This window comes from Cibotium barometz, chromosome 12 (assembly GCF_041138505.1).
Source record: "Cibotium barometz isolate CiBa-2024 chromosome 12, ASM4113850v1, whole genome shotgun sequence".
Taxonomy (NCBI): domain Eukaryota; kingdom Viridiplantae; phylum Streptophyta; class Polypodiopsida; order Cyatheales; family Cibotiaceae; genus Cibotium; species Cibotium barometz.
The window spans coordinates 48,425,609-48,569,787 of NC_141057.1; the positions used below are offsets into that span (position 1 = coordinate 48,425,609).

The 144,179-nt window shown below is 41.0% G+C and overlaps 2 protein-coding genes across 3 annotated transcripts; one reads left to right on the forward strand and one right to left on the reverse strand.

Annotated features, from left to right (window-relative positions):
• Positions 1-23,827: 23,827 nt before the first annotated feature.
• LOC147633521 (uncharacterized) lies at positions 23,828-27,480 on the forward strand. Its single transcript, XM_086806611.1, has 8 exons — positions 23,828-25,341; positions 25,430-25,496; positions 25,604-25,666; positions 25,775-25,935; positions 26,045-26,120; positions 26,228-26,284; positions 26,382-26,492; positions 26,620-27,480. Exons 1-8 carry the CDS (start codon positions 24,284-24,286, stop codon positions 26,953-26,955), a joined length of 1,929 nt encoding a protein of 642 aa, XP_086662737.1. The 5' UTR covers positions 23,828-24,283; the 3' UTR covers positions 26,956-27,480.
• A 20,567-nt stretch (positions 27,481-48,047) lies between these two features.
• On the reverse strand, positions 48,048-102,475 carry LOC147633522 (uncharacterized). 2 transcript variants are annotated; one of them, XM_086806613.1, is made up of 14 exons: positions 102,051-102,475; positions 83,599-83,817; positions 83,251-83,362; positions 64,696-64,804; positions 64,191-64,248; positions 63,412-63,480; positions 50,586-50,693; positions 50,377-50,469; positions 50,179-50,283; positions 49,810-50,019; positions 49,606-49,700; positions 49,211-49,301; positions 48,849-49,028; positions 48,048-48,761 (listed from the first exon to the last, which is right to left on the reverse strand). In XM_086806613.1, exons 1-14 carry the CDS (start codon positions 102,369-102,371, stop codon positions 48,672-48,674), a joined length of 1,860 nt encoding a protein of 619 aa, XP_086662739.1. In that variant the 5' UTR covers positions 102,372-102,475; the 3' UTR covers positions 48,048-48,671. The 2 variants fall into 2 exon arrangements, with proteins under 2 accessions (XP_086662739.1, XP_086662738.1); XM_086806612.1 differs by having other exon boundaries at positions 49,211-49,307.
• Positions 102,476-144,179: the final 41,704 nt, after the last annotated feature.

Below are 144,179 nucleotides of genomic sequence, written 5' to 3' on the forward strand. Positions count from 1 at the left end.
ATAAGGTACAAACACAATATACCAAAATACATTAGCATATTATCAACATGAAAAATATCACCTATAATATATATTCACTAGCATGGCCCTGCTATGCATATGCTAATAACACTAACATATTAGTATTTTTATTAGTGAAATCACTCACGATACCAATAAGTTAACATGACACAATGGCTTCTTAGGCATCCCCAATTAGCCATAGAGGATTTCTGCTACTAACACTAGGGCTAATTTTAGACGATTCGTACAAGATTGAGCTTTGCTTTTCCATTTTAGCAAAAATAACAAGCAGTAAGAGCTTGTTCACACACAAAGTGTATAAAACTAAAAATCCACTATCACATGTGCTAAATATAAAATACTAACGTTGCATGCACAAGTGCAGATAAATAATATGTAAAGTCATTTGGCTCAAGGCCAACTAAAAATAATAATGTTCATGTGTGAAAAATACTTGCACCAACAAAATCCATACATTAGTGGCCCTTGCATAAAGTGCGACACCTCAACTATGATGATCCTTGCACTACTCATAACTCGTGCAATACCTCAGTCGATAAACCTCACACATGTGTGACACGTCACTTAGTATCCTCACACGTATCACCTAAATCCATAATAACAATCAAACCATGTCAGGTGATAAGGCACAAACACAATACACCAAAATAGACTAGTATAGTATCAACATGAAAAATATCACCCATGTAATCCATAGTCACTACACTACAAGAGAATCATTGTTTTTCTAGAGAGAGAGAGAGAGAGAGAGAGAGAGAGAGAGAGAGAGAGAGAGAGAGAGGGGGGGTGGAGAGAGACAAAGAGGGGGTGGAGAGAGAGAGAGGAGAGGATGGGAGTAAGATGAGGTGAGATAAAGAGAGAGTATGGAGAGAGAGACATGGCAAAAGATTCTTATGTTCTTTTCCCGTGTAGATTCTCTTAGCATGCCATTACTTTGAAACTTATGCTTCTCTTGTTTTCCATATATGGGATTCTCTTTACTCACTCTCCCTTTTTGGATGCTTTCATGCCCTATTCAGGTGTTTTCTCTTTGATAAGAACGATTAGGAGTTAGGCGGCATAGCTTGTCTCCTACTATGGAGGATTTCTCACCACGACGCTGTTGTGAGGGAATGAGTGCCTATGCTATAGGAAAAGGTATTGGATGAATAGTTTCTAGTCTCTTGAATTAGCTCCATTGGATTAAGAGCTTGTAAGCATCAACTCCCCCCCCTCCTTTTTTTTCTTTGGATTAAGGATGTGTGTGTAGCCTAAAGAGATTCATTAAGCTCTTAGCATGCCATTACTTTTGAAACTGATGCTTTTCTTGTTTTCCATATATGGGATTCTCTAGTTTCTTTAATTAGCTAGATTAATTGCTTATAAGAATCAATAAGTGCCTTTGAATGTCATTGGAGTGTACTAATATCATGCTGCTTAACTATTGCTTTTGTTGCTGTACAAAGGATTAAGTACACCAGAGCTTTTATCAACAACTTGTACTCACTTAAAGGCTAGTTTCTCCATTCCTATCCATCATCTAATAAAAATTTGAATAAGTCATTAACTTTTCAAATATTTTGTTAATGATGGAAAAAATCTGTTTTTTGTTTTTTTATGTTTAGTATGGCTTTTTCAAGAGGAGATCACATGAATCTTGTCCACAACAATTCACACGTTGGTTCCGGTATCGTATTGCAAACAGAAGCTGGATGACATAGAGGTCATGGTGTTCTTTTGCCTAAAAATCATGTAGGCATTTCTGTCTATGCTTGTGAAGAGAAAAACGTGCCTCTACCATTCCCAATAGAGAATGGTGAAATTGCATATCTTCATGAGGCAATCAAATCTATTATAATTTGGCCTACGAAACATTTGGTAAGAGAAGTATTTTCTTGTTATGATTTTTTTTAAATCTATCTTGCTTTGTCAATCTGTAACATTGTATGGTGAATTGTTATGTAGATACAAATGTAGAAAAAGGACCTTGCACAAGAGGTCCATGGTTGGGAAAAAAACTTAACCGTTGAGAAAGTCACAAGGGCTTCCAAATGGAAGCAAGTTTCTTCAAGAAGTATTTCTTATCAGAAATGCCAGAAGAAGATGCATGTGGCTAGGAGAAGAGGCATGTGGTGCCTGAAGATGAGGAATATTGGATCCCATCAAGTACAAGAGAACAAAAAAGTAAGTCAATGAGGCAAAGGGGAAAGTGCATGGAAAATCAGCACCAGCCAGAGGACAAAAAGCACAGAGGAGACTACCCAAAACACATTGGAGCAGGACAAAAAAGGAAGAAGTGGAGGTGATTGTAGAAAGTGAAGAGGAGGATGAGGCGGAGGCAGAGGAAGGAGTAAGGGAAGATATGTTTAAAGTGACATATTCTACCAGGCTTCTTTTGAATCTATTAACAGAACACAATAGAGAGACTCATTCATTGTTGGGATTGTACTTTGTTCTTGAAATGTAACGTAATAGAAATTGCACACTTCTTATTCTCATAGAGGTTACAAAGTCCACTCCCATGCCTCATGTTCCCCTTTGTTGTTTAGTGAGAAACCCTTGCATAAGAAGGGTTCAAAATAGATATCAAAAACTCAGTTATGAATTTTTTAATTATGGATATGTGAGGGACAAGGCGAAGTTTATATGCTCGTTGAAGTCATAAAAGTTGCCTATGAGAGACATAACGGAAGCTGACAAGGCATCTTGGGATGACATATGGGACAAGAAAAATGATGAGGACTTTGAGAACATAATCAAAGATATAGAGTGGTCGTTCCTTTTGAAGAAGATATTCTATGTTTGGGATGGAAACCATCAGTTGGTTTTGTGGATGGAGGAGGTAAATAGAGGTATGTGTTCAATCAATTATATAAATGTTCTTGAAATTTGTGAGCAATGAATGTCTTGAGGTATTGTAGTTTAAAATGCAACATTCAAACATAGAGAGTACTACCACCCAGTTGTGGAGATGATTCTCTTGGAGTTCAAGGAGGAGGCAGAGGGGGAGGTGCTCTCTCTTATTGTTAGATTGAATAGGTATGCATGTTTTAAGCATGCCATGTATCTCTACATATACACAGTTCTGGTGATCCAACATTAATACTTTTTCTGTGGTAGGATAATGAGGTTGGATATGTTCCTTCCTCTCCCATTAACAAGATTATGCTGATAAGAGCGCTCGGACAATCTAACAAAGAGACAATACTTCAACAAGCTTCAGAGTTGAATAAGAAGTGGAATGAGAAGTATTTCGAGATCCAAACTATTGAAAATGTGGTGGAGTTTTATGATTATATTGTGGTTACCTAGAATACTATTTGTGAGAGTACAACACCAAGCAGGCAATTATACCGAGATGGTCAGTGTGACCATCTCGGTATAATTGCCTGCTTGGTGTTGTACTCTCACAAATAGTATTCTAGGTAACACACTGACCATCTCGGTATAATTGCCTACTTGGTGTTGTACTCTCACAAATAGTATTCTAGGTAACCACAATATAATCATAAAACTCCATCACATTTTCAACAGTTTGATTAATATATAAACTCATGCATTAATATATCATATCGTGTTCCAATATGAGTGCTTCATAGCAAAAAGAGAAGTTGAGATATTTAAAGATCAACTCCCCCAAAAGGAATTCGAGGAATGGTAGAGGGATGTATAAGCATCATCCAAAGCTGAGGAAACCTACTTGGAGATATGTGATCATCGCTAGTCCTGAACAAGGAGAAGAGTTCTTCTGGTATAATGTACTATAAAGCTTTGTAGCGTTTAGTCTCATAAATGAACCCTAAATTTTATTTTGTTTTTCTCTTTTTTGAAGATTACTATCTCAAGTGAACTGGGAGGAGAAGCCTGCTTGCTTGAATGAGGAGAGGTTGTACAGCTTAGCTTCTTTGACCTTGCTACCTTCCGAGAAGACAAATATGTTAGGTGCTATGATTTTAGGAGATGCACACACGCTTGCATCTTTCAGAGTACCTAAGTGTAAGTTATTATTATTGAATGTGAATTTAATATGAATAATGCATAATTGTTATTGAATTACATTTAATGCGTAACACAAATGGAACAATGCAATTCCATGATTGGCTGATGTAGTAGAGGGAGGTGATGTGGCATCAAATAGTGGAGTACGGATGTCTATTGGTCAGACATATAGAAGGCACATACAGAGTAGTCATGCCAACCACCTTTGCTATGGAGACCTTCAAGTTGAAAAGTCAACATAGAGAGAATTTATTTAAGGAGTGCACAGTGAAGGTTCAAACCAAAGCATTGACTCACATCTAGATGTGAAGCTTGTAGCCGACAAGATGTGTTTATAGGTGCAATGCTTACTACCTTAACTCAGGTAGCATTAAATTGATTACATTATGAATTTAATTACGTTATGGTTAGATGAATAATGCTTTTTAACTATTCTTTCATAGATGGATACGAAGCTGCATTGCAAGTAAGACCATTCCACACTCACCACACCAATTTTAAAGGAATGGTGTAACATTGAGCATGCGAAAACCATGTACTCACAAGCACAACGAGGTGTGGTCATCTACAATATATAGAACTTTTTCACTATTCCTTGACTTTTGTAAAGATCAGTTTCTAAAAGAGGAGGAGAAGTTATACACGTGCATTGATGACAAGAAGGATGAAACGAGTAAAAAATTTAATGTAGTCTTATTACAAAAGTGTTCTTCATACAGAAGTCTTATTGACCACTTATATAGTATGACATTGATGTTTAGGGAGCAAGTCTTTGAAGTGAGAAGAGGATCTCGAGGGTGACTCTGATGAAGATGAAGAAGAGGATGATGATGGTGACGAGGGTGAAGATAGTGAGAATGAGCATGATTTGTATACCTCACTACAATCTCTAGTAGCAAAATTGAGGTATCTACACAGGTATGTCAAGAAATTATTTTTTGAATTCCTCTATACAATACTTCATCACTAACATATGGGTTCTTTGTGAATAGAGAAGCAAGAAGGAAGGAATGCAAAAAAAGAGGAAAGCCTCTCTTGGCTCCTCTCCAACCAACATCAAGTCCTATGCATGGTCCTCTATCTTGCCAATAAAGATAAAGCTTCCAAGTTTAATATTTAACTTTAATCGACATATTTGTTTAAATACTTAACCAACTGAGTGTGGAAGGGTGCTAATTCTTTATCATGTAAGCGGTTTCATAAAACAAACTAGGACAGATAGGCGATGTGGAGGAAACACCCATTGAAGATATAGTTGAAGGTACTACGTACAACTTAAAAAGTAATCCTTAGATTGTTCAAGTGTAATACACTCATTTAATTTGCACAATGTTTTTCTTGAAACTAAGGAATCCCTTTGTATAACATTGAGCAAGGTGCACATGGCCAAACAAGTTCAAGCATATCCACATTGATTGATGAGGGGGCACCTAGAGATTGCACAACTAATATTGGTGTTAAATTATATACATATAGTTGTACTTATTTTATGTTTGGAATTGAAGGATCTTGCGGTAATATGGCTATTGGAATTGACTGCTTGTAGGAGGCTGTCAGCGTGGAAGAGAGTTCTAGGAATTCATCGTAAAGTCATATTCAAAAGTGGGAAATGTAGTTGTTGTTAAGAACTGTATTCAGGAGCAGGAGATTTTTCTCTAGTGGCCCGTTATAAGGGCCGAGCCTAATGAGGCTATCATAAATGTCATTCTATATACATTGGCTTCTTAAAGATCACAACAAATTAATTTGTATATCCTGTGTTCCTTTTGATCTCACGCATTTGAAAAATATAAGCTGGATGATATGTTCCATCGTTGAGACATGCTCATTGCTATTTGAAAATATATATATATATAACATGTCTCAACGATGGAACATGTCATAGAGAGAGAGCAAGAGAGAATGAGAAGGCGGTGAAATAGAGTTGAAGGGACAGAGGGATGGAGGGCATGGAGAGAGAGAGAGAGGGAGAGGGATAGACAACAAAGGGAGAGCGTATGGTGGCAGTGAGGGAGAGAGAGGGAGAAGGATAGACAGAGATGGAGAGAGCATGCATGAGAGTGCATGTACAAGGAGGTAGAGAGAGAGAGAGAGAGTGTGTGTGTGTGTGTAGAGGGAGAGAGAGAAGGAGATAGAGAGCATGTAAAGAGAGAGGAATAGGGAAGATAGAGACATGAGAGTAGGCAAGAGAGGAGAGGAGAGGAGACATGAGAGTAGGGAAGCAGAGAAATGAGCATAAAATAGGTGTGGAGAAGAGAGAGGAAGAAGGATAGACAAAGGTGGAGAGAGCATGCATGAGGGTGTGGATTAAAAGAGGTAGAGAGAAAGAGAGAGTAGAGGGAGAGGGAGAGAGAGAGAGAGAGAGAGAGAGAGAGAGAGAGAGTGTGTGTGTGTGTGTGTGTTGAGGGAGAGGGTGAGGGGGAGAGAGGGATAGAGAAAGAGACGGAGAGGGAGAGAGAGAGGGAGAAGGAGTTGATTTTACATTGGGTTTAGAAGGGGGGAGGAGGTGGTGAGAAAGTAAGAAATGAGCATAAGACAGGTGGAGAGAGGAAGGAAGAGAGAGGGGGGAAGAGGGCATGGTTGTAGAGGGAGGGAGGGCATGGAGCAAGAGAGAGAGAGTGCATGGTTGTAGTGGGAGGAGGGGGAGGAGGTGGGCAGGGTAGGGCAGGGCAGCTGGAGTAGGGAGGTGGGCTTGGGCTGCGTTGAGGTGGAGTAGGGAGGATGGGGGAGGGGAGAAGAGAGATAAAACAAGGATATATAGAGAGATTGGTTTGTGAAAAAAAACCCACTCCAAAGCCCTCTCTCAAAGAAACCTGCTTCGTACTCACACTCATACTTTCTTGGCATTGAGGTCATCAGGCTTATTAATAGTTCTCAAATGACCATTGCCAACTAGACATGCTAGCATGACAATAATAATGTAAGATTCCTCCCCAGCCCCTCAAGATGTCCAATTTCTTCCCCTGTAATCAATCCCCTTTTTAGAATAATAAAAGATCTTGTTTCTACCTGGCTTAGAGAGAGAAAATATTCTAGAGAGAGGTAACTCAATTTTTAGATATCTTTGGATGGAAAAATATCCTTTCTTATTAAACTAAATTCTCCTAAAACATAAGTTTAAAAAGAATTTCCTAAGGTGCATTAGAAATAAATTATAATCTGCTCAAAAGGCCTTAGCCTAAGAGTCCAGATTTTCTGAAAATTTTGGATTAAGGTTCTGAGGGACCAATTAGATTAATCCAAATGTAGGGAGAGGAGATAAATTAAAAAAATAAAGGAAAACCCCCCAAAAAATGAGTAAATACTCACATAAGATGAAGAGTGGACTAAGGACCAAGGAAAATAGTTAAAAAACTGATTTTTGACACCTCAAAATGGGGATTCCCCCTCATGAAGGAGGCACCTTTTTTCTCATCATTGCTTTCCATTTTAAATGGGGATTCTCCCTCATGAAGGAAGCACCTTTTTTCTCATCATTGCTTTCTATTTTAAATCAATAAAATGAGATATTTAATCTCTCCTCTCTCCTAATTCAAGTCTAGTTCCAAAAAGTAAGCTAAACTAACCCAAAAATAGTCAAAAATTGAACAAACTGATCTGAAAAATTCTAGAATCAGTTTGCTTGGTTTGAGCACTTTTTCCTATAATTAGAAGCCTCTCCCTTTGTAAAAGCTTAATAGTGTTTATGCACTGTTACTCTACTCCTCCCCAAAGCCAAAAACATTGAATTCACTTGATAATTCACTTGTTTTTGACTAATTCCTCTACAAAGAATTGGTGGCCACTCTTGATCCAAACAAGAGTAGAATCCTCAATCCCTCAAGCCAAAGGAAAGCTCACAAAACTCCATGTAAGTTATTAATTCTACTTTTTTATAATTCTAATCTATGGTTTTCTGAATTCTTTGCTTTTTAATGTGATTATGGATTATAAGCCTTGATGAAAAGGCTTCCCCCTTCTCTTCATTAAGAATTTTAGCCTTTCTTTATCCTAAAATGAGTAACAAATAAATTGAGTTAAACTTTTCCTATTGATTACTCTTTAGAATTGAAAATTGATTAGATTAGAGTGCTTTATTTTATCTTGGGATAAATTTTAAAGTAAATTTAGAATGTAAAAATTGAGAAATGGTCAGCCATACAAAGGAGGTTATGACAAAATATTCTTAAATTTTGTGGAAATAAGTTTTATCTTTATGTTATTCAAAAGAATAATCCCCACCGTTTGTGCATTCTAAAAGAAATTCTTTTTATTTTAAAAGTGTTATTCTTATTTTATGCATAAATAGATGTATAAAAGGATTTTCTTTTATTAGAAAAGTGTTATTTTCATTAGATTCAATTTCTATGCATAGAAAGATGCATATTGGATTTTTTTTTATTACAAAAGTGTTATTTTCATTAGATTCAATTTCTATGCATAGAAAGACGCATATTGGATATTTTTTTATTATAAAAGTGTTATTTTCATTAGATTCAATTTCTATGCATAGAAAGATGCATATTGGATATTTTTTTTGTTATAAAAGTGTTATTTTCATTAGATTCAATTTCTATGCATAGAAAGATGCATATTGGATATTTTTTGTTATAAATGTGTTATTTTCATTACATTCAATTTCTATGCATAGAAAGATGCATATTGGATATTTTTTTATTATAAAAGTATTATTTTCATTACATTCAATTTCTATGCATAGAAAGATGCATATTGGATATTTTTTATTATAAAAGTGTTATTTTCATTAGATTCAATTTATATGCATAGAAAGATGCATATTGGAAATTGTTTTATTATAAAAGTGTTATTTTCATTAGATTCAATTTCTATGCATAGGAAGATGCATATTGGAAATTTTTATTATTATAAAAGTGTGATTTTCATTAGATTTAAATTCTATGCATAGAAAGATGCATATTAGAAATCTTTTTATTTTAAAAGTGTTATTCCTATTAAATTGATTTTATGCATAAATAGATGCATAACGAATTTTTATATCAAAATTAGATTCTCTTTAATTTAATGTTTAATTTTCATGAATATTTGATAAATGAATAAGTAAATACTCTGAGAGGGAAAATTCTATCGTTTCATATTCACTCGGTTTGTAAAGAGAAAATTCAAGAAATCTATCGAAGTCGAAATATTCAGATAAATGATTAATTTATTCTTTATCAAAATTTGTGATTAATTTAGAAATCAATTAAGTGAATATTCAATGAATAAAATTCAGTAAATTAGTAATTGAAACATCACCCCCTTTTCGAGAAAGATAATTCAGGAAGAAAAAGAGATGTGAGGTAAATAGAAGTGATGAGATGTGTGATGTGAATCAGATAGATGTGAATGAAGGGATGGATAGATGTGATGTAAATAGAGGTGATGAGATGTGAGGTAAATAGATGTGATGAGATGTGTGATAAGAATCAGATAGATGTGAATGAAGGGATGGATAGATGTGATGTGAATAGAGGTGATGAGATGTGAGGTAAATAGATGTGATGAGATGTGTGATGTGAATCAGATAGATGTGAATGAAGGGATGGATAGATGTGATGTGAATAGAGGTGATGAGATGTGAGGTAAATAGATGTGATGAGATGTGTGATATGAATGAAGGGATTGATAGATGTGATGAGAATAGAGGTGATGAGATGTGAGGTGAATAGATGTGATGAGATGTGTGATGTAAATCAGACAGATGTGCATGAATGGATGGATGGATGTGATGTGAATAGGGGTGAAGAGATGTGAGGTGAATAGATGTGATGGGATGTGATGTCATTTGAATCAGTATGTCATGTGAATCAAGATGTAAATGAATGATATGGGATGTGAGTGGATGTATGTGAAAGAATGGATGTGAATGTATGTAAAAGAATGTGATGAGGATGTGTATGTGAGGGAATGTGATGTGATGAAAAATGATGTGATGTGACATGAATATATGTGGATGTGAATTGTTAGATATGAATGTATGAATAGATGTGGGTAGTCGTACAGGTGAACGATTGGATGGATGTGTATGAATGAGATATGGTGTGGACAGAAGTGATGTTATATAATGTGGATAGAATGTGTATGAATGAGATATGGTGTGGACAGAAGTGATGTTATATAATGTGGATAGAATGTATGTGATGGGATGGTTATGAGAATGTATGTGGTGGTATGAATGAACGAATGTGATGGATATGAATGAATGAGATGTGATGGGTGTAAATGGATGTGATGTAATTAAATGTGATGGACGAGAATTGATGTGGTGTCATGTGAATTGTGATGTGAATGATTATGATGTGATGAGAAAGGGAATACAAATGAAATAAATGAGGAATGATGTGGAACAATGTGGAAAGACAAGAGTTCGCTACTATAGAAACTGTATTTATTATGATGTGATGAGAAAGGGAATACAAATGAAATAAATGAGGAACAATGTGGAAAGACAAGAGTTCGCTACTATAGAAACTGTATTTATTATGACTTGTTTTTTTTTAAATGACTGTTTTATGTCAAGAATGCTGGGGAAGCAATTTGATTGCTTGTGAATAAGGTCGTGGAGACCTAATCTGATAAAGTTGCAAATAGCTCAGGGAGAGTCAATGGAGGACGTCTCACGTAGTAAGGTCGGCCGAGGTCTTGGCTAGCCTTGGTTCGATTAAAATGGTGAGCTTCCGGTACGGTGGATAAGGGACCAAGGAAGCAGCCTATGAGTGAAGCACTAGGTGACGTGCGAAGGATCCTAGAGGGTGCTGACCATACGGTACTCGGGCTCTGGGTTGCCGAAGATACCCACACGTGTGTGGTGGGAAGATATTGGAACAAGGAGTAAGAGTTGTTTTCTGAATTCGGACATGGATCTGGTTGATTGACCTTGTTGGTCCTCAACGGATGAGTTCCTTTATATGGATCTGTTGGTTGATCTTGTTGATCTTCAACAAAGATTCTATTTTGATATATGAATATTTCCAAGTACTAAGAGCTAGGAACCATCGAAAAGACCCCTGAGTGGATAGGTGGTAAGTGTTTTAGTTGCCAATGATGCCATAGGTACACTGAAGAAGGAATGATTAGAAATTAGAATTCAACCGAAAAAAATTTAGAGGATTATGATCAGTGACTATGATTAGTGACTATGATTTCATTAAATGATTGTTTTAAAGACAGCTGAATCTGTGAAAAAGGCAATTTCATATTGGGTGTGACTAGTTTTAAGTTTGCATAAATATCCGGCTAGGGGGCCTAAGAACTCTTTTCCCTGGTACTCTTCGGACAAAACCTAACCAAATTCCTAATTGGATCCCATCATTACAGTGGTTGGGTGTTTGGCTAGCCCATGGGATTGGATGTTGGACTGATGGATCCCTAAATTGAGACTCAATTCTGTTATGGTACGATAGATGAAGTAAATCCCAAACAAACATTGTTCTATGGAAAAGAGTCAACGGTTGTGCCTCTCAATGAGAAAAAAACATTGGTCTCTATGATCCAATTGCAATCTTTCCCTGATTTGACTATGGGACTTATTACGGGTTCGCGGTCAGATCAGTTCAATTTGTTAAGACTTTTTGACTACATTAGAAAAAAATTATCCTGGAGGAATCGCACGTGCTTTCTGGGCAAATGGAAGTTTTTCTGGGTTCGGTTTTGGAAAAACCAATGGATTAGTCTCTTGTCCGGATATTCGTGGGCGAGGCCCCGAGTGAGGGACCCTGGCCCACGCAAGAAGTGCTACTTCTGCTCTGCTAGCGACCCTGAATTCGTTGTGCGGTGGGGAGAAGGACCTTACAGCTGGTATCAGAGCAAATTTGGCTAAAGTGGATCAACTGAGAAGCCAAAAATGTCAAAAATTGATGAAGTAGCAGTAAAAGGTTGAAATTGTGTGATAAAGTCATACAAATTGTTATTTAGACTGAAATTCATAAATTGGTAATTGGGTCTTCAGATGGAAGTACCGTAATTATATGGAATCCCTGACTTGCTTGAGGCCTAAACATGATGGTATTTACCTTATAATTCCAAGGATCGTGACTACCCGTATATACCGAGGGTATAACTGCAGCTCTTTACTGGCAGTATATATGAGAAAATCTAAGATCTTGAAATTATAAGCAAAAATGTTATCCAGATGATGAATTCGAATGTGGTTGATATGATTTTAAAATTTTGGTTGAGAACTGATGAGTTGATTTGGATTCTGATTGAAAAATGATGATTCCTGAATTTTGGTTGAAATGTAATAAGTTGAACAAAACCTCAATGAGGATGAATGGGATGAGTCCCTGTGATGATGTTCATAACTGGAATGACAATAATGACTTCAGCAAATCATTATGAGATTAGTGGATTGTGCTGACGAATTGCTACTGTTGACACTTGACCCAGTGGATCAAGTTAAGGGATGACAAATTAAAAATATGTATAATTGAAATCCCCATGGAGGAGGACTGTTCAGATGGAAATTTCGGTCTAATGGACCATTATTGTATTAAAGATATGAATGAAATGTTCTGAATGAATTGTTATCCAATAATGAGTTCTATATGAATATCTTTATCCCATGATTCTTTGAGGAACTGACCAATCTGAAGAACCCCAGAATTAGTTGAATCTAAAATCGGATTTGAATCATAAATAAAGGGACTTAACAAGAATTTTCGTATTGATAGGAGCATGGATCGAGGTCGTCATGGTAGCAATGATAACCCCCAACTCGACGAGGAAGAGCTCGACTTGGATGTTCGTAAAACTCTTCATAGATCGCAGCCTGGACCTTTCAAGGGTGAAGGGGAAAACTTGGGTGAGGCTGTGGAAAAGTGGATCAAAGCAATGGAAAAGTACTTCGATGTCACTGGGTACAATGAGAAGAGCAAAATGGCTCTTGCAAGACTGAAGATAGTAGAAACAGCCAGAGTGGCATGGAGAAACCACTGCGAGTGAATCCGTCTGGATCGAAGTACCCAAACATGGAATGATCTCAAAAATTACCTAAGGACGAGGTTCTGTCCTCCCGGCTTTTTGGAAACAAAGATGAACAAATTCTTAGAGTTAACCGAGGGGAGCAGAACTATTGAATAATATCACCAAGCGTTCGCTCTCCTCCTCAGATTCTCGCCACCGCTAGATGAAGAATAGTTGATGGCCACGTTTATTCGAGGACTGAACGAACCTTTGAATATCCTAGTGAAGAATACCAAGCCAGTTTCCATGGCTAAAGTAGTGCAGATGGCGAAGGATTTCACCAAGACCTTTGATGTCAAAGTCCCGCCGAAGCTAGCACCATCACCTTTCAAAAGGTTTTTAATTCCAAAAGGTGATTCCAACCTTCCGCTGCCTAAAAGATATCAGGGTCAAGCCCAGGATATGGGAAATTCCAGAATGGAAGAAATGTCATTTTCTCGAAACTCAATCCCCTGGAATTCAACTTCAGAAGTTCCACCCTTGAACAAGGGAGTGAAATGCTATAACTGTCAAGGATTTGGACATCACAGTATGGATTGCCCAACACCTTTTGGATCAAGGTTTTTGGGGCAGGGAAATCAAGGATCAAGATTCCAGGCTCCAGCTCCTTCCTTTCAAAGTAATCAGGTTTCTTTCCTCCAACCCCAAAATCAAGAAAATCCAAGAGGTAGACCCTCTAACCAAACTGCAGTCTCAATCTAAAGTAATGCAAGACCTCTGCCTAAGAATAGGGAAAGGCAAAGAGAGATATTTCCAAATCGGCCGTCCACTTCCAAGGTAGTAACGTTGGAAGTAATTGAAGAAGAAGAAGATGAAAGAGATCATACTCCACCTGCGAGATGGGGACATCTCGCATTTTTCAAGTGGGAGAGAATGTAAGATTCCTCCCCCCAACCCCTCAAGATGTCCAATTTCTTTCCCTGTAATCAATCCCCTTTTCAGAATAATAAAAGATATTATTTCTACCTGTTTTGGCTTAGAGAGAGAAAATATTCTAGAGAGAGATAACTCACTTTTTAGATATCTTTGGATGTAAAAATATCCTTTCTTATTAAACTAAATTCCGTCAAAACAGAAGTTTAAAAAGAATTTCCTAAAGTGCATTAGAAATAAATTATAATTTGCTCAAAAAAGGCCTTAGCCTAAGGGTCCAAATTTTCTGAAAATAGTTTATTTAGGTTCTGAGGGACCAATTAGATTAATCCAAATGTAGGGAGGAGATAAATTAAGGAAATAAAGAAAAACCCCCCAAAAATGAGTAAATACTCACATAAGATGAAGAGTGGACTAAGGACCAAGGAAAATAGTTAAAAAACTGATTTTTAACACCTCAAAATGGGGATTCCCCCTCATGAAGGAGGCGTCTTTTTTCTCATCATTGCTTTCCATTTTAAATCAATAAAATGAGATATTTCATCTCTCCTCTCTCCTAATTCATCATTGCTTTCTCATTTTAAATCAATAAAATGAGATATTTCATCTCTCCTAATTCAAGTCTAGTTCCAAAAAGTAAGCTAAATTGACCCAAAAATAGTCAAATATTGACCAAACTGGTCTTGAAAATTCTAGAATCAGTTTGCTTGGTTTGAGGCTCACTTTTTCCTATAAATAGAAGCCTCCCCCTTTGTAAAAGCTTAATAGTGTTTATGCACTGTTACTCTACTCCTCCCCAAAGCCAAAAACATTGAATTCACTTGATAATTCACTTGTTTTTGACTAATTCCTTTAAAAAAGAATTGGTGGCCACTCTTGATCCAAAGAAGAGTAGAACTCTCAATCCCTCAAGCCAAAGGAAAGCTCACAAAACTCCATGTAAGTTATTAATTCTACTTTTTTTATAATTCTAATCTATGGTTTTCTGAATTCTTTGCTTTTTAATGTGATTATGGATTATAAGCCTTGATGAAAAGGCTTCCCCCTTCTCTTCATTAAGAATTTCAGCCTTTCTTTATCCTAAAATGAGTAACAAATAAATTGAGTTAAACTTTTCCTATTGATTACTCTTTAAAAGTGAAAATTTGATTAGATTAGAGTGCTTTATTTTATCTTGGGATAAATTTTAAAGTAAATTTAGAATGTAAAAATTGAGAAATGGTCAGCCATACAAAGGAGGTTATGGCAAAATTTTCTTAAACTTTGTGGAGATAAGTTTTATCTTTATGTTATTCAAAAAGAATAATCCCCACCGTTTGTGTATTCTAAAAGAAATTCTTTTTATTTTAAAAGTGTTATTTCTATTTTATGCATAAATAGATGTATAAAAGGATTTTCTTTTATTATAAAAGTGTTATTTTCATTAGATTCAATTTCTATGCATAGAAAGATGCATATTGGATATTTTTCTATTATAAAAGTGTTATTTTCATTAGATTCGATTTCTATGCATAGAAAGATGCATATTGGATATTTTTTTATTATAAAAATGTTATTTTCATTAGATTCGATTTCTATGCATAGAAAGATGCATATTGGATATTTTTCATTATAAAAGTATTATTTTCATTACATTCAATTTCTATGCATAGAAAGATGCATATTGGAAATTTTTTTATTATAAAAGTGTTATTTTCATTAGATTCAATTTCTATGCATAGAAAGATGCATATTGAAATTTTTTTATTATAAAAGTGTTATTTTCATTAGATTCAATTTCTATGCATAGAAAGATGCATATTGTATATTTTTTTATTTTCATTAGATTCAATTTCTATAAAAGTGTTATTTTCATTAGATTCAATTTCTATGCATAGAAATTGGATATTTTTTTATTATAAAAGTGTTATTTTGATTAGATTCAATTTCTATGCATAGAAAGATGCATATTGGATTTTTTTTTATTATAAAAGTGTTATTTTCATTAGATTTAAATTCTACGCATAGAAAGATGCATATTAGAAATCTTTTTATTTTAAAAATATTATTAGTATTAAATTGATTTTATGCATAAATAGATGCATAAATAATTTTTATATGAAAATTAGATTCTCTTTAATTTTATGTTTAATTTCCATGATTATTTGATAAATGAATAAGTAAATACTCTGAGAGGAAAAATTCTATCATTTCATATTCACTTGGTTTATAAAGAGAAAATTCAGGAAATCTATCGAAGTCGAAATATTCAAATAAATGATTAATTTATTCCTTATCGAAATTTGTGATTAATTTAGAAATTAGTTAAGTGAATATCCAATGAATGAAATTCAGTAAATTAGTAATTGAAATATCACCTCCTTTTCGAGAAAGATAATTCAGGAAGAAAAAGAGATGTGAGGTAAATAGAAGTGATGAGATGTGTGATGTGAATCAGATAGATGTGAATGAAGGGATGGATAGATGTGATGTGAATAGAGGTGATGAGATGTGAGGTAAATAGATGTGATGAGATGTGTGATGTGAATCAGATAGATGTGAATGAAGGGATGGATAGATGTGATGTGAATAGAGGTGATGAGATGTGAGGTAAATATATGTGATGAGATGTATGATGTGAATCAGATAGATGTGAATGAAGGGATGGATACATGTGATGAGAATAGAGGTGATGAGATGTGAATAGATGTGATGAGAATAGAGGTGATGAGATGTGAATAGATGTGTGATGTGAATCAGATAGATATGCATGAATGGATGGATGGATGTGATGTGAATAGGGGTGAAGAGATGTGAGGTGAATAGATGTGATGAGATGTGATGTCATGTGAATTAGGATCTAAATGAATGATATGGGATGTGAGTGGATGTATGTGAAAGAATAGATGTGAATGTATGTAAAAGAATGTGATGAGGATGTGTATGCGAAGGAATGTGATGTGATGAAAAATGATGTGACGAGAATAGAGGTGATGAGATGTGAATAGATGTGATGAGATGTGTGATGATGTGAATCAGATAGATGTGCATGAATGGATGGATGGATGTGATGTGAATAGGGGTGAAGAGATGTGAGGTGAATAGATGTGATGAGATGTGATATCATGTGAATCAGGATGTAAATGAATGATATGGGATGTGAGTGGATGATATGGGATGTGAGTGGATGTATATGAAAGAATAGATGTGGATGTATGTAAAAGAATGTGGTGAGGATGTGTATGCGAAGGAATGTGATGTGATGAAAAATGATGTGATGTGACATGAATATATGTGGATGTGAATTGATAGATATGAATGTATGAACAGATGTGGGAAGTCGTACAGGTGAACGATTGGATGGATGTGTATGAATGAGATATGGTGTGGACAGAAGTGATGTGATATAATGTGGATAGAATGTATGTGATGGGATGGTTATGAGAATGTGTGTGGTGGTATGAATGAACGAATGTGATGGATATGAATGAATGAGATGTGATGGGTGTAAATGGATGTGATGTAATTGAATGTGACGGACGAGAATTGATGTGGTGTCATGTGAATTGTGATGTGAATGATTATGATGTGATGAGAAAGGGAATACAGATGAAATAAATGAGGAATGGTGTGAAACAATGTGGAAAGACGAGAGTTCGCTATAGAAACTGTATTTATGACTTGTTTTTTTTTTAATGACTGTTTTATGTCAAGAATACTGGGAAAGCATTTTGACCGTCTTGTGAATGAGGTCATGGAGACCTAATCTGATAAAGTTACAATAGCTGACGGAGGACGTCTCGCGTAGCAAGTCGGCCGAGGTCTTGACCAGCTTGGATGAGGGACCAAGGAAGCGGCCTATGAGTGAAGCGCTAGTGACATGCGAAGGATCCTAGAGGGTGCTGACCATACGGTGCTCGGGCTCTGGGTCGTCGAAGCTACCCACATGTGCGTCGTGGAAGATATTGGAACATGGAGTAAGAGTTGTTTTTTGAATTCTGGTTGATTGACCTTGCTAGTCCTCAAACGGATGAGTCCATGGTTCTTTTATATGGATCTGTTGGTTGATCTTGCTGATCTTCAACGAGGATTCCATTTTGATATGTGAATATTATCGAGTACTATGAGATAGGAACCATCGAAAAGACCCCTGAGTGGATAGGTGGTGAGCATTCTAGTTGCCAAATGATGCCATAGGTACACTGAGGAAGGAATGATTGGAAATTAGAATTCAACCGAAAAATTAGAATTCAACTGAGGAAGGAATGATTGGAAATTAGAATTCAACCGAAAAAATTTTAGAGGATTATGATCAGTGACTATGATTTCATTAAATGATTGTTTTAAAGACAACTGAATCTATGAAAAAGGCAATTTCATATTGGGTGTGTAAGTGGTGTGACTAGTTTTAAGTTTGCAATATCCGGCTAGGGGGCCTGGGAACTCTTTTTCCTGGTACCTGGGACAAAACCTAACCAAATTCCTAATTGGATCGCATCACTACAGTGGTTAGGCGGTTGGCTAGCCCATGGGACTGGATGGGGCTAGGCTGGACTGATGGATCCCTAAATTGAGACTCAATTCTATTATGGTACGATAGATGAAGTAAATCTTGGACAAAAATTGTTCTATAGAAAAGAATCAACGGCTGTGCCTCTCTGAATGAGGAAAAAAGCGTTGGTCTCTATGATCCAGGTGCAATCTTTTCCTGATCTGACTATGGGACTTACAGGTTCGGTCAGATCAGTTCAGTTAGTTAAGACTTTTTGATTACGTTAGAAAAAAATTATCCTGGAGGAATCGCCCGTGCTTTAAGGGCAATGGGAAGCTTTTCCGGGTTCGGTTTTGGAAGAACCGATGGATTAGTCTCTTGTCCGGATATCCGTGGGCGAGGCCCCGAGTGAGGGACCCTGGCCCACGCAAGAAGTGCTACTTCCGCTCTAGATCGGAATACCCAAACATGGAATGATCTCAAAAATTACCTAAGGACAAGGTTCTGTCCTCCCGGCTTTTTGGAAACAAAGATGAACGAATTCTTAGAGTTAACCTTGGGTAGTAGAACTATTGAATTATATCACCAAGCATTCGCTCTCCTCCTCAAATTCTTGCCACCACTGGATGAAGAATAGCTGATGGCCAGGTTCATTTGAGGACTAAACGAACCTTTGAATATCCTGGTGAAGAATGCTAAGCTAGTTTCCATGGCTAAAGTAGTGCAGATGGCGAAGAATTTCACCAAGGCCTTTGATGTCAAAGCCCCGCCAAAGCCAGCACCATCACCTTTCAAAAGGTTTTTAATTCCAAAAGGTGATTCCAACCTTCCGTTGCCTAAAAGATATCAGGGTCAAGCCCAGGATATGGGAAGTTCCAGAATGGAAGAAATGTCCTTTTCTCGAAACTCAATCCCGTGGAATTCAACTTCAGAAGTTCCACCCTTGAACAAGGGAGTGAAATGCTATAACTGTCAAGGATTTGGACATCACAGTATGGATTGCCCAACACCTTTTGGATCAAGGTTTTCGAGGCAGGGAAATCAAGGATCAAGATTCCAAGCTCCAGCTCCTTCCTTCCAGAGTAATCAGGTTTCTTTCCGCCAACCCCAAAATCAAGAAAATCCAAGAGGTAGACCCTCTAACCAAACCGCACTCTCAATCCAAAGTAATGCAAGACCTCCGCCTCAAAATAAGGGAAGGCAACGAGAGATATTTCCAAATCAACCGTCCACTTCCAAGACAGTAATGATGGAAGTAATTGAAGAAGAAGAAGAAGAAGAAAGAGATCATACTCCACCTGCAAGATGAGCACATCTCGTATTTTTCAAGTGAGGGAGAATGTAAGATTCCTCCCCAGCCCCTCAAGATGTCCAATTTCTTCCCCTGTAAATCAATCCCCTTTTCAGAATAATAAAAGATCTTGTTTCTACCTGTTTTGGCTTAGAGAGAGAAAATATTCTAGAGAGAGGTAACTCAGCTTTAGATATCTTTGGATGGAAAAATATCCTTTCTTATTAAACTAAATTCCCCCGAACCAGAAGTTTAAAAAGAATTTCCTAAGGTGCATTAGAAATAAATTATAATTTGCTCAAAAGGCCTTAGCTTAGGGGTCCAAATTTTCTGAAAATTTTGGATTAAGGTTCTCAGGGACCAATTAGATTAATCCAAATGTAGGAAGGAGATAAATTGAAGAAATAAAAAAAAACCCCCAAAAATGAGTAAATACTCACATAAGATTAAGAGTGGACTAAGGACCAAGGAAAATAGTAAAAAAATTGATTTTTGACACCTCAAAATGGGGATTCCCCCTCATGAAGGAGGCGCCTTTTTTCTCATCATTGCTTTCCATTTTAAATCAATAAAATGAGATATTTTATCTCTCCTCTCTCCTAATTCAAGTCTAGTTCCAAAAAGTAAGCTAAACTAACCCAAAAATAGTAAAAAATTGAACAAACTGATCTAGAAAATTCTAGAATCAGTTTGCTTGGTTTACTTTATAGTGTTTATGCACTGTTACTCTACTCCTCTCCAAAGCCAAAAACATTGAATTCAAAGGAGACTTTGCTCAATTGCTGCTCTCTTGTGGAAATTCCTTCCGTTGTTTGCTTGCCCATCATACAAGCTTCACATGGTTCCTACAATTCTATAAATGCAGGTAAATTTTCCACCATCCCATTTTGTGCTTCGCCTTCAGCACGACAAATCTGATGTGACCAAATCGCTCGTGTGAAAGTTTGCTTGTGCCCTTGTCTGCAACAACAGCTAAGAGCACTTAGCTCGTATAAATTTTTATTCCTCATAGCTTTGCCAAAACTGCCTTCCCCTCATCATGTAGAATCTCTGCTATTGTTTTCTTGAAGCTGTTTTCTTGAAGCATACTTTAAGGCCACGATCTATTATTGCAAACTGAGAGCAGGTTTCTCTTTATTTGAGGCACGTAGAGCACATCAGACAGCTTTTTTTCTTAACTTGCCAAATGAGATGTTTCCAGACCCTTCAACTAGACATTTAACATTATTACTGACAATAACATAAATAACTATACTAGTCCTTTTTGTTGGTCATATGTCGGGATTTTCCACTATCCAAAATCCATGAACAATTTACAACTAGAGCCCATTAGGGAAAATTTGGACTCACTTTTGGGCCTTTTAAGCTCTTTGAGATTCTAGGGAATATTCTATAAGGACCAATGAGGGTGAGGCTTCCGTTTACGGAACTTTTGTGGTTACTTTTTTTGGTGGGGAGGCCATAACTTGAGCATAAAAACTCCAAATTTGTCAGAGATTGGTGCCTTAGAATCCTCTCATCAAGATCTTTCCAATGATATGTTACATGATATAGCTTTGAGGTACTATGGATAGAGTTATCCATAATCCCTCTTCTTGTAATAGAATGATGACTTGGAATTTCTTAGAGGGCCCAAAAGAAGAGTTGGAATTGATTATGTTCTTAAGATGCATACCTCTTCTATGGTGACCCAGAGTTCCAACTCAACTTGGGCATTATTGGCTGACTCCTTTCCCTTCCATGAATTCTTCATGGTGGGTGCCGTTCTTCTCATTAGTCTGTTTTTTTTGCAACCTTTGACAACATGACCCTTCTTGTCACAGTAGTAGCACATACTAGAAAACTTATTCTTATTGGGCTTGTTCGTCTTGTCTTCATAAGTAGCCCCACTTTTGCCTTTTGCATTGGCCGTAAATGTAATGTCACCACTATCACAGGTCTTGAACCGCATCTCCTCCTCAAATAGCATAGCACTAAATTCTTCAAAAGAAAGAGATGGTACTCTAACCTGGGTGTTTAGTGCCATAACCAAGCCATCATACTTCGGATGTAGAGTTTGGATACATTTTCGAGCCAACTCTTTGTTGGTCTTCATGATTCCCATAGCCATCTGGTCTCATAGGTTTTTGATCCAAGAGATAAACGCTTCTACAGCCTCTCCTTCAGCAAACTTTTCAGCAACAAGCTGATCCTCCATGTTTTGAATCTTGGTCTAATTCTGAGTTTCATACCGATTTCTTAGTATGGTCCAAGCGATGCCTTGGTTATGTGTTGAATCAGAATAAGAACATAATCAATTAAACTGGTAACAATGGCATAAAGTGCATTTGCATTGTGCCTCTTCCATGCCCAAAGAAGAGCTCTTGTGTTGTCGGGGTCAATGGTTTCCACCAGTTCTTGGCCCTTTCCTAGAATGGTCTTCAATAGCTTATAGGAATCAAGGATGGAATTGATTTTGAACTTCCAAAGAGTGTAGTTTGTCCCATCATCAGTGAAGGCAGGTGGATGGATGTGCAACACTGGAATAGCAGCACAACAATAACACCGGACCCTAAAGTAGACATTACTCCAAGCTACTTTTATGCAAAGAAAGACTAGACTTTGTGTACTATTGTTGCTAAGAGCACCTATAGCTCTAATACCATGTAAGAATACGGCATGGTGGAAAAAGATACAGCAAGAGAAAGTACACTAGAAAATGCAATAAAGAGAATGGAGAGAATTTTGAAATTCTTATTATACCAAACAAGAGATAGATATAATATGATGGTGTTGTCCACTCGTGTGCTCTAGTATAGAGCTTAGATGGTGATCTAGATAGACTTTGGATGGAGGGAATACTGAGTGCACTCTAGTGTAGAGCTTAGATGGCGATCTAAAGAGACTCTGGATGGAGAGCGTACTGAGTGTGCTCTAGTGTAGAGCTTAGATGGCGATCTAGACACATTAGAGCGTACTAAGTGCTCTCTAGTGTAGAGCTTAGATGGCAATCTAGATAGACTCTGGATGGAGGACGTACTGAGAGTATAGGGAATATATGCTCACAAGCATTGGATGCCTTAGCTTGTGACAACTATGTCCATTTATAGTGCTACAAGTAGTGCAGTGGACATGCCCAAGACGTAAGCAGCTACGCTACATTGATGCGGCTCACCACTCAAGTATTCATAATGCATCCCAATTGATCACTTCCCACTAATGATGAAATTAGTATCCAAGGAAATATTCTAAGGAATATTCCCTATATCTTTTTGGGCCCTCAGCTAACGCTTGTACCCCTCATCATCTCGTAAATCATCACGATCACAACTATGACCCCTTCTAGCATCTAAGCTAGGTTTCCCACTAAAGATATGTGCACCAATGGATTCTCCTCATAATAGGGGCCATACGAATGTGCACCATATATCAATGTGAGATACATGCTAAGAGGCAAGCGTTGAACATATACTAACATGCTGTGTTAGTGGATACATGTGATTTGATATTATAGTTGCCTATTTCTCATGACAACATTGGGATTAATTGAGGTGGCAAGAATAATGGAAATACTTTTCTTACCAAAAATTCTTACCCCTTGTTTGTCTTTTGATGGTGTCCCTAAAAATGTTCGATACATGCATCAAAAGGCAAGCCCTCCCATGGCATTACATGACATGGGGTCTTGAAAACCCTTGGCATCAAAAGGCAAGCCCTCCCATGGCACTATATGGCACGGGGTCTTTAAGACCCTTGTCAAATGGGATCAATGGCAATGAAATCATGCGCGATCCATCATCATTTTTAGCTTAGCTCTTTAAGCTAGAGGTCTTAGGTTCGATCCTGAGCTTCGTCTACCAAAAGTAAACTTTTTGGTTTTTGACACTTTGGACTTAGAAATTTTTTTGGGTCCAACGTCTAGGTAAACTAGGGAAAATAAGTAAACTAAGGTTAAAAAATAAACTAGAGGCGTCAAAAAATGGTCCTAGTTTACTTTTTTTTTTCCGAGTTTACTTTTCAATCCGATGCATAAATAAAGTGACGACCGTAGGCGGGCGATTTTGCAGCCATCGATCCGGTCTTAAAGACCCCATGCCATATAGTGCCGAGCAGAGAGCGCGCCTGCTCTTGGAAAGGCCCTCTTCCCTCAACATTGTAAAGACAAGGTCTAAATGAATAATGATGCTCTTGGAAGGCCCTCTTCCCTCAACATTGTAAAGACAAGGTCTAAATGAATAATGAAAGACAAAACCTAGAATAATGAAAGATAATACTAAAACAGCACGAGCGTGGCGAAAGGAAGCGGGCGGGTGCGTGGGAGAGACAAGGCCATGCTTGGGGCAGCCCGCAGAGCAGGCAGCACATACATGTTGAGGAAGGGTATCGGATTCCGCGTTGAATTTTGAGGTCAACACAGCGCGCGCGCGCGCCCCCCCGCCCCCCCACCACACACACACACACACACACACACACACACACACACACAGGAAAGGAGTTTCGAGACGCCACTTAACCGCAGCGTCCTCTCTCAACTGTAGCCTTTTAGCACGCCTCTCACCAAGTCATGCCACAGGAGGTTTCCCTCATGGACACCAGCAGCCTTGCACTCCGCCTCCTGTTTGCGAGTCTCCGCTGTTAAAAAACAGATACCTGCAGCATTTTAGGCCTCAGATCTGCGCACCCACACATCTTTCCGCAGGACCATGCGCATCTTCCGATTATTTGACAGGAAGAAGAACCTTCCAAGTCTCTTCCAGGCGCCTGCCTCCGGTAGCTCTGTCCACCCTGCTTCCAATGGGCGGCATGGGCACCGCTCTCGTAGCGTCAATAGGGCCAAGGTCATGGAGCTTCTGGGCGTCGTCAGCCAGGAGGAGTGCTTGGAGATTGATGACCTGCTCAGCGAAGCTTGCTGGGATGATGCATCAGCAGATATTGAAGAAGATGATGCCGCCATCTGGGTGGCAACAGAGAGACCTCCCATATCATCTCCTCAGTTCGAGCTGTCACCACCTAGACCTTCTGTAGAGTATGTGGCCGTTGACATAGCAGTGAAGGAAAATTCTGTACAGAGACTCGCAACAAATCGGCAACCCAAACCACTGAAACTCCTGTGTATAGCAGACATGTCCATGGTGCTGAATAGCACACATGGGCTTGCCAAAACATCCCAACAGACTACATCTCCCCATTCAAGCAAGAACAGAGGCAAACATGACGAGACCATCCCATTACCACCGCCCAGCCCTGAGAAGCACTACCTTCCAAGCCTGCAAACCCGTACTTCCAGATATGTTCACTCCGTAGCTCATCCTCTCCCCCACCCTCCCCCATCTTTAAGATCTCCTTCTAAACAACATGTTCCAGGCTGCATTAGTGCCAAACAGGACATTCCATGCAGGCAAACTGCTTCATGTGACCCCCCAAGTAATCCCACTCAGCAAGCAACACCATCTCACTGCTCAATGGCAAATTTCCGCATGCCTTGTAGAACACCACCAAACTCCCCACCAGAGAGACTACCTCATCAGCTTCACGCACAGTCGTTTGTAAACATGCCCCATAGGTCACCTTCTCCACCCAGACAGTTGCCAAGGTTCCTATCATCCAGCCAGTCCCCTCCCCATCTTTCATCATGCCCTGCACCTGTCACAAAATCCCCACCACAGTCACCAGTTCGCAATGCCCTTTGTCCACGCAGATGGAAAAAGGGTGTGATATTGGGGCAAGGTACCTTTGGGACCGTTCACGAAGGATTGAACCTGTAAGTCTTTTCCTGGCCTGCAAAACTAAGCCTATCGAATGGGTTGCTTTGTTGTGCAGTGTATTTACGGTTATGGTGATGTGTACAGGGAAGATGGGAGCTTTTTTGCTGTTAAGGTGAGCAGCAGGGAGGATGTTTCTCCTGAAATTCAGCAAGTATGTCATCCTCTTCGCTTCATGTTTCTGACGATCCCATTATCTTCTAGTTGAACCTGTTAATCATATGTGCTGATATGTTGTGGGTACTGCTGCATGTGGACCAGGAGGTGGATGTTCTTAGCAAGCTGGAGCACCCAAACATTGTCCGTTATTTTGGCAGTTCAATTGTGAGTGATGACTCGTTTGCAAGTGCCATATATGCTGATGGTGTCAAGTAGCAGGCCAGGCTCTCAGCCTCTCTCTTGTGTCCCTGTTGATGACTATTTTTCAAGCAGGAGGATGGTCATTTATGTATTTTCATAGAACTCGTGAGGATGGGCTCCTTAAACTCCATTCTGCGGAAGTACAAGAGATTTGAAGACAATACAATACGAACCTACACACGACAAATACTCCTCGGCCTTCAATACTTGCATTCAAAAAAAACAATTCACAGGTATTTCTTCCATTTGATCTCATCTCTGGAATCACAAATGCCAAGTTTCAATGTGATCAGACCATATGGTTTACTTACTGGGCTTGTGGTTGTTCCTTTCACAAAACAGGGACATAAAGTGTGCAAATATTCTGGTTGATGTGAATGGCCAGATTAAACTTTCTGATTTTGGGGTAGCCAAGCAGGTGAGATAACTCTGTCTGTGTCTGCTTGCATTTTGGGCATGGATTCAGGTCGACCTGAGCCTTGCCTTTCTTTGCTGATCCATGTCATGATATTCCTTCATCCACAGATGGGCGAGTCTTTGGCCTCCTCTGTGAAGGGCACACCACTATACATGGCACCAGAGGTGTGTAAAGGGCTCTTGTAATTTTCTGTTGTCTTGTCAATGCAACCTATTTTTGCATGCAGTGATCAGCTTTGAAAGAGTCTAGCTGGATCTGCAGGTATTGACAGCAAACAAGAACTGCTATAGCTTTCCAGCTGATATTTGGAGCCTTGGGTGCACAGTCCTCGAAATGGCAGATGGAAAGCCTCCTTGGAGTAATTTGGAGGGGGTGAGTCTCCTTAATAGATGACGCTGTCATTTCTTTTTACTTGTTTGTGTATCCCCTGAGGGGTTCTAGCAAGCTGTTGCCTTTAAGGGGAGCTTAAAGGGCTTCCTGTTGTTGAATTTCTGTACAGTTTGGCTTCCTCTTTAAGGTCAAAAGGGGTGAACTGCCTCCAATGCCCGAGCATCTGCACCCTGAAGGCAAGGATTTTGTCTGCAGGTGTTTGAAATTTCAACCGAAAGATCGGCCCACAGCAATAGAATTACTGCAACATCCATTTGTGGTAAATGTGACCACTCCAGAACCCTTTATCCCGTGTTCACCTCCGTCTCCTGTGTCACTGATACCATGGCCACCATCTTCACCTCCAACTCCCTGTACTTGGGCATATGGAAATCGGTCTCCTAGCCATGCTAGCCGCTTTGACCAAGTATTGGCAGGTGCTCAAAGAGCTCAAAGTTTACTTTAGGGCAGGTGAGAAAAGCTGAATAAGGAAGGATAACTCCCTGTATTGAGGAATTGGGATGATCAATGTCAGTATTTCTCTCTGGCATTATGCCATAGGAACCCAAGCTGATTCAGTCCTTTCTTACAGAGGTGGAACTAGGGCAGGCTGAGGTATGTGGAGTACAAAAGCAATTCAGCCTTCGTTTAAAACTCCTAGCGTAGAGGTGAAACTTTTTGTTTTTTGTATTGAAGGGATATTTTTGTATTTTTATTTTCTAGTGAGGTCTAGTGAGGAAATGGACAGACCACATGCCATTTAGGCATGCAGGAGGAGGGGGCGGGTATTGAACCCACGCCATGGCGGTGTAGGGCAAGAGCTCTTAACCGTTGGGCTATACCCCCCACCTCAGAGGTGAAACTTGTGGTATCAGGGATTTCAAGCTCTGATGTAAATATGCAGAGTCTGGTTATACGGCACTATTTTCTGTTGTGGATTGTATAACAAGTACTCCTTTGTACTAAAATGATGCATGAAGTGAAGGCTAGCTATCTTCTGTGCTGTTGGACAGTTGATTTTTCATTCCCCATCCCTTGTCATGCATCTGTGTGTGTGTGTGTGTGCGCGTGCGCACACACGCCCATCATCATGTTGCCATTCTATTAGCAAGCTGATGAATTTATATCAAGGGACCTTGGCAAGAGAAACTTTTGGATCGATCACGAGGGGTTCTGTTTTGTAGATCGTGAGACTGTTGATGGCAATCAGATTGGTATCCTCTTGGGCATCATCAAGAGTTTTTAGTTACGTTGAGACGGGCCAGACAAAATTGAGGAGCTAGGAAGGATGAAAGATGTGCAAGGGCTTCATGATAATTGCAATTAAGAGAAGATAATGATGAACAGAGCTCTAATACATTGCATTGAGGCTCTTAAATAGTCCAAATACAAGGCCATCCACAAAGAATTTCTCCCACAAATTTCTCCATCTTCCCTTAATTCTTCTTGGTTTTACCACACGTGCGTCTCAACATCATTGCTTACATCACAATGCTTCTAACCCTTTTATCAAAGGTCTAGGCATTAATTATGTAGTGTGGATTAATTACTGATTTTCAATTAATTAATCCACACTACATAATTACTTCTTATAATTCACATTTCCCTTTGTATGACAAATTGAAGGTGGTTTTTAAAACGAATCAAAAGACCACATATGCTACATACATAATGGCCACGGATGACAAGAATGTTTTCATGAGTAATGGGTTTCACCTGTGAAGGCAGGTACTTGGTTTTGGTGCCATATTTTGGCCTTTGATTTTGAAAATTTTGAAGTCGAATGTAGGTTGCAAATTTGATTGGTCTTCAATTTTTGACCTTGGAAATTCTCAAGTTACTGTAATAAATTTGCACACACACACACACACACACACACACACATGCACATATATATATATATATATATATATATATATATATATATATATATATTTGAAATGGTTTTAAAGGCTACCTTTTTTGATACATCATCTTGCAACAAGCAAACTTTTGTGGGTGTGCATGCATGTCTTTGTGCGCAAGCCTTGTAATCTCACCAATGAGTCAGCACACATGCATGTAAAATAACCTTGTACACATAACCACATAAACTCTAGCCACATAATAGGCTACAAATAACCTTGTGCACATACACACATAAATTAAGCTTGTGCACGTACACACAAACTCTAGTTGTAAGATAGGCTACAAATGATTAATTAAATGCTAATACAAAAATACCATGATTAGCACATGATTTTCGTCGTCACACCATTGCTTAGTCCACCATCTACATGACATCTGAACCAGTATCCTCGTATTGTGTGATACCTCAATCGGTACCTTCGCACATCTTACTATCTATACTTAAGACATAATCTATGTTAGTTAAACAATCAATTGAACACATCAATCAATTCTAACACTGTCATGAGAAATAAGTAACCATAATAACAAATCACACTGCCTGATATAAAATAAAAAAACACGAGTGATTTTTGTAACACCCAAGCTCTTGGTGTCCTTGTATTCACATGTAATTGTTGTATTGGTTTATTATCCCACGATTATCCACGCATAAAGTAGGTAATTGTGGTTTATTATCCCACAATTGTCCACCCATAGAGTAGGCAATTTACTCTTGGATATCATATCGTGACATTGTGAGATATGAGATGATGAGTCCACATGGTTGTGGAAGGTTCTAGTCTACACCACAAACCTAGTTTTTATAAGCCAAGTCTACATTGTAGACAGTGGCACCACCTATGATCACGGATCTACGTGTGCCCCGTATACACATGCTTACATAGATACATAGCCATCCCCTTTTTCACATAGTTCATCAATCATCATTGTGATTTTACCACCTAGCTTCAACTAGCATACAATCTGCATCTAAGCATTTCTAGATTAGCCATTAAAGTTTCCTTCACACACAAGCACACGGGTGAGGCTTTTCCCCATTGATTGTATCATATTAGTAATACAATATGCTTCTCTATCTCTTTTATTGTGCAATTTGAGTTTTAAAGCTGTGTTGTGGAAGATCCTACTTTTAGTGAATGTTGCATACACCACATGTTGCATCCTCTTACATAAGGTCAAGTACTTATTTTGGGCGTCTTTAAAAAATGGCATAGAACTAGTTTGTGTGAAGAATCCTTGGACACATTAACAATTGAGGAATCTATGGAACAAAGGGATGAAATTGTAGGAAATGTAGTGATTCCTATCGTGGAAGACGCTAATTTTGTGTAATTTGAGTTTTAAAGTTTTGTGCTATGAAAGATCCTACTATTAGTGAGGGTTGCAAACACCACATATTGTATCCTCAAACATAATGTTCAAGTGCTTATTTTGGGTGTCTTTAAAAAATGGCATAGAAACTAGTGTGTATTAAGAATGCTTGAAAACATTAGCAAGTGAGGAATCTATGGATCAAAGGGATGAAATTGTAGGATATGTAGTAATCCCTATCATGGAAGACCCTATCGAGGTTGGTGGACAATAAAAGAACTCTTAGGACTAATGCTACTTGGAGAGAGCTTGAAGATGGCCTACTACTCCACCTGAGAGTATACCAGACCCTATTCCAGAACTGAAAATAAGACCTATGATGGAGCCTTAGAGTATCCCAAGGCCTTGACCATACTTATAACCATTCTCAAGAGGCCTCAAATCATTCACATTCAATCTATCCACATCCATACATTCATTCACATTCACATCTATCCACATCCATCCATTCATTTACATGCACATCTATCACATCACATCTCTTTCTCATCCATCTACATCACATCACATCTCTTCACATTCACTCACATTCACATCTTATCACATCACATTCACATCTCATCTAATCACATCGCATCTATTTTTACATCCCATCAGATTCATTTGCATTCATTCAGATCCACATCACATCTTATCACATCCACTTTTAGTACCGTTTTCTACTTTCGATACTAATAGGACTTTTCTAAGTTTCTGCCAATTGCTTGGCCTAGTTAAAGGTACTTTTTCTCGATCCCATTGAATCTACGTATCAGAGTGTTGTTGAAGGAGCCTTTGCCTCTACGACCAATTCAGCTAGACCCCCTACACTACTAAATGTAGTGAAGGAGTACTCAGTGGGAAGTGAAAGTTGGCCTTCCATGGGTCATTATAGTCATCATATAATATTTTCTCTTTGAGGTGTTTGGAGATGACTTCATTTCCACCTTGTCAAGGGAATTGCTTCCTAGGAAAGATTCAATGCACGTTGCATACATGATGGCAAGTCCAAGCCTACCTCAAAGTGAGTGCAAATATTGCCCATGAGACATAGCAGGCCTCACTTTACAACCTTCTTGTCCTTGGAAGTTCAACCCGATAGGTTATCTTTTACAAGGAAATTCTCAAATTTAGAGAGAGTTATCTAATTAGATCATATGGAAATCTAAGAGCCCACATAGTTGAGCTTAAAGAGGAGGACGATGAGCCATGCCGCAATGAGTACCCAAGGCCAAAGATAGCTGACACTACTTTGAAAGCAATGAGATGAATGGCATGTTGCATGTTGTTTTATAAGGCAACATTGGTCTCTATAAACTTGGATATGGAGACATTGGTGTCTATGTAATCACCAAAGATTGTTGGGAGCCCACTATTCATTGGCATGAGCCTCATGGTCAAGCTTTCCGACTTGACTAAACAATTGTGTATCCTTTAGAATGTGAAAATCAAGACCTTCGGGTTAAGTTTCCACCATTCATTGGTGATGATGGGTTTCTAGAGAAGAGGGTTGTAAACTATGATCCTTGAAAGGCCTACATGAGAGACGTAAGGCTGGTTCTCAATTGGGAAACCAATCATATTTACATACGTAGAGGTAACTAGTCCTTAAAGATAGACTTGCAAACAGAGAAGATTCATCCCATGGGTCGATGCATTCTTACCCCAATGAGTTTGATACAATCATATCGCTTTGGTTACATTTGTAGATGTTCCACCAAGTTGTTTGACAATGAAGATGTGAACTAGGATTATGATCCTCTTCTTCTAGAACCTAATGACTCTGAGGTTTTGATTCGTGCATTAGCAGCCATGGACACTCTTCCAAGAAAGCTTGGAACAAGGTTTTCAGGATTGAAGGAATAGAATAACCTCCATCTTCATGCTTAGTACAACATCCCTTTTGGGAGCTAACAGTGACTTTAAACCATGAACTAGTGACTCATCTAGCCATGACTCAACAGAAGAAGCCACTTTCACATTGCCCACAATCACCCAGCCAAGAAGGAGGAAACTACATAGGAAGCCTAAGAAGTATGTCCTCCATATGGAAAAACGGACCTTCATTGGTTGATACATTGAGTTCGTGGATTCACATGAGACCCACATGTGACCTAACCAAGATAACTCTTCAGGACAAGATAGTGACTAAAATAGGTGATGAGGAGGTTATTTTTTTGGCGAGCATTTGGTGGTGAGCTTTTTTCATTTTGGCGAGCTTTTGGTGCCAAGGTTTTACTGACCTAGAGTGGAGGTGATGAGGTGATAAGAGTATGTCCATGTCAGCATGAGATTATACATGTCCAAACATACAATATCACCATGATCATGCATGCCATCATGTATATCCATGATATGCCATGCATGTTGTATGTGTGGGATGGGTTGAATGGGCATGGGATGCGTTGTTTTTATGACATGGATGGATTGTATGTGTGCGAGATGGGCTATTTGTGAGCTAGATGGGTTGTATGTACACATGAGGACCTGTATAGGCTCCAAATAGGCTATATGTGCGTGGGATGGGATGTATAGACGTGGGATGGGTTCTTTGTAATTCATATGGTAGATGGGTTATATGTGCACATGAGGGGTTGTTTGTGCTTCTAGATGGGATGTATGGCCATGAGATGGGTTTCTTGTGAGCTAGATGGGTTGTATGTATACGTGAGGGCTTGTATAGGCAACCAGTTAGGTTGTATGTGTGCCGAATGGGATGTATGGATGTGGGATGGATTGTTTGTGATCTAGATGTGGTGTATGGGTTGTATGTGCACGAAATGGGTTATGTATACGAGAGGGCATGTATGGGTACCAAATAGGCTGTATGTGTGCATGGTGGGATGTATGGGCACACCAAATATGTTGTATGTGTGCATGGTGGGATGTATGGGCACACCAAATAGGCTGTATGTGCGTGATGGGATGTATGGATGCAGGATGGGTTGTTTGTAATCTGTATGGGCTGTATGTGTGCGGGACGAGTTGAATGGCCATGGCATGGGTTGTTTGTGAGTTAAAAGGGCTAAATGTGTGTGGCAGGGGCTATATGGGCATGAGATGGGTTGTATGTGTGTGGGATAGGTTGTATGTGTGCCAAATGGACTATATAAGCACTATATAGGTTGCATGTGACCGTATGAGTTGTACGTGTGCACGATGGGTTGCAGGTGACTAGTAAGACTTGTATGTGTGCACGACGGGTTGCATGTGAGTGTGATGCTGCATGTGTGCATGGGATGTGCTATATATGTGTGAGATGGCCATAGGACATAGTTGGATTGGTTATATGAGTGTGGTGGGAGGGGCTGTATGGTCACCGATCAAGTTGCATATGAGCAGTATAAGTTGTATGTGTGCAAGACGGGCTGTATGTGAGCGTGATGGACTACATGTGTGCATGGGATGGGTTATATATGTGCGAGATGAGATGTATGCCAATGCGATGGGTTGTTTTTTGAGCTGGATGGGCTCATTTATGATTTAGATGGTAGATGACGGGATGGGTTGTTTATGATCCTAGATGGGTTGTTTGTGAGATGGATGGGTTGTACGTATATACGGGAGGGCATGTATGGGCACCAAATAGGCTATGTGTGTATATAATGGGATGTATGGATGTGGGATGCGTTGTTTTTAATCTAGATGGGATGTATGTGTGTGGGATGGGCTGAATGGCCATGACATGGGTTATCTATGAGCAAAAAGGGCTAAATGTGTTTGGGAGGGGCTAAATGAGCATGAGATGGGTTGTGTGTGGGATAGGCTATATGTTTGTGATATGGACTATATCTGCACTGTATAGGTAGCGTGTGACCAATATGAGTTGTAGGTGTGCACGATGGGCTGCATGTGCGTGTGATGTTGTATGTGTGCATGGGATGGGCTATATATGTGTGAGATGGCCATAAGACATGTTTGGATTGGTTGTATGTGTGCAGGAGGGGTTGTATGATGGCACCAGATAGGTTGCATATGAGCGATATAAGTTGTATATGTGCAAGACAGGCTACATGTGAGCGATATAAGTTGTATATGTGCAAGACAGGCTACATGTGAGCGTGATGGACTACATATATGTATGGAATGGGTTGTATATGTGTGAGATGGGATGTATGCCGATGGGATGAGGTGTTTTTGACTTGGATGGACTGGTTTATGATCTAGATGGTAGATGATGGGATGGATTGTTTATGATTCTAGATGGGCTATAAGTGCAAGAGATGGGTTGTGTGTGAGATGGATGGGTTTTATGTATATGGGAGGGCATGTATATGGGCACCAACTAGATTGTTTGTGTGCGTGATGGGATGGATGGATGTGGGATGGGTTGTTTGTAATCTAGATGGGCTATATGTGTGGAGGATGGGCTGAATGGACATGACATAGGTTGTTTATGAGCTAAAAGGGCTAAATGTGTGTGGGAGGGGCTATATGGGCATGAGATAGGTTGTACGTGTGTGGGATGGGTTGTATGTGTGCGAGATGGTCTATATAGGTTGCATGTGACCAATATGAGTCGTACGTGTGCATGACGGGCTGCATGCAAGTGTGATGTTGCATGTGTGCAGCATGGGATGGGCTATATATATGTGAGATGGCCATAGGACATGTTTGGATTGGTTGTATGTGTGCGGGAGGGGTTGTCTAGATGTGCACGTGAGCGTGATAGACTACATGTGTGCGTGGGATGAGTTGTATATGTGGTGAGACAGGATGTATGCCAAATAGATGGGTTGTTTTTGAGCTAAAAGGGCTAGAATGAGTTGCCAATGGGGATCCCATTGGGCTATCCATGGTCAGAATGGTCTTCTATTTGTGCAGGTCAAAGGGTCCATCTTGGCTGCCTGCTGTGCTGGGAAGTGAGACAAGCCAAAGAGGCAAGGAAGACAAAGGGAGTACAAGAGAAAGAGAGAGATGAGAGTACGAGAGAGAGAGAGAGAGAGAGAGAGAGAGAGAGAGAGAGAGAGAGAGAGAGAGAGAGAGAGAGAGAGAGAGAGAGAGAGTCTTGTAAAAATGTAAGAGGGAGAGGAAAATTCATGTAAATAGGGGACAACATTTTTTTACTGGAATGGATTAATTAGTTGTTTATTTTTATTTATTTATTGGTTAAGGTTTGCATGGCATAGTGGTTTAGTTTATTGATGCTTGTTTTTGTTAACAAATCTAGAACCATCTTTCGCTTTTTAGTATTTTGCACATTTGTCCACCTTCATGGTATTTGGTCTTGTTACATCGTAGGACTCTCTCTCTCTATCTCTCTTTGTTGTCTGTTGTCAACCTTCTCTCTCTGTGAGTTCATGATCCCTTGGCTAAAGAATAGTACATTCACGCTCTCTCTCTCTCTCTCTCTCTCTCTCTCTCTCTCTCTCTCTCTCTCTCTCTCTCTCTCTCTGGGTTCGGCACCACAATTGAGTGGCTCATGTTTGCTTAGTTCCATATTAAAGTATTAAACACATATTGCATGCTAATATATACATATAAAGTATTAAATTTCATAATAGAGATATTAAAAAGAAAAGAATATGTATGTATGTATGTATGTATGTATATATATATATATATATATATATATATATATATATATATATATATATATATTGAGAGGAGAGAGAGAGAGAGAGAGAGAGAGAGAGGAAGCATGTGTGTGTGTGTGTGTGTGAGAGAGAGAGAGAGAGAGAGAGAGAGAGAGAGAGAGAGAGAGAGAGAGAGAGAGAGAGAGAAATAAAGTGATATTAACGTCCTCCGAATGCCTTGAAGGCATATGGGACCAGAAGTACATCATGACTAATACAATCCACTTTGGGTGAAACCAAAATAACAAAGAAAAAGCAACAAGCTGGAGAAGAAGAAAAAAGCAACGAGCTGGAGAAGAAGAAAAAATCCTATGTGGTTTTTTGTGTACGGAATTCTTCAATCACGGCCCACCCTTCACGATAGACTGCCCACTTCCATTCTCACATGCTTGTCGGACTTTTGCAAGTTCTACTTTCTTGGCTATGAGTTGCGTGGGAGTTAACTCCTCGACAATCCAAAACTTTGTATGTTTAAGCTCTTTAGACTGTCGTAGAATTGCCACTTTGTCTCTCTTTGAGTAGAACATCAAAATTGCCATTTTCCCCTTGGCCACAATTTTCCAAGGAGCTCCTATATTAATTGGTAAAACTCTACTAACTCTCCTTGACGTTAGTTTGCTATCAGATATGTAGAGGCCTTCTTCTCCCTCTTTTGCTACATCCACACTATCCCATGCTTTCAGGTAAGCCACCCACTCGTATATGAGTGGATATCTCTTCTCGTCTCGAAGCTTATTCTCTTTGATTGTTGAGATGACATCACCTTTGGCTGATCGAGATCTTTACATGCTCGGTCCATCAGAGAAAATCGAAGCTCATTTTGGGGCCTTTTGGCTTAGAGTAAAAAAGGCAATCCACCAATAAGAGTGAGGCCTACGTAACTTGTAAATTTGTAAAAAAAAAAATAATTTCCAGATTCTAGAGAGTGAAACGTGTTTCAGTATCTATGCAAGTTTTTCAAGACTATCAATCTAACATTTTTGTGTTTGAGTTTGATATTCTTGTTTTAGATTCATTAATTCTTTTTTGATTTGCATGCCAAAATTAAATATGATAATGTTTCTTTTCTTATTTTTTCTCAATGTAATGGTTTAGTGCTCCTTCTATTATGTTTTTGTGATCGTCATTCTCTATGCAACTATGAACTTGTTTCTTTTGCTATTCTTATGCAATGTGGTGATCTTACGTTTTTAATATTGAGGTGCTTCAATATGGAAAACCTAATCATATCGCAAGCTTGTGGTAAACAGAACATCTCTCAAGTTCAACAAAACATTGATGAGGGAGAAGAATGAGAAATCCACGGGAGACCCCACCGCCCTTCTCCGTCAATACAATCTATAATATTGGTAATTGTATTAGGGAAAATGATCAATGGGCACATCTCACTATATCAAGAGGAAGTTGGATACTGAAGAAGCCAAAAAACGCAAGAGATAAAATTCTAATAATGTCTTTCAAAATAGTTTTGTAGCCTTAAAATGCAATATGGGTTGCAGTTTCCTCCTTTTGTTTTGATTGATGATGGTGACAGAAATGGCAAGAGAAGTGAAAATGCACCACAATACCATACCAAGTTTAGCTTCCCTCCTAAATTTGGTTTGAATGTTTATAATTTAACGATCTTCATTATTTTTAATCACTAGTAGCCACGATTCCCTTCGCTTTTGGCAAGTCATAAATGTGCCAAAGGACACACTCCATGAGGAATATCTACCTTTTTAATGCCCAGGTTGTTTCTCTCTCTACACTTTTCACAATTTTTTAAAAAAAAAAGAAAATCATTCTCAGCAATGTACACCGACAAGATACAAAGCCCATATACGGCAACACACACAAACCATGGTCACCACATGGGGGATATATTGACCACATAAATATCACATGGGGGATATATTGACCACATAAATATCACATGCACCCCATTCTAACCATGTAGGCCACGCCATGATGATACTAAGCATGTAAAGACTTCGGGTGGCCTATTTTGACCATGTATGTGCTTGATTTGGTGCCATATGGACCATACAAGTGCCACACCAAGGCAAGGCCGGGCATGCAAAGATCTCAGGAAGCTTGTTCCAATCATATGCGGATCACATGGATTGGACATACCATACCAAGATGACGCCGAGTATATAAAAATCTTGAGTAGTCCACTCTAACCATGTACAAATCACATGGATCACCATGCAAAGCACACCGTGAGATGATCGAGCATCTAGAGATCACATAGAGCCCATTATGACCATGTATGGGGGGACACATGGACCGTATAGACCACACCAAGACAACACCAAGCATGTAAAGGTTTTGAACCATAAAAAATCACAAAGCACAAGGCAGCGCATAGTTTGAGAAGACCATGCAAATAGAAACCACATAGAGCCCATTCTGACCATATACAGATCATATGGACCATATAGCGCACATCGGGAGAAGAACAAGCATATGGAGATTACTTATACATATCACATGGACCATGCAAAGCACAATGGGAGAAGACCAATCATATGGAGATTCCATGGAGCCCATTCTCCATATGGAGGGAGGCCACACTGAGACAACACCGAGCATGTAGAGGTCTTGTGTAGCCCATTTGTACCATAGATAGATCGCAGAGGATGAGGTAGACACACATAGAGAAGACTAAGTGTATAGAAATCACATAGAGCACATACCAACCATATGTGTATAGAAATCACATAGAGCACATACCAACCATATGCGGATCGCATGAACTGTACAAGCACATTGCGAGAAGACCAAGCATGTGGAGATCCCATATAGCCCATCTCACATACCATATAGATAATCCAAGGCCATGAAAACCACACCAAGATGACATTGAGCATGTAAATGTCTCAGACAACCCATTCGGACCATGTACATATCTCAAAGGATGAGGTAAAGCACACCTTGAGAGAAGACCAGGCATATAGAAAACACATAGAGCACATTCTGATCATATGCAAATAACATGGACTCAACATAGTACACCAAGAGAAGGCCAAGCATGTGGAGATCCCATAAAAACCATTCCACACATGTATGGACCATCCAAGGCCATGATCTATGACATCATGCATGGCCATCATGTGTATGATACATGTATGTCCATGGTGCACATGATAGCATGTATGTCCATGATGCATCTATGTCCATGTCCATGCCACATCACATGCTTACATGGACACCGTCACATGTTGACATGGGCACGTCAAGTGCCATATCATTAGGGTAGTCCATATAAGAAAAACCCATGGAGCTAAAGCTTGCCAAAAAAAAAGCTCGCCGCTAAATGCTTACCAAAAAATTCCCCGATGATGATAAGGAGCCCATGATCTCAAAGCAAGCTCTAAGCCAAGCTCTTCTGAGTAGCTAGACATAAGATTAACAAAATCAAGAATCAAGAAGAGAAGGAAGTTAAACTCAAAGAGCTGGTTGAGCCTTAAGAGAAACATCTGAGGCACTGAGTAATTTAAGTCCTACAACATTGGGTATAGAGTGGTACACATCAAGAAGGCGCAAAGAAGCTTGGGTGGAGATCCTCGTACCTCTTATGATGGCCTCATCAAGGTCAAGGAAGTAAATCTCGCTAGCCCTAGCCTGAAGAACCTAAGCTAGTATTCATGGTAAAAGACCTCACCCCCCTAAGCAAGAAGGAGAGTTGGTATCATTGCTCTTAAAGAATAAAGATGTTTTCACCTAGAACTTTAACATGAAGGGAATTCCTCCGAAAGTGGCAAAACCATCAAAATAGAGAGCATCACACATAAATTCCAAGTATGAACGAATGGTCAAAGAAGTGCTAGACAAGCTCCTTGACACGGGATTTGTGTATAAGATTGAGCAACAAGAGTGGTTTTCACAGATAGTGATCATTCCCAAGAAACACAAAAAAGCTTAGAGTGTGTCAACCCCAAAAATGTTAATGTTGCCCCCACAATCACTATCCCCTTTAAGAGTTAGAGTAGAAGCTTATAGCTTCTTGAATGGCTTCTCAGGCTACAACTAGGTGCTAATTGATCCAACATACTAATATAAGATAACATTTGCTTACGGAGTGGAAACCTATGCTTTATCGCATCATGCCATTCGACGACTAGACCAATACCCCCACCATCACCCAATACTTAATGTGTATAACCTTCAAGAATCTCCTTTGGAAGATCCTAGAGATATTAATTGGCAACCTTTGTGTACATTAAATGTGGAAGGATAATCTTTCTCATCTTAGGCTTATTGTTGAGAGATGCTGACTCTACCACTACATCTCATTGAACCCACTCAAATGTCAATCATGGGTCAAATATGGTGTCATCCTGGAACATATTTTCTCTGAGAATGGCACCTCCACAAATGAGAATAAGATCCATGTCATCATCTTGGAGATCATAATCCATCAACTACGAGGGGGTCTAGAGATTCATGGGACGACAGGTAGGGTATAATATAAGATTCATCATCTTGTATGTCATATATGCCAGACCTTTGTTTAAGTTGTTGAATGGAATGCCAATGGGTATACAAAAAGTAAAAGAAGGCATTAGCAAGAACACCCATCTTGAGATCCTCCAATTGGGACCTAAATTTCCATGTGCATATTGATGCTTCAGCTTTAAATAGTATTGGATGCATGTTAGTATAGCCAAGAGGAGCACAACATGGGCTTCCCTGTGACCTTTGTTATCAACTCAATGATAGTGAATGAAACTACACCACGACTAAGAGAGAGAAAGAGAGAGAGTTTATCCACCCATGTGGTATAGATAATATCTCCTAGCTGTAAATTTTATTTTCTTTATTGAGCATCAAGCATTTCTTTATTTGCTTAATAAGCCAGGGTTCATCACCACCAAATAGTTACTCATTCTTTTGGAATTTAATTTCACCATCACTGTGGAAAAGAGATCAATGCATGTCCATGTTGATCATCTTTCCATAATTCTAAAAAATGAACCCCCCTTATGAGAGTGGAAGATGATCTTCCCAATACTCCATTCCTCCATACTAAGAAATGGAGAGAAGATATTGCTCACTTCTTAGTCAACAGATTTCCAATAGGCTATCCCATCAAGAAGATAGAACTGTCTCCTCAATTGATAGTGAGAATGGTATATTGATAGTGAGAATGCTTTAAAATAATGGTCAAAGTGACACATGAGACAATTCATTTGTAAAGATAACTTTGTCGTGATGTCCTTGAGCAAGCCCATTTTGGCATCGACATATGACACTTTATCGGGGACATGATAGCCCGTAATGTTCTCTAGGCCAACCTATGGTAGCCTATGATGAATGCCAATGGTTTTCCATGGTCCAAGAGAAGGATTGCATGCCCCTAACTATGGTAATCTTGGAATGACCATTTGAACATGGATCCTATTAGCCTAGCTATCGCTAAAAGCAATATATGTGTGCTTTATCATAGTCACCAACAATTAGTTCATTAAGTGGACTAAGGCTGAGGATACACAAATTTGACATGAGATCTATCACCAACTTCCTTTATGAAAATGTGATTACTCATTTCAATTGCTCGCTATATAGTGAGCAATTGTGGTATGCATTTTATAAATGAAGTGGTGTAGTGCTTGCTCAAAAAAATTCCTTGTGATTACTCATTTCTGTTACCCACTATATTGAGTGATGTGGTATGTATTTTATAAACGAAGTGGTGCAATTCTTGCTCAAAAAATTCCTTGTGGTGCATTTCGGTTGCCCGCTCTATAGTGAGTGATCATGTAGCAAGACATAATCTGAAAGAAAACCCCTCATAGAGGTTATTTTCCTTAGAGAAAGTGAGTGAGAAAAGACTGCTATTCACTTACACAAACGTCCTCAAAGACACGAAAATTTGCCTTAAATAAATTGGGTGAGCAGCGATTGTAATCCACACTTATAGATTGATGGTTTAAAACTACAGCAGTCAATTGGTTTGGTAACCAACTTAAGGATAAATGCATGAAGTTAGGAGACATGGTACTCATGTATAGTGCCAAGAACACCAAACAAAAGCTCAAGTACAGAGGCCAAGGTCCCTATCGTGTCGTGAAAATTGATCCTCAATGTTTAGTAAAGATAGAGACCCTCGAATGTGGCCTTAGAAGGTTATTTCAATGGTACTACGCTGAAATGCTACTATGGACCTCTCACCTAGGACATGCTCTATCAAATCCACAAGAGAAAGGAGAAGAAATGAGAGGCCGCACACCTCAACGATTACCCGATAATAGAAGATCCAAAGAGTCTATAGGCCCCCAAGCATAGAGATCTTTGGACACAAAGCTGACCTTTGGCGGTGGTGGGCTGAAAGAGAAAAAATGGTGGGACCTACTCAACTTGAGCTAGAGTTTCCCCAAAAAGACCACCTAGCTATATGGCCCACCTTGGTTTACATTGGAGCTAGTCATAACGTATTATGTTGGGAAACATGGACCTCATTAGGCCACCCGCCCCCTCACACCATATGAGCTACCCTTATTATGGTAACAACTCCCAATGCATCAATGTCAGTTATTAAAAAGCGGAGTTTTACATTGGAACTAAACCTATAGCTTTGCAAGTGTTATGTGAGCCCCTTTAGGTACAATGAAAGAGAGCATCGTCCTTGAAAGGGGATGGATTATAGCCATTGATTCTGTAGCTAGTTTATGAAAAGAAACCATGGCACTCAAGCCAAACCTCAACCACAATACCCTTTGGGGAGGTCGCCAAGAAGGAGTGAACACCCTTTGGTGGGGAGGTCACCAAGAAGGCAATCACCATTTAGCCAGAAGACAACCTATGAGCAAAAATATGTTAAAAGGAGTCTCAAGGGCAAATGACATTTATTCACAACCTGAGTCCCATTGGATCCCTCTCAAGATGCTATAATCTCAAGGCTTGTATGAGAGAAATCTTCTGTCTAGGTTATCCCAAAAACCTCGTTGTCTACACCATAACCCCTAAGCTAAAGAGAGTCAAGTGATGGACCCATGCTATACGCTACACTATCCCCCTATTACAATGGATAATGCTTACCTTAACACGTTGTGGGGAACTTGCCGGTATATCCAAGCTCGTATCTTTGAAGACTCCAAGCTATGCTAGTGGTAACTAGCTCCACTCCTTTGCTTCCTTCCTCAAGCTGTCACATGAGGTTGCCTCTCCTCATACAAGGACACTCACTCCTCTCTCTACTCTCACATTCATAAACACCAGCATAAGAGGACCAAGAATGAAGCTCTCTTTCCTCTCAACTCTCTCTCTCACCACACCATAGACTGATGAGCAGGCGGAGGGTGTGTGTGCACATGGGTGTTTGTGCATGTGCGATGATGCGAAGTGCGACTGGAGGTGTGAAGGAGTGTGTGTGAATATGCATGCAAATGGTGCAAATACCCATGTAGGCAAGTGGGCGCATGGGTGAATTTGTGGGATGTTTGTGAATGAAATATACAAGTGTATCATCGAAATATACGTGTGCGGAGTGTGTGTGCATGCACAATGCGACTTGTGAGTGTGGATGGAAGCACGCGAGAGTGTAAATGGCTAAAGGTATGTGAATATGTGGGTGTATTCCCATGTGAATGGGCGGTGCATGTGTACGGTCAGGTGAGCAGACCGCATGGCATGGGTGCACGTGCAAAGTGTGTATGTTCGTGTGTGTGTGCACATGTGTGCTTGATTGGTGTGCCAATGGGAATGTGAGGGTGTATGTGCACATGCGTGCATTAATGAAGGTGCGAATATACGAATGTGTGCTTGTGTGCAAGTGTGTCTGCATTGCACTAAGGTGAGAGTGCGTGCACATGCGAATGTGAATGTGAATGTGAGTGTGCAAAAGTGTAGAAGAGGGTACACGTGCACGTGGTGAGTGTAGAAGCACGTGTAAATGGGTGCACAATGTGCAAATGTGCGCTAATGTGCCAATGTGTGGAAGAGAAATTGCATGCATCGGATGCATTTGTGTGAATGAGTGTGCGCACATTTGCACTATCAACTCTCTCTCTCTCTCTCTCAAAGAATGGATAGGAACATGTGCTAAAAGTAATAATCTAATCTCTCAAGTCCCTCTCTATCTCCACATACACAACATGCACCAAAACACACATAAGAAACTAGAAAGTTTTGGAGAAGAGTCCCACCTCAATGGCGATGAGACGAGGCTCTTTTGCCAATGGCGTCTCCATGAAATCACAATCCCCCTCAAGTGTGAGTGTGATGAGGCACTTGATGGAACCCATGTTGATGAAGCCTTTGATATTGTGAAGGCACATGCTCATGTATAAGGGTTGAACTGGTGAGACCCATGCCAAACTTCACACTCGAGGAAGCCCTCCACATGAATGCTCCTTATTAGGGTTCTTTTACACCATTAAGGTTTTGAAAACCTTATCATTCTGGTGTTTTATGTGCGTGGCGATCAAGCAATCACAATCTAAGCTACCAATTCCAATAATGCACGAACAAATTGTGGAATACAAGAATAAAAAATGACTATCCCACTCTAATTCAACCTAATGAAGCTCAATGCTCATGTTTTTGGAGTGGATTCCACTTCTAATCAAAATTTCTAAGCTAATTTTGTGATCAAAGCAATGAAATCTAAACCTCTTGGGCTCCAATTTCATGCAAATCACCAAAAAACCAAGGTTTTACCCAACCAATAGATGAAAATAGAATGCCGTAATGCAAAATGAACTTCAAATCAAAATCAAAAGCGAAAACAAGCACATCCAATAGCTTCATAACCGTGTGTTTTTCGGAGTGTTACCTTCTAATCAACACTAAGAAATATTGGGAGATCCATATAGCTTGGAATGGATGAAAAAATAGAGCTAAAACTTAGGCTAGTCCCCACCATAATGAAGCCAAATATGTTCAAGTCAAGAGCTTACCTTAGCCTTGCCTAAGCATGTGTCGTTGGGTCTTGTCTTTGAGCTGCAAATTCCCATTGTGGGTACACAAGCTCGTCCATCGCACATCTCCACTCCATGGTCACACCGGAATGCTCCTTGCCAAAGGGGTGAAGGGAGAGGTCTCTATGCTTTGATGGAGGCAACAAGAGAGCTATCTTCGCGATCGTTCTCTTTCACAAAATGCGGGGAAGAAGAGGAGACTAATGTAAGATGAAAATCTACAATCAAATCTATCTAGCATATATCTATCAAGCAAGCAATATTCAATAGCATGCAAGCAAGCAAGAAGAGGGAAGAAGGAGAGTTCTAAAGAAAACTATTGCAAGGGAATGGTTGTCTTGCTTATTGTAAAAAATTACTTATATACAAATGACTAGTCTTCACTCTCGGCCGACCAAACTTAAAAATGGGCCAACCTCCATTACTAGTCTTAAGCAACTATGTACATGGAGCCTATAGACATTCTCTATTTGACATTAATCCCATGGTAAGGCTACGTTGTATGTTGCAGTGTTGTCTTGCAAAAGTTAAGAGTCCGTTTACGCAAGTAAGATGCATTATGGTAGGTCGGGTGAACAAAACCATGTTAACAATGGAGTGGTTAACAATCTACTAAAAGATCATTTGCAAGCATTATGGACCCCTTTGAATACTCTCAAACATCATTGTTTTGAGAACTATGTGTGTCATCATAGCATGGCTCGTGGCCATGCAAGGTATGTTGACTGGATAATCAACCGCCAACTTCAACATTACCATGAGTGACCTTGAAATGCTAGGTCAAGGAAGACCTATGTGCATGCTATGGATGGTTGTGCTTTTAAGTCTATAGAAAGCGTGGTTTTCTTTAGGTTTTGTTTTTTATGTGTTTAAATGGTGCCCAACTATAATCCCACTTGAATGCAGCTAGAATTAGGATGCCAGCATTCCAAAATCAAACAAACCTCTCCAAAAAATCTTCATGCTTTTTAGACTTTTCTTAGTAGTGGATAGTTTTAGTGCAAAGACAACCATTAAAATTATGCAATAATAAGCGAGGCACGCAGCTATATTTGGCTTGAGTCCTTAAGCTTTGTTTAGGGATTTATACTTGACATAAGAGGATGCAACGACAATGTTAAAAGCATAGCAAGCACCATTTTTAAAGTGTGGAGTTACAGTGCTAACTTGTCAAGTCCAAATGCCAACTCTGAAAGCAGCAACTAGCAAGCACTTCACTCAACTCTAGACTAAAGTAGTAGATTCATTTCCCTCATAAATTTGCACTTAAATTAGAGATATTCACAAGCTTCACCATGATTACAACCATCTCATCCCACATATACCATCTCTCTTTATTCTTTTTGTTGTTTAATAATCATTTTGTATTTTTATAATTAGTTATTATTTTGATTCATTTCTCTCCCCCTCTCAAATCTCTTTCTCTCTCTCACCTCTCTCTCACTTTTCCTAACCTTTGATTTTATAATAAATTTTTAAGTTTTAGCATCTTTAGGCATCTCAAACATAGCTAGATAAAACTACATGGAAAATAAGAGGGTTTGAAAACAACAGGCGAAGCCTATAATGATATAAGTACATCTTCTGTATTATTATGTAGCACTCTGAAAAAGAACCCATTCTCTACACTTGCAACACTCAAAGTGATTTTCTAAACATGAGAATGACACGTTTCTCTATGTTATAAATTTAAGGATAGAATTGCCATGACAAAACAAGTAACTTCATTAATGACTAATGTTCATTGACATGTTATTTTAAAAGGACTCTATGTGAGGCTTCTTCAACATTCAACGGTTAAAGCATCCACTTTGTCCCTAGCAATTACTCACAAAAAGCTAACAAGTGACTACTGTGATAGCAGCCATGTTTCCATGTTAATGAGCAATCAATGTCTATTTTACACCGACCCATTAGTGTTGTGCATGCTTTAGTTCCATGTAGTTTAAGATAGCCACGAGAAACCACAAGAATAGCTACCTAAGCATTTCTAGTTTTAATCGTACCACCCCTAATGTATTTTGATGGGCATAACCTACTTTACCCCAATGTTGCTCCCAAACTCATCAGATGCTCGAGTTATAAATCTCCTAATGACCTGCTCAGAAAGTGCCATTTAAAACTCAAATAAGATATGGAAAGAAAACTAGCTTTTGAAGCTTGTCAAAAAGCTCTCTTTACACACTGGTAAAATCCAAAAAACAGACTTTGACTTTTTTTTTAGATCACATTTGTGTTTCCTGTAAAACAACCCTCAAAGTGAAGATATGATCCAAGTGGGATGCTTGTGAGAAAACTGATTAATTATGCAATCTATCTCCATCCTCAAGAAGGCTCTCTTTTTCTTTTTCTTTTTTGGGTCAAATGAACTTCTTTCTACCTGTCTTGACATCCCTTAAACACATATTTAACTAATCACAACTTACTATAGTTCTTATAGAAGAAAACATGAGAAGATAATCTAAAAAGGTAGCTTTGGGATTTATTATCAAGGGACATTAAAATCTATGCCATAAAGGTCATATCCACAGTCAATCCTATATCCGACAAGTATTACCATTTGCATCATGCCCCAAAAGATGGAGATATTAGAGTGAAGTTGAGAGTATCAGTTCTTAAGATCTCTCTTAAGCCTAGAAGGGACAATGGGTATTCATTATGTGTAAGTAAATTAGGTCATTGACCGTGAGCTGGACTATCTTGGGAAGGAGAACGCCAAGGTGGGACAAAAGTGGTTTTGACAATGAAATTTGATACATTGAACCTTATACCCCTAGATTTGAAAGAGAAGATAGATCTCAGGGACAAGCTAAGAAGGATGAAGTAGATAGGACACAGAACAGGAAACCTCTCAAAGAACGCAGCACAAGAACCAGAAACCCCAAAGAGGGAAGCAATGAGCAAGAAATATCTTCTCAAATGAAGAACACAGGCTGTCACGGAAGGTGAAGTGAGCCTTTGAAGTAGAGGATGAAGGAACCTGCCCTGCAAGAAGAATTGAAGCACTGACTCAAAAATGCAGTATGAAGAGAGAGAGAAGATGAGGAAGAGTTCTCCAAAGAAGAAAGGCAAAGAGAAAAAATTATGAAGGAATGAAGGGCCAGGAGAAAACCAGGGAGCTCTTGAAGATTACAGAACGAAAAGATATGAAGGCATCTAGCAAAGCCAAGTTGTTGTCATTAAATATAAGGCGAAAGCTACCAATAGCCGGTACGGATGGAGGAGAAGATGGCAATCAAAAAGAGGACCAGTGTTATACTCGGACAATGGTATCTCCATGGATGAAAGCAAAGTAAAGTTGATTTATAACAAACCACAATATGTACCTCTAATTGGTTGATATCTGAGATATTAACATCAATAAAATATACTTCATAATGCTCCACTATCCCCACCTACCCCTCTTCACCAAAAAATGGGAAAAAGAAGCAGGTAGCTGAGCTTCAGGGCTACCTCTCCAATCGCAGGAAGTGCATCTAGGAGCTGATAAAAAGGACAGCATTTAAGATTACTGGACCACCAAACCAAGCATGACAGCACCTCTGACCTCTCCTATAAGACTGTTCTCAGAGCACCTTGCAACAGCAGATGAGAAACTGAGTTGCTCCAGCAACTTGATGAGGCCCTACTCTAGAGCCATGCACAAGGTTGCTCTGCCTCCAATGTCGGACACAAGTGTACACAATCTGCTGCTACTGCTCCACCAGCCACCCATTTTCACATGTGCTAGCAACGATGTCACAAGTTGGAGAGAACTTGCAGACTACCATTGCTGTAGTTATAGGTAGGAAAGCTAAAGCTGCAAAACACACGTATTGGAAAGGGGTCATCAATAATGTGTACCCTTCCATTAACAATTGACACACAAACACATCAAATCTCTGCGGATGTAGCATACAATGCTTTATCTGGTTGCACTGCACATGCATGATGTGTCACTGTTAAATCAGTAAGTAAAATCATGGCAACATCCCCAAGCAACGTGCTTAGATCTCTCTTGGGACAATCTGCAACTACTCAAGGACCCATGGTAGCCTTCTTTGATCAAGAATACTTGAACAGTCATCTTTTTTCCCTTTAACTTCTAAGCCAGCCTCGTAATCTAGATAATACACTTTGAGCGAGACTGTCTTTCAAATGCGAAGGACAGCCAAGAACCTGGCAGATCCATGTCCTATATTCATACCACAAACGATCACAAGGATCTTTAATTGCCTTGCAAGGAGCATTTGCACCCCATTATTGTTTACAAAATTAAGCAGCTCTCAAAATGATGAGATACAGCCTCCCAAGTCAGTTACATGAAAAGCCAGCAGGGAGCGAAAGACTGGAGGCAAGTCCCAAGTCTCCCTCTTTTAGAGGTTCATCAAACCCAGCAAGATTACACACTTTCACATGGAATGAAAGAGAGCGTTTGTAGCCTATATGAAGAGGTGTTGCTATGGTGATTTGAGGACAGGAAAAGCGATAACATCCCGTATACTTGCACTGTCTGTGAGTAGCATTACTAGTCTGTCGATGCCTATACCCTGCCACAGAGAATGTGCATTATGTCACCAAATCAACCACCACAGGAAACTTGAGAAGAGGGTTTTTTGGAGCAAAAATGCACATACCATTCCAGCTGTGGGAGGCATGCCATATTCCAAGGCAGTCAAGAAGTCCTCATCTAGCTCAACTTGATATACATCCTCGTCATCTTCAGCACTTGCATTATTGCCACGGGCACTGGCCTTCACTACAGCTGAAGCCGCGTACTCATTGTGTGCTATCACTTGCATTTCCAACCGTTTTCTCTGATACCAAAGAAAACTATCAGATCTTTAACCTAAATGACAAGATATAACATTTTAAGAGGGTCAAATATTTCCCAATAAAGCTATGGTCATATAGCTCCCAATCAAAGCTATGGCCATAGAAGCTTGTAGGGATATGAAAAAGAAAGATCATAGAAGCTCAAAACATCCTGTATTCAAACCTGATCAACAGGATCAGTCAATTCTGAAAAAGCATTTGCAATTTCTCTTCCATAAATATAAAGCTCAAATCTCTCTGTGAAACCTTGGAGGCTGCTCCTTGAGACAGTAAAGAATGATTAGTTTTCTGCCAGTTATCTCATTGAAGTGAAAGGTATGCATATTTCCCCTTGTCATTTACAAGAAACAAAGCAATATTGTTGGTGGGCTCTTGCCCGAGTGCCTTTGACACCATGCTTCCCAGAAGGGGGTGTGAGTTTAAGGCCCGACATAGAAACATACATACATGCATGCATTCATGCATCCATCCATCCACCCATCATCTGCATGCATGCATGCATACATATGTAACCCACTCTTCTTAAAAGACTAGACCTATATTTTAGAACAGGCACACCTTCTGTGTGGTTTAGCAAGAGGAGAAACTTCAATGGGATAATTGATGACAAAGGTCGGTTGGATCAATGTCCTTTCAACACATGCCTCGAATACCTAGCTTGCATAGTCCAACCAGGAAATGTAAGTGCATACCCCTATAGTTGCATTGTTTGCAGAATGCATTGAAAATCAGCCATAATGAGGGAGGCAGATTTGCACCCACCTCGTTAAGGACTTCGCCTACAGAGCTGCACTTCTGGACATTGTTACTGAACTTAGGAGACTCATCAAGCTCGGAAAGCACCGATAGAGCAGCCGCCTTTGCATTATCCAGATTACCACTCATCCTACTGAAATCTATACCTGTAGCCTCCAGCACTAGCTCAAGCATGCTGGCTCGTCTCCATGGTCTCTTCAAAGATATATCAGTTCCCTGTTGACAAAACATCATGCTCAGAGGACATTAAAAGCAAGCTACAAAACTCCAACAAGAGAACTTCTACCTCTATTCCCTAAAGATGAAGCTCAATCAACAGATGATGATCAAGTCCACAAAGCCAAAGCCAGATGCAAGCACCCCAGTGGTCCTTACCTGATAGTTGACGTCTTCACTACCCTTGGAGTCCAACGCACAAGAAGTGATAAGCTCCTCTGCTATGTTCATCATATCATTGTAGTCTGCATATGCTTGGTAGATCTGGAATAGAGTTGAGAGAAAGAAGACTAGTGTGTTTAGAAGCTTGGTATCAGAACCCTTCTGTGCCGGAAAGCAGTGATGATGAGTGTGTACCTCTATACTCGTAAACTCAGGGTTGTGCCGAGTGGAGATCCCCTCGTTGCGAAAGATGCGGCCTATTTCGTAAACTTTCTCAAAACCTCCAACCTTGTACAGGGACAGATGTTAGTAAGACAGCAGATACATTTTATAGACACCTCTGCACCACCCACTGTGATGTGTATTGCACTGCTTTTGAATCTAAAGACAGTCTATGAGCTTACCACCATCCTCTTCAAGTGGAGCTCTGTTGCAATCCTCAAGTATAGATTTCTGTGCAAAGCATTATGATGTGTCACAAAAGGTCTTGCTTCTGCTCCTCCGGCTGCTCCCTGAATTCAAAAAATGGCCGGATTGTTTTTTTTAAACCTCTAACAATTGCAAATAAGCATTTAGAGATCTACAAAAGTTCAGTCCTAAAAAGAGGAAAAAAACACATCTGAAAAGGAAAAATAGATACAATCCGTCAAGTGGAAAAAAGTCTAAAGAGCCAGGGATGGAGTCGCTCCACGGCTACCCAGCCACAGATAAAGATTATGTAACATGTGGAAGCTTACAAAAACGATTATACTTTTATAACGACTATTCAGCGCCTTGGTTCTTGACGATTGCACAATGTAGTGGAGAGAGAGAGAGAGAGAGAGAGAGAGAGAGAGAGAGAGAGAAAAGAAGCACAATAAAGACACGGCACACCCAATTGGGTCCCAAATACCCTCTGCACGGCCCCCACCAAGGATGGTGTATTTGCTTTATTGAATGATGAGAAAAAGACTCAAATCTGAAGGCACAACCTGGTTGTAAATCAGCAGCCTAAGATGCCTAACTCTTGACCTTCAAGTCATCGTTGCCACAGGTTTTTTGAAACACGTTTCAAAAACATTTCTTGCAAATCCCAGACGTTTCAAAAACGTTTCATACAAAGAGGGGGGGGGGGTGGGCAAAATTTATATGTAAGTTTATAATATGCAAAAAAATATGGTTCCTTGCTTGCAAAACAACATTAAAAATGCATCATTTACACAATAAAACATGTTTACAAGTTAAAACTAAAGAATCTAGGTGACCCAGTTACAGTGGGCACCCAACCAAAAAATAAATTGACAACATCAAGAATCAAGATGCAACTCAAGACAATATATAATGCAAGCAAGGGTGACATAGTCCACTGAGCACTCAAAGTAATAACAAAAAGTTTGAATCTTAAGCTAATACAAAAAAAGAAAACTGAAGTCTGAAATACACAAAGTGCAACATGTTGATAGATGCATGACAAACTAAAGAAGCCTCATGGCCTCAAAGACGAGAGTCCTCAATCTGGAATCTAGGCACTCAATCCTTAACATCCTCGATGTCCTCATTAGTAGCCTCCTTGTTGACTCAGTGTATTGGATGAAAAGCCTAGTGAGTTCCCTAGCTCCATCATTAATTGCCTGCTTTTGCATGCTTTCTTGAATGCTTGCTCTTTTTAGAGAGGCTCTAGGTCTTGCACGCAAAGGGTTTCGTGTTGCTTTGGGAATGGAACTACCAGCACCCCCTGAATCTTGCTTGGCTCTGTGCATCTTCCTTTGAGCCCAACCCTGTTCTCTTTGATGCATCACCTTTATCCTCACTGGCATCAATATCCTCAGGCAGAGGCCCACAACGGTGTCCTGCCAATTGCTGTCTTTTCCATTCTTGTAGCTCGGCTTTGATATTTGCAGGCACCGATTTGCATGCACCAATAACTTCCCCTGTTTAACTTGAGAAATGGGCCTCTATGGTACCAAAATTACATTTCCACTTTTGGGTGCCTGAACCACCATATCTTGATACAAGAGTGACATGGGCCCACATGGCATCTTTGGTGTGAGGCAACTTGACAAAGACAAAGAAAGATTGGCACCCTGGCATGAAAACCCCCAAATTTCAAAATCTTTTTTTTTTTGGCAAAATCAAAGAAAAAAGGCACAAATCAACACACCCAAATTGAGAGTTGGTAGAGACGAAAGCTGAGAGGTGTGGGAGGAGCTGGAAGGGGTTGATTTTTGCAACACAATAGCTTCTTCGTTGGTTTTTACAAGGGCAGGTAGATGTTTTTTTCGAAAAAAGAGCTCTATGGATTAAAAAACGCCCAAATCGTACTGATAACAGGTGGGAGGGAAAGAAACGCATTTCATTCGAAAGAAACGTTTCTGAAACATTTCGTTTCATAAAATCTGAATGAAACGCGTTTCTTTGCAACTATGCTTCAAGTTCACCTTTGCTTGGGAATTCCCTTGGCTGTCTTGGCCCTTGAATACCTTCAGCACTTTGTGAATAATCAGATGATTAAATGACTAACTAGCCCATGCTTTTATAGGCTCAATATATGCTGGTCGGTTTGCTCTAGCAGGGATCGGCCTGCTGATAAATCCCACGACTTGTTTATGGGCATAAACCTGGTACTTTTCACATGTGCAGCCACTATGCTGCTGGCCGACTGGAGTGTGGCCATCTTGGGTCTGGCCGACTGCCTATCAAGGCCCGTCATGGGCTGGCCGACCAAGGCTTGGCCTTCCTTGGGCTGGCCGACTGAGCCATTAGCCCATCTAGCGCTGGCAGCCTTGCTGCCGAGGCCTCATGGGCTGTTGGGCTTGGCCATGGGCCTCCTTGGCCCCTAGGGTGGCCCAGAAGGGCTAGCCCCCTTGTAGGCAAGGGTTTTAAACCCTTTTACGGTGGCCCACAGGGCTGCCTCTTCTACCTACCTACCCACATACCCTAAACCAGGTATGCTTCAAGCCTACACCTACAACTGGTGTCCCACACAGAGCCAGTACACCTCTACATCATTCCAAAGTGACTCACTGAACGGCCTAGCACTGCTTCATGTGCAGGATTCGCGCACCTTACCAAGACCATGTAGAGGACTTGTACCCCTAACCTTGGACGCTTAGAGTGGAGCCCTGGCTGACTTGTCCTGGACTGGGCCTCACAAGGGACCTAGGTCCTACAAATGTTGTACAGATATATCCACGTGGCATCCAAGTGTGGGATGCATGTGGCATCCCCTTCTGCTTACCTTGACGGAAGCCACAAAGCCTCCAAATACTCTGTCAATAATGCCAGATAATCTTCAAAGAAGTTCTTGTCAAGCCACGCTCTGTCATGTGTCCCTCGGCCTTGAAATTTCATGAGAAATTGTGTCACTGGGCCTCACAAGGGACCAATTTCCACTCTAGGTCCTACACCTGCTGTACATATATATCCAGGTGGCATCCAAGTGCGAGATGCATGTGGCATCCCCTTCTACTTAACTTGATGGAAGCCACAAAGCCTCCAAATAGTCTGTCAATAATGCCAGATAATCTTCGAAGAAGTTCTTGTCAAGCCACACTACTTATGTGTCCCTTGGCCTTGAAATTTCGTGAGGAATTGTCTTTCTTTTCTACCGGAGCCATACTTGAAACGAGTAAGAGGATCTGTTTTAGAACCATAACTTCACCTTCGTCCACTATGTCTGGTTCTTGTTCATCGTGGACATCGAAGAGGGGAGGTTCAATATAAGGCTTCAACCAACTAACATCGAACACATCATGCATGGTCCAACAGGGCGGTAGCTTCAGCTTCATGGAAGCCTCATTAATCATCTTTAGAATGGAAAATGGTCCGAAGCTCTGAAACAACAACTTTGGGTATCGCTTGTACACCTATTTCAACCTTTTCTTCATTAGCCTGAGATATATCCAATCTCCTTCCGTGAAGATCACATCTCTTCTGTCCTTGTTGGCTTGTCGAGTATAGACCTCTTGCGCTTTAGCCAACATGTCTTTTACAGACTCCAAAATTTGCTGGTAAGACTTTGTCAATCTGTTAGCTTCAGACACTGAGGACGACATCCTGGTAAGAAAAGACTAGAATCGTCTTCCAAATGCTGTCTTGTATGGAGTCTTGCCAATAGCTAAAGAAAAAGTGTCATTTAACACAACTTGAAAAGGCAAAAATTGTTCCCACCTACCTTGCGTCGTGAACATAACACTTTAGCACATCGAACGGCAATTGATTGTAAATCTCTATAGGCCATCCGTCTGTGGGTAGAATGCACCGGGAAAATTCAACTTAGTCCCAAAGTTATCAAATAATGCCCTCCAGAAATGATTGGTAAACTTGGCATCTCGATCTGACACAATGGTCCTAGGTATGCGGGTATGCCACCTATGGGCTATCAATGCCTCATTCTCCAAAGTACCGGCATCATGGGCATCGTGGAGAAGAATTGCCTAGAATTGTTCCAACACGCAATGTTGACCTTTGTAGAAAAGCCGAATCCGCCTACTTGTGCTTCATTTCATCTAGTCCTGTACCAACAAATTCCATCCGTGTTTGTGGATTGAACATGGGACACGGTTCCTTTCCTGGTCAAGGCATTGGCCACTTGATTGGCCTTGCCTAGAAGATACTCAATCATACCACCAAACTATTGGAAAATCTGGCTCCAGCGTTGTTGACGGTCACTCCAATTCGTCCTTGGCATCGTCTAAAGCCAGCTCAACAGAGCCTGATGTAAGGGCTCTCATGAAAGCATTGTCCCTCTATGGTTTGGCTGCATGATTGCATGTGAATTTTGAAAAATCCAAGTTGCTTCCTTTGAAAAATTATGATTGGCATCAGATTTTTGTTAGAAGTCATCTCCTGTCTATTCGTATACACCAGGGCCTCTGTTGTGGGTGTGCCCGCCCGTATATCATTTTTCCACACTCCCCGTATTTTTTTCCTATTTTTCCCATTTTTTTCTAGTGGCTGGAGGGCTGCCAGTTGATGCCAGGAGCACTCTGAAGCTGGCCGACTGCATCTGTATCAGTCGTGGGCTGTAGGAGTGCTGGCCGACTTGTTCTGTCCAGGCGTGGGGCATCAGATGCTGGCCGACTGCTATATTCAGCAGTCGTGGGATTTTGTCCAGTCGTGGGCCTCTTCTAGAGCTGGCCGACTGCCCTCATGGGCTTGTATATATTGCCCCCCATCCTCCTCCACTTTCTCATTCAGTATCTTCGGGATCTTGTGTATAGAGAAGAGTTTACACACATCTCTCTGTGTTTCTTGTGCTGATTATTTTCTGCAGTCTACTTGCTCTTGTCTACCCAAGTTTGGATATCATTTCCGCTGCATATTCTGACATGGTATCAGAGCCCTAGGCTCTAGGAGATCTTGGGCGTTTTTCTGAGCAAGAGGGGGAGCAACAGGTTGCTGATCGGTGGACTGTTTCGGGCTGAACGGGAAGTGAAGGTGCAAGAGGAAGGCGGGCAGAGGGGCTGGACAGCCACTTGCATATTTTCTGATTTTCAGATTTTTCCCACCCACCCACCCTTTCAGGTTACTCTCCGAGATGGCGGATTTACTCGAGATGGCTGAGAAGCACGTGAAGATTCCGACTCTCCCCACGTTCCCAGTGGATCGGCAGTTGGACGGGTCCAATTATGGCATCTGGAAGGTCATGATGGAGTCAGTTCTGGAGTCATATGATCTTGCTGATTTTATTATCAAAGGGGTGCCAAGGCCGGAAGCTGAGGAAGGGGAGTTATTATCGACGAGGAAGGACCGAGAGGCACAGGCACAAATGTGGGACCGTGTCAACGCTAGGGTCCGGTCGTTTATATTCCTCAATTGCACACCACAGGTGATCAACCATGTGAAGCACATGACGCTGGCGAGAGGCATATGGGAGCACTTGGCTTCTTTGTACAACAGGGTGTCACCCATGAAGCGGATATCCTTGGAAGTGCAGATGCGGGTTATGAACCCTGCAAAGTCTTCGACGATGCGGGAACACATTAACAAGCTGCAGGCCCTTCAGCAGGAAGTCCTTCAAGCTGGGAAAGAGATATCGTTACTTTCCCACTTGCCTGGTCAGTATTCCGCTTTCTATTCCTCGTTGATCACTAGTGGCAGGCTCAGCACCATTACTTGGGAGGAGCTTGTGCCAATGGTCCTCGACCAGGAGGAACGTTTCACGAACCCTCCTCACGGCGGAGGTTCGGAGGCCTTAACTGGCCAACGGTCGAAAGGCCGTAATACCAACAAGGGCAAAGGGAAGGCTTCACCAGATAAGTCTTCCGAGAAGAAGCCTGATCCAGAACGAGAGAAGCTGAAGGCCGAAAGATCGTGTAATGATTGTGGCGAGAAAGGCCACTACTGGAGGAAGTGCCCTAAGCGGACAGGGAAGAGTGCTGAGTCCTCAGCCTCAGCTGCGAAGACTCCGGCATTTGTGCACTTGGAGATGGTGGACTCCGATGATTCATCGTCTTCGAGCGAGGAGGCAGTTGGCTTCACCGCAAAGGATACTCGGGAATGGATTCTCGACAGTGGTGCTTCCACGCACATGACTCCATCCCGTGACTTCTTCCTGGATCTGAAACGGCAGTCAGGTCGTATCTTTATTGGCGATAACTCCACTATTCCGATTCATAGTGAGGGCCGGATGGAGATTATTCCCGACGGCAAGGGGGGCAAGCATGCTTCCCGTGTTCTTTATGTCCCTGCTCTGGGCTTTCATCTTTTGTCAGTGCATGAGGTATGCAAGACTGGCTTTCGGGTGGAATTTGAGGAGCATTCAGTTGCTCTAAGGGACCGTGAGACAGGCAAAGTTGTTTGGGAAGGCGGTGTGGAGAACGGCATCTACAAGCTCTCTGCACTCTCCTCACTGACAGGCTCTCAGGTCGGAGATTTGTGGCACTTTCGTTTTGGCCACTTAAATGTGGATGCATTGCGGCGCGCCTTCCGGGACCAGATGGTGGTTGGCTTGCCAGATGTTGGTAGTAGGCAAGGACGCTGCAGTTCTTGCATACGTGGTAAGCAGCACAGGGAATCCTTTCCGAAGCAGGCTTCCAGGCGGGCTTCGAAACCTTTGGAGTTGATTCACACTGACTTGTGTGGACCACAGCAGATACCATCCTTGGGAGGATCTCTCTACTTCATGCTGCTTGTTGATGATTGTACCAGATTCACGTGGGTCTACTTTCTTTCACAGAAGGACCAGGCTTTTGCTCGGTTCAAGGATTGGCACGTGATGGTGGAGCAAGAGTCTGGATTTCAGGTCAAGACTCTCAGGGCTGACAAAGGAGGTGAATTCTCCTCGACTGTATTCTTTCGGTTTTGTGCAGATCATGGCATCAAGAGGGAATTGGCCAATACCGGATCGCCTTCGGAGAATGGAGTTGTTGAACGTAAGAACAGGACTATGGTGGAGATGGCGAGGACTATGCTGGAGCATCGTGATCTTCCTCGTCCACTTTGGGGTGAGGCTGTGGCAACAGCTGTCCATACCATTAACCGCTCTCCGACGACTTCTGTACCCCATATGACTCCATTTGAGGCATATTTTGGCAGGAAACCCGATGTCTTGCACTTCCGTGTCTTTGGGAGTGACGCGTATGTACATATTCCGAAGAAGCAGAGGGGGAAGCTTGACTCCAAGTCCCGCAAGCTGGTATTTGTGGGGTATAACTCTCTTTCCAAGGGATACAGGTTGTATGATCCAGAGAGGAACGAGATTGTTGTCAGCCGGGATGTGGTTTTTGACGAGCATGTTCCAGCATCCACTGTCGAGGAGCCGCCACTTCTTGGAGATCCAGAGTTTGATGATGATTCCCAGTCTATCACTCCAGTTGATCCACCTCAGTCATCACAGGAGGTTGAGCCCGCAGATGGAGTTGAGCCCCCGCGAACACAGGAGGCTCCACGATCTGTTCGAGTACCTAGGTGGTTGATGGACACCCTTCGGGAGTCAGGTGTCACGGAGCTACCCTCCGAGTGGACCACAGAGGACGGCCCTCGAAGATCACATCGAGTTCGAGATAAAAGCAACACGGCAGAGCTTCTTCAGGTGAACTATGCTCTTATGTCTCGTATCATGCGGGATAAAGAGCCCACTTCCGTAAAGGAAGCCCTTTCACAGGATACTTGGAGGGAAGCCATGCAGGTGGAACTTGACGCCATCGAGAAGAACAACACTTGGGAGTTGGTACCAAGGCCGTCGAAGCGGTCAGTCACATTGGTGTCAAATGGGTCTTTAAGACCAAGTACGCGGCTGATGGGTCGGTGGACAAACACAAAGCCAGGCTCGTGGCTAAGGGTTATGCTCAGCGGCCAGGCATCGACTACGAGGATACCTTTGCACCGACAGCGCGGATGACCACGATTCGGACCGTTCTTGCCCTTGCTTCCTCTCAAAGGTGGCCCGTGTACCAGATGGATGTAAAATCGGCGTTCCTTAATGGTGACCTGCAGGAGGAGGTGTACGTTGAGCAGCCTCCAGGCTTTATTGTTCCAGGATCGGAAGGGATGGTTTACAAGTTATGTAAGGCCTTGTATGGTCTTAAGCAGGCTCCGAGGGCTTGGAATCAGAAGATTGATTCCTTCTTTATTCGGACTGGATTTCAGAGATCGGTTGCAGATCCGAACCTGTATCTCTTTCGGGAACGCGGCATGGTCACACTCATCATCCTTTATGTGGATGATCTCATTCTCACCGGCGGTCATGTGGAGCACATTGGAGTGACGAAGGCTGCCTTGTCAAAGGAGTTTGAGATGACCGACTTAGGCTTACTCCACTTCTTCTTGGGATTGGAGATCTGGCAGACCCAGAGGGGGTTTTTCGTCTCTCAGCAGCGGTATGTTCATGAGTTGCTTGAGGCCTTTGGGATGGAGAACTGCAAGCCTATTACTTCGCCGATGGACCCGAACACAAAGTTAACCGTTACAGATCCTTGTGAGCCAGTTGATGCCTCGCAGTACCGGAAGTTGGTTGGTTCATTGATCTGGTTGCTGAACACCAGATTGGACTTGAGCTTGTCCGTGGGGCTATTGAGCTCTTTTATGCAGACGCCATTGAAGACTCATTGGGACGCAGGATTGCGGATCTTGCGGTATCTGCAGAGTACGAAGGATCTGGGAGTCTTTTACACAGGAGGGAATGGAGTCAAGCTCCAAGGTTGGAGTGACTCAGATTGGGGAGGAGATCCAGACACGAGGAGATCTACTTCAGGATACACTTTTACCCTCGGCTCAGGAGCGGTTTCTTGGAGCAGCAAGAAGCAGCCAACTATTGCCCTTTCTTCGACAGAGGCAGAGTATCGGGCTGCTTGTGGCGCTGCTTGTGAGGTTGTATGGCTGCGGAGGCTGCTAGGCGAGATGGGGTTTCCACAGAGGGAGCCCACAGTCATCCAATGTGATAACCAGAGTTGTATAGCTATTGCTCGGAACCCGGTTTTCCATGCCCGGACCAAGCATATAGAGATACAGTATCACTTTGTTCGTGAGAAGATCTTGGCGAGTGACATCTTGCTACTTTATTGTTCGACGGAGGACAATGCGGCGGACCTCTTCACGAAGTCTCTACCTCAGGCTACGCTCAGGCGGCACTCCAGCTCCCTGGGGTTGGTTACACAGCCAGGACCTGAGAGGGGGTGTTAGAAGTCATCTCCTGTCTATTTGTATACACCAGGGCCTCTGTTGTGGGTGTGCCCGCCCGTATATCATTTTTCCACACTCCTCGTATTTTTTTCCTATTTTTCCCATTTTTTTCTAGTGGCTGGAGGGCTGCCAGTTGATGCCAGGAGCACTCTGAAGCTGGCCGACTGCATCTGTATCAGTCGTGGGCTGTAGGAGTGCTGGCCGACTTGTTCTGTCCAAGCGTGGGGCATCAGATGCTGGTCGACTGCTATATTCAGCAGTCGTGGGATTTTGTCCAGTCGTGGGCCTCTTCTAGAGCTGGCCGACTGCCCTCATGGGCTTGTATATATTGCCCCCCATCCTCCTCCACTTTCTCATTCAGTATCTTCGGGATCTTGTGTATAGAGAAGAGTTTACACACATCTCTCTGTGTTTCTTGTGCTGATTATTTTCTGCAGTCTACTTGCTCTTGTCTACCCAAGTTTGGATATCATTTCCGCTGCATATTCTAACAATTTTGTGGCCGGGTCAGATCCTGTCATCACTGAATGAGATAGTCACGCATCTGGGTTACCCCATTGGTTGAGAGTTATCTTTGAAGGATGAGACTCAATGGGTGATGGACAAATTGTGCTGTAAAATACAGTATTGAAAATTATCTACATGGCCTTTACATGTGCAATTGCAGATCGTACAGTCACTAATAATGGCATATGTGCACTTTTATCTTCCACTACTACCTTGGTCGCACAAACAAATTAATAATTTCATGTCTAAGGCAATGGAATGCCTATGGAAAACCAAAGCAGATAGAAAAGGACTATGTTTGTTAAGGCAAGAAATCATATGTTCGCCTAAAATGCATGGTGGGCTCAATGTCCCAAATATTCATTATCATATTCTGGCAAGGAAGGCCACTTTTCTACCTGGATTTATAGATCAATTCAAGCCATGGGCACGTATGTTGGGAGCTAAGTGCACTAACATGCGTACAGATGCATATGGGCATTGGATTATCAATTATGATGATATAGTCTTTGGGCGTTTCACCGATCGTATTCTAGGCTCTTCATATTCGACTGCTCTCATTCAAGATTGGCAAGCTATACTATGTCACCTACATGGGGGACTTTGGCAAGAATCCAGCTCCTGCTTCAAGAAGTACTGCCAAAGACCCAGGAGAGTCGAGAGGGTAGGATGACGAATCTTTATTTATGGCTGCCCTTACCTATAGGGACTGCGATATGGCGTTCTACCCTATCGAAGCAGTCAGCACAGACAGGTGTCATAAAAGATTAAAAATGCCAAGTTCACTGAGCTCTAATACCAACTTTAGAACACTCGTGCCAAAGTGATAGGGTACAGAGAGAAATAGCAGAGGAATAATTACACGCAGCACCATTACCTCATATCTACTGGCCGACTTCTTGTCCAATTGCCGACTCCCGCATGGCACATAAGCCTGTCCAGATGGTTTCATCTGCTACCTGCCAGTCCTAGACACTTGAACAAGTTGCCCGACTGCTAAGTGATGTCCATGTATGCCCTAAGGTGAGGTTGTGTCACAAGTCCATGTCATCCTTCCAAGCACCATCAACAAACCCAAGGGTGCTGCCTGGCTCTTTGTTACTGGATAATCCCCCATTCCCAAAGCTTGTACACACCTTTCTTGGGTGTCCTGCGCCTTCCAAATCCTGTCCACATATGAAAATGGGGAAATGTCCGAAATTGTGACACAAGGCCCAAGTCAAAAGGTTGGATGTCATTCCTGCACAAGTATGTTTGTGCACACAACCGTGCGAGTCACTTAGAGGTGGTTAACGACCTCGAGACCTGCAAAAGACCCAAGACAGGGGCACAACACCAACAAGAAAAGGGCGAGAAGAATTCCACACATGCAGCTGTTAAGGCCAAAGAGAGTAAGGCTAGCTTCACAGGTTCTCATCTTGAAATTAGCATGTTCTCAGCCCACACATAAGCCCTATTAAGAGAGGACTCTCATCAACGACTTGTACTTCATCAGGAGATGTTTGATCATCAAAGGTTTTAGCAGAAAATACATTTGTAGGTTCTTGTCTTGACGAAGGCCTCATGTTAGCTTTAAAACACAACTCAAAGCTTCATCAAAATTCTCAAGGCAATCAATAATTTAAGAGCAGACATGAGTTTACCAAGGTAACAATCTGGAACCTATACAAGGAGAATGTGACACACGTCACACCAAGCAGGCAGCCTCCATCAAGGACGGGCTGCCCAGCAAAGCCTTGTGAGAGTAGGCCAACTGGGACCAGCAATGACAGGCCTTGGGCAGACAGCCTGGGAAGGTTGGGCACCCCTTGTGTAGGGGACAGGCCAACAAGGAGCAGCAGACAGGCTGAAATTGTCAGCGGATTGAAGGCTGGACAGGCAGACTAGGTACCAGGCATGGGCAGAAAAATGTGGCAACCTATGGCTGGTCGACGAATTGAAGGGTGGACAGGCAGACTAGGTACAAAGCATGGGCGGACAACTGTGGCAATCTATGGCTGGTCGGCCCTTTCTGCAACCCAAGAATCGACCAAACGTCCTGCTGTAGGCGGCCAATGCAAGGGGCCCATCAACCTCATTCTCAATCTTCAGCATTGCAAGTAGCTCCTTCCTACAGCACTCTAGTGCAGCCCAGCTATTCAGCTCCCGACCAGCAACAACCAGCATTTATTGAGGGAAGAGCTTGATTTGTGCCTGTGTGCTTGAAAAAATCATTGATTTCGGCCTTGGTCACATTTTGGCACGCTTTTAAAATTTACGCAGAGCTTTTGCTCCCAGTTTAATGCAATGCAGCAGTCATATTAGGCATCTGTTTATGCAGATTAAACAGATGCCTTCTCTAAGTCTTCCATTGTTATCTTCTTTCTGTATTCAACTGCACTTTAGGCAGAGATCTAGCCAATGCAGGAGCAACAGTAAGATCGACCAGCTGTAATGTACCACATCATAGCAAGGAGAACCTCATTGACCACCACCAAGCTGTCAGCCAAGGATAGACAAGGTGTGCTCCAATACATAAGCTTCTTGTGAATCTTCGCAAAAAAAAAATCTATCTGCTGCTTTGCTGATACATACACTCTCCCACATGGCAACCAAGATACCGGACCGGAGTGCCCCTGGGGATCCACTCAAGACCCTACCCCTGATCCCCAGGCTGGTAGCTGAGCTTTGGTCATCCAGAATCCACAAGATACGTCCCAATTAATCCTCAAGCCCAAGTCCAAACAGTAGATCTAAATGGCTGTTGCAAATCTCTTCACGCTATCACAATACTTATACTTGATATTTGACTCCAGTACTTGATATTTGAGTCCAGTATAATTGTTAGCAAGACAAATATACATAGCACTCTCCACGCTGATAGCTGAGTTATCCAAAATCCACACGTCCCAATGAATCCTCAAGCCTGAGACCAAACAGTAGATCTAAATGACCACTGCAAATCTCCTTGTGCTATCACAATACTTATATTTGGCATTCATTTGTGTCCCATAATTTTTTTTTTAACTTTTAGCCGACCTTTCATGACAAATATACATAAGTTGATTCATTCTCTTTTGTGAATTTCTTCACTATTTATCATCCACATGATACAACAACTAGAAAAGGTAAGCAAAATACCTGAAGCACAGGAGTTTCAACTTCAATAAAGCCTTTCTCTTCCACTAGTCTTCGTATTCTAGATAGTATCTACAGCCTCGCACACCAGTTAAAGATTAGAAGCATGATCTAGCATCTAAGCATTGTGCAGCATTCTTGCCCTCAATGAGATGCAAGAGTGGATGTATTGAAATAAATATAGTTATTCATTAAGGCACTTCTCACTTCTTTCTTTCCAGAAACTAGCCACCAGTGCACACCAGCATACAAGCAGATTATGTTGACCTCCAACCACCCTTAGTCAGTGCTCTAGCATAAACCCGTGTACAGTGCAATCGTCTTGAGACAAGGCCCTTCATGTTTCCCTTCAAACCTCGGTGGGCCTATGGTTCAAACTATGTGGCCACAAACACCATTGCGTAACATGTGGAACCATGGAGTACTTTCCCATTAATTTACATGGAATGATTTTTTTGCTTGAAATAATGATGTTAAAAATTCAGAGGCAAGAGATTACACCTTAGGGGCGTGCACTTACATACATATGTACATATGTACAGATACATACATACATATATAAATACTTCTGCCTACTTACATACACGTATACATCTTATGCACATACATACATACATGCATGCATGCATGCATTATGTGTGTATGTATGCATACATACACTCTGAAATACATATATAATGTATGCATCATATATAATGCAAGCACAACACCCTTATCAGTTAATCATCATATATATAAGAAAATTATGGGAGGAGCCTAACTCTTCAATGTAAGAGAACTACCTGGGCTCTTACTCGGAAAATGTTTGCTACTTCAAGATTCATAATCATGTCCAAATACCTAGAAACAAAAACCTCCATGATATGAGTAGCTAGGAGAGACTTCAAGCACAACAGCTAGGTTGATAGGAATGACAAAAGGTAAGAGAATGAACAATCCTTACTAGTTCCATTAAAATATGCAAGAAGCTTCAAACTGCCTACTTATTTTCTCATTACATTCTCAACTAGAAGGTACTGCTCTATAACATTCCAGCCATTCATGTAACCATGCCACCTTCATGGACAGTGAGCGTGCAGCTCCACGAGAGAAGCACCAGTACAAATCTCATTATCTCCTTAGGATATTATACTTGTGTTTGCAAGTGTTTGTCATGTTTCATCACAATCATTTTTTCTTAATGCAACAAAGTTATCTCAGCAAATAAAACGATCAACTCTCTCAACAAAGATCAATAATGGATCAGCCATTTGAACTATTAAGACAAGGAACAGACCCTGACTTTACCGCTGGCGATATCTCTTCTCAATATCAGTAAGCCCGTGCCATTTGTCAGGTAAAGGTAGGAGTGACTTTGTAAGGATGGAGAACTCCTTTATCTTCACAGAAAGCTCTCCTGATGGCACAACAAAGCAGATCACTTGTGAGGCATGTAAATCCATGATCAAAGGAACATTTTACCTAAAAGCAAAACGATACTACATGCCAAAAACTCAAAAACAATCACAGAAGCAATTTACTGTTGAGAAATTTATTTAAAGCTCAAATAGTATAGATGGTTATTTATGCACCTAATACTAACAGAGATAAACTCTCACATAATGCTCACATTCGATCCCAATGTCAAGCATGCGGCAAATAATATACCATCCCCCCCCCCCAAACCGCAGGCGCAAAACCCCTTCCCTCCTTGCAAACTATTTTCTTTATAGATGAGAGAATGAAAGTACAATGCAAAAGGTTGGCAACAGATACCTGACCATGCTCTCTCCATATTTATGCATTCATACTCTCCATGTTTGATGAATGGGAAATAATTTGTGCGCATGAAACTGTTTTTTGACGTGGACATTGCCTGGATTTATTGCCTGTGAATGTCCACGGGACCTGAGAATGCCTGGAAATTCCAAGCAAGCATGGGAACCACTGTGATTTGGCACTTGGGTAGGTTGCCCATTTGCGGAGGTACACTGTGATCACTCTAGACGGGCTACCGGGGTATTCCCAATTGCATCTAGAGTTTGGGTTTCTTGCTTGATAGGTTGCTAACAAGGAGATGCATCGGAAGAATCAACATCTTCACAGCCCAATTGTTGTAGCCAGCTGTAATGATTGGCTTATTTGGATGCCTGGATCTTTAAGTACAAGCTACTGTGATTGGGGGATTATCCAGTACAATGTGCAGTTCACCATCTGGTCCTGTTTTGGCACCTGGGAGATGGTCCCAAGATGTGTGCATCTGTTGGCCTGACCATTGGGGCCAAGGATTACATGAAAATGCACTCCCAAGGGCTTCTGAAAATACTTGGACAAAAATGTCCTTGTGAACAAGGGTCGAAGAAAAGACATTAATGTGTGCTTCGAATGGATGGTTCACACAATTATAATAAATGGATGGTTCACACAATTATAATAAATGGATGGACACTTTATTATATAGGTCAAACAACTTAGAACATGGGCACCGTATCTTTTAATATGCAGTGTACAGCTTGGGAATCCTATTTTAAATGTACAAGAGCCCAATTACTCTAGAGGGTGAAAAGTTGGGACATTTTGGGCATTTCTGCATTTTTTATGGAATAGATGCCAATGTGTGGGAGGTGCCCCACACCAAGGCATCCACATAAACTCCTTACCTGGAGAAATTTTAAAGTTTTTCTAAGGTTGGATAAAATTGAAGCACAATCATCAAATATAAAGAGTGTGGGCTGATCCTTAAGTTGTTCCCAAGCTTTGCAAGCCATCCCCTCTTTATCATCGTTCCTTGTATCACCTTGAACATTGGGAATGGCATGCACAAAAACCTTTTGTTGCTTCTCATTGTCCTTATTCTTGCGCTTAGGACACTCATGAAACATGTGATCCTAGCTGCCACATGAGAAATGTAAAGGCCATGTAGAAAGCTTCCAATATGCTAGCTTGGCCTTCAATTTGTTCAATACCCAATGAATAACATCCCACGTAGACATATACCATGCCAGTGGATATCCCAAATGTCTAACCAAGTGTTCAAGCACACACACACACACACACACACACACACAAAAAAAAGGACACATAAACAAGGGTACACACAACACACACATGACGGGACACGTACAAGGGCTGGTTTACGTACATGAGGCTCTGAATACCCAACATTCCCCCCCTCAGAGCAATTGGGGAGTAGTGCTCAAGAAGACCTCCAACAACAACAATGATGGCCTCCGGACTACACACCACTGATGCCAACACCCGGATCTCAAGTCAACAAGGCATGATAAAGGAGCTCCACCAAAGTTGCAAGCCCCAAGAGCTCCTCCTTAGCATAAAAGCCCCCCCATCCTTGTAACTTGACAGGTGCAACAGTTCGCACTCATGCAAGAGGTGCTTGTCTTTCCATTTTCTTACCATAGCTCTATCAAGATCAATGTTGTTGTCACTCTGCTCTTTGAGACTTATGTCTTCTTCAATGAGCATTGCTACGATGTCTTCATAAGATGTATCTTTGGCTAACTAGAGAACAGTTAGGATTTAGGAAAAGCGTGATACCTTTTGTATGCTCTTGAGAAGGACAGCAACTTTGTCATCATCTTCAACAACCACCCCAAGAATAGAAAGTTGTTGAGTGACAAACCCAAAATAGCCTAAATGTTCACCAAGGTCATCACTTTCATTTATCTTTATTTGCTTTAAGAATACTTTTGAATTCACAATTTTATTTCCAAATAAGCTTTCCATTTTTTCCCGTACCTCCTTTACAAACTTTTTTAGATCAAGGTGATGTATAAGACTATCGGTGAGGTTCAACCCAATGAGGCAGTTGCCCGGTCATTTCGGTCCTCCTAGAGATGAATCCTTTCAGCACCTTCCTCGGGTCTACGCTTCTTGTCCACTCCCTTAACGATGTTCCACAGCCCGTCCCTCATAAGCAGTAGTTCCATCTTCGTCTGCCGTGTTGGGAAGCCAATGCCACTGAATCTGGCTATATTGTAGGTACTGGATGAAGCGTGTCAGTCCACATTAAGAATTGTGTAGCAAAGTCTATGTAGATTAGCTGAGTATCACACTGAGAAAGAGAGCCATGATGCTAAAGAGGTGACACTGGCTGCAGCCGATGGCGGCAATGGGCATCACCTAACGGCGCACCAGAGGCGAAGGAGGCAAGCGAAGAGCAGACGGGGCAGTGGTGATAGTTCACGAGCAACTGTCAACAGTGAGGCAGCGCTATCAATACTAGGAAGATTGGGTGGCCAGACAAGCTTGGGGTAGATCACCAAGCAGAAGGGGTCACGAAAAGAAGGGCGTCATGACAGAAGGGAGTCGTGAGCAGGAACACTGAGCAGAAGAGGTTGCCAAGAAAGCAGCAGAAATGCGGCGTCGGCATTGAATAGGGCAAAAAAAACACTGAGTCGGGTAAGCAGGGAAATGGTACACTTCCCGCCCAGTGGCCAAGCGGCTCAGCCGGGTCTTTGCGAACCCCCCCACCCCATCCAGCTGTTCAACTAGCTCAGCCCAGCTCAGTCAGCAGGGCAATCACAAGGTCCGCCACGTTTGGTGGCTAGGCAGTGGAGCAATCGATGGAGGTGGCAGTGATCCGACGGCAAACAGAATGCAGCCAGCGGCGAACAGAGGTGCGCAGCTCTAGCTCTGATGGTGAGCATCTGCAGAGAGATGAAGAGAGGAGGGTAGAGAGAGAATAATGCTCAAGTGAGAGGTAGTAATGCACGACTGGAATGATGTGACTATTCTATTTCTTCAATCAAGTACAATACCTTTACAGGTATAAAGGTTCAGCTCATGACATCATTGCTTATGTCAAATACATAAAATATCTAGATATTATACTTACCACTCTTAAGAGTTGGTTCACGCAAAAATACACACATAACCACATAAGTGAGTGTTCACACCCTTTAAGGGGTTGTTCACACACACACACACACACACACACACACACACAAGGACACATAAACAGGGGTACACACATCACGGGGCATGTACAAGGGCTAGTTCACATACATGAGGCTCCGAATCTCCAACAGTCCTGTCTTCTCATATGCTAGGGCCAACGTTATCAAGGAAGCCTAGCCTACCACCCTCCAAGTGATGGTGCAGGCTGGTGCCTAGTCCATGGTGATTATGCCGAGGATCCGCAACCAAATCTGCTACACCTTGGGACAATCCCGAAGGCAATGCCGTGACTCCAGAGCGTCCACATCTAGAACAGAGAGTCGGCCAACCTCCAACTGCCAGCTAGGTGCCCACTACCAAGCTCATGTGAGCTGTCTACCAAAGGAAAAGAGTACTCTTCCATGGCTGGAAGATGTCCCATAGCCCATTCCAAAAATCACAGAGGAAACACCTGGGGATGTCCTGAGCCTACCAGTGTACTGTTGCGACTGGCATACTATCAACCTCTTGCATCTCAATCCTGCGGTGTAGACGGACTGTGTACTCAAAGAAGGTGATGTCGGGGGTATCCTCTCGGGCGAAGTGATCGCGCCACGGCGACTCACCTCAGCAGGATCCCATTGTAGTTGCATCAGTGGCTGGCCCTCCCATAACCATAATCTCCAAAATCTCTCTTTGGCCACTTTGGCCAAGGGCGGGTCAACATGCCATCGGTGGTCGTGAAAACCAATCACTCTCACCCTCTGTAAAGTGCAGCTGCTAAGGTCCTCTGTTGAGAGGAGGGATGGTCGGTTCAATCTGCCCTGTAGCCCTATAGAGAAAGCCATGAGGGTGCCTCCATCTGCAACATGGACTGCCATAGGGATATCATGTCTGGTAAGAAGGCTGAAGCCCTACCCCACTCAAGGGAAGGTGGGTCCTGGACTAGTGCAAGCCACTGAGGAGTCAATGTCAAGGGTGGTCCTGTCTCTGCCTTGAATCCCAGCTAGGCTCCTCTCCTAAGCCTGTGGCAAGAACCGCCAGAGGTGAAACACTCACCAATAGACTAGGCCGGTCCCTCACTCAATGCACCCCATGACACACGAGGACGGGAGCCTAGCATGTGGCCACTAGCAAGGGTAATCAAGGGGTTTCGAACCAATGGTTGTGGAAGTCTCTCCTTGGACTGGGGGAGATTGGTGGAGAGCAAAATGACTCTGGTTCCAAGCTCGGAAGAGGCTAGCCACCAATCGGTCGTCAAAAGCTGGGCTAAGGCTGCGGGTTCTCATCTATGTGAAGATCTACCTCAGACTCAGGGACTTGGGACCGCCAAGAACTGGACTGTGGGAGGAGATGCTTAGGCGAGGCTCCATGTCACCTTGGCCCGTGCTGGCGTGCCATCGCTACCAGCCCAAAGGAAGTTGCGGATCAACCGTTGTACCTGACCAATACACGATCTAGGGAAGACCCAGCAAGAGGTGATGCACCACATGGTAGTAAGAAGGACCTGGTTCGCCACTACACGACCAACGAGTGAGAACCTGGTCGTGCTCCAGTAAAGAACCTTCTTCCGAGTGCTCAGAAGGAAGGGAGCAACAAGATGCAACTCAAAGGTGATGTCAAGAACAACCTGGCAGCCAAGGTAATGAATTGGGGTACCCTTCAGAATCCACTGGAAGGACTCAACTGGTCACCAAGCCGAGGTAGGGGATGATCTAACCCAAAATCCGCACAACTTGTGCCAATTGATCTGTGCCCCTAAGGCTCGGAAAAAGATCTTGGCTGCATCGACAAACTTCTGGAGATTCCCCACATCTCTGGAGAGGTAGGCCAATGTGTCATCTATGAACTCTGAATTGAGGAGCTCCTCCTAAGATCTGATAGGAAGCAAGGCCTTGTAGTCCGGTCTCCAAGAAGCTAAAATATTGCTCATCGCCTCCGCCACAAAGGAAAAGAGGAAGGGCGCAAGGGGACATCCCTCGCGTACTTGAACAAGAAACCCGTCGCCTCGAGCACCCTAGATAAGGACCTCACTCTGAGAGGCCGAGTAGAGGGCAGAGAAACCCCTCATCCAAGTGGTAGGAAAGCCCATCTTGCAAATAGTCCCTTCGAGAAAGCCCCAATCCATCCTATTGTAGGCTTTCTCGAAATCTAAAAGGAGAACCGCTAAATCCAGCTGACGTAAAACGGCCATGGCGTGGTCACCTCCTAGAAGGTGAAGATGTTATACAAGATGAACCTATCTTGGATAGAACCTTTTTGCATGCCATGGATCAAATCAGGGGAGGTGGGGCTGCAATTGACAGCTGATGTTTTTGGCTAGGATTTGTCCACTCGACCTGCAATGGAGTTAGGGGCGTAAAAGTTGAGGCGGCCCATCTGGTCCTCCCCAAGTCTAATAATCACCCACTACGCCCTCCCTAGGACTATGGTGCCGGAGTCCACCACCACTGGAAAAAGCTGCTTGCTAACCGATACATACTCCACCTTGGATCCCAGACGGGCCAAAGGTGGGTGACCTTTTTAAAAGGTGTCGCTCTTGCCCTGCAAAATTTTCCCGCATTTGTGGGTATGACTAGCTGACAAGTGATGCTCTTGAAGAAAGAGAATGTCATTAGAGCCTCCCACTAAAGCTCTCTGCAACTCCTCACAGAGAACTCCCTGCCTAGAGCAGCACTGCAAGTGACCCAATCCCTGACTATTCCAAGAGACCATCCACATCAAAGGGGTCTCACGGGGTGATATATGTTTGCACTGCCCTCCGCCCTGTGAGACTTAGGCAAGGGTTTGGATAGTGAGTAGTCGAAGTCTATCCTGGTGCACAGATGTCCAAGGTGTTCCCCGATCCTACGCTCCATATGTGCCCACCCCGCTCTAGCTCGGCTATATCCATAAACTGGGCTCTAGCTCAGTAGAGGTATCTGTAGGAGAGGGGGGGGGGACCGCCCCAACAATACATAAAGGTAGACGAAGAGAATCATCTCCAAACTCGAGCTCTCGAGTGTGAGAACTTCCTAGTCTATTATTACTTTAAAAGACATGACTAAGACTTAATACAGGAAGTAAAGACAATTAGAGTGGAAAGTTGTGTTGTTTGTATTGATACAAAGCCCTGTTTAAATAGGGGCTGAACGGGTAACATATGAAGAAGCACATCCCTTAGTGTAAGGATGTGACTCTACAATTAATAGTCATGTCCTTTGGACGTAGAGACGTGTCCCTTGATCAATAGATGTGTCCTTTGATGATGAACCATGTGACAGCGTGTGACTCTTCACTAGTGTCCTTTCATTGATTAAGAATAATTAGAGAGATTAAGTCACAATCGTGACATTCCCTCCCACTTGAAATAAGATCCAAGGGTATATAAGTGACTATTGTTGACTAAAGAACTCTTGAAGTGATTCTGGGTACTATTGTAGATCTTCATCACTTTGCCAAGTTGAATCTGAATCATCCAAATCTTCCATTGTACCAAGACTTCTGTAATAATCTTCTGTTGAGTTTCTTTCTGTCGTACATGAAGAATCTTCTCTTCTTTGAATTCACCATGTCGGCGACGTTGGTTAGGTTCTTGTTGATATTGTTCCTGAACTCGAATCATTTGATCTCAAACTTGAAGAAGAACATCTTGCATTTCTTGAGCTAACTGATCCCCTAATGCCACCTTGTGTTGAAGAACAAAGTTTGATGGCACAATTGTGTCGGACCATAAGCGGCTTGAAAAGGACTCATGCCTATTATTGTGCGATGAGAATTATTGTAAGCAAATTTCATCAATGGTAGATAATCTTCCCAAGATGCTAAGCGAGACTGAATATAATGTCTGAGCATCTCTTCAAGAATTTGATTAACTCTTTCAGTTTGGCTATATGTCTGTGGATGATATGCTAAACTGAACAATAAATTAGTGCCAAGTCACTTGAAAAGTGAAGTCCAAAAACGTCCTATAAACTTAGGATCTCAATTTGAAATAATGGACTTTGGCAACCCATGTATCTTGAAAACATACTGAAGAAATAATGAAGCAATATCCGAAGCTTGAGCTGTCTTCTTACACCGTGTAAAATGTGTCATTTTGGACAATCTATCGACCACCACCATTATCCGTGTATTACCTTTCGAAGAACAAGGTAAAGATGTATTGAAATCCATACTGATACTTTCCCAACGTTCATTTGATATTGGAAGTGGTTGAAGAAGACTAGCCAGAGCTTGTCTATTGGCTTTCATTTGTTGACAAAAGAAACATGTTGTAACAAACTTTATAACATCTTGCTTCATTTAAGGCCAATAATAAGAAGCTTTCAGCACTCTTCCCCTAATGATCACTTGTTTCCCGTCCTTATATGAGGCGAGTTTGTATTTAGCCCTTGTATTTAGCCCGTCGTGGTTGTACTTAGCCCTTTGTGCTTGTTCTTCTTTAACTAATTGAAGGATCTTTTTCCCGCGAAAAAAAAAAGAAGAAGCTGTCAGCAAATTGATATGTCTTGTTGACACTAGAATGAGCTCCATAAGAAACCTGATGATGTTCTTTCACCAAGAGTTTACGCATACTTGTGTTATGAGAGACACAAATGCGATCCTGATAATACAATAATCATTGATGAGAGAATAAGCTACATTAATCTTCAACTTAGGTAGACTGTGGAGTCATAACCACTTGAAAAATGTTTGCAAAATCTCAATTGTCTGCATAATGATCCACAAAAGTTGTTGGAATGGCGATTTGAACTGTAGAAATCGCCATTGCTAAGGCCTAAGGCATTCTGCTAAGAGCATCAACAACCACATTAGAAAGACCAAGAACATATTTAGTAGGCATATGGAAGTTTGCCAAATACTCCACCCATATGTCTTGTCGTGCATTCTATACGTCGAGGAATAATGATATGTCACAACAGAATCTGTTTCTAAAAGATAATGTTTCCAAGCTTGATAAGCATGAATGACTGACAAGAATTCCTTATCATATACTGGATAACGTGTTTGAATTGTTGAATGCTTATGACCGTCAAAGGCGATGGCGCGGCCCTTTTGCATGAGAACTGCATCAGTTGCAATATCAGAAGCATCTGTCATGACTTCAAAAGGAAGGTTGGAATCTGCGAATGCCATTATTGGGGTTGTTATCAAAGCAACCTTTAGCTTATCAAAGGCGTGAGAAGCATCATCTGCCCATCGGAAAGTAGGGGCTGACTTCAAAACCTCTATCAAAGATGCAACAATTTCTAAAAACTTAAAGACCTTCGTATGATAAAAATTGGCAAGACCCAAGAATGATCTAACATCATGAATATTTTGCGGTGTCGGCCAATCTTGAATAACTTGTATCTTCTTAGGATCAGCAGAAATGCCATCAGCTGAAATGATGTGTCCAAGGTACTCCAGTGATGTCTTGAAAATTTCACTTTTCTCCGGATTGACAAAAAGTGCATTATCTCATAAAACTTGCTTATCAATTGAAACACTAAATACCAGAATATCATCCCAATAAAAAATCACGAGCTTGTCCAAAAATGGTCGAAAAAGGTCATTCATGAGACTCATAAAAGTTGCCGGGGCATTGGTTAACTCGAAAGGCATTACCATATACTCATAATGTCCACACTTCGTGCAGAAGGTAGCCTTGTGCTCATCACCTTTACAAATACGGATCTGTTGATATCCGGACTTGAGATCAATCTTGGAAAATAATTTGGCATGAACCAAGTAATCAAATAATTCATCAATCCAAGGAAGGGGATATTTATTCTTGATGGTTAGTTTGTTGAGGACACGATAATCAATGCAAAGTGGAATTGACTTATCTTTCTTTTGCACAAGCAAAACTAGTGTACCAAAAGGACTCTTACTGGGACGAATATGACCTTTTTGTCCAAGAGCTCTATTCATTGGCGTTGAATTTCTTGGGATTCAGTAAAAGAGACTCGATATGGAGCATGAGTCGGTGGTGAATTGCCAGGAAGAAAATCAATCGGATGATCCAATAGGCGTCGATGTGAGATCCCTGTTCCCCACCGATCAACGGATTCGGGTACTAGCAGCGGAAGTAGCACTTCTCGCACGGAACAGGGGTCCCACATTCGGGGCCTCGTCCACGGATATCCGGACAAGAGACTAATCCGTCGGTTTTTCCAAAACCGAACCCGGAAAAAACTTCCCTTACCCGGAAAGCACGGGCGATTCCACCAGGATAATTTTTTACTCTAATGTAGTCAAGATCATTACTGATCACGCTGATCCAACTGCACCTATAAAGATACTCGGTCGGATCAAGGAAGAAACTTGCACTTGGATCATTGGGATCAACGCTTTTTTCCCCATCAAGAGGCACAGCCGTTGATTCCTATCCATAGAACAATTACTATCCGGGACTTACTTCATCTATCGTAATAACAGAAATTGAGTCTCGGTTTACGGATCCATCAGTCCAGCCTAACCCCATCCGATCCCATGGGTTAGCCAACCGCCCAACCACTGTAGTGATGGGATCCAATTTGGAATTTGGTTAGGTTTTGTCCCGGGTACCAAGGAAAAGAGTTCCAAGGCCCCCTAGCCGGAATTTCATGCAAACATAAAACTAGCCACACCACTTACACACCCAATATGAAAATTGTCTTTTTCTTAGCATCAGCTAACTTTAAAACAATCCTTTAATGAAACCATAGTACCACTGATCACAATCTCCCAATTTATCCAGTTGATTCATAATTTCCCATCATTCCTTCATCAGAGTATCTATGGCATCATTGGCAACTAGAACGCTCACCACCTGTCCACACAGAGGCCGTTTCCATAGTTCCTAGCCCATAATACTCGGCAATATAATCACTTATCAAGATGGACTCTCGTTGAAGATCAGCAAGATCAACCAACAGATCCATATAAAAGAGCCATGGACTCATCCGTTGAGGACCAGCAAGGTCAGTCAACCAGATCCATGCCCGGTTTCACAAAACAACTCTTACTCCTTGTTCCAATATCTTCCTCGACGCACGCATGGGTATCCTAGGCGACCCAGAGCCCGAGCACCGTATGGTCAGCACCCTCTAGGATCCTTCGCAGGTGACCTAGCGCTTCACTCATAGGCCGCTTCCTTGGTCCCTCATCCACCGTACCGGAAGCTCACCATTTTAATCGAACCGAGGCTGGTCAAGACCTCGGTCGACCTTGCTACGCGAGACGTCCTCCATTGACTCTCCGTCAGCAGTTGCAACTTTATCAGTTAGGTCTCCACGACCTTAACCACAAGACGGTCAAAATGCTTCCCCAGCATTCTTGACATAAAACAGCCATTTACAAACAACATTTACAAACAGTTTACAAATACAGTTTCTATATTAACTCTCATCTTTCCACATTATCCCTCATTAATCCACATTACTTATTCCACATTCCATGTATATGTGTACTCATCCAATCACCTCCTTTTCCATCTCTTCACTTCAGATTCCTTCACATCACATATCATATATTCACATCCATATCCACATCCATACATCCACATCCACATCCACATTCACATCCATACATCCACATCTACATGCTTATCTCCATTTTCACATCCTCATTTATACATCCACATCCCATATCCACATTCATACATACACATCCACATCCACATCCACATCCACATCCACATTCACATCCATGCATCCACATCTACATGCTTACCTCCATTTTCACATCCTCATTTATACATCCACATCCCATATCCACATTCATACATACACATCCATACATCCACATCTACATCCACATACATACATACATCCACATCCACATTCCACATTCACATCTATACATCCACATCTACATTCACATTCACATACATCCACATCCACATTCCCATACATCCACATCTATACATCCATATTCCACATTCACATCTACATTCACATTCACATACATGCATCCACATCTACATGCTTACCTCCATTTTCACATCCTCATTCATACATCCACATCCCATATCCACATTCATACATACACATCCATACATCCACATCTACATCCACATACATACATACATCCACATCCACATTCCACATTCACATCTATACATCCACATCTACATTCACATTCACATACATCCACATCCACATTCCCATACATCCACATCTATACATCCACATTCCACATTCACATCTACATTCACATTCACATACATCCACATCTACATTCACATTCACATACATCCACATCCCCATTCCCATTCACATCTATACATCCACATCCACATTCCACATTCACATCTATACATCCACATCTACATCCACATTTCCATTTACATCTATACATCCACATCTACATTCACATTCACATACATCCACATCCACATTCCCATACATCCACATCTATACATCCACATTCCACATTCACATCTACATTCACATTCACATACATGCATCCACATCTACATGCTTACCTCCATTTTCACATCCTCATTTATACATCCACATCCCATATCCACATTCATACATACACATCCATACATCCACATCTACATCCACATACATACATACATCCACATCCACATTCCACATTCACATCTATACATCCACATCTACATTCACATTCACATACATCCACATCCACATTCCCATACATCCACATCTATACATCCACATTCCACATTCACATCTACATTCACATTCACATACATCCACATCTACATTCACATTCACATACATCCACATCCCCATTCCCATTCACATCTATACATCCACATCTACATCCACATACATACATACATCCACATCCACATTCCACATTCACATCTATACATCCACATCTACATCCACATTCACATACATCCACATCCACATTTCCATTCACATCTATACATCCACATCCATTCACATCTATACATCCACATCTACATCCACATTTACATCTATGCATATACATCTTCATGCATATATCCATTTTCATGTTCATACATCCACACTCCCATCTCCATATCCACACATCCACATACATACATCCATTTTCACATTCCCATTTATATAACCCCATATACCTTCACATCTAATCTTTTACATCACATCCATTCTCGCCCTATCACAACCCATATACATCTTATCCTATCACATACACTTCTTACCTCATCCCCCCATACACATCTTAATTCATCTTATCACATCCTAACTTATTTCATAAGCATCTTATCACCTCTTATCACACCTCTTATCACATCCTATCACTTTCCATACACATCTTATCAATTCTTATCACATCTCATACACCTCTTATCACATCTTATCACATTTCATATCTTTTTTTAAAAAAAAAAGAGAATTCTTTTATTTGATATAAGATTTCTCTACACATTTATTTATACATAAATTCCATTTAAGGAGACTAACACTTTCGAAATTAAAATCAATCTTTTATGCATCTTCTTATGCATGATTTCAATTTGGTAGGGAATTATACTTTTAGAATAAAAGAATTTCTCTTATGCATCTAAGTTAAGCATAAAATCCATTTATGAGGAAAATCATACTTTTAGTATAAAAAGAATATCTTTTATGCATACCTATATGCATGAAATCCAATATGATAAAAGTAACACTTTTGATATAAAAATTTTTCCTTTATGCATACTTCTATACATGAAAATTAAAAATGATAAAAGTAACACTTTTGATATAAAAATTTTCCTTTATGCATACTTCTATGCATGAAAATTAAAAATGATAAAAGTAACACTTTTGATATAAAAATTTTCTTTTATGCATACTTTTATGTATGAAATAAAAATGATAAAAGTAACACTTTTGATATAAAAATTTATCCATTATGCATACTTCTATGCATGAAAATAAAAATGGTAAAAATAACACTTTTGATATAAAAATTTATCCTTTATGCATACTTCTATGCATGAAAGTAAAAATGGTAAAAATAGCACTTTTGATATAAAAATTTATCCTTTATGCATAATATTAAAATTCAATTTCTCCATGATTATAATGAAATTCTTTCAATTAATCTAGGATGATGATTCCTAGAATATGGTAGGAAGTCCTCTTTTTATGCTTTGAATGAAAATTTTTTATGCATAATTTTTATAAAAATTTTGCCATAGCTCCGCTGCTATGACTGATAAATCTCAATTTTTCTAAGGGATAAAGCTTATCATTAAGGAAATAATTAAAATGATTCTCTAATTGGATCCTTAATCCATAATGGATTGAATCATCAATATACATAAACTAAAAGCATAAGAAAAAGCCATTAATTTGGCCTCAAGCATAGCTTAATCTTGGGTTAAGGAAAAGCTTTATGAAAAGCTTGATTTGGATTGAGAATGGGTCATGAGTATGACCATTTCTTGAGTGAGAGAGAGAATTTACATAAGAATCATTAGAATTTAAACATAAATGAAAATTAACTTCAATAGCATTTATTAAATTATGTAACTCTTCACTACTATTCAAACTTCAATAGCATTTAAAAAAAACCATACCAATTAAACTTCTCAAGCTTGAGAGGGGTTGAGAAGAGAGAAACATTGAGAAATTATAGAAAGATGAATATTCACTAATTACCTTACAACTTGCTTGATTCTTTGTTCACGGTAAAGGCCCCCAACCAATCAATTGGTTAAGTATGTTGATGGAGCCACTAATGGGGATTGAAGAAAGAGGGAAGCTCCAAAAACTAGTGAATTATTAAATGAATTCACAGTTCTTGGCTTAGGTGGAGTAGAGTAACGATGCATAAACACTATCTATTTTTCAACAAGGGTGAGGCTTCTATTTATAGGAAAAATTGAGCTCCTAACCAAACAAACTGATTCTAGAATTTTCTAAATCAGTTTGGTCAATATTTGACCATTTTTAGGTCAGTTAAGCTAACTTTTTGGAACTAGACTTGAATGAGGAGAGAGGAGAGATGAAATATCTCAATTTTTATGAGTTTAAAACTCATTCAAGCATGTGAAATATGCACCTCCTTTAAAGAACTCCCCTTCCTTACCTATGTCATATTTTTAATATTGCTCATAGTTTTTTACTAATAAACCTTGTACATTTTCAACTCTTCATCTTATGTGAAATATGCACCTCCTTTAAAGAACTCCCCTTCCTTACATATGTCATACTTTTAATATTGCTCATAATTTTTTATTAATAAACCTTGTACATTTTCAACTCTTCATCTTATGTGAAATATGCACCTCCTTTAAAGAACTCCTCTTCCTTACATATGTCATACTTTTAATATTGCTCATAATTTTTTACTAATAAACCTTGTACATTTTCAACTCTTCATCTTATGTGAAATATGCACCTCCTTTAAAGAACTCCCCTTCCTTACATATGTCATACTTTTAATATTGCTCATAGTTTTTTTTTACTAATAAACCTTGTACATTTTCAACTCTTCACCTCATGTGAGCATTTACTCATTTTTGGGTATCTTCTTTTTCAAATTGGATTTATCTCCTCCCTACACATGGATTGATGCTATTGGTCCATAGGAACCTTAATTGGACCATAATCTAAAAATTTCTGAAAATCTAGACCCTTAGACTAAGGTCCTTTATACACATTTCCAATTAATTCCAATTGCACATTGGAAAGTTCTTTTTCAATTTCTGTTTCAGGGAAACTTATTTTAATAAGATGAGATAATTTTCTATCCAAAAATATTAAAAATCTGAATATTCTCTCTCTAGAATATTTTCTCTCTCTAGGTTAAAACAGTTAGAAACAAGTCTTTTATATTTCTGAAGAGGGATTGATTATAGAAGAAGATACTAGACATCAAAAAGGGGTTTGGGGGAGGAATCTTACAGTCGAGGAGGCAAAACTGGAGGGAGTTCCGCAAGAAACAAATCCAAATGTGGGGCAAAGAAGGGTTGAGCCAAATATGCCACCTTGGAATTTTAGTCAGACACCATCCCCTCTATATAAAAAACCATTAAGAGTGTTGAAGAACAACCGGCCTTTCGAATCCACCGCTTCTCCTGTAATGCGGACAAGGTTGGTGTGGAGAGTTGACCATGACCACCTTGGAGATCGATGTCTATACCATCTTTGATAAACTGTGAAGTGTGGCTGCAAAAATTGATGAGAGGGTCGCATTGACATAGCCATTGTTGATCCAAGATCATATTGTATCGGAATAAAGGCATAACCTCAAAATCCATCTTATCGCAATATTGGTAAATGTGAAAGGAAAGTCAAGGAGCCATAGCACTGCATTTAAACCCCGATCCATCTGCCAACTCAATCTCGTAAGTGTGGGGACTACGAGTGGTGCATATCTTCAATCATTGCACCATCACCGTGGCCACAAAATTGTGAGAGCAGCCGCTATCAATTAGAACAGTAATGGGACAGCCAGAAATTGAGCCAATTAGTGTAAACACCTGAGTGGACACGGAGACTGGAATTGTAGAGGCAAACTGTGTTTTAGTCACTGAGGTAATGTCACAAGCTTGTGCATGTTGGGATATGATCATAACATGCTTGCCTTTAGAAGTATCTGAAGATTGAACCTTAGACTTGTCTTCCGAGGTTCAAGGTTCCACGTTGGAGTTCTGCCGGTTACTGGGACGTTTAGGGCACTCGAACCAACGGTGGTTTCCAGAACAAATGGTGCATAGGCCTGTCTTCTGTTGGCCTGTAAAGGAAAACTGCTCCAGGTTACAGGATTGGCTGTGTCCAAAGTCTCATCCACGGTCTAATCCTCGTGGTTGATAAGACTGTTGGCGCCATAGTGGTCAGAAGACGACCCCTCTCGTTTGGCAAGGCTTTTGGAATGACTGCTGCTAAGAATTGGATCGAGGTTAAGAACCATCAAAAGGTTTAAGACCATCACGAACAAATTTATTACCATTGCCGAAATTAGAAGAGCATGGGTGACCTTGTGACAAAGATCCCCGAGGTGTCAATGGGATATCAACTATGCCTTCAACATAGCGAATGGAAGCCGCAAGGTCAGTCGAGTCATATTTGTGAAGATCCGTGTACAACGTGGAGATAAGTCCCTCGACAAAAGCATGTAGCTTGTATTCTAGGGACAATGTTAGAATCTCCAATACCAAGCTATAAACTGCGAGATATAAGAGGCCGATGATCTAGTTTGGGTCAAATTGCATAAGTGAGATCATGCTTGAAAATCTGCATTGGCAGGTATGAACTGCTTACGGATGACACGCTCGAATTCTTCCCATGTGCTGACGGTCTTCCCATCAGACAATCATTGTTGCCACTATAAGAATGCATTGTCTTTTAGCAAAGACGCGGGCGAAGGTAATCTTTTTTCCATCGGTAAGGTCCAGGGACTCAAAGTACAAGCGAAGCTTGTATAGCCATTGGTCAAAGATTCGCTTATTGCGTTGGCCAGAAAAGGACTCGGGAGGTTTAATGTCTGATTTCTTAGTTTTTGATGCTTATAACAAACGATAAATAACTTTTAGGTCATCGGCTTCTACCTCTGTGTCGGCGTCTGGAATTGGTGCGTCAATTGAAACCATCGAACTTGCAAGTTGAGAATGTCGGGATTGCATCTGCTGCATTTGTGACGTGAGAGTCTCCAAAGTCTTTTGGAATTGACTTTGCATGGCCGCCGCCATCTAGGTCTGTATCTCCTGCTGCCATCGGGTGAGAGTGGGTTCGTCCTCCAAGATTGGTTCATCCGCCATGGTAGGAGATGGAACTTGATTGCTATATTGCAGCTCCTATAGGCGATGTTGTGCCCTAGTGAGAACCATCACATGTAGGGCGAGTGAATGCCATGAAGTAAGGTCAGGCCGAGGCTATCAAGGAGGGAGCAGCAATAGACCATCCGGTGTATCAGGGGGGCGGGAGGGGGGGGGGGGGTTCAACAAGTACCATGGTCGGGCTAGGACTCCTAGGTATTGGTGCAAACATCCGAGGAGAATAGTCGGGTGTGGCAGCGCATACCGTAAACAAGGAAGGTGGTCCCTCTGGGTAGAGATCAAGCTCATGGATGAGGATTCCACACCGGAATGGAGAGGCCCATGTATGGATACCATTGCAAAAGTAAGATATAATGGTACAGGTATTCCTTACAAGTTGTCAACGCCAAGATCCACATGTCGTACTGGCGAGGCTCTGAAGTAGATGTAGCTACTTGTACTCGAAAGGTGCGAGGTGTGGGGTTAGGTATGGGAGAAGGCACTGGAGTTGTCGCCGGAGAGGGTGCCCGAGGAGAAGAGTCCTGAATGTAACTGAACTCGTAACTCCCTTCGGCCATAAGCCACTGCAGTAAAACCCTAAAGGGGATTCACTGGAAGATGGTGAGGTGTGTCCAGTAAATGTGAGTCGGTGTGTTCAGCCCGTAAAAGGTAATGTTTGCTCTCGATGAATGTTGTGGTATTGATGTTGCAAAAATTCCGGCTGAATTGGTATGTTGCAGGAAACTAGCCATAGTTGTACCAAGGGAATCCGCCTGTGAAGACACACGAGGAGATCGTTGACAAGACACCACACTTCGGAAAAAAATACGCTTAGTGTTGCCAGAATGGGGGTGCCAAGATGCGGCCGTTTTGAGGCTCACAGCTAGCCATCATTTTTTTTAAATAGAAAATTTAGGGGGGAAAACTAAAATTGGGCAAAATTGAATGGGGCATTCTCTCCCACTCTTCCATACAAACCTTTCTATGGCTGATTTTAGGGTTTTTGATTTTTAGGGTTAGGGTTACGGTTTTTTTGGATGTGGGCATCCTGCAAGTTGGAAGTCTGAATGTAAATGCATGAAATTGGACGCGGTCTAAACCATATTATATACAGCACTTGTCCCATTGCTATTTAACTTTATCCATCTTAAACTACACATCTGGAAAGAAGTACAAAAATAGCTTCACTTGACTCCCTGCAAATAATGATGGAAGAAAATGCACTACCCAAAACCATTCATCCTTTTTCTTTAAGGTTCACTCCTAGACTACTAAAAGATGGAACCTATTTGAAGCTCTTAACATACCTTTCTCTGTCCTTTTGATCATGCCAGATGCACCAATTATGTCACCAATATCTAGGAAGCCCTTCAATTGCTCATACTTGCCTTCCGGAAGCACGTTTTTCTCACAATAGAGCTAAAAAAACAATAAATTTCAATAAGGTGATCACTAACCTTCCTTTGTCCACTTGATATGCAAAGAGAATCAGCCACTTGAACATTTAAAAGAAAGTGATCATGGACACACACGCACACGCACACGCACACATATAATTGAAGCAAGCCAATTAAGTATCCTATCATAATATATAAAGCAGTCGTATCAAGTTCAACTTTGCATGCAAGAGGAAGATAGTGGATTTTGTAGTGTACCTGAATGGAACCTGATCCATCCCTTAGAGTCAGAAATGTGAGCTTTCCGAACGCGCGGCGTGCAATGATCCTTCCTGCCACAGACACAAAATCCGCCTCCTCATTCGCTTCTTCTCCATTCATCAGCTCTCTATAAAGGTTTTGCAGCTGCAAAGCAGTATGGGTCCTTTTCCATGAATATGCATAGGGCTCGTGTCCAGTGGCTCTCAAGTCTTCAGCCTGCATATCCAAAAAGCATCATAATCCATTAATACTAGGGAGCTTTGTGCACAAGAGATTAAAAACAGGACAAACACATAAAATGCATGGATCAAGATAATTTGAAACCCAAGAGCTCACACAAAGTTGAAACACTTTGATGTGGACCGCTACAAAGTGTATGACAATTACCCGCCCTAAATAGAAAAGATAAAGCTGAAACAAGTGGAGAATCACAAAAACCAGCCCTGGAAGAAAAAAAAATACTTAGAAAACAAGTGACATGTCACATTAACATACCCTTTGCTGTGAGAGAGAGAGAGAGAGAGAGAGAGAGAGAGAGAAAAGAAATAAAGTTATATTAATGTCTACAAAAGGCCAAAGTGACCTATGAGACCAAAAGATTATATCACATCCATGGAATACATCATCATGGGTACTAAAAATAAAAGAAAGGAACAAGAGCTGAAATGCCAAAGCTGATCCCAATACAAAGAGCGTCAAGCTCTCACATCACCCTAAAATATCCCGCATAGGGCACTCCATCATGGTACCCAATGTAGCAAAGCTGAACGCTGAACCAGCAGAAGAAATTCCTATGGTGGTAGGAAATGATGGCTCTAATCCTTCTGTGGTGACGCGAGCGTGGGCGGGGGCCACAAGGTCGGGGCCGTCGGGCTCTGCATACGTTGATGGCTGTGTCTAGTGTCACTGCTTTCGGTCGGGCTCTTGCATCAACCTGGAGGTCAAGTGTACTGAGTGGATCGCTCTCGGAGCTCTGGTCTGGAAGAAGTCAGTGGGAGCTCTTTGTGCTGCTGGTCCTCGGGTTGGGTGCAGCTGGACTCCCTGTGCCTGCACAGCTCCAGAAGGAAGAGCCCCAAGCATCTCTGGTCTAGAAAATCCATGAACCTAGAAAGTGGTCCAAATCCGTCTTACAAGAGGTAGTGGAACCTCCCCCTAATCTCATAGTATTATGTCTACGAAGGACCCAAAGGGTCTATCAGACCAAAAGTAATACATGTGATCTGAGGGTAACTGTATGCCAACAAAACAAAACATGTGATCTGAGAGAGAGAAAGAAAGAAAGAAAGTTATATTAAACGTCTTCAAAAGACCCAGTGGGTCTATGAGACCAAAAGTGATACAATAGTGTCCATGTCATCTCATCATAATAGAAACGAAAACAAAGACGAGAGCTATGAGCTAAGAATGTCAAATCCGAGCCATATGATACAAAGTGGGACCATCATACAAACTATGGAGCTAACCCCCGCCACCCCCCCACCCCCCGGTAGGGGGAGGGGGAGGGGGCCATCAAGGATATTGAGCATGGGGTTAGCCTGTAGAAGGCTCTGCATCTCTGCCGGGTGTGGGAAGGTGGCTCTGTGCCTCTCCAAGATCTCCTCAAGCTGGGGCTGATGTCTGAGAGAGAGAGAGAGAGAGAGAGGGGGGGGGGAAGCAAAAATAGAGGTATTTTTATGTCTACAAAGGACCCAAAGGGTCTATGAGACCAAAAGTAATACATGTGATTTGAGGGTAACTCTATGCCAACAAAACATGAAAAGGGAAAATAACTAGCTACCCAAAGAGTAGGACTTATGCACTACATGGGTCTTGCATGTCCTACACGTACAATGTGATCTACCCAACTAGGCCATGTGCCCTCATCCAATAATCATAGCATCCTCCTCCATGACAAATCGCAGACTATGATGAAGTTCACCTTTTGTAGTCCATGTCTCCATTGTATGTCTTGGATCTTCAACTGACTAGTGGAAGGTCTCGATCCCTAGGGCAGGGATGTCTAGCTCCCAAAGGGATCGGGCTCTTTCTCTAGTTACTCCACGGATGCATGGGGCTAAAGAATCTCATGCTATGGTATGTGGATGGCCTGTATGATCCCTTTGTCCATGATGGGCTTGAGTGACCTCCTTTGTCACAAGCTGAGGTAGTCTAAAGAAGTCTCTAATGGTGTCTTAGATCTTCAACCAATGGGTTGAAGGTCCCGAGGGCCGATCTCTAGGGCAGGGGAGTCTAGCTCTCAAAGGGATCGGGCTCTTTCTCTAGTGACTCCACAGATGCATGGGGTTAGAGGATCACATGCTATGGTAAGTTGATGGTCTGTATAACCCTTTTGTCCATGTGGGAGTTAAGTGACCTCTTCCATCTCGCAGGCTGAGGTAGTCTAAAGAAGTCTCTAATGGAAGTCTAAGTCACATCTTGAGGTAGTCTAAAGATGTAAATCGGGGTGGGCAAGGGTTTCATAAAACACTTCACCATTAATGCAATTAAACACGTCCATAAGCTAAGCAAATGGTGGGACTTGCCATAGCACCTTTCACAGGTAGTCTATGAGTTGAGATATTTTTAGAGATGATGAAGTTTTTGGGGGGGACCACCTTTTATATTGGGACATGTGGTAGGGCTGTGGATCAAAGTGAGACAAGTGGCCTCACACTTGTCACCTCAGCTCTCCACTTGTCATTATAGCTTTTACTTGCAATTGTAGCTCATGAGAGTCCCAAATCTATAAATTGGAGCCCTCTCTCTTCATTTGAGCAGGCTCTATTGCTGCAAACTAGCCTCTACCATGTTGGTTGCTCACATTCTTGTCTACAAGTACTATGGAGAGTCTCTACACTACTTCACTTTCCTCTACAAAAGGATGCCTTGCTGTACCAACCATTGTACTTACTATACCAACCATTGTACTTGTTGTACTGCCACTGTATACCAGCGATTTTCCTTTTTGTAAGGCATATATGGCCAAGGGGAGGAGACTCCAAACTCACCCACGGTAATCTCATAAGGCACTAATGGCTTACTCCGGATCATGCATGAAAGCATCATCTTTTCTATTCTATTACTTTACTGTACAAACACAGAGGAGCACCCTCAAGAGAGTGTTTCTCATTAATTCACAAAACTAAAAACAATGGAAAAAAATATATAGATGTAAATGATCTAGCTATTAAAGCTGATGGCAGTCATTTAAGGATTGGCGAAATGATCGTCAGAAGTAGTAATAGCTGTCAATTGGGCATGACTAGAAAGCCAATCGATTGACAGACGTGGCAATACTTATCAATCGATTGATGGACGTAGCAATACTTGTCAATCGGGGATGAGTAGAAAGCCAGTCGATTGCAATCCAAAGTCACCAAAGAGCCCAAAATCTTGTCCATTCAAAAGAAGGAGCCAATCTTGCTAGCCTCATCTCATATGTGCCAAAGATCCGAATGTTTTTGGAGAAATGTGTACCAAGAAATCTTTGCAAAATCCAATACAGCGCCATAGCAAGTGCTGGATGGTCCATTACAGCATGAACACCTTGGACATCGAGCAGTAGTAATCTTTCTTTTTGCCAATAGGAGTACTCCTGCAATACATCTCCAGAAGAATACTCGTTGTTTTAATGGCCGTTTGCTTTTCCATACTTTCTGCAAAGTTTGCTTCCAACCATTTTGCCAACTTATTCATATGCCATAACATGTTTGCATGCTCCAAGAACCAAGGCCACGGAATGATCAATCTATAGACTCTTGTTGTGTAGTGATTTGTGAGAAAGGAAATTTTACTGGAACAAGTCTCGTGTCTTTGTAATTTCCAATCTTCCAGTCTGTTGTGTTGAGAGTCATGTAACACATTCGAAGGGCTGCAATTGGGTTCTAATTTGCTGCCATGAAAGTCTCTAGTGCATACCCAAACCCCATCTTCTTTGAGCCGATAGGAAAGATAAAACATGCCCCTTAGGGAATATGACATCTTGCACAATACATATTCCTTTAATAGACAAGAAATAAGATGGTTGAGCTATTGTAATCGCCAACCAAGCAACAAAATCTCTACTGCAATGTATATTTTCATGCCTCAATGAATTCCCCATCTCTAGAGGCCTTCCACTCGGCAATCAATCTACTTGTGTATGGGCAGCCAGGAATTTTGTTGTGCACATATCCACGTGGAATATCCCAATGTTGTAGCTACCATTTGCCAAATGAGCATGTTCGAAACTTTGTACGTATTGCTACTACCATGCATGGTTGTATCTCATACTGGTACGAACCTATTCATACCGTACGGTTCCGTACGATATCGTATGGTACGAGTCCCCCCCCCCCAACTTGAGGAAAAATCCCAAATGCTCGACAAAAAATAGAAATCCTACTCAACGAAGATCCCAAATGCCCGCAATACTTCGCAACTTTCGTGTCCATTCAGCATTTCATATGGGGTTGCTGAGAGATCAAAAAAATTGGGCAAGGTAGACTAGTAGTGTACACTTGATTGGTAGGATGAGGAGAGAATCTTGCTACATCACTTAGAGATCCCTGGTATAGGTAGGCTAAGTATGCTTGGCATATTCTATTCCCATATATTCATTACATATATTATCTATGATTTGTCCTCTAAGGACAAAACCATACTGTCCTGAATGCAGACCCCTATTCAAGATCGTTTTGATCCTAGCAATTATCATCTTAGTGATTAATTTATAGATCGCAAGCATCAATGTAATACGTTGCCAATCACAAATATTTGGACACACTTGTTTTTTCGGCACCAATTTAACTAACCCTTCTTGCCAAGGGATGGCATAATATCCTGTAATCATGATTGATTGATCATAAGCAAGAGTGGTTATTTCAGTATTTCTCAAAACTGAAGAAAGAAGTCCACAATTAAACCATCCCAACCTAGGGATTTCCATCGACCCAATGATTGAACTGTAGTGCTGAGTTTTAATTCTAAAAAGGACCTTCAAGATCTTGCACTTCTTGTACATTCATGATTTCATCCACATGAGAAACCAGCTCAGCACGAGCACTAGAAGCGCTATCTATCAACCGAGAAGGTGTTGCAAAAGAATGCTAAAAATGAGTAACACTTTCTTTCTCCAACTGCATAAGGTTTTGTGTCCATTCACTGTTTGGCATGTGTGTGTATGTGTGTGTTGCAAGAGTGTGTGTAGTGAGTTTGGCCGTCCCCTATACCTATCGTCGCTTGTACCTGATGGAAAGAGAGTCGTCGCCTACACTTGTCGTCGCATGTACCTACTGGAGAGAGCCATCGCCTGTATTTGCTACAGAAAGGGCTGAATGTTCCTGCTCGCAATCGTCTTCCAAAGGGCTTCACCTGTACCTATTTTTTACATAAAAGCATGGCCTGAACTGAGTTCTCAACAAAGACAACACCTCTACTCACCAAAATCCGCTCTATGGGCGGATGGTGGAGTCTATACCCTTTGCTTTCCGAGTTGTATTCCACAAAAATACATTTTACCACCTTATCATCCAGCTTACTCCGTTGTTATTCAGCACAAGAGCATAAGCAAGACAACCAAAAACATGTAAATGAGCCACATAGGGCTTCCTACCATTCCAAGCTTCATAAGGGGCAATTGTCTACAAGGCCTTGGTGGGGCATTCATGTTACATGCGGAAGCTCTGGGAGTCTTCTTTCAGCCCTAAACACATCCTGGAACATACTGATGCAAAAATACATTGTGGGATACTGGGTAGGAGATCATCCTTAAAAATGTTTGAATGAGGAAGGAGATCTGCCAACTGAGGGACTGAAGATGATGAGACAGCAGTTATCGATGAGATAGAAGCTGTCTGAGCATAAATCAATGCTCCTTCTGCTCCCTTGCACATAGCTCGTCGGGCCTGGAGATGAGAAATCATAGGAACGCCAAGAATGCTTCTATCCTCCCGAATCATGACAGGCTCAAGAAAACCTTTAGAGATGATAAAGGTGTCCTACCCCCAATTGGGAATAGGTTCATACTGACGAAACCACTGGATTCCTAAGATCATGCCACATCCCAAAAGAGGAGAGACAATGAAATCTCGCTAGAATGAGGCCTTTTGAACTTGAAAAGAAAACTGTTGTGCCTGTTGAGATATGTGGGTGCGAAGACCAAGTGTAAACCCGTCTACCTCCAAATGATAGGGCACTAAGGTACAGCTCATGTTGGTAGCCAACTGGGGAGAGATGGCATCCTCAGAACTGCCCATGTCAAAAAGGATGATGAACTGTCAGTCCTTGGCAGAGCCATAAGCTCGGATTAGGCTTTTCTGTGTGGTTGTTGCCTCACCCTCCTGCTTAGCATCAAGTACCGCGGATGGCATGGAATGCATAGAAGGTAAGATCTGAACTCCATTGGTGGTAGCAGGCGGGTCTGAAGGAGTGGGAGATACTGCGGCAACTGTAGCAAAAGGCTCTTTGGAGGCTTGCTCCACTTGTCTTTTTGGACAATCCTTCTTACCATGCCCAATGGTATGACAGAAAAAACGTCTGTTTTCTGACTGATACCTCTTTTGCTCCTCTGGAGGAAGATAACCTCCAGTAATGCCTGCTTGAGCCTTTTCCTCAGGGGTTTTCTTAGGTTTGGATTCCTTACCCTCTGAACTAGAGCTAGGACTAGTGTCTGTCTTAGTGTCTTTAGAAAATGAATTACCCTTCCCCTGTTGGGGTTTGATACTGGACTGTGATGACTGCTTGGGCTTGCCTCCGTTCATCTTCATTTCTTCATTTTGAGCTAGAGTCAAAGCCCGGTCATATGTACTTGGTTCAAAGTTACGAACTATGAACCGAATGTTGAGTCCAATCCACGAATGAATTGCTCCATCTTAGCCTACGCAAATAACCCTAATTGCTGTGCTAAAGTAATAACCTTACCGGAAAACTGAAGCGCTTGGGATCCGTTTTGTCTGAGTCCATAGAACTCATCTTTCAGACTGGTCATGTACAGGGGCGGGAGAAATCTGGTCTTCAGGTCGTGGACAAAGATGTTCCAATTGAAGGCTGTGACACCTGTGGCCTGGTCTGTATGAATACTAGACCAATGCTGCCACCAAGTGACTGCCTCACCAGTGAGATGGGGAGCCGCTAAGTGGACTTTATCTTGTGGGTCCGTGATCCTAGCTAATGGAAAATGAGCATTAAACTGATGAATAAATTGATTAACTGATGAATGATCACACTTACCATCATACTTACTGAAGTTTGGTTGACTGCAAATGACGGTGGTTGATGCTGCTGCGGACTGCGGGCTGGTGACACCTATGACTGGGGAGACTGAGGAGAGCTACTGATACCTCAAGCGTATGGCCTCCTTTTCCCGTTGGTACTCAAGTAACATATGTTCTCGATCAAGCTCCTGTTGGTGTTCTCGAGCAGTGAGTTCAGCCTGACACCGGTCTTCGTCGATCCTGCGTTGAGCTTCCTCATAGTCCCGTCTTTCTACTTTTTCTTCTTTCCTTCGGGCCTCATTCTCTCTCCTTTGTTGTTCCATTTGAAAGAAGAGGGAGATGTAGTCGGGTGCTGTTGGAGGCGGAGGGGGACGTGCTACTGCTGCCTCCAAGAGTTGGAGACCCTCCATGAGCAGTTGGTTCTGAGCTCTAAGAAGAGCTATGGTGTCTGCTATAGGCGGAAGAACATGGTCTCCTTCAGGGGAGACGTCTTCCGGCTGATAAGTACTCTCTTCTGTAGACATGATGCTGAAGTCCGTGGTCGTGCCGGAACGCAATCTAACCATCCAAGGATGCCCCCACGCTAGGATACAGTGTGTGGACAATCTGAATCTGATACCAATGTGATATGCAGCGGAAGTCTTTGTATTGGAAGATCCTGTCACACAAATGCTCACACTGTCTTCTGTATCCTGAGTTTCGTGAGTTTAGCAATCCATTTTAATACTTCAAACTTTAAAGAGATGAGAGAGAGATATATGACAACTGTACACCAGATTGGGTCCCAAATTACCCACTGAAGGGCCCCCTATCCCGATAACGAGATAGTATTTGCTTTATTACTTAGAGAGAATGACTGTGGACTGTAGATAAGCCAAACGCAAGATCTCGGAGGATAGGAAGCCTAACTGAACTATACACGGCTGTAGAAACACCTCAATGAACTGATCTCGAGCCTATGCACTCTTCCCAAGGGCATAAGGAAGGGCTGCACACCTGAGGCTGAGAAAGGACTACGGTGGACTGTTCTAAGCTATGTAACTATGCTGTAAATAAATGCTTATGAATGATATGTTACCTTCACCAGATGACTGTTGCATGTATGGATGATGCACAGAAGGCAAAATACTATTGTAGAACTGATGCTGGACTGAAATGCAGACTGCAGGGCTGAAACGCACTGCTGTACGGCTGTAGATCTACAAACGTGAACCTGAACAGCTGCTGGCCAAGGTAGATGCATAAACGCAGATGTAAACTGCTGTCTTGGGGCCTGGCAAAAGAATGTATGCAGGCGCCTAAGAGCTGAGCAGATGGCTGGACCTGAACTGCTGCGTTTTGGCAAAGATGGCTGCGTTAAGGTACAATAGTTGCGCCTGCTGACTCTGGGGCTACTGTATGCTGAATAGACTACAAGAAGGGGCTGCGTTAAGCTGCAAGGAAGGCTGAAAGCACAAACACAAGCTCCAAAGGCAGGGACCAGTCTAGGCTAAAGGCAGGGAATGCTCCTAGTGCTGAGAAGGAAGGCGCCTAGCTTACTGAAGGCTGAATGGTCTTCTAAGCACCATGCATGCCTATTTATACTAGATAGGGGTTGGTCAAGTTGGCTGGTCATAATTTAATAAACTTTATGTTTATAAATGGCATTAAATGCTAATAAAATATCATAAAATATTAAAAAAATACTGGATAAATCCTAGTAAATTTCCTAAGGCTTCTGAGATGTTCTAAATGATGCACAGGCATATGAATGCATGTTATGCAAAATGCAGAGTGCTTTCTGATGCAAACCCTAAGGCTTCTACTGACTCTACATGCATGAATGATTCTCTCCAAGTGGGTTAAGGGACTTGACTGACTGACTGATTGACCCGCTAAGGCTGAGGAATGACCTATGTAGCTCGTGCGCCTGACTTATCCTGGACTGAGGATGTACAATGGGATCACGGCGTACGACAAATATCATCCTACTGGATTCTAATAATGTACAAATGTTGCACTGCTGATGATGAGCCAGTTTGTCACCATGCACTGAGTGCGGAGTGCATGTGACATGTTGATGCCTCGATGTGCAGTATAAGTGACCTCGTGATGTTCTTTCACCAAGACTCTTCATGAGGTACACAAATACGATCCTGATAATATAATAACATCCACCAATGTATATGCTCCATAAATCTTCAATTCTAGAGGAGTTGCATTCTGAGAATTGAGAATTCGAAATGCATTTCCAAAAACACGATCCTTTGAATAACAATCCTTAAAACTTTGAGGTATATCCATTTCAACTATAGAAATAGCCAAGACCGAAGCTGGCGACATACGACCGAGAGCATCCACAACCACATTGGTAAGACCAAGAACATACTCAATTGTCATATGAAAATTAGCTAAGAATTCAACCCAACGCGCTTGCCTAGCATTCATAACTGGCTGCGTGAAGATGTATTTCAAAGAATGATGATCTGTTTTCACCACTGAATCCGCACGAAGGAGATAATGTTTCTATGCACGATAGGCATGAACAATAGCCAAAAATTCCTTGTCATATACTAGGTATCTTACTTGAATCGCAGAGTGTTTATGCATAGAAACATGGGACGGGGAACGGGGACGGGGACGGGGACGGGGAACGGGACGGGAACGGGGCAAAAGGCCGTCCCGGGGACGGTGGAAAAAACGGCAATCTGAAAACGATTGTTTTTTTGCAAATTTTTTTAACACACTTGATTTACACTTAGAAACCAAGACATTAAGCACAAAATTGCACCAAAAAGAGGAGAAAATTGAAATGCATAGTCGTATTAGCAAAAAACTATAATGGGGCGCCGATGGCGTGATAAACAAAAGTGAGTGTACAATGATCAATCTAAACAAAAATGCCAAATGGCATAATGAAAGGCCCAAGGAGGGTGTACACTCAAGGCAAAATGACTAAGTGCCAAGATACAAGACTCAAGAGTCAAGAGACTAGGCAAGAGGGTGAAAAGGGTGAAGATCAATCGTGACCTCCTCGGTGAAGTCCTCCATAGGCTGGTCCTCAAGTGGGAGGGGAGGGGGAGGTGGGGGGGACAATGCCTCGGGCACAACCTCAAGCTCCTCTAAAATCTCGGCCCTCTGCTGATCAGAGAGATGTGGGTCCTGCTGTGCCTGCTCCCATTCGGTGAAAGGATCTGCCTTCTTTGTCAAGCCCTTGCAAAGCATTCGCAAGTTGGCACTGACAAACACCAAATCATTTGCACGCTGTACACCAAGGCGGTTCCTCTTCTTAGAGGCAATGTGGCTATAAACTGACCAGAGTTGCTCTAGGCAACTGCTACTGCAAGCCTGTGAGAGTACGCGCACAGCAAATTCATGCAACTTTGGAGTTTCCGCACCATAATCCTCCCACCAAAGTGCAGACCCTACCTTGAAGCGGTCCGCCTGTGCATCTGCCAAACCAAAAGCCCCCCGCTTCTCTCTATAAATCTGCAATTGGTCCTTGATTGTGCGGCGATCCTCCTCACTAGTGTAAAGGCGATCCAAGGTTTGTCGAAGGCCTTTGCTCACCTCTTTGTCCTTGTGTTGCCCTTTGCCTTGAAACTCAGGATCAACAATGTAGGCAGCAGCATGGAGGGGAGAGTGGTAGGCTTGCCACCTTTTCAAACATAGGGATTTGACCTGTTTATAGTGAGGCTTGACTTTGAACATTGCTTTTAGCTTCTCTGTCATGCGATCCATTGCCTCATACACTTTGCCAATGCATGGTTGAGTGGAATCCACCACCCTAAGGAGATCAATAATCGGTTGCACCATCTCCACAAGCGCCTTGGCCTCCTCCCACCATGCCGCATCATCCGCCCTTTCCCTGCAAAATTTGCCGACCGTCGTGGAAGCCTCTGAAGTGCGTGCAAACTCATCACTGAGGAAGAGTCCCCTCAATGCCCCGCTACATGTACACAAGCGGCCTAGCATGAGAAAGTTGAATGCAAACCTCGTCTCGGAATACTTAAGAAGAGAGAGGCTTGACTTCTTGGAAAACTCGTGCTGCACCCTGTGATGGTTGAGGACAAAGGTCACTATTTTGTTGGCACCCTCAATGACAGGTGCAACCCAATCCAAGGCCCCTATGTCTTTGATAAGGTTGTTGAGGCAATGGGCCATGCAAAAGCACACGGTGATGCGAGGATAGGTTGCTTGGAGAATTGTCCCCGCCGCCCTATTTGCCGGTTCTCCATCCGCACATATGGCAATGACATTCTCCGCCCCCACCGTCTCTAGTGTTGTTGCCCACTCCGCAGCAAGTATCTCGGCACTCTTCCCCGTCCCGGAAGCATCATGGGAGTCGACAAAGTATGTCTCCCCTCGTGAGTAGGCAACAACTCCATGGATGGAGCGCTTTCTAGTGTCACTCCACCCATCAACGACGAGGGTAACACCATTTTCAGCCCATTGCTCTTTCATGTGGTTGGCCGCCACCTCCACGCTTGCCTTCTCCTTGTCAAGGAGAGAGGTGCGGATGGTCTCCGAAGAGGGGGGAACATAAGAGGGTCCATACTCCGCTATCAATTTGCACATGGACCGAAAGTATGGAGATCTATCCAAAACACCATATGCAAAACACAAACAAAATTCAGATTTTTACCATCATTTAGTCTTTTAAGTTTTAGTCTTTAAAGTTTAAAGTTTAGAGCATGATATTTGAATTTTGAATAGTACATGAGCATAGTGCCAAGGACTTACCGTGCCGCCCGAAATGCTATGTGGTCATGAAAGAAGAATCGTGCCACCGCCATGTCCACCTCCTCTTTCAATTGAGGGTTCCAATTCTCATCAAGCGTACTTTGGCGTCCCCGGGAAGCGGATGCCTCTCTTGATGAACGAGGTACATGCGGCGTTGATGTCCTCACAAAGGATGTGGGGTCGACGGCCACTTGAGGATTGCGTTTTGCCAACTCGGCCGCCTCATAAACCACAAGCTTTTCAAGGAGCTCCTTCTTCTTCTCGGCCGAAACCTCCTTGCAAAATTGCACTTCGTTGCCGGGCTCATGCAAGAAGTGAGCACGCACTTTGTGGGCACCGCCGGTTCGCTTGTAGCCGCAAAGCTTACATACCCATGGTCTTGAACCACCCCCTTGACCGTATTGTGAGCACTCTACCTCATCCCACCAACTCCATCGATGTACGGCGGGCCTCCTTCTTCGTGATGGAGCGGGTGTTGAAGTAGTGGAGGCGGCGGCGGACCCGGGTTGAGGAGAGGAAGGGGTTTGAGAAGAGGATGCCATAGTGATAGACTCTAGAGACTAGAGTAGAGCTTGAGATGGATGGTAGAGCTTGAGAAAGAGTCAAGATGGAGAATTGGGATGGAGATGTTGGAGAAGGAGAGCTTGGACAATGGAGAGGGTGAGCTTGGAGAGGGAGAGCTTGGATGTTGGAGAAGGAGAGCTTGAAGAGGGTGAGCTTGGAGAGAGAGAGCTTGGATGTTGGAGAAGGAGAGCTTGGAGAGGGAGAGCTTGAGCCTTGAGCCTTGGGTCTTGGAGAGGGAGAGCTTGGAGAGGAGATGGCTTGAGGAGAGCATGGAGGTCTCTTATATAGAAGAAGGGGAGCCATGTGGGAGAGCTTCAGCCATGCGCATCACCAAACGGCTAGGAGAGAGAGCCGTTGAAGCCCCGCCCAACGGTCAAAAACTGCGCAACGGCCAGTTTGACCGTTCCCGTACGGACAGGGAACGCCGTTCCCGGAACGTTCCCGGGACGCGTTCCCGGCGTCCCCGTTGCGCTTCCTGGCTGCCGTCCCCGTTCCTCCGTCCCGCGGGCGTCCCGCCCCCGTCCCAGGCGTTCCCCGTCCCTAGGGTCCGTTCCCCCCGTCCCATGTCACTATGTGTTTATGACTGTCAAATGCAATAGCACGTCCTTGTTGCATCAAGACGGCACTAGTGGCAATATCGGAAGCATCCGTATAAACATCAAAGGGGAGAGTAGGGTCAGGAATAGCCATGACAGGAGTTGTGGTCAAAGTTGTCTTTAAACTTTCAAAAGCTTGAGTTGCGTCTTCAGTCCGCTTGAATGCAGGAGCGGACTTTAAAGTTTTGTAAGAGGAGCAGCTATTTCTAAAAATCGATGAACCTTTGCGTGATAGAAGTTGGCAAGTCCCAAGAAAGAACGAACATCATGGATGTTTGTGGAAGTTGGCCAATTGACAATAACCTGTATTTTCTTTGGATCCACAGAAATACCATCAACTGAAACATGATGTCCGAGGTACTCTAAGAATGTCTTGAAGAATTCACTTTTGCCTAGATTAATGTAAAGAGCACTGTCACGAAGCACCTGGAAAACGATCTTAAGATGTGCCTTGTGGTCATCCATATTACGACTAAACACCAAGATGTCGTCAAGATAGATAATAACAAACTTGTTCAGAAAAGGACGAAAAAGATCATTCATCAGAAATGTTACAGGGGCATTGGTTAACCCGAATGGCATAACCAGGTACTCATAATGACCATATTTTGTGCGAAAAGCTGTCTTATATTCATCACCGTCGCGAATGTGAATCTGATGATATCCAGACTTAAGATCAATTTTGGAGAAGACCTTTGCATGGAGTAATTGATCAAACAATTCATCAATGCGCGGAAGAGGATACTTATTCTTGATAGTCAACTTATTAAGGGCGCGATAGTCGATGCAAAGGCGCATAGAGTTATCCTTCTTTTTCACCGAAAGTATTGGAGCTCCAAAAGGGCTTTTGCTTGGTCGAATATGTCTTTTCTCCAAAAGTTCAGTGAGTTGTCGCTGTCTCTCCTGAGATTCATCACCGTCGCGAATGCGAATCTGATGATATACAGAAACTCAATATGGAGCACGAGTAGGGGAAGCACTACCAGAAAGGAGATCAATAGCATGGTCAACTTGTAACACGCGAAAGCTCTGGGGGTCTTCTTTCAGCCCTAAACACCACTGGAAACATGCTGATGCAAAACGCAGACATGAAGAGAGAGAGAGAGAGAGAGAGAGAGAGAGAGAGAGAGAGAGAGGCTGGAAATTCAGTATATTCTGATGGTACAAAAAGGTACCTAAATCTACAGCCCTAGGCTGCCTTCATACAAAAGGTGATAAGACACCCAAAAGTCTAGTCCTAATATGGACCCTAAGGACCCACCCCTTATGGGAGTGAATGATTACAATGAGGAGCCTCTTTGCCTATTTATAGGCCTTTGGATTCCTTGGGAAGCTGGCCAACCGACGGGATACTAAATCCCAACATGAAGATGCGCCTGCAGCCACCTCAGCCGACACCTCCTGTGTCCTTTGGTTCAGCCGACAGCTCCTGTACACAGCCGACATCTTTAGGTCATCTCCAAGTCCCCACTTCACACAGTGCTGAATTCGAAAGGAGAGATGTTTGGCAACGGTGTTACACAAGGATGTGGAACCATTGGCAAGCTCTACTTCATAAATAACAGCACTTTGAGAAGTCTGAATCTTCAATCTCTGGGTCAAGGTGGTTTCCACAAAGTTATGGAACACCCACTGTCAATGAGCACATGAATAGGGTTTGGAAATAGAACCTTGAAGAACCAAAACCTGAGTAGACCGCTAGGGTAATGGTGAAGAGGCAGATTGAGCTATGGCAGTAGCGGTGACCACCGAAGCAGGTGCAATAGCATGGTGATTAACCGCACGCTTTCCTTTGTCAACAACTGGGGGTTTCTCCTCAGAAGTGGAGGGTTCAGCATAAGAGGCAGATTGAGCTATGGCAGTAGCGGTGACCACCGAAGCAGGTGCAATAGCATGGTGATTAACCGCACGCTTTCCTTTGTCAACAACTCGGGGTTTCTCCTAGGAAGTGTCGATGGGTTGGTCTTTTGAGGCACTCAAACCAACGATGAGGTCCATTGCAAATTGTCCACAATCCTGTCTTTTATTGATTCTGTCCAGAAGGGACAGTGGAAGGACGAGGATTGCAAGATTGGTCACATCCTTGGTCTCGTCCACGATCTGAATTGCGTGGTTGGAAGGACTGAGGACGTCGTGACTGAAAAGAGGACGATCCTTCTGGTCGGCTCTGCCTTTATTGACAACAAGGCAAAAGATGATTGTCTCTTACTACTCTATAAAACTGCTCCTGGGCCTGAAGTAGATCTCCTCGTGTCCGGATCTCCTCCCCAAACTGAGTCACTCCAACCGTGGAGTCAGACTCCATCAATCAATCCCCCTCCTGTGTAAAAGAGTCCATGATCCTTCACATGCCGCAGAAACCACAAGATACGCAATCCTGCCTCCCAAAGAGTCATCTGCAACCATGAGCTCAACTGCCTCATCAGGAAGCTCCCGTCCAATCTGGTGTCCATCAACCAAATCAATGCACCATTTTGCTTATGAGTCAAAAAGGCATCACACTGCTCACAAGGATCAACACCTATTCCGGTGCAAAGCCAAGTCCTGGAAACCTGCTGAAGACCACGCAAGGCCTTCTGAAACCTGTTGACCACCTCCTCTGAATTCAGAACCACAAAGCCTGGAGAATCCACCTCCTTCTGCAAGTAATCAACTGCAACCTGCCTGGCTTTCCGAGAGGTCCCCGTGGAAAGAACATCCTCATCTACAGTAGTTTCTTTGTCCCGAATATTACGAGACATCAGAGCATAAGTTACCTGTTCAGTTTCCTCTAACTGACGAACACAAGAACCACCAACATCAGTACTGGAAAGTTTCTGCCAACTGCTGCCATCAATTGGCAAGCTATTCACCATCTGGTCCCGGAAAGCCTGCACCTGCAACGTATCCACACTTAAGTGGCCATTACCAGACTGCCACTTATCACAAACTTGAGGACCTGGGAGAAAGAGTGCTAAAAGCTTATAAACTCCATTCTCCACTCCGCCTTCCCAAACCACCTGGCTTGTTGCTTTGTCCCGGAGAGCAACAAAATGCTCATCAAACTCCACTCGTACGCCAGTCTTGCAAACCTGATGCACTGACAACAGATGAAAACCAAGTGACGGAACATACAACACCTGGGAGGAATGCTTCCCCCCTCTGCCATCGAGAACTATCTCCAACCTGCCCTCACTGTAAACTGGGATAGTGGATGTATCCCCAGTAAGAATGGGACCAGAATACCTGCAGAGACCCTGTAAATACGAACGGGAAGGAGTCATGTGCCTGGAAGCACCACTGTCTAGAATCCACTCCCGAGTATCCGTTGCGGAGAATCCTCCATCCTCCTCCTCCCTGCCTGGAGAAAATGAAACATCGGTGTCCATAACCTCCAGGTGCACAAAAGCCGGAGTCTTCATGATTGCTGCTGAGGAATCTTTACCCTTCTCGGTCTTCCGCTTGGGACACTGCCTCCAATAGTGGCCTTTCTCGTCGCCACAATCATTACAGGTCCTCTCTGCCTTTAGTTTCTCGCGGTCAGCGAGACAGACTTCTTCTGAGAAGACTTCTCCGATGAAGCCTTCCCTTTACCCGTGTTACGGCCTTTCGATCGTTGGCCAGTTAAGGCCTCCGAACCTCCACCCTGAGGAGGGTTCGTGAATCATTCCTCCTGGTCCAAGACCATGGACACAAGCTCCTCCCACGTGATGGTGTTGAGCCTGCCATTGGTAATCAAAGACGAGTAAAATGCTACTGAGAGGGCAAATGCGACAGCAATGTTATGGCCATGTCCTCTGACGATATCTCCTTCCCAGCCTGAAGAACTTCCTGTTGAAAAGCCTGCAGCTTGTCAATATGCTCCCGCATCGTCAACGACTTTGCAGGGCTCATAACCCGCATCTGTACCTCCAAGGAAATCCTCTTCATGGGCGATACCTTGCTGTAAAGAGAAGCCAAATGCTGCCATATACCTTTTGCCAGCGTCATATGCTTTACATGATTGATTACCTGCGGTGGGCAGTTGAGAAAGATAAACGAACGGACCATGGCGTTGACACGATCCCACATCTGTGCCTGTGCTTGTGCCTCCCGGTCCTTTCAGATCGACGGCACCTCCCCTTCCTCTACTTCCGGCCGTGGAACCCCAACAACAATGAAATCAGCGAGGTCGTAAAACTCCATAATAGATTCCATCATAACCTTCCATATGCCGTAATTGTTCCCGTCCAACTGACGGTCCACCGGGAACGTGGGGAGTGTAGGGATCTTCACATGCCTCTCAGCCATCTCTAACAAATCTGCCATTGCGAGGATGTACTCTGAAAAGGGGTGGGTGGGTGGAAACAAAGAAGAACTTACACCCGCAAGTGGCTGTCCAGTAAATCAGCCCGCCGTCCTCTTGCTTCTCCTCTTCCCAAACAGTCCCGTACAATCCACCAATCAGCAACCCAACAATCCCCCTCTTGCTCACACAAATCCCAAGAACTATCTAGAGCCTAGGGCTCTGATACCATGTCAGAACACGCAGCGGAGATGATGACCAGATCTGGGAACACAAGAGCAAACGCAATGCATAAAACAACAGCACGAGAGAGAGAGAGAGAGAGAGAGAGAGAGAGAGAGAGAGAGAGAGGCGTGTAACTCTGCTCTATATACACAAAGAAGATCCCGTAATGATACAACAATGGCAAGGGGCTGTGGGGCCATTTTATATGGCCCCAAGCATGCAGTCGGCCTGCATCAGGGACAATCAACAGGACACCAAAGGAGCCCACGACCTGCACACAGCAGCCGGCCTGCATAAAAAGGTCCACGACTTGTCCAGACCAGTCGGCCAGCTCCACAATGTGAACACAAGCATACTGATGCAGTCGGCCAACAACTAGGTCCTCCTGCCATCACAGGGCAGCCTCCCATGCCAAGAAAAAATAGGGAAAAAATACGGGGAGTGAGGAAAAATGAGAACAACACCTACAAGGGCGAGCACACCCACAACAAAGGCCCTGGTGTCTACAGAAAGACAGGAGATGACTTCTAACAAATGAACCATCATTGATGGCCCCAAAGCCTACCAACCGTGCTACCTCCAAGATAAAGGATATTAATTGAGTTTATTCTACTCCTGTAAAGCCTTTCATCTGTTCAAAGGAGCATCAAACATCAAATGGAACCTCCACTAACGCACTCAATGGAGAGCATAGTGGAATTATCATGCTCGATGATTCTGAAATGGATGATGCAAGCATCACTTGAGACTAAAAGCATCCATAATGACGCTTGTTGACATCACAATTGAGGCATGCAGTCATAACATAATGACTCTTGTTGATATAACAACTTGTGTGTGTGTGTGTGTGTGTGTAAAAAAGGGCCAGTTCCAAAGCGAAATGTGTGGGAATTGTAGATGCATGACCTTCTTCCAGCGGAGGCGTCGTATTTCTTCGATGTCGGAGGTGGGAGGCCGTGGAGTGCTGCGCTTACGGGGGTCCTCACGTTCTGTTTCCGGCGGCGAGCTTTTGGCTGGAGACTCTTCCACCACAGCAGAGGGCTTGTTGACGACGCAGCAGAGAGGCCGCTTGTTGATGGTGGGGCCAAAACGTCGGGAGGCGAGCCGAGGCAGCTGGACTAATCGCCTGCTGGTCACTGAGTGGGTGAGAGAGAGTGCTCTCCCCAAGTGCAGCGGATGATGGTACATGCAGCTGCAGCTGTTCGCGCAACACAATGCCTGCCACATTTCTTCCGCGATGGAAGCTTCCAATCCACAGTTGAAAAAGATGTTACTCCAGGTACTGGCTGTACACTCCCATGGTTGTAAAGAGGGAAAATGATGATAAAAATGATATGGAATACTAGCCGGTTGTTTATAAATATATAACTATTTTTGTCCAAAAAAAAAATGAGTGTAGATTCAGGGCTTTTGATTTTTATGTTTTTGAGAGAGGATCACACACACCCTTTCTGTGGTGTGAGAGGGATGGGCGAACCCGCATCCTGAGGGGAGAAAGGTCACTGCCTTATCCACCCGGCTATTGTTAGATTCAAGGTGTTTACACACCTACAAGACTGGCAACATCTCATTCAGTAGCTTGCAATCTTGTAGGTGTTTACACACCTACAAGATTGGCAACATCTCATTCAGTAGCTTGCAATCTTGGACATAGAATGCCACATGTGCTTTAGGTGCCTCCCACTCTTTGGCACTCTTTGATGGTGGGTGGCACCTAGATGTGTAAACATCCTCACTACCTTCACACCATCCGTGGACAAGATACACTTTATCCCTAAGAACAATCAACTTGATAATGGAATAACAACCTTGTAACTCTTTTGTGTCCATGGCATTTTGCTCACTCATACACTCTTGATATAGGAAGTAGTGGCACTTCTCTTCCTCCACATATTTTGGAAATCAAACTCCACCAAAAGCAAGATCCACCTTGATATCCTTTAGCTCAACCAAGGTTATTAAGGAGATTCAAGAGAGCGTGGTGTTCCACATAAATTAAGAAAGGATAAGTTGATGAATATGTCAAAACTCCTTAGCTATAAACCCAATTTCTAAATACTCCTCGTATTGTTTAGCTTGAGACTATTAAACTTTTGAAAGAGAAGGAGATCTCTCCTATCTGTAAGAAGGCTATTTGTGACACTTCCCTTGAAGTGTTTTGAGATGTCCAATAAAAATTATTCTTGTTGATGGAGTTGATGAGGAGATTAAGGGGGGATTCACTTAGTTAATACATGTAATGTGCATGACCCCCTAACAAATATCCTTGTCTATGCATTATGGGTGTAGCATTCTTCTCCTTTTATATGCTTTTAGATGATATCTTTCTATACAAAAAAAACTTAATAAGTCGGTGATTAAGGTCTCAAATTTTGCTCTAATTAGAAGGCATTATGCAAAGGTATCATTTTTGTTTGGTTTAATTACTTTCCACTTATCATGCAAAATATATCTACTTACTTAGTTAACTATATGGTGTATTCACTTTTTCCATTTCGTCGAAATTAATTTTAGCATTATTAATTAGGGATGAAGCACGTGTATCTAGTTGATGAAAACATCAAAATGTGTTTATGAATCTTTGACCTTCATCATAGTAGTATGATTAGATGAGGTGATAAGCATGTGATGGTAGATATAGGTGAGATATTATTTCAAGAAGCCAAATGTAAAACAAAATCAATTCAACTATTTTCATTACTTTTATGTGTGCTTAAGCTACTCAAGATTATTCTTAGCTCTCACTCTCTCTCTCTCTCTCTTTCATTACTTTTATGTGTGCTTAAGCTATTGAAGATGTTATTCTTAGCTCTCTCTCTCTCTCTCTCTCTCTCTCTCTCTCTCTCTCTCTCTTTGTAATAGAAGGTATATCACCAAAAATTACTTTACAAATGACCACATGGCGCACCATGTTATGTACTAGCTTTCCCTCACACTAATTACTCCAAACCACAGGTGTAGCTTGAAGTACCCTTATCCAATATATAGTTGTGTCATTCTCCACCAAATGAGTTTACCCCCACAAGGAAGAGACTTACCACAATAGTAGCCCTTTTATACGACCTCAAGGAAGAGACTTGCCATAATAGTAGCCCTTTTATACGACCTATGTGAGCTGTAATACCAACTTTTGCATCAAATATGAAGGCATTCCTTGTTAACCAGATATGCCACAAACTTGTCCACCTGAAAAAATGAAAGAAAACTGAATGTTCTAGGTTATCCGGCCCATTCAGAATCTTGCCAAAAATCCAGTCTTTAACCTTTACGGAGTGTTAAAAAAAAACCCCCAATCGACCCCGGTCTCGGTCTCGGTCTTTTGATATATATATATATATATATATAGGAGAGTGAGCCTCTATAGCTTTCTCTCAAGTGAAAGCTTAAGGGGAGTGAAGCTCTATATATAGTCTACCCTCCCAAGGAGTGGAGTGGACATGTGTGAGACAAAGCCTTCACCTTTCCCCCCACAGGCACCCTTGGACTTTCTAATTTAAGCCTCACACCTAGGCACAAATAGAGTGTTCTGAGGGCCACGGGAGCTCCGGATAGGCGAACACTGTGCTATAAAGCATGCTAGGATCCCTTGAATGATACGCTTGTCTCGAGCTATCACATGCCTTAGTCCAGTTTTGACCATAAGTAAGGGGGTAAAAATGGGTTGAAAACAAGACAAAAACAAGTAAAAACGAGGCCTATCTGTCTCAACAAAGTCCATACACGAGAAAGGAAATCCCACACCTTCTTTTCCACTGGGACATGGGGTGAAAAGATGGAGGCATGTTTCCAAGCATATAGTACAAAACACACAATTATTAGAAGTAATCCGTCGCTTTTGCAAATTGGTCCCCCAGTGGTAGGCATGCGCCATAGGAACACCTTCCCTTGATATGGAATCTTAGACCACCAGCCCTGTAAGATTACTTCCTTCCACCACACCCTACTCTTTCTGATGTTCCATACCCTATTAGCCTTCTTAGTGATTCAACGCTTATCTTTCCTCATCATATGGTACGCTTGATTTGTTGTACGCTAGACAATGTCCTGAAGCTTTTTAAATGCCCAATCTAAGCAAGGTTGCTTATCCTCCGACTAAGAAATATCACCAAACAGTGTAAGTGTTGTCCTCACCTTCTCCCATAGCTGTACATATTCACGTGGAACCCAAAAATATTGATGGATTTTTCGAAAAGACAATAAGTGATCTCTATGTGGCAACAAAGCATACATAATTCTCACTACTCCCAATCAAGCCATTCTATTGAATTTTGGTTGATCAACAAGTTTGTCAGGCCACTCCAGAAGTCGTGAAGTAGCCAACACCTCACCTGCCATAGAATTCAACTGCAACTGCTGATCTGAAGGCTTCCATTTAGTGTGTGCTAACACCTCCTTCCATGAGATCATCAAATGAGAAAGGAGAGGTGAAGCCACTACTCAAACCTGTTGGGAACCATTCACTACATCCCACCATGTACCATCAATCCTAGTATTACTATGCACAAGTGCAACCTCCTCTACGAGGGCCTTACCCATTACCACTTGTGGCTCTTGAGATACACACATATCTTGCAACAATAAAGGCCATCTCCTTGCAACCGTATGTAATCTGACATCTAATAGGGCTGCCCCTCCACTCCTCTTCAGAGTAGTAATTTGTTTCCAAGAAATCCACATCAGCCTTGGCTTATTTCCTACTCTTTTCCATAGCATAAATCTAATTGGTTGTTGTATCTGATGCAAAGATTTGCCCGTCCATGGCAATAAAGGCAAGAAAAAAGATATCATGCTAATCATAATAGATTGTGCCACTTTGAGCCGAACATGCATTGGCAAACCTTGAGATTTCCAATACACAAACTTATCATTTATCCTTGCAAAAATCCATGCCAACAAAGTGTAAATCAACATCAACTCCAATCGGATAACCCAAGTGGCATCTAATACTTACTAGCACGCCAAAACAGTGATGCAAAGTGTCCTATGACAAGGGATGACTTCTTGTCGATTCAAGATATCATGAATATCTCCAAGAAGCTTGCTATTGATAGATATCAATCACATGATGATGATGCAGAGAGTACCAAGCGTCGGTGTGTCTAGAAAACTCTTCTATGACTTTTGTGTACCAAGAACAAGATCTTGATTGCAATAAGGATTTCATTCTTGGCATTCAAACTCCATGGCAAAGAGAGATGTGCGACAAGTTTGGGAATGGCAATGGACTCAACATTTGGTACAAACAAGTATAAGGTATATATCGTGCTTTTTATCTTCTTTATAAGGTGTAGACGTTACATTTTATGTTCGCTAAAACTAAATATTTTGTAGTTCCACTTGTATACCATTCTCGTGTTCGACTCTCATCTAAATGGTGTTCCAATTGCTTGGGTCCTTGCCTCAAGCGCCACATATGAAGTCATTAGATTGTGGTTAACAAAGTTTAGGGACCGCATGCTCGATTACCACAAATCATGGGAACAAGTGCATTCTTGGTTGATGATGCCGAGCGAGAGATCGATGCCTTGAGGTGACAATATTTATTTGTTCTTTCTCCTACCTCTCAAATAGGTGTACATGTGACTTATGATACCTCATAAATGCAGGGTTATATTCAATCACCAATTTACTTGTGTTTATGGCATGTGCGGAGATGTTGCTTGAAACAACTCATTAGAAAGGTGAAAGAATGGCCAAAGAGAGCAGCAATATTTCATTGTCTTGGTAACATTATGAACATAAGAGAAAAATGTGAAGCCTCGGATCAAGCTACAAAGCAAGATGTGAAGGATATGATAAATGCATTCATGGAAGAATTTAGTGATGAGATTGCCTTTCTACAATACTTCAAAATGTATTGGGAAGACAAGCTTGGTAAGCTTCTAGTATTATCTTGCTCTTTACTTCATATGTTTTCAAATATTTGATGTGATTTCTCTTTTATAATGTTTATGCATGAATGATGATTACACACATGCAATGATCCATGGTGCTTTATGTTGCATGATAGACATGTGGGTGCGTGCAACAAGGACTCTACCTCATTTTGGTCAAGATACCAACGACGCGATCGAGGCTTACCATGGTACTTTGAAGTACAAGTTCTTGTGTAGTTCCAAGAAGATGGTTAGGCGACGTGTAGATTGGCTTCTTCACAACAGTTGCTCTCCCATACTATTGGTACATTCAGATGATGAAAGATGCTAGTTTTGTCATGAATAATGTTATTGAAAAGGTAGTGGAGAACTCATTCATGCGTGCAGTGCAAATTCCAGATGAGTTTGTCACAATCAAACCCAATGCCAATAACAAATCAAATGCACTTGTGAGAAGCAAGTCCAATGAGAAGTTAGAGTACACAGTTTACAACTCTGATTGTCAATGTACATGCAAATGGGCTGAATTAGGGAATATATGTAAGCACCAAATCAAGGTCATGCTTATGACAGGCATATCTAAGAGCACAATTCTATCACATTGCATGGACTTGTACAAAGGTTCTTTGAGTGGTCATTCAAAAAGCCATCTTCAAAATGTTATAGACACACATGATAGCGGCACATGCATGACAATACAGATGTGGAACCATTTCAAACTTTGGATCAAGAACTTGGAATGGCAAATATGGAGATTCAAAGCCCTGCAATGCTACAACACTTATGCCAAGAGCTGGTTGCATTTGTAGGACAGGATGTAAAGCTCATCTTGGAAGCCTCCTCTAGCATTAAGAGGACTTTGGGTCAACTTCAAGCTTTGAAAGCAAGAAGGCAAGATTCATGCGATGCAACGAAGGCCTTTGTTGCCACTGAGGATGGGTTTAGGAACACTTTAAAGAGAGAAAAACCATTCATTGAGAAGGGATCAAGGAAGAAAAGACACAGCAAACTGAATGACACAACAACAACTATCTCATTCACTACACCGACCACCACTAGTAAAAGACCCACAATGCAACAAAAACTTGATGCAAGAGTAATCAAAGAATCAGAGAGGAGAAAACCATGATGAAGTTGTTGCTTATGCCACTATGTAACATTCATGATTTCAAGTGTGTTATGATTTCATATTCATCTATTGTGTCCATCAAGCACAGTCAGCTGTGAGGGTGTGCATCATGATATCAAGTGTGTTCATCAATATACAGTCAGCTATGTATTGTTATGACTCTTTCTCTCTACTCTATGGCTGCCAAAACCATCTCAAGCAAAGATATCATATACATGTATGGACACACACATGAACACATGCATACACATACACTCACATGTATACACATACACACATGTATGGACAGCTATGCTCTAACCCGAGAGGATCGTCTTAGTGAGCTCATTCTAGAGACCTTCTGCACCCATGATACTCTTCCATGACCATCCAATCCCTTTTCTACCTTTTCCAATAGATGGTTGTCCCTCACCTGCATATACTCCATCTTCAGCATTGTTGTCAATCTGCATATGCTCATGGTGGGTGTCCCTCAACTCGTGGGCTTGCTCTAGAAGCTGGTCCACCTCTTTCTCAAGCTCCATAGACTTTCGTTTCTATAAACAATGGTCCTAATCCAAAAATTCATCTACATGGTGCTCAATCTCTGAGGTATGCTTCTCCTGCATATGGAGTGCATCTTTAATGAGCTCATCAACCACATTGTCAAGACAGGTCGAGGCGGCTACTGTTGCACATCTAGCTTACCTGTCATACCATGCTCATTCTCCTCATGAAATGGAGCTTCTATTCCATTGTCATCCTCATCACCAATGTTGTCATCATCATCACATATATACAAGCTTGAGGGCTATTCCAAGTTTGTAGATTGAGGCGGGGTACACAGATCGACTGTGTGTACTACCTTCCTGGCCATCTCCGTTGCATCACCTGATGATAGCACAACCACCATGTACAAACATATAACATAAGGAAAAGCAAGCAAATAGGAGAAGCAAAAGGATTACATATAGAGCAACTTATATTACCTTCTTGATGTTTTCTTGCATCCATTGCACCCGCAGCATAGCCATTGATAGAGAACACACCCTCTGTAGACTGCACGTCTACAAAGGGTGCATGGGCTATAAAGAGCCTTTATGGCTTGCTCTTGGGTACCATCCTCAAATATAATGCCACCAAAGTTAGGCTACTTGTTGCGGAGTTCAGGAACTGGCTCCAAACCTTTGGTGAAATTGGCGTTATAACCCATCCACGGGTCCAGGCTCCGACGGCTCCCATCGGTGGTGGTTGACCGGTTGTGGCGGGCCAACGAGAAATGTCATCGATGAGAGCGTCATGCAATGGCATGCTAGAGCCATCAGAGCCAGGGATCTCTTTGATGCAGAATAAGCCATGGAAATTGAAGGCGTGCTCCTCCACATTTGGCTTGCTATGAGAAACTTCAACAGCTCTCTCTTTGAGCAGATGTTTGATGTGATAAACTCTAGCAGCTCTCTCTTTAAGTAGATGATTGATGAGGGACCCTTTCATGACACTTGATCTACCCACCGCACATACAGAGAAAGGGGAATGGCCGTCAGATATAAAATCTTGTGCTGTGTGTGCTGATCCTGATGTAGGAGCAGGTGATGAGCGCCCTGGTGGTACTTAGCCTACCAATATATACGTTAAGATGCATAGAGGCTAGGATGCCAATCAAGAAGAGCTAGCATTAGCATCTAATTCATTTAAGACTGGTCATGTCTATTATGGCTTGCTTGTCCAAAATTGGAATCTTTGTTTTTGCATCATCTTTGATGCCAACAACAATAGCTTTTTGAAGCTCACACTGCAACTGAGGGTAGCTCTCCCACAAATGTTTATAACCATTAGACTGCAAGATGTGCAGAGCAACAAACTTCTCTTTACTAAGGCAATAGTGGTAGCCACTTCTTTTAATCCGTGCAGGCTTGTATGTTATTGCTTGTGCTTAAATTATTCACTTGTCTTCTACACAATGATGCTCTACAGAGCTAAGAGCTCAAAGCTCTATGATGCCAAACCTTCTTTGTTGAGCTAGAGCCCCAAGAGCTCTTTGAAAAGCTTCAAGATCATCATAACATTGCTATTGATGTATCTTTCCCATAAATTCAATGTTGCATGGAGAATCTGTCATTGCTTATATCAAGGCAATGTTGATCTTCTAGATTAATGCACCAAGAGGCCAATTAATCTTTGATCAAAATGCTATTCCAAGTGATCTTAATCACCAAGAGGCCAATTAATCTTTGATCAAAATGCTATTCCAACTGATCTTAATCACCAACAATTGCGAAATCGCCACTTAACTATCTTGATTAAGTCAATAATTTCACTCAAAGATCTTTAATCACCCTGATGTTGTTGTTACCTTAATCATGTTGCTGTTGTTGCCACATTACTCTTTCTTGATCAATAAACTATCTAAACTCCTTATGATTTGTCAAGTTTCACCAAGATTAATTAGTAATTAGTAGACTAGTACTAATCCTTACTGTTAGGCATTTTCTTGATCAAGAAACCATCTTAATGGCACTTAATCAACATTCTTGTACTATTATCACCAAGATTCAATAATATTTCTTTCTTGCATAATTTTTTTACCAATATCCATTGTTTTCTTGAAGTTTGTAACAATTTCTTAAATAAACTAGATTTTTGCAAGAAATAACCAAGATTTATAAAGATTTGATCAAGAATCACTCACTGTTACCAAGATTTGATTCTGCACAATAATCTTTGTAAACTTTTTTGCAAGAAATAACCAAGATTTATAAAAGTTTGATCAAGAATCACTCACTGTCACCAAGATTTGATTCTGCACGATAATCTTTGTAAACTTTGAAAATGCTGCACCAAGATTCTTGAAATTTTTCTATGCATAGTAAACTTTTTCTAAATCTGGAACTAAATTGCCAACTACACAGTAATCTGCATAAAATCCTCAATAGAACTATAATCTTCAATTCGCACACTTCTTTGATCAAAACCTACATAAAGATTTGTAAATTCTTCACCAATCAATTTGTAATAGATTTGACCTCTCCACAACAATCTTTGAACAATTTCTGCAATAGATCTGAAATTCACATTACTTTTTTGATGAAATTTTCACCAAAACTAGCATAAAGCCTCAAACCTCTCCCTAAAATGTACAACATCCTAAGGGTCTAAGCAAGGTTAGAGAAAGATCTAGTAGGTTTAGTGAAAGAACCTCTAATCTTAAAAGATTTTAAGATTTTAGAAAATAAAGAAATTTTTTAAGAAAATCAAGAAATGTAAAATTTCTAGGATTATAATCAAGAAGATTATCAAGAAACTGTGTAGATTAGGGTTTGTAAAAATGGTGATTACCATCAACTCAAAAATTATTAAGCATTAATCTCACTGCTCTGCTAATCCTCTCAAAATGAAGAAAATCAAAATCTAGAAACTGTGTAAAAGTACTACTCTAAAAATGGATTAAGTAATAATCATTCCCTAATCAAAACATCAGGATCCAATCCAAGAGCTATGATACCAATGCAATGAAGGGATCATAAACGAAGTTGAGATATGAGAATAGATCTAAGCCATATCCATGAGAAGCCATGTATTGAAATGTTATAGGCCAACTCCCATGAAAGCCCAAGGGTGGAAGTACCATGTACTCCAAGAAGACAAGATGTCTGTTATATCAAATGATCAAGAAGATATAAAAAAGGTATAATAGCTATTTACTAAGTGACTTATATAGCGACATCACAAAGGCACTTCAAGTTTTATATCTAAAGGGAAGTGTACCAGTCTATGAGGAGGTGTACATGGAGCAAAATTTCCCATCTAATAAGGGTTATAAAGTCAAGATCAAAACCATTGATGACATTTTTATTCTTTAATTTTGGATGTAGTGCTACAAAAGCTCATGTTTATCACTTTTGGCACTCATGAAATGTTAGAGTGCCCATCAGCATTCCTTATTCAAACAGATCTTGTATGCATATTTTAGAATTTTATAGGTTTTATGATGTGAGGCAAGAAATTGATGATCTTTTGATTACCACCTTTCTTTCACTAAGGATTGGGTAGTTCCTCACACAAGTATGCCATTGATTTGCTTGAATTGACAATGGGGATTTTGTGAGTCTCGAGCCATGGATAAACTAGAATAAGCTCACTATTTATACTTCTAAACCCACTTAGCATAACCTAGTAGCTATAGGTACACCTCATCATAATGTTGTTAACTCTCATTTGGGCTAATTAAGAAGTGTGTATGTTTCCTAAACATAAAGTGCTCCTCTAAAGTGTCCATTCAAGTATTCACCTCTATTGCCTCCATCACTAGTGCCTCCATAGTGACTTTAAGCCCACCTTAACCTTAAAAACAACCTTAGCCTAAACCAATACATATATTTGGCCCACTGATTTTTCTAACTTGATCACCTGACTTGGAACTATAGAAACATGGGTATACTTTCCTACACATTTATGAGAAAATTGTAAACTAAGCTTTGTAGTGTCTCCTCCTCAATCTTACTTGTCATATGATAACTATACTTGTACCTAGGACTATTATTAGACATTATTCTAAAAGGGATATAAGCTGCAAGTTAAAAAACTTATGAATTAAGTGTAGCCAATCATTGAGGCATTAGATGTATTCACAAGAAGGCAGCACCTTGTTAATTGTAGATATGTGTACTTAATTTTCTAGGTAGCTATGTTAGGTCAATGGGAATAAAAAAATCCATTGATAAAATTAGAGGATAGAATATTGAATTGTAAAGGTTTGAAAAATATTACTAACTCAAATAATCAAAGATGATTTCATTACAAATGTGAGTTTAAGATCCTTTTATAGCTCAATAAATCTTATCCATGTTTGACACTTAACCATTTCAAATGTCTAACACCCATGTGAGCAAGTGGTTTAACACATTATCCATGATAACAATGACCTCACCCATCTCTAAACTTTCTCATCCTTTTTCACTGTTTTTCCTTTCATAACTATAATAGCACACAAGCTTTTAATCAATAGGCCCTTTAGACATTACACACACACATCCAAAGTCAAGGCCTATGTCTCCCATCAATCATAACAATGTGCATCACCACAAAATTTAATTTCCCCCCTTGGTGATGCATTTTATCCCCATTCCTCTCATCACCATGCCATTTCCTAGTCCCATTCCTCACCATGCCATTTCCTAGTCCCTATCTTCTATCCCTATATCCCAACCTTCACATAGGCTCAATAGACATAAACTAGGGGTCATAAGAACCATCCATACCTGATAATAGACCTACTAAGATTGCCTACATGATCATAGGAAATACCACACCTAAGTTGAGAGAACATTACACACAAAGTGTTGGATCCATGACCGTACACCCTTCACATGTTCATACCAAGTGTAAGAGTTAATGCATACATACTCCACGTAAAAAGAACCAAGTAGGTTTTTTAAGTGAGTTATTTGAGGGAAAAATCTTATACAAAAAACCCAATCTTGCCATGATAAGGTACTTAATTCACATCAAGCCCACAATATTTCCTACCTTTATATAATCTTTTTTTAAAAAAACTAACTAGATCCATCTATAGAACTTAAGAAAATTTATGACTCTATTTTAAAAAAGTTGTATTGTTAGTATTGGTGTAATGACTATGGAGAGTGGTTAATTGTTTTAAGTTGATTAACATTGTCTTGTTAGTATTATTATTAATCACTATGCCTTTTCAGTATTGGTATAATGAGTATGGAGAGTGGTTGATTGTTTTAAGTTGAGTAACATTGTCTCACCATTTCCTCAGCTCAAGTTGATGCTTCTCTTATTTAGAGATTACATATCCTACTGGTAATTGAGTGACTAGACCACCAATACATTGTAAATATGGCACATGGTGTGACGACCCAAATCTCGCAAAGAAAAGTTTCTCAACTCAAACTAAAGATTTAAAGCTACAAGGAGGAGTTATCTTTTCTTATCATGCACTTAGATGCATGCCCTTATATAGGATATATGCTTTATTAGGCAAAAAGTAAATTTTTCACAAGATCCCCGATGTAATATTGATTATATCTAGCATGTAATCACTTTTGTATATAATGAGAAGGATTTTATAGTATATGGAGACCTTTCTGGTGTCCAATAAATAAAATGTCTTCTTTAATTGAGCATCTAGTGGTTTCTCATGATGATAGTGGTGCTTTGAAATGATTTGTAATGAAGAATATAATGTTCTTTATTGCTTTCTTAAGAATGAACTACAATGTTTGATGATGATTTTTGTTAAAAACAACTATGAAGTGTTTCTTGATTCGATTATTTTGATCTATGGTAGTTGTTTTCCACAAACTAATGTTGACATCACATGCAGGATGATTGCTAAAGTCATGGATGATGCTTTAGGGAAGGGAGAAAAGAGTGATTTGATTCTTAGCTATTGTCCAACAAGCTAGCTCAAGTTCTCATGCCATGTATTTGACTTATTCAAAAGGCTTGTTGACCTTTGGAGTGTGGATACTCCTGAAGATCAACTCTTTCTCAAGAGATATTGTCTGAGTATTCGAATGTGTTTCCAAAGGAGCTACCACGTGGTTTACCTCCAAAGAGGGATGTAGACCATAAGATTGAGCTATTACTTGGGGCATAGCTAACGTCATTTAGGCAACCCTATAGGTTAAGTTATTGTAAGGAGGATGAGGAATCTATATAACTTCATGAGTACCTCCAAATGGGGCATGTGAAGCCTAATAAACCTCCTTCGGGTGTGTTGGTTTTATTGGTGGAAAAAAAGGATAAAACCAAGAGGATATGTGTTGATTACAAGAGTCTTAATAAGACGATAACTAGGAATATATATCCTTTACTGAGGATGGATAACCTTATTGAATGGCTTTGTGGAGTGCGATAATTCATGAAGATTGATCTTAGGACCGGTTGTCATCAGATTAGGATATTTGGGAGTGACGTTTTTAAGGTTGGTGTGGGCATTATGATTCTTGTTCTAGGACCCATTAGGATATTTGAGAGTGATGTCTTTAAGATTGGCCTAGGACCAAGTGTGGTCATTATGATGCTTGGTGTTTCCATTTGGACTTATGAAAGCACCACTGACTTTAGATGATGAATGATATTTTTTCCCCATGTCTGAGATAGTTTGTGATAGTCTTTTTAGATAATATCCTTGTATATAGTAGGACCCCTAGAGGAGCATCTAAGAATTATGTTAAATATTCTTAGAAAAGAAGTCTTGGTAAAGAGGACCCTAGAGGAGCATCTAAGAATTGTGTTATATTCTCAAAAAAGAAGTATTGGTAAAGAGACCAAGTGTGATTACTTCAAGGACGAGTTTATGCACCTATTAGGACACATTATTACCATTAACGATGTTCGTACTTGATTATTGGAAAATCAAGAAAGGGTGATTCTTAAGACCATCATTCAAGTCAAATCCTCTCTAGGATTTATGTAAACTTCTTCCATAACTTTATTTAGAATTATGTACACATTGTATTATCTCTTTTGTATCTTTGTAGAGAAAGGCATGTATAACAAAGTACAAGCCTATGAAGTGGATTGAAAAGCTAGATAGATGTTTCATGTTTCAATGATTTGAAACATGAGGCTACTATAACTTCTATGCTTTGGATCCAAGTAAACCTTTTGTGATTGAAACAGATGCTAGTGATCATACTATTAGAGCACCTTTATTTCAAGATGGTAAGCCAATAGCTTTTGAGAGTAAAAATTTGATTGACCCATAGATTAAGTGGCGAACGTGTGAAATATTATGTTTCATGCTTAGAAGAAGTGCCAATATTATTTTTATGGATATACTTTTATTGTATGTGGATAACTTGTTTGTTAAATACTTTTGCAACTCTCCATAGTTGAAGGGGAGAAAGGCTCATTGGCTCTGATTTTATATTCACGTGATCACAAAATTTTTTTTGTTAATAACATGTGTGAACATGTTATTAACATGTTCACATGTTCTCAAAAAAGCCGGTGGCAAGCGACCTGGTAACCGGGAAAAATCCCGCCGGGCTTTTGCTGTACCCCGACGGGCCCGCCGGGAAAACCCATTTTCCCGGCGGGAAATATAAAAAATAAAAAAAATTAAAAAATTAAAAAATTAAAAAAAATCATGTTACAGTCATTCTTACCATTTTTGGGCCTTCTGGACTCATTTATGATGTCAAAAGTTCAAAATTCTTGGCACAAAAAAGTTTTGTATAATTTGCTGGCCTTAAGTTCAATTGACACACCAATTAAATCTAACTATACTTACATCAATTGACTCAATTGTCCATGACATCATTGCACTCAATTGAGCCCAATTGGACTCAATTACACTTGATTTACACTCAATTGATATTAATTGGGTGTGAATTGATATCAATTGTGCCTAATTCGACGCAATTAAGCCCAATTTACACCCAATTTGCATAAATTGGGTGTAAACTAAGTATCAATTGAGTCGAATTGGACTCAATTGACAATAATTGGATGTTAATTGATATTAATTAAGCCCAATTGACTTCAATTGGGTGTTAATTTATTACAATTAATGTCAATTAAGCTCAATTGAGCTCAGTTGACATCAATTGGGTGTCAATGGATATCAATTGAGCTCAATTGGGCTCAATTGCGGCTCAATTGCACTCAATTGTGTGATCGATTGTGTGTCAATTGATGTCAATTGAGCCTAATATGATACAATTGAGCTCAATTCACACCCAATTGGATGTAAATTGAGCGTCAATTGAGCCGAATTAGACTCAATTGACAGTAATTGGGTGTTAATTGATATTAATTAATATCCAATTAATACAATTGAAGTCAATTAAGTCTAATTGACTTCAATTGGATAATTTAGGTGTCAATTGAGCTCAATTAAACGTAAATGACATCAATTGGGTGTCAATTAACATTAATTGAACCTTATTGACATCAATTGGGTATCAATTGGACTCAATTGACATCAGTTGGGTTTCAATTGAGCCAAATTGGATGCAACTGACATCAATTGGGTGTCAATTGATTACAACTGAGCTGAATTGGGCTCAATTGCACTCAATTGATATTAATTGGGTGTCAATTAAACCTAATTCCATGCAATTGAGCTCAATTGACATCAATTCACGTCAGTTGCACTCAATTGATATTAATTGGGTGTCAATTGATGTCAATTGAGCCTAATTCGATGCAATTGAGCTCAATTCACATCAGTTCACGTCAATTGATGTCAATTGAGTAAAATTGAGTCTAATTGGGTGTCAATTGAGTCAAATTGAGTCTAATTGGGTGTCAATTGATATCAATTGAGCCAAATTGAGTCTAATTGAGTCCAGTTAGACTTAATTAAGCCAAATTGAGTCTAATTGGGTGTCAATTGATGTCAATTGAGCCAAATTGAGTCTAATTGGGTGTCAATGGAGCCTAATTGACATCAATTGGGTGTCAATTGATGTCAATTGAGCCCAATTGAAGCTAATTGTGTATCAATTGGATTCAATTGACACATAATTGATGTCACATGGGCTCAATTGACATCAATTAACACCTAATTGATGTCAATTGATATCAATTAGATGTTAATTGATTATAATTGATGCTAAATTGAATGTACCCAATTGATATCAATTGAGTCCAATTGACATCAATTAAGTCTAATTGGGTATTAATTGATCAATTGGCCTCAATTGATATCAATTGACACCCAATTGGACTCAATTGACATCAATTAGACTCAATAGGGTGTTAACTGATGTTAATTGAGCCCAATTGACATCAATTGGGTGTTAATTGAGCTCAATTGGACACAATTAATAATAATTGGGTATGAATTGAACTCAATTGACATCAATTGGGTATGAATTGACATCAATTGGGTATGAATTGGACACAATTAATAATAATTGGGTATGAATTGAACTCAATTGACATCAATTGGGTATGAATTGACATCAATTGGGTATGAATTGGACTCAAGTGACATCAATTAACACCCAATTGATGTCAATTAAACTCAATTAACATCAATTAACACCCAATTGATGTCAATTCAGCTCAATTGACATCAATCGTAGTTAATTGACACCCAATTGATGTTAATTGAGCCAAATTGGGCTTAATTGACATCAATTGCACTCAATTGACACCCAATTAATGTTAATTGAGACTCAATTAACATCAATTAACATCCAATTGAGTTCAATTGACATCAATTAATACCCAATTGAGTCAAATTGATATCAATTAAGTCTAATTGGGTGTCAATTGATCAATTGGGCTCAATTGATATCAATTGACATCCAAGTGGACTCAATTGACATTAATTGGGTGCCAATTGAGTCCAATTGACACCAAATTGATATCAATTGCATCCAAGTGGGGTCAATTGACATCAATTCACACCTAATTGATGTTAATTGAGTCCAATTAGGTTCAATTTACACCCAATTGATGTGAATTGGACTCAATTGACACCCAATTGATATCAATTTGGCTTAATTGATACCTAATTGATATTAATTGGACTCAATTGACATTAATTAACACCCAATTGATGTTAATTGAGCTCAATTGACATCAATTGTAGTCAATTGATACCCAATTGATGTCAATTAAGCTAAATTAGGCTTAATGGACATCAATTACACTCAATTAGTACCTAATTGATGTCAATTGAGTCTAATTAAGCTCAATTAGCATCTAATTGAGTCTAATTGATATCAATTAACACCTAATTGAGTCAAATTGATATCAATTAAGTCTAATTGGGTATCAATTGATCAATTGGGCTCAATCGATATCAATTGACATCCACTTGGACTCAATTGACATCAATTGGGTGCCAATTGAGTCTAATTGACACCCAAGTGATATCAATTGCATCGAATTGGGCTCAATTGACATCAATTCACACCTAATTGATATCAATTGAGCCCAATTGATATTAATTGAGTCTAATTCACACCCAATTGAGTCCAATTGCATCTAATTGGACTCGATTGACATCAATAAACACCCAATTGATGTCAATTAAGTCCAAATAGATACAATTAGACTCAATTGACACCTAACTGATGTCAATTGAGTCCAATTGGATTCAATTGAGTCCAATTGGGTTAAATTGGATGCAATTAGGCTTAATTGATATCAATTGAATTAAATTGGATGCAATTAGGCTTAATTGATGTCAATTGAATTAAATTGGATGCAATTTACCCAATTGATGTCAATTGAGTTCAATTGGATGCAATTAGGCTCAATTGACACCTAATTGATGTCAATTGAGTTCAATTCATACCCAATTATTGTTAATTGTGTCCAATTGAGCTCAATTAACACCCAATTGATGTCAATTGGGCTCAATTAACATCAGTTAACACCCTTTTGAGTCTAATTAATGTCAATTGAGTCCAATTGGGTGTCAATTGATATCAATTGAGCCCAATTGATCAATTAATACCCAATTAGACTTAATTGATGTCAATTGGACTCAATTCATTCAATTTAGCATCAATTATAATCAATTGACACCCAATTGATATTAATTGACATCAATTAGGTGTTAATTGATGTCAATTAAGCCCACGTGACATCAATTGTGTGTCAATTGAATCTAATTGATGTCAATTGAGCCCAATTGACATCAATTGTGTGTCAATTGATACACAATTAGCTTCAATTGGACTCAATTGACATCAATTTGACTCAATTGACACCCAATTAGACTCAATTTTACTCAATTGACATCAATTGACACCCAATTGATGTGAACTGATGTGAATTGAGCTCAATTGCATCGAATTAGGCTCAATTGACATCAATTGACACCCAATTAATATCAATTGATGTGAATTGATGTCAATTGAGCTCAATTGCATGAAATTAGGTTTAACTGATACCCAATTAATATCAATTGAGTGCAATTGAGCCCAATTCAGCTCAGTTGTAATCAATTGACACCCAATTGATGTCAGTTGCATCCAATTTGGCTCAATTGAAACCCAACTGATGTCAATTGAGTCCAATTGATGTTAATTGGCATCCAATTGATGTCAATAAGGTTCAATTGATGTTAATTGACCCCCAATTGATGTCATTTACGTCCAATTGAGCTCAATTGACACCCAAATTATCCAATTGAAGTCAATTAGACTTAATTGACTTCAATTGTGTTAATTGGATATTAATTGATATCAATTAACACCCAATTGCTATCAATTGAGTCTAATTCGGCTTAATTGACACTCAATTTACATCCAATTGGGCGTGAATTGAGCTCAATTGTATCATATTAGGCTCAATTGACATCAATTGACACACAATCGATCACACAATTGAGTGCAATTGAGCCCAATTGATATCAATTATGATCAATTGACACCCGATTGATGTTAATTGCATCCTATTGGGCTCAATTGAGCACAATAGGATGCAATTAACACCCAATTGAGTGTCAATTGAGTGCAATTGAGCCCAATTGAGCTCAATTGATATCAATTGACACCCAATTGATGTCAACTGAGCTCAATTGAGCTTAATTGATATCAATTGACACCCAATTGATGTCAACTGAGCTCAATTGAGCTTAATTGACATTAATTGTAATAAATTAACACCCAATTGAAGTCAATTAGACTTAATTAATATCAATTAACATCCATTTATTATCAATTGAGTCCAATTCGACTCAATTGATACTTAGTTTACACCCAATTTATGCAAATTGGGTGTAAAGTGGGCTCAATTGCATCGAATTAGGCACAATTGACATCAATTGACACCCAATTAATATCAATTGAGTGTAAATCAAGTGTAATTGAGTCCAATTGGGCTCAATTGAGTGCAATGATGTCATGGACAATTGAGTCAATTGATGTAAGTATAGTTAGATTTAATTGGTGTGTCAATTGAACTTAAGGCCAACAAATTATACAAAACTTTTTTTGTGCCAAGAATTTTGAACTTTTGACATCATAAATGAGTCCAGAAGGCCCAAAAATGGTAAGAATGACTGTGAACATGATTTTTTTTATTTTTTTATTTTTTTATTTTTTTATTTTTTTATTTTTTTATTTTTTTTATTTTTTTAATTTTCCCGCCGGGAAAATGGGTTTTCCCGGCGGGCCCGCCGGGAAATGTACATTTTCCCGGCGGGATTACTGGCAGAGAAGGTTTTTGCAGGTCATAAAAAATGCCCGTGAATATACATTGTGATCACAAGAATTTTTATGTTAACAACAGGTTTTGTTAACGTGATCACGAAATTGTGAAGACGTTAATGAAATCCCTGCTCATTGGTCTAAGCTAATGCAAGTCTGAGTTTTGATTTTGAGATTTGTTTTATTGAAAAAGATCTACCAATAATGTGGTAGATGCCTAAAGAAGCAGGATTACATATGTGAACCAGCTTTCTTTTGTTGAGATTCAATAAGACCTTCTCTCTTAAGGGCTTATTTTTAGTAGAATCTAGGATACAGTTCATGCTAGGATGGCCCCTATGAGAATTAGATTGAGAGCTATTAAGAATGTATTTCTCTTCTAAAATGAAAAGTTCCGTGAACATGTGAATCAACTTTCTTTTATTGAGATTAAATCATATATTCTCTCAAAGGATTATAGTTCTTTAGTAGATCCGGGGTATAGTTCAGACTAGGATAACTCAAGGATGAACACACTCCGAGCGACCAAAACCGAGCAGGAAACATCTCCGAGTGAGTGCAAAAAATATAGTAATCAAATTTGGCAATGATAATATCAAAACATACATTTTCCATGTTAAAATCAAGAAGCTAGTGGAGCACAAATTTGTCATCAAATTAGCATTAAAAAAATCATCTTTCTAGCTTCATTGTCACTGTTAACATATGCAAACTACAAGTATACCTCAGGCGTAAGACAAACATCGGACAAATAGCCGGAACCTATTCAAAGAACCCATTCAAAGAACCCAAATCCAATTGTTGCGATGCCTAGTGGTAATAATTTGTAGGAGGATGAATCATCAACATCAAGTGCGTTAAGAAGAAGTGAATATAATAGTGATAGGTCATCAACACCATCATCAATTGAATTAACTAGCGAAGGTGTTGATAGCAACCACCCTTAGAGGACAATTAGAGGGAGGAACTCGTCGTTCATTGGGTTTCCAGGAAATTTTTTAAACCATAATGTGTACGCCATATACTAGCCCAAATAAATTGGGAAGCAGCCCGCGCTCTAGTGTGGGCAAGCTTGCTTGCTGTTGGTAGAGGCTCCGGCTCATCATGCGCGCGTGTGTGTGAATGAGTGAGTGAGAGAGAGATAGAGGGAGAGTTTTTTTAAGTTGTACTATAAAAAATTGCATCGTTTGGTAGGTTGGTTCAAGCCCCTTATAGGGCTAGCTCGTGTGTTACTAGAAATGTCCCCAATGGACATTCCCTCACCATCGGCACCTATAAAATGTGTCCACTTAGGTTTGTGAACACACTTCTCTGGCATTTTCTTATGTAATCAAATCCTTTGCACATAGTTCCTCACAGAGAGTCAAGTTTTGAATTAGGATTCATCAATCAATGGTTACAATTAAAAAAAACTTTAAACTTCTTACTTTGTAACTATAAAAGCTGCATTTGTAGGTGATTTAATAGAATCCTTTTTCTCGAAATAGGCATGTTGTTTACTTGGGGATCATTGATTTGCAAGCTATCACATGGTATAAACTTTGCCGTGGGAAAACATGGATGCCTTGGGATGTGGAGAAAACCAATGTAAGAGAGTCTGTGTGATTACTTGATGGCTTGACCTACTGATGAATAATTGGGTATGCTCGCTAACTACAATGCTTACAAGATGCTTGAGCCTAAACACTATATGGGTTTTTGCAGTCACTCGAGTTTGGGTCTTGCTTGGTTATGTTCGCTCGGTGTCTTGTAACACTCGGATAACTCCTATGAGAATTAGATTGCGAGCTATTTGTAATGGATTGTTCTTTTTAAAGGAAAAGGTATGTGTACTTAATGTAGATGGTAAAAGGAGTCGCATCATGTTTAAGTGTCATGATACATCTCCTATAGGGATCTCCTATAGGGCATCCTAGGGTACTGATGATGAGAAGAGTTTTCTTATGGTCAAAGTGAAAGGTTGAAGTCGAACAATATGTTCAAAATTGTGTATGCCAAGTCAATAAAGTTGAGTGCTTGAACACTTAAGACGTGCTAGCTTGTTGTATTTCTATGGACTATGCGGTTGGATTACCATGGACTTTGAGGGGGAATAATGTTATATTTCTATAGATTTTATGGTTGAACTTTGAGGGGAAATAATGCCATTTGGGTGATTGTTAATTGACTTACTAAGATGGCGAGGTTTTCATTAAAGAGAAAATCTTAGTTATGAAACTTCTCATTTTATTTGTTGAGAAGTTGTTTAGCATTTATGGCTTACCAATTAATATTATCAGTGATCGAGATCCTAAGTTCACTGGGCATGTGAGGTGTTTGAGAAATTCGACACTAAGCCAAATATGAGTTCATCTAACCATCTTGAGTTTGGTGGGGGAAGACAAGACATGAAATTAGACCATGGAGAACATGTTGCATGTATATATCTCTATGAGGTAGTCTAATTAAGAAGAGTATATTCCATTAGTAGAGTTTATTTATAATAGTGCTAAGCATTCTAGTTCTAAGATGAGCCCTTTTATATTGATATATGGCTATGGGCCGAGAGCCCTATGGATGATTGGCTTAGAGAGAGGCCACAAGTTGGTGCCCTGTATAGTTGAATTCTTGAAATAGTAGTAAGAGATAGTGTAGTTTATAAGAGAGAGCACAATAGGTGTGCATGATAGAGTACAATAATTTTTTAACCAAAAGCAATTAGCTTTAGTCTAGAGGTGTGCAGGATAGAGCGCAACTATTTTCTCATCAAAAGTGATTAGCTAGTCCTATAAGAAGTTAAATGGGTTTTTTGAGGACTCCAAAAGATTCTTAAGTAATACGGATTTGCTAGACCTTATACGATATTAAACAAGGTCAATGAGGTACTTAAAGGTTACATATCTAGGTGGATGGAGTACATGTGCATCATGCCTCTAATGTCACAATAGAAGAGGACTAAAATAGGTGCTAGAGATAACTTGGTTTAAACCACGAGCTTGTGAGACTTAAGGATCCATGTGTCTATGTTCCCCATGAGACATTGGGCTATTATGGATCATAAGGATCACATTGTAAGCAAGAGGATTATTCCTGAGTGGTTGATTAGATGGAGGGATCATACGGATGAAGACAACACTTGTTGTTGGGAGAATGGTGCTACACTTTGATGCAAAATTTTGGACTTTTTCTCATAGTCTTCTTCTCATTAGCAGGAGGAGAATGTTATGTTCAATGCTTGGATGTAATATGGCTAGTGAGATGCTGGGTAGACATGGTTCATATTACAGTGTATGAGCTAGTCATAGGGTTTTGCTCGGGATTTGTTTCTCATTTGTGGAGAGCTCTTATGTGGACTTTGCCTTGGTTGTGGGGCCTCCCAAGGAACCCAGCTTGTAATGCTCACTGGCTAGTCAGACACCAATGAGAAGACGCTCATGAAAGGATTGAGGGTGCATAATATGGGATGCATGCATGCACTAGCAGGGATTACCTTAACCTCTAGATTGGGGGTAGCTTACCATAGTGTGTGTATGGTTTTTGGAGCTTATGTTTGGGTGCAAGTGCCATTAGGAGAAATATGGACTCTCCATGTTGCCCCTTAAGGAGTGAATAAAAAAAGAATGGCCTAACCAATGAGAGAGCCGGGATTCCAAATCCATGTAACATGGAAATTTTTGTCATATCTTTGTCCAAATATCTTAGTACAATAAAAAAATAGAGAAATGTCAAATGTCCTTGTGGTTTTCATCATCAACTATTCTTTTATGTCAGATGTATATTGTGGTCAGCACAAGGAAGTTTGAAAAATGTATTTTATTTTTTACATTTTTTTATGTTCAACTTTCTACTCTCCCTCCTTTTTCAATTGTCTACCTTTTCACCCCCCCCTTTCTTTAATGAAATTCAAATACATCATATCCTCTACATCTCTGCTTCTTTCTTCACAAAATTTTACAGGTAGCTTCCTCTCCGTCATAGCTACCTTCTCCTAAAATTTCCCCTCATTTGGAAAAAACCTCATTGAGTTATGTCCATTTTCTCATGTGAGCTTTCTCTTTTGTACACACCATAGCTCCTTTGCTGCGTTTTTTTCTCTTTAAGTTGTACAATCTTTATTTAGTACTATTCTAACTCGGGAGTCCAAGTTTAGTGTTTTGTTAGGACTCTTATGGAACCTCCTAATTTCACAAAGAGAGGAGGTTCGTGGTCTCAATCTTCTCTTCTTATGCATCAGTAGACGAATATTACTAGCTGGAGTAGCGGCAAGAGTAGCTTAACCTTCATCATTGTCGGTGTTAGTACGTTTACTAGATTCGGATGAATGAACCGGTGTCTTGGTAGGCATCTTGTTTGCTCTTTGTAAATGGAGCTTACTATAAGTTATTGACACTTACTTTAAAAAAATATCAACACTTTGAAAAAGTTATCCATGTTGATATTTTTAAACACTTATTTTGAAAAAGTTATCCATGATGTTGACTTTAACAAACACCTATTTCTTTAAAACATTGGATTGCTTTAGTAGTCTTGTAACAAAAAATACCTATTTTGTTAAAACATTAGATTTCTCCAATACTCTCATAAACATAAAATGTTATTTCTTAATCACAATTCTAAATCACTTCCATCACCACTTTGTGTTCGATGTTTCCATTTGCTATCGATTCTCTCTTGGGTTGTCAACCATTCTGTATGATGTTCTCTAGCCATGATATTTTCATATCTTGCTTTCCTCACTTCATATATTGCCCTGCGAATAGCTTTTGTATCATTAGATTTGGACTTTAGTAATTTGTCATCATACCTTATCTCTATTCTCCTACACCACCATTGGAGTAATTGCCTCATAGGATAGGAATCATTGATTCCACCTCCATGCGCCATTGCTTTTTGGAATTCGCATCGAGCTTGCCAATGAGATCGCTCCATGCCTTGTGTGGACCATATCGCCAAACTTCCTTGTTCAGCAAAGTATGGACCATGAGCCTCAAGTATGTGCTGCATTCAAAAACACAGGATCCACAGTTAAACTCAAAATATTACATTCACATTTTAATTGTAAAAACAAAATGGAGACCACTCTGACCATATTGTGTGTAATGCAATTTGAAGCCCATGCCTCTATCATTAAGTTATTAAAGTTTACAAATGCCACTTTAAATACATTAGCATTATCAAAATTGAATGTCATCTTTTGTAAAAGTGGTGCTAATTTATCAAGTGCAATCCACACATTTGCCTTTGCTATCCACGTCCGTCCCTCATTGCTCCGATCAGGGACAACCATGTGTAGTTTTTTCCATGCTTCATAATTCTCCAGTTATTTTACAAGCAACTTAGCATCATCATATCGTGGGGTGGAGATAAGAATTTTCTAGCCTTCGCTCCCCCAAAACACGGTTTGCATGGCAAATTTTCACTCTTTCTTGACTTTTTCTCATCCTTTTTTATTTCTACTTGGCCTCGGTGCAATCAGATATCAGATAAGACTTGTTTTACCTTCTTGCATATTACATCAACATCTGAAGCATGCTACATCTTGTAGGCAAAACACACGTACTCAAACACCAACTTTTTTATTATCCTTACTATGCAATGCAAGGTATAAAAGTGGACCCTTGTTAAGGGTATTTCTAAAATAGGATCCCACTTAGGATCTAATGGCACCAACATTCCATTCCTTTTAACATACTGGTCACGTGTTGGAGCATCACATTTTCTTGTCCTTGTAATCCATTATTTCTTCCCATCCTTGCCTTTCTTTCTGGAATGCATGTGCAATATATGCTAAATTTGAAACACTAAAAATACATTTTAATGTTTTTAAATCGCCAGCGAGATGCCATTCTATCTCATATTCACCAAATCCACCGATATGCAAAACTTCACCATTGTTTTATCGTTGTACAATATCTGGTATCTCTGTTAAGTAAAAAAAAAGCTTAAGTACTTCATGGTCCTCCTTTGGTACCTCAAGTGCAACAAGCCACCATATTTCATTCTTTGATTGCAAACTGAAATATTTTGGATGTTTTGAATTGATCTTGGGAACTAACACCCTATTCATTAGTATCAAGCTAACACGTTCAAGCTTTTGGCCCTTAATGACTTCACTCTGTTAACCACATATTGGTTAAGACATTCCTATGACAACTATGTTTGCACACTTATGTAATGGGCACCCATGCTATATTGTAAATCCCATCAATTGATGAGGGAAACGCCCTAAAGATGCTCCTAAGTATTGAGCTTCAAAGGACAGACAAGAGGATCTTGTTCAGTTGGCCAAACCAAAGAGAGAAGCCTTGTAACTATGTTTTTGGCCCCCCGGATCACTTACTCCCGAGCGGCCTAGTGGGAAAAGTCTTGGAACTATAAAAGCCAATTCCTCTTGTTTGCAACTCATTCTCCCATTTGTGCAATAGAATTGAAGTTTTCTCTCTCTCCCTCTCTCTTGCAACTCTAATCTAGCATGTGTGGTGTGCTTAGGTTAGGGTTTGGAACTAATCACTTGTTCCCTCTCTCTCTCTCTCTCTCTCTCTCTCTCTCTCTCTCATGATTAAGCTAACTAACGCGATCCTCTTCCGTGGAGTTCCCACGGTAATCTTCGCGAGAGAGCTTGCATCACCTGTTGGATTAGAACAACTGCCTCGGTGTGACAACGAGTGCGGGAGGACGGCAGTGTGATGAGCGGCTATGGTGGAGCTCTTGAGCCATGCTCTAGCTCGGCGGATGGGCAACTTCCCTCACGATATGGTTAGGGTAGGCTTTCCTTAACATTTTGGCACTGTTGCCGAGGAGTGCCATCCGCCGGCTGCTACTTGTCTACACCATCTTTGATTTGAATCCGACAGAGCCTCCATAGCCTGACGTAGGTAGGCTCTTTGGCATGCGGTTTTTTGATTTTTTGTTATATTTTAATGTTTTTGTTAAGATTCATGTATAGCTTTATGTTTAGAGTAGGATTATCACTTTTTTGAGTAAAAAAAACATGTGATTTGGGTGATTAGAGAGCCTAATCAAGAGGGTTTTTTGCTTAAACATAGACCATTTTCTTTAAATTTTAGCTTAATCTTTGTTCTTTTGCTTAATCTCTTTGCATAGGTAAGTTAGCATTACTTAATCTCTTTGCATAGGTAAGTTAGCTTAATCTTTGTTCTTTTGCTTAATCTCTTTGCATAGGTAAGTTAGCATTACTAGATAGAACATTAATCAAACAAAAAACCTAAAAAAAACATATAATATCTCTTAATTTTCACTAATTATCACTAACCTATTGGTTAGTGTGATTAGTAGACTTAAAGATAGCAAAAAACTAAAAAATTGAGCCTAATTGGAGTGGCATTAGTGTTCTAAACACTTGCCTTGACTTAAATCTATGCTTAGTTCACTCCAATTAGGCCCTTTTTAACAAGAATTAGCACTAATTTGGTCTCTTTTGTCTAATTTTTCCTCTTTTGAGTGGATTAATTAGTAAAATTATTTTTGGATAATCACATCTTTGGATTAGCATAAACATTGCTAATCCAGCTACTATCAAATCCCCATGCTTGAACTCCTCACTAATTAGGAGTAATTTAAGGGCAAAGAAGAGGGTTAAGGAGTGATTAATAGTGGGATTAAGAGAATTAATCTTTAGTTAAGCTGGAGGACCTCTAAATTAGTCAAAATTCACTAATTTAGAGATAGCCTCTAACTTTAGCCCTATCCCACCCACCTAGCATTAAAGAGGGGGTCTTAGTTGTCTCCCACTAACTTCCCTCAATTTGAAATTCAAATCTCAAATTCAAATTTCAAAAGTGCCGTGGATGTTCCTTCTCGTCCGTTCCTTCCCAAGTGCCGTGGGCATTCCTTCCAAGTGCCATGGTGGACGTTCTTTCCTGGACATTCCTTCCAAGTGCCGTGGCCGTTCCTTCCCAAGTGCCGTGGCCGTTTCTTCCAAGTGCCATGGCCGTTCCTTCCCAAGTGTCGTGGCTGTCCTTCCCAAGTGCCGTGGCTGTTCCTTCCCCAAGTGCCATGGATGTTCCTTCCCAAGTGCCGTGGACGTACCTTCCCGGCCATTTCTTCATAAAGTGCCGCGGTCGTTCCTTCCCAAGTGCCATGGACGTTCCTTCCAAGTGCCGCGGACGTTCCTTCCAAGTGCCGCGGACGTCCCTTCCAAGTGCCACAACCGTTCCTTCCCAAGTGTTGTGGACATTCCTTCCCGGCTGTTCCTTCCCAAGTACCGTGTGGCCATTCCTTCCCAAGTGCTACGGCTGTTCCTTCCCAAGTTTGTTTCCTTCCCAAGTGCTGTGGCCGTTCCTTCCTAAGTGCTGCAGCTATTCCTTCCAAGTGCCACGGACGTTCCTTTCCAAGTGCCATGGATGTTCCTTTCCAAGTGCCATGGACATTCCTTCCCAACCGTTCCTTTCTAAGTGCCGCGGCCGTTCCTTCCCAAGTGCCATGGACGTTCCTTCTCTCCCATTCCTTCCCAAGTGTCGTGGATGTTCCTTCTCTCCCGTTCCTTTCCAAGTGTCGTGGATGTTCCTTCTCTCCCGTTCCTTCCCAAGTGTCGTGGATGTTCCTTCTTGGCCATTCCTTCCCAAGTGCTGTGTGGACGTTTCTTCCAAGTGCCATGGCTGTTCCTTCCAAATGATGTGGACATTCCTTCCAAGTGCCGTGGATGTTCCTTCCAAAAAAAAATTTAAAAAAATAAAAATATTTTTTAATAAAATTTTCAAATCTTTTGAGGTGCTTTTGGTCTATGTCCCCGACTTACTTGGGTCATTTTTACATGCATAAAATTCCTCAAAAGACCACTTTTAACCTTAAGGGTGCGTTCATGCGCAAGGCAAAAGTGAGCTAAAACCCCTATTTTGGGCCCGTGGGTGCATCGTTGAAGCTTCTTTAAGCTTCCCCGCACACCATGGATACCTTTCGGTCATGGTTGCATGCCCCTAATGCCTCCATTCCATTCGGCGGCACCCCGACCTCAATTGCTCATTCACATGTGGTTGCCATGCCCCACATGCTTGGTCGAGAGGGCAAAATGATCTTTGAAGAGCCCTCATCTAGTGGGGCCCCTCCATACATGCACCCTAGCATGGATAGATGCCCTGAGCACATTCACATACCCTCTCATCTATCCACTATGGATCTATTCCCACTGCCCACCCTTGCAACACCTCCCCTTATGCCACAACTTGACATTCCAAGCTTAGTACAAGCTCTAGGAAAGGGGAGTGTCACAACACTTGTACCCACAAACATCACATACAAAACCTATGTGGGCAAAAATTTTCAAACTTCTGCCCAAATTCCACGGAGTTGGAGACCCCGTATTCCACATCAAGGTCTTTAACCAAATCTGTTAGGCATTTGAAATTTTTAATGATGCAACCAAAGTCCATTTAATGATGCAACCAAAGTCCATTTACTTGGACTCAGCCTTGAAGGCAAGGCCGTGCAATGGTTCCAATCTTTGGACCCTTAGCACAAAAGTGCTTTCAGCACAGTGAGGGAGGCATTCATTCTTGGATTTGCACCCTATGGGCCCAAATGGAGCCCCATCATCTGGCTTTTCCAATTGGAACAAAAACCAAAGGAAACATTATCGCACACATCAAGTACCTTGATTCATGTTGCGAAGAGAAGTAATTAATGGACCGTCTCGTCTTGGGCTTGCACAATCCAAGGCTTCATGACCACATGTTGGTCAAGGATCCCTCCACCTTTGATCAGGCTTGCAAATGGGCGATCTTTCTCGATGACAACATGCGAGAAAGCTATTCCACGCAATTGGCCACCACGCCAATGCCACCCCACAGTTCCTTTGTAAAATTACCTTTATCTCCTCTCGGGCCCCAAGCCTTGTTGGTGGCACCACCACAAACTCACTACTCACACATGGCGCCACCACACCACTCTCACATACCAATCTTTCCATCCCAACTGTTGCCTCTCCATTCAAACCCCATTGCATATGGAAAGACCCCAACCAGGTCCATATCTAAACCTGGGAGCCCATGCACTCCACCATCCCCGAGGCATCCCTACCACCTCATCTCCCTCTATGCCGATGCCTCACATAGACCCTAAACCACTTGTGCACCCATAGAGGAAAACCACCTCTTATGTGTTTCCTCTGCCATGAACCCTATAGAGTGGCAGACTGTCCCCACCACAAGAAACTTTTGCCAATGCAACTACAATGTCATGGTTGTGAAATTGTCCATTACTATGAGGATTTCCCTTTGCAATCAGTTTCTCATTCCACAATCAAAGGCATGCCATCTCTCAATGTGTTGAGCATTCAACATGGGAAGATATCCCAGTGTCCCATTGAATGTCGTCACACGGTTACAAGCCAAGCTAAAGAAGGCCACATCCCAAATGAAATAACGCTCTAAGCACTTTGGGCATGGTGACGATCAGGTTAGCATCGGCACGGGCTCAACAAAGACCACATCCTCCTCCAATGATGATTGTGTCGAACTGCCACTCTCCCCTACAGCCCAACAAAAACTCACCAAAAAGGAAAAACGGCTGGCCAAATATCCCAATGTCATCCTTGAAAAGCAATGTCTTCTGAAGGCCCAAGCACTGGTAGAACAATTCCAGTCTCAACTTGAACCACCACCCTTTTTCGTAACCTTTGACCCCGTACTAGAGTGCGCGCCATGCCCCATTGAACTTGAACTTCTGCACCGGGTCAGGCAGGAGCCCTCGCAACTACTCGAGGCGGCGGGGCTGAGGAAGATCTGTTCGCCAACATGACGTTGACAAATGACGATTTTGCCCCTCATGCGCCTCCTCATCCTCCTATGCCTATTCCACAAATGGCCAAGTCCAAATCCCATGTTCAATTGAACAACACGATGCGAACATTGACACAAAGTCTGACAGAGACTCACGAGGTCCACACACCAAATTTGTTAAGGTATTTTATCCTCCTACTGCAACCACCTCTCGACCTCCACACCTGTCAAATAAGGACCAAACTAAGCTTCCATATACTATTTCTAGTCCACCCTATGATCAAGGCCCCACCCCTTAAGAAGCCCCTACTCCATCGACACGACCTGGCCGGCCTCTTTGCCTTCCTTTCCTCCCAAATCTAAATGCCCATTGGAACCTTGTTAAAAGGTAGTCCAAATTCATGGAATGGCCTACGGGATTGGATGGAACAAAAATTATAGGCTTATGTTGATGAGGAAGCTCCAGATTCCTCAAATGAATCTAAGACCCATTATCTCCAGACTTACTCCATCACCACCACCCATGACCCAAGGTGCGCCGACAATTCGGGTCGTCAATACACTGGGACAATACTTTGAAGGTGATGACACAAACGCAGCATTGCCCATTTCCTATAACAGACATGTGGTAAAAGGCATCTTAGATGGAGGTGTTGGAGTAAGCATACTCACATAAACATGCTAGGAAACCTGGGGCCAACCACGCCTCGATCCCACCACATTGGTGATCAAGCTTGCAGATGGAAACTCTACAAAACCCTTAGGCCTAGTGCATGCCTCAAGGTAAAAGTATGTGGCATGACATTCCACCCCACATTTGTGGTCATCACATGAACTTTCATAACACCTCCTATGATGCCATCTTGGGTTGACCCTTTAGGAGACAGACTTGACTGCTCCATGACTGGGACACCTGCATAATGTCTACCTCTGCAAAGCGTCTCAAACACTTAGGGTCAACTTATATACTTGGCACTCACATGCCATGGCCAAATCTCCCCTTACAGAAGATTCTGTGACCACCGCTAGGAGCGACGATCTCTTTGTTTGCAATGCTTGTCCACCAGGCCTTTGATGCTGCGCGAGTGGACATGCGAGTGCCATCCCTGGCAACTTCTACACATAATGACAAAGTCAACCACGATTGGCTTCAAATCCTTGCTACACTTGACACCCTCCTAGGTCGCAAACTCGGCATGTGCACAATTCGTGCTCCCAAATGGCCAGACCCTTTATGAACCCTACAAAGCCATTGTCTCACTTAACACCTTGAGTGTAAGCATAGGTCCACAACCTAAAACAACAACCCTTCAGGTTTGAATAGATTTCCCCTTTGGTAGAAAAACACAACGAAAATGTGCCTTGCTGTTTCCCACAACAAGCCACAATCTTTTGCCATGGGAAACATGGGTCTCTCTGGGAAAACCATCTCTAAAAACTGTCCATGCCAAAATTCAATTGTCAGGTGGACAACGCATACAAAGCCTTGGGTCTTTTACACAAACTATACATATTGTATCCAACTGGCGTGTAAGTTCTATGTGGTTCCCACAGGTGAGATAAAGGATGGAGAGGAAGCTGGGTCCAAAATGCTACAAGTACAATTAACTTAGCTCGTCATCCTTGGAGAGGAAGCTGGGTCCAAAATGCTACAAGTACAATTAACTTAGCTGACAACATAGATACCCTCAAGCTTCCCTAGGAGGGCAAGGTAACAATGATCCTCTAGGTGGGGGAGTGCATCAACTCTAATCCTCTCCCCTAGAAACTGCTTCCACAAAGGGTATTCTCACACCCTCCGCCCGCCAACTGGTAAGTCTTCCACTGCCCTTGAACTACCACCATAACTCAACCCACCAAGAATATGGATTAGACTCCCGTCTGCAACGGTGGCAAGCCCACATATATCCTATGGTCCACACCAATCTCATATTCTTGGAGGTGTGGAAAGTTCTTGGAAAACCCACACTAACAAAAGAAGACACTTACATTCAAATCTCACATGAAATGCGTCTAATGAGTGATGGGTATTTCATTCCTAAAATTTCTATTAAAAATAACCAGTCAGAGTGCAGATTTCACATTATAGATGTAGGAGCACTCCAAGGCCGAATTATTATTAGAAAAGAGTGGATTGATGCCACTCATTTCCAAATCAATTGGCGTGAAGAAATGGCCACCATGGAAATCAACGGCAAAGGCCACTGTCCTCTTGTGTCCCCAAGAGGAAATCATCCACACACCCTCACCCTCGACTGCCCTTCCCCCTCACGCCTCCTCGTCCACATCACACTGATAGTCTCCCCTATTCCCCCACCCCATGCCTCACCAAAGCCAGTCGATCATCGAACACTGTTGACACCACCCACCAATGACAAACAAGCCTTGTCGTTGACATTACCCCTCAACTCTATATCCTCAACCACCCACACTGTAAGCACCCCGACCTCATATCTTTATCATGACAATCAATGGTGGGTGCCTAAGAATCTTCTTTCCACTCAAGGATTCAATGATGGCTACACAGAACTATGGATCCCTAAAAGCCCATCTCTAAAACCCAAGCGCAAAAGGCCAACTAAGCCAACAACCACCAACCCTAGGACAAAGCTTCAAACGTTGGCTAGTCCCCAACCACCTGCTATGAGCATAAGGATACTATGAAGGCAACACTTGCCTCTGGCTACCCAAGCATGCTGCCTATGATCATTCCCCATAGCAACTCCCTAGAAAGCCGTGACAAAAGGTCCCACAACCATAGGTTCAGCAACCCCAAGCATAGCGACACCAATAACGCTGGGTACATACAAAAATGCAAGCTCATAAGAGCTCATTAGACTAGTTAATCATCACCACTACTCCACTAACTTCTTTCCATCATACTAACTCCCCCACTCCCTCTCATTTTCGGAGAGACAAGAGAACCAACTAAGTGCAACCTTCCTCGTGTGCCTCACCAACCTCTCATCGATCACAAGGACGCGATCGACTTCAAGAAGGGGAGTACGTTAACCACATATTGGTTGACACATTACTATGACAACTATGCCCGCACACTTATGTAATGGGTGCCCTTGCTATATTGTAAATTTCATCATGTTATGAGGGAAACGTCCTAAAGATGCTCCTAAGTATTGAGCTTCAAAGGCTAGACAAGAGGATCTTGGTCAGTTAACCAAACCATAGAGAAAAGCCTTGTAACTATGTTTTGGGCACCCCGGGTCACTTACTCCCGAGCGGGCGACAGAAAAGGCTTGGAACTATAAAAGCCAATTTCTCTTGTTTGTAACTCATTCTCCCATTTGTGCAATAGAAGTGAAGTGTTCTCTCTCTCCCTCTCTCTTGCAACTCTAATCTAGCATGTGTGGTGTGCTTAGAGTTAGGGTTTGGGAGTGCTAACCACTTGTTCCCTCTTGCTTCCTCTCTCTCTCTCTCTCTCTCTCTCTCTCTCTCTCTCTCGTGACTAGGCTAACTAATACGATTCTCTTCCACCAAGAGATCCCACACGATCTTCACTCACGAGAGAGCTTGCATCACCCGTTGGATTAGAGCAACCGCCTCAGTGTGACGAGTGCGGGAGTACGGTAGTGATGAGCGGTGGCTACGATGGAGCTCTTGAGCCATGCTCAAAATCTGCGGATAGGAAACTTTCCAACGACACGGTTAGGGTAGGATTTCCTTAACACACTCTCATCAAGCTTCAAAACAAATTGTAGCTTACCTCTACACTCTTCGATAAACATGTTGTAGAACTTCACCATTGCTGCTTGTAGCTTACATACATCCAATATAAAGTTATTGTCTACATGCAATTTGAAGGGCACTTCCTTTGATCCAGCAGACTTCAGGAACTGTGTCTGTTCCAAGTGTATTGGTTCACCAATTGTGTCTAAGAATTTTGCATTAAGATCTTTCCGTGCTGCCTGCTTCACATGGAATGGTTTAGGCATGGGCACCACCCATATGTTGTTGAGAACAGCCATAAACCTTACATCCAATTACTTATAAATCAAAGCATAGGATTCAAGCTAATCCCTACCTTGTCACATATGCCTTGAGCATCTATAGCTGTGAAGGTATTTCTTACTTCCTTCAAGCGTACACTTGCAACATCATCACCAATGGTTTTGAATTTGGGGTTTTCCAATGCAGACTTCACCATGCCTTTGCTTAGGACGTATGTAATTGCATCATGAACCTCTTCACTTGGGTTGGAAAACCTATTCTTCATGTTTGCACATTGTGCATAGTCCCGTCGATTATATTGCCCACTTCCTTTGGTCAATTGATGAAGTGGTTTGACCAATCTCACATGCTCACATGCTTCTTTGGTTTTCGTTGAGGGTCTAGCAACAACAGTCTTTACAAGCATTGCTACCATCTTTTTGTTCTCTTTCTCTAAACCTTGCATTTCACAATGCAGTTCTTCATTGTCTACCTCGACAACATGCACCGCATTTTCCATAACATGCATCGCATCTTACAGACTCTGATTCTCTGTCTCCTTTTCACTTAGTGATTTTGTGAGCTCCTTGATCCTTGCATCCATGCCTATCATGGTATGTTGAATAGATGTGTAAACACAATGAGCTTGCATTTCTAGGCTCCTAGTGTATCCCAATAACCCTGCATTGCCTTCAGGCACATACTTAATGAAAGATGTAGGCACACTAAATTGTGGACTTTGGTGGTAATTGGATCGGGTGGATAAATACACCCCTCAACCCAAATATTGACATGCTTTTTCTCTGCATTTCTCTCTTGTTGCATTAGCTTTGGTTGCTTTTCAATTGTTGTCGTTCTCTTGTATAGTGGTGCATACTCGGGCACCAATTAGAAGTGAATGCCTCTCTTTCTGTTCCGGGCTACATCCTAAAATTAGCACTTGGACAAAACATAGTTATTAACCAAAAATTAGCTTTGGACAAAACACAGCTATTAATAAAAAATTAGCATTTATATATTTGTACAACTCAAAAATTTAACAAATAACACAACTTTAACTAGAAATAACATTATTGAACACAACATTAACTAGATATAACTTCAATATAACCTAGAACTAAATCATAACTTTTAATTAAAATAACACACTTGTTTCAACCAAATAACATAGAAATAAGATAATGAAACTCAAATATTGACTTCAATTTCACTCATTACTAAATGACATTTAGAATAATAAGATGGTCAGAATAGGAAAGCAAACATCATTAAATACAACTATTAACCCCAAATTAGCTTTTATACATTCAAGTATAACTCAAAAAATTAACAAATAACACAGCTTAAATGAGAAATAACACACTCAAAAAATCACTAATGAATAATCCAAATAACACAAAAATAATATCATTAAAATCAAATGTTATCTTCAATTTCACACATGACTAAATCACATTCAGAACAATAAGATGGTCAAAATAGAAAAGAAAACATAATAACTCAGACAAAATTAAACCATAACAAAACAACAGAATAGATAACAAGATGGACATACCTCCATTGCTCTCTTGTTCTTTGATTCTTTTGCAGAGATTAATGAACAGAAAGATGAATATGTGGTTTCAACTAAATGGCACCAAATAATAATTAACATATCTTTTAATTTCTCTAGTACAGAAGAGAAGAAACCCCATGATTGAGAAGATCTAAAGTCATTAATGTGGTTTAGGAGAGAAAGAAAGCTTTGAGCATAGCTACTAAAGAAAACAAACGTAGACTTGAATTTTGTCTATGTCTCCTAAGGAACTTCACCCAAAGAGGGGTGTAGACTACAAGATTAAGTTATTACCTAGGGTAGAGCTAGTGTTTAGGCAACCATCCTACATGTTAAGTCAAGTTGAGTACGAGGTTGCTAGATAACTTTAGAAATGCAAATGTCCTATCTAGTATCAACTATTAACGCCCACCACTAAATGCAACTGAGATGGCTACACCAGTAGATCACTAATGAGATCAAGGGAGTTGCAAAGTGTATTAAAAATGATATTGCAGAGTGTAAAAATGTTTCTAGTAGGATATAAAAGTTGATGACAATGATGACGAAACTATCAATGTGATGAGCTCGAAGATGTGATGCCAATTGACGAGAAGTAGCAAATGACCAAATGTTTGCACACCAAGTTTATAATGCTACAATGTTGAAAGCCTAAAATTGATGAAAGATAGTACAAACTGACACTCCCCAAGTTGTTTACAAAAACTTTACATGATGCAAATAGGCCTCAAATCATGCGTGAAACGGCTCAAAAGTTGTAAACATTTTAATTAAGATAGTCAACAACACATTATATAGGGTATACCTTCTCCAACTAAGAGAATAGCTTAATTTAATATATAATCTCAAAAGAGCAACTTGAGGAGGTGATGAGACGAGGCAGTGAGGGCTAAGAGAAACTATTTTGATACTAATTATTGGAGTGGAGACAATGGTAGCAACACACACACAAATGCAACAAGCAAAAAGAAGAGATAGAGAGAATCCTAACACTTAAAGTAGATTAATGAGAATAAGTGAAGGGACATGATAAGGTCACTTACACACTCACTCATAAGAGTGTGTACATATGCTCAGGAGAAAAAATCTCCTAAGGAGGGAAAAGGTGCCGCAGTCCAATGTTAGCATGTGTCCACACATCACTTCCATATAAATGACTACACAATTAAAAAATAATATCCTTTACCATATAAATATGAATATAAATATCAGTACCATATAAATGGCTACACATCACTACCATATGAATATCCTTTACAAAGGATGGAATACCTTATTGATTGGTTTTATGGAGCAAGATACTTCATGAGATTGATCTCAGGACTGGCTATTATAGGTTTCAATGATATAAATTAAAGACTAGTTATCATAAGTTTCAATGATAGACACTTGTAACCTCCACATGGATAACATGCCAAGTGTCTCCATCTTTTGAGCTTGTGCATCACACACATTTGAAAGAAGAAATGCATGGGATTTCCAATGCTTGGGAGTCTACATATTGAAAAGCATGGGACTTCCAATGCTTGAGAGTCTACAGAGACTGAAAAATTCAAATTTTTTGATGAAGAAAACTCAACATTAATCCTTCATATACTCCAATACAAAGGGAACCATATAAAATTGCATACACAACTCAATTTCCAAGGTAAAAAGTACCTGATACTTGTTTGTGCAGAGACATTCTTTTCTCTCATCTTTCCTCGAATGTTCAAATTTGTAATTTCTAAAACTAGAATCCAACTAAAGTATAAAAAGTATAAAAACTACCTTGTATTTTTGGAGAGACATTATTTTCTCTCATCTTTCCTCAAATTTTCAAATTCGTAATTTCTAACTAGAATCCAAGTAAAGTTTAAAAAGTACCTTGTACTTTTGGAGAGACATTCTTTTCTCTCATCTTTCCCATGAATTTTCAAATTCATAATTTCTCATTGGAATCCAACTATTCTCTCATCTTATACCCTCTAACTACGGATTATATGGTGTACTAAAACCGATCACAAGCTTGGTTTGAAAACAATTAATTTTGCTTTCAAAGGTTTCTTTCCAACCAATTATAATCTAACCATTCCATTCACATGAAATTGGTTACTTTCCATGTGCACAAAATCCATATTAAACCGAAACCACTCTCTAAGGTTTTATCCTTTAATACAAATCAAATACACAAACCATATCTATCTACCACCACGATTGATTAAATACTATAAATGCATGCATCTCACATGTACACTTCTCTGCATATAAATTAACCTCCCTAATCAACTCTTATTCAAACTAAACCAATACTTAGGGGTAACACAAAGCATTACTTATTAAAATCAGTGCGTGGACATAACAAAAGAAACACCACACCCCAAGTAAGAGTCCGCTTACATGTGTGTCTTATTCAAACTAAACCAATACTTAGGGGTAACACAAAGCATTACTTATTAAAATCAGTGCGTGGACATAGCAAAAGAAACACCCCAAGTAAGAGTCCGCTTACATCTGTGTCTGCCTAAGACCAATACTCATAGTTGTATTCCTAAAAACACACCCAAGCCACTATAAACATGCACATCCAATCATCACATGAACACATGAATAAGGAAACATCAAGGGGTTCTTGCCACCCAACCCCATAGGCTCCAAATCATACACATGACCATTCACTCGTTTGACTAGCCAATAGTGCATCATAAGTTGGGTTCCTCAGGCCACTCTCAAAGTCCATATGAGAGCTCCCTACAAATGAGCCATAAACCCAACTACGTAGCCCTATGACCATTTCATACTACAAAAAGAACCATGTTTAACTGCCCTCTAATACTAGTCACGTTATGTCTAAGCACGGGACATAATGTTGACATTACAAGAAGTAGACATCTTGCAGTAGCACCTTTCACTTGTTGCTAGTCTTTTGAGACTAGATGGTGCTTCCAACTCCTATAGGCATGAGTTTATGGTGTTCTATGAAGTTGGCTATTGGTGCTTAGCTGTCCGGAAACCCTTGTTTGTAATTTTTGATGTGCTTTTAGGTAAGAAACTTTAGCATAATCCTTAGTGTATGCATTCAATGCCAAGCAATTATGCGATTGGAAACAACAAATCTAAAAGTGCATGCCTATAGGCCTCTTGGGAAAATTTTCATATAGTTCTTGCTATGGGGCTAACCTCGTATCAATTATGTGTGTTGCTTTTAAACATACAAGGTCTACACCCACCTAGGCATACATGGCACACCCACCTAGGCATACATGGCACACTCTTCCACCACACTCCATGGGAGATATGCCAAAATTTTTGTTACAATCAAGAGAAAAGACCTTAGACAGGGGAGTGATCTCAACCCTAGATGCAATTTGCGCTGATACTACGCAGATCGTTGCATGCACAATTTACTGATGTAAGTTGCACTTTCACTTGTTGATGGCAATTGGAGTGTTTTGCTGAGATTTAGGCAACATGCCAGGACTTGGATTGTTGATAAATGGGTTTCTATCTTTATAAAAATCCTAGTCAAGTTGGTACGGACATGGGAAATGGGGTGAATTGGTGATCCGACTGTGTGACAATTTGCACTCGAATGATCACAAATGTGATGAATGATAATTTTTAAATAGTGGTCTAAAATGTGATGATCTAAAGATGGGATAGATGGTCTAAAGAAGTTAGCGATTTGAAATTGGGATAAATGTTTTAAAAATGTGGTGATTTGAAATTGGGATTGGCATTTAAACTGAAAATGTTAGGGATCTGAAATTGGGATTGGCATTTTAAAAATGTTAGCAATCTGAAATTGGGATCATTGGTGCGCATCTTATATTGATTTTCTTTTTTGGGTTTTTCTACTTATGTGTGACTAGGGTGTTTGTGTGTGGGTGATGTGCTTTTATGCATATACACAAGTAAAGATAATTGAAGTAGGTAAAGACATGTGTGACCAAGGTGTCTACACATGGGTGGTGTGCTATTATGCATGTGCATGTACGTGGGTGATGTGCTATTATACATGTGCACAAGTAAAGACACATTAAGTATGCCTAATGTAAGTGCGATATGAAGCAACACCCTAGGATGCTTTGTTTATTCTATGGCAACAATCATGTAGTGCAAGAAAGAATAGAACAAGGAGATGGATCATACACTAGGCCAAGTAGAGAAGGTTTTACCTTTCATCCTCTCTCTAATGTCCCCCCATTTAGAGATGTACCTGAGAGGTGCTTGAAGTCGAGGTTTCACTCAGAAGTTTCATGTGAATGGTGCATCTTTGCCATCACTACTTTGACCTAGAATTGGACTTGACCCTTATGCCTTACCTCATCCCATATAGGTGACTTGACTTGACATTTATACTTGCCCCTCTAGTATAAGCAACTTGACTTTGAAAATGTTGTGAAGGACATGATGAGTGTGCTTAGATTCACACATGGGATCATTTTGACCTTTTGCAACCTAATTCTAAACTCGTATGCCCTTGGCATATTTTTGCCTCTCTTTATCAATAAGGCTTCAACCCATGTGAGAAGTGAAGACTTGAGGGTCTTGGGGCTTCCCAAGAACAAGTTTTTTTTAATCAAAAAGTCTTTTTTCTCCTACTATTAGTGCGGAAGTAGGGATTATTGAGATATATCCCAAAGAGATCTCCTTTAAGCTAAAGATCAAGGGAAGTTCTTAGATTTTACTTTTGAATTGTTACCTTTCTCCCTTATTCCATGGATCTTCTATGTTGGCCTTGCCTTTGTCAATCTTTTGTTGGTGTATCTTCCCAATGAGCTTAACGATTATTTTTGATGCACTTTGGTTCTCATACTCTGTTGGTTGCACCCCTAAGCTATGGTTTCATCTTGGTATAGTCTGTTAGTTGCACCCTTGAGTTGGCTTTATCTTTGGTATCCAAATTAGTATGTCCTTGGTAGTATCCTTAGGATTTTAAGAAGAATTCTATGGTCAACTAATCTTGTGCAGCTGGATCACTCTTAACTTGTGGTTTCTCCCTCTTGTTGGGATCCATATCAGCTTATCACTCGTCATCCATTGTTGCAGGCTTGGTATAATGGCTTTTGGGATCCAGAGGTGCTTTAGCATTTTAACCTTGGTTTTTGGATAAGTAAAGGGTATTGTTAGTGGGGTTAGTGAGGCTTTTGGTACCCACAATTGGCATATTTTATGATTGGGGATCCTTTGTCAAGTGGAGGTAGCAAGGATTAATCCTTGGTAGTTCTTTGGTTCCTCTTGGCAATTCCTCCTTAGTTTTGTCTTGTTCTTCTTCACTTTTTGAGGTTCGACATTTGGCTTGTTGCTCGTGGCTCCTAATAAGGGCTATTTTAATGAGGCTTAGAGCTTACAGATAATTAAACTTACCGACTTAATAGGACTTGTTTTTGTAATGAAAAGAATAATTTTTAGATCTTCAAGGATATTTGTTTAGGTTCCCCTTTTACGAGAAGAACATTCATGGTTTGTTGCTCAAGTTTGATGTATCGTGGTCCTTGTCACCTAGTTAATGTTGTAGTCATGTTTAGCAATCCATCCTCTTCCAAGGATAATGTCTTCTAGCATTGTTCATATAGACATGACAAGATACCTTCCACAGGATAAGAGCTTATGTGGAAATTAAGCATCACAAATCCTTCACAATCATTCTACACTCCTAAAATAGTTTGCACTAATACCTTTATGGGCTCAAGGATAGGTTTTCTACTAAGATCAAAGTCTCATAGGATATCATGTTTCTAAATGCCCCAATGTCTAATAGAGTAAGTTTGGCTACGCTCTTTTCGTTGTCTTAAAGTTTAAGCAAAGCCTTGTAAGCTTTATACTTTCTTCTCCGTCTCATCATTGTCTACTATAGCCATATAGACAGGTAGGATGAATCTCCTTAGTTTTTCCTTTTCTTACTAGCCTTGGCTTCTCCTTGAGCTTATTTATTCTTTTTGATCTTCTTTCTCTTGTTTCCTAAGCTAGGTGGTGGATGGCTTCTAGTTGTTTATAGGAAAGAGCTCCATTGACATTTCTAAGTTTGCTCTCATTGAGGAATCCTTCAATTTTTACTCCATCCAATGTTTCTTAGGATGCCCCACCCTCCCCCCGTGTGTGTTAAAAACTACATATTGGTTAACACATTCCTATAGCATCTGTGTCCGCACACTTATGTAATGGGCGCTCGTGCTATATTGTAAATCCCGTCATTTAATGACAGAAACGCCCTAAAGATGCTCCCAAGTATTGAGCTTCAAAGGATAGACAAGAGGATCTTGGTTAATTGGCCAAACCATAGAGAAAAGCCTTGTAACTATGTTTTGGCAACTCGGCTCACTTACTCTTGGGCGGCGTAGTGGGAAAAGGCTTGGAACTATAAAAGCTAATTTCTCTTATTTGTAACTCATTCTCCCATTTGTGCAATAGAAGTGGAGTGTTCTCTCTCTCTCTCTCTCTCTCTCTCTCTCTCTCTCTCTCTCGCTCTCGCAACTCTAATCTTAGCATATGTGGTGTGCTTAGGGTTAAGGTTAGGGAGTGATTAGTGCTAATCACCACATGTTCCCTATTGCTTCCTCTCTCTCTCTCTCTCTCTCTCTCTCTCTCGTGATTAGGCTAATCATCGTGATCCTCTTGCATCTCCCGTAGGATTAGAGCAACCACCTCGGTGTGACAATGAGTGCGGGGGACGGTGGTAAACGAGCAAGAGCTCTTGAGCCAT

What these genes read in the sequence shown, in the direction of transcription:
- LOC147633522 (XM_086806612.1), bottom strand. Translation starts at nt 102,371, where the DNA reads ATGTGGCAGGCATTGTGTTGCGCGAACAGCTGCAGCTGCATGTACCAT. An exon ending in GATCAAAAGGACAGAGAAAG is followed by an intron (nt 64,805 to 83,250) that starts GTATGTTAAGAG and finishes TTGTGCCATCAG; the next exon opens with GAGAGCTTTCTGTGAAGATA. An exon ending in TTGAAACTCCTGTGCTTCAG is followed by an intron (nt 50,694 to 63,411) that starts GTATTTTGCTTA and finishes TTTTGAATTCAG; the next exon opens with GGAGCAGCCGGAGGAGCAGA.
- LOC147633521 (XM_086806611.1), top strand. Translation starts at nt 24,284, where the DNA reads ATGCGCATCTTCCGATTATTTGACAGGAAGAAGAACCTTCCAAGTCTC. An exon ending in TCAAAAAAAACAATTCACAG is followed by an intron (nt 25,936 to 26,044) that starts GTATTTCTTCCA and finishes TTCACAAAACAG; the next exon opens with GGACATAAAGTGTGCAAATA. An exon ending in ATTTTGGGGTAGCCAAGCAG is followed by an intron (nt 26,121 to 26,227) that starts GTGAGATAACTC and finishes CTTCATCCACAG; the next exon opens with ATGGGCGAGTCTTTGGCCTC.